Source organism: Numenius arquata, chromosome 17 (genome assembly GCF_964106895.1).
Source record: "Numenius arquata chromosome 17, bNumArq3.hap1.1, whole genome shotgun sequence".
NCBI lineage: Eukaryota > Metazoa > Chordata > Aves > Charadriiformes > Scolopacidae > Numenius > Numenius arquata.
The window spans coordinates 7,447,368-7,577,760 of NC_133592.1; the positions used below are offsets into that span (position 1 = coordinate 7,447,368).

The 130,393-nt window shown below is 44.6% G+C and overlaps 6 protein-coding genes across 11 annotated transcripts; 2 read left to right on the top strand and 4 right to left on the bottom strand.

Moving 5' to 3' along the window:
- The first annotated feature begins 1,635 nt into the window (after nucleotides 1-1,635).
- Nucleotides 1,636-14,727, top strand: NUP85 (nucleoporin 85). Of its 2 annotated transcripts, XM_074160399.1 has the most exons (19): nucleotides 1,636-1,706; nucleotides 1,796-1,889; nucleotides 1,965-2,127; nucleotides 3,079-3,149; nucleotides 3,671-3,714; nucleotides 4,101-4,170; nucleotides 5,127-5,248; nucleotides 5,621-5,755; nucleotides 6,337-6,459; nucleotides 6,837-6,968; nucleotides 8,325-8,431; nucleotides 8,733-8,816; nucleotides 9,828-9,893; nucleotides 10,195-10,346; nucleotides 10,436-10,553; nucleotides 11,259-11,359; nucleotides 13,080-13,231; nucleotides 13,843-13,929; nucleotides 14,533-14,727. In XM_074160399.1, the coding sequence occupies exons 1-19, from the start codon at nucleotides 1,674-1,676 to the stop codon at nucleotides 14,632-14,634; spliced, it is 1,956 nt and encodes a 651-aa protein (XP_074016500.1). In that variant the 5' UTR covers nucleotides 1,636-1,673; the 3' UTR covers nucleotides 14,635-14,727. The 2 variants fall into 2 exon arrangements, with proteins under 2 accessions (XP_074016500.1, XP_074016499.1); XM_074160398.1 differs by having other exon boundaries at nucleotides 1,674-1,706; nucleotides 1,796-2,127; nucleotides 14,533-14,723.
- A 366-nt stretch (nucleotides 14,728-15,093) lies between these two features.
- Nucleotides 15,094-35,708, bottom strand: GGA3 (golgi associated, gamma adaptin ear containing, ARF binding protein 3). 3 transcript variants are annotated; one of them, XM_074160395.1, is made up of 17 exons: nucleotides 35,659-35,708; nucleotides 30,076-30,160; nucleotides 29,237-29,312; nucleotides 28,636-28,734; nucleotides 27,700-27,823; nucleotides 26,624-26,727; nucleotides 26,133-26,213; nucleotides 25,004-25,141; nucleotides 24,206-24,287; nucleotides 23,592-23,708; nucleotides 22,234-22,497; nucleotides 21,522-21,589; nucleotides 20,795-21,117; nucleotides 20,019-20,284; nucleotides 19,665-19,834; nucleotides 18,806-18,916; nucleotides 15,094-17,629 (listed from the first exon to the last, which is right to left on the bottom strand). In XM_074160395.1, the coding sequence occupies exons 1-17, from the start codon at nucleotides 35,696-35,698 to the stop codon at nucleotides 17,519-17,521; spliced, it is 2,259 nt and encodes a 752-aa protein (XP_074016496.1). In that variant the 5' UTR covers nucleotides 35,699-35,708; the 3' UTR covers nucleotides 15,094-17,518. The 3 variants fall into 3 exon arrangements, with proteins under 3 accessions (XP_074016496.1, XP_074016498.1, XP_074016497.1); XM_074160397.1 differs by lacking the exon at nucleotides 35,659-35,708 and adding an exon at nucleotides 31,665-31,722 and having other exon boundaries at nucleotides 17,519-17,629; XM_074160396.1 differs by lacking the exon at nucleotides 28,636-28,734 and having other exon boundaries at nucleotides 17,519-17,629; nucleotides 35,659-35,698.
- Nucleotides 35,709-35,796: 88 nt separating this feature from the next.
- MRPS7 (mitochondrial ribosomal protein S7) lies at nucleotides 35,797-39,494 on the top strand. Its single transcript, XM_074160405.1, has 5 exons — nucleotides 35,797-35,865; nucleotides 36,241-36,432; nucleotides 36,750-36,813; nucleotides 37,718-37,885; nucleotides 38,704-39,494. Exons 1-5 carry the CDS (start codon nucleotides 35,810-35,812, stop codon nucleotides 38,923-38,925), a joined length of 702 nt encoding a protein of 233 aa, XP_074016506.1. The 5' UTR covers nucleotides 35,797-35,809; the 3' UTR covers nucleotides 38,926-39,494.
- Nucleotides 39,365-45,954, bottom strand: MIF4GD (MIF4G domain containing). 2 transcript variants are annotated; one of them, XM_074160406.1, is made up of 6 exons: nucleotides 45,845-45,954; nucleotides 43,604-43,740; nucleotides 42,721-42,830; nucleotides 42,276-42,431; nucleotides 41,447-41,539; nucleotides 39,365-40,675 (listed from the first exon to the last, which is right to left on the bottom strand). In XM_074160406.1, the coding sequence occupies exons 2-6, from the start codon at nucleotides 43,683-43,685 to the stop codon at nucleotides 40,448-40,450; spliced, it is 669 nt and encodes a 222-aa protein (XP_074016507.1). In that variant the 5' UTR covers nucleotides 43,686-43,740; nucleotides 45,845-45,954; the 3' UTR covers nucleotides 39,365-40,447. The 2 variants fall into 2 exon arrangements, with proteins under 2 accessions (XP_074016507.1, XP_074016508.1); XM_074160407.1 differs by lacking the exons at nucleotides 42,276-42,431; nucleotides 45,845-45,954.
- Nucleotides 45,955-46,840: 886 nt separating this feature from the next.
- On the bottom strand, nucleotides 46,841-56,414 carry SLC25A19 (solute carrier family 25 member 19). The gene is made up of 7 exons (XM_074160404.1): nucleotides 56,330-56,414; nucleotides 55,919-56,065; nucleotides 55,254-55,409; nucleotides 54,304-54,474; nucleotides 53,143-53,326; nucleotides 51,856-51,986; nucleotides 46,841-50,663 (listed from the first exon to the last, which is right to left on the bottom strand). The coding sequence occupies exons 2-7, from the start codon at nucleotides 56,042-56,044 to the stop codon at nucleotides 50,463-50,465; spliced, it is 969 nt and encodes a 322-aa protein (XP_074016505.1). The 5' UTR covers nucleotides 56,045-56,065; nucleotides 56,330-56,414; the 3' UTR covers nucleotides 46,841-50,462.
- A 1,278-nt stretch (nucleotides 56,415-57,692) lies between these two features.
- Nucleotides 57,693-105,405, bottom strand: GRB2 (growth factor receptor bound protein 2). 2 transcript variants are annotated; one of them, XM_074160408.1, is made up of 5 exons: nucleotides 105,093-105,405; nucleotides 69,880-69,977; nucleotides 63,988-64,110; nucleotides 61,351-61,519; nucleotides 57,693-60,008 (listed from the first exon to the last, which is right to left on the bottom strand). In XM_074160408.1, exons 1-5 carry the CDS (start codon nucleotides 105,168-105,170, stop codon nucleotides 59,823-59,825), a joined length of 654 nt encoding a protein of 217 aa, XP_074016509.1. In that variant the 5' UTR covers nucleotides 105,171-105,405; the 3' UTR covers nucleotides 57,693-59,822. The 2 variants fall into 2 exon arrangements, with proteins under 2 accessions (XP_074016509.1, XP_074016510.1); XM_074160409.1 differs by lacking the exon at nucleotides 63,988-64,110 and having other exon boundaries at nucleotides 105,093-105,170.
- Between the last annotated feature and the right edge of the window lie 24,988 nt (nucleotides 105,406-130,393).

A 130,393-nucleotide genomic window follows, 5' to 3' on the forward strand; every position in this document is an offset into this window, starting at 1 on the left:
AAAGCTCCTATTTTGCAACTTAGTAATTCTCCTCATCAGGCCTTGATTTTTTTTTGCTTTTTTTCTGTTTTTTTCTTTTTTGGTGTGTGGGTTGTTTTTTTTTTTTTCCTTCTGACTAGAAAAAAACTAACAGTTTTTCTTCGCCTTCCTCTTGGAACCCAGAGCCTGTACTCCAAAGGCTTTTTGAGCAGTGTGAAGTTCCATGCCGACACGTGGTTCCCAATTCTGCTCTGCTTAATTACATGGACCAGACAGGTCCAGCGCCCTTTTGTAAGACAGCAGATGAATTTGACTTTGTACAACAGAGATTTGAATACATGCATGTCCCCCAAAGTCCCCCCCAAATCACAGAATCACAGAATCACCTAGGTTGGAAGGGACCTTTTAAGATCATCTAGTCCAACTGATGAAAAAAAAAAAAAAAAAAAATGCAGGACTCTTGCCCACAATAAAGGACGAGCTTTCTTAAAACCGATGAGTCTTAGTTCCTCAAGCAGGTTTCCCCAAGATTTATTTTAAGTTCTTCTAGCCTGCAACAAGCCATTCCTCCCGACTGACCTGAGCAGACACCACCTCCTTTTCTCAGCACGAGGGGCGTGCTCTTACCAAACATAACTGCTGGCTTTATTTTTATCGGAAATGATGGATGCAGTAACCACTAAAGTAAAAAAAAAAAAAAAAAAAGGCAGTTTAGCCGTGGAGTGTTGCAGCATTTGTCATACGAGGACAGCAAATTATTTAAGCTATCTTGAAAAATTAATTCTTAGCGAGCTTCTCTGAAAATCACCAGTCTGAGGGGGGCTGGCTGCTTCTAGCTGTGAGTTCAGCAAGACAGCGCTGCTAATATTTTACTTAAAAAGTGTGTAACTGAACGAGTTAATTATTGAGAGGAACAGGCAAAAAAGCGAGGAGTGTGCAGGGATGGGCAGGAGAGCAGACTGGAGGGAAAGCTTCCAGGGGGCTTGCCGGAGAGCTCCAGGAACTCTACTCCGGAGAACGTCACCTTCTACCACTCACCCACCTGCAAGTGTGTAAAGAAATAAGAGAAAATGGTTATTTCGAGGCAATGAAGTGAACACGAAGAGCGTTGACTGGCCAACACCGCGCCCACGCAGTGATAAAACCCTCCAGACAAAAAAATGAAGTAGATCGAGATGGGGCAGCCTCCTTCATCCCTTCATCCATCCATCCATCCATCCATCCATCCCTCCCTCCCTCCCTCCCTCCTCCTCCTCCTCCTCCTCCTCCCCGCCCCAGGCCCTGCGAGGGCTGCACCCCCCGGAGGCAGAGCCGCTCGGAGGGGACCTCGGCCCCGCCGGGCAGCAACCGACCCTCCCGGGGCAGCCGCTGCGTGACTGGGCTCCAGGCGGCCCCAGGGACGGGCTCGAAGCAGCCGCGGGCGAGAGCGGGGCCCGGCCCGCCCCAGCGGGGCCTTTGAAGCCGGAGCCGCTTCCGGGGCGAGGGGCCGGCGCCTGTCCCGAACCGGCGGAGGCCCGCCGGCTCCATTCCCCCGGTTTCGAACCGGCGCCTCCGCCGGGGCCGGCAGCGCGGCGGGGGGAGCGCCGGAGCGCGGCGGATCTGCGGGCTCAGCGCAGGCAGCGGCGCGGGCAGCCGCGGCGGGGCCTCCCCGCGCCCCGGCGGGCGGGAGGCGTGAGGGGAGCGCGGCCGCCGCCATGGAGGAGCTGGACGCGGAGCCGCCGCTGACGGTGAGGGCCGGGCCGGGGGGGGGGGGGAGGGTGCGGGCGCGGTGCGGGGCGGTGCGGGAGCCTCTGACGGGCCGCCGTTCCCCTCACAGGTGGTGCCGGGCGCCGACCCGTCGGCCAGACAGCTGTGCTTCGCCTGGGGCCCCGCCGAGGTGCTGGTGTGCGAGACCCTCTTCGGCCGCAGAGGTGGGTCCCCGTCCCGGGGCGGGCCGGGCCGGGCGCTGCCGCCCGGTGCGCTGAGCCGGGTGTGTTGCGTTGTAGGCGGCGAGGATGGAGGGCAGAACTCCTCCTGCGTCTTCGTGGTCCGCAAGGATCAGGACATCTACATCCAGACCTTGAGGAAACTCTTCAACGAGTCGCACGGGATCTTCGTGGGGCTCCAGCGGAGCGAGGAGGAGCTGGCGGGGAAGTCGAGGAAAGCGCAGTGAGTGGATGGGGAGCGGGAGGGTGGAAGGAACCCACCGACCTGCTCCTTCTCCAGCCAGGCAAATGCCATTGACTCATCCACCTAGACTGCCCAGAGCCACTGTAATCAGCAGCAGTGCAGAAAAAAATGACAGTTTTAGGGTAATTTTACCCTAAACAAGGTCCTGATCTTTCCAATAACCCTACTGACCAGCACCATTACACATATAGGCAGCTGTCATGGCTGGGATGGAGTTGACTGTCTTGCTAGCAGGTGGTGTGGTGCTGTGTTTTGGGTTTGGGATGAGAATAGTGTTGGTAGTGCACTGATGGTTTTGGTTGTTGCTGAGCAGTCAAGGACTTTTCTGCCCCTCACGCCACCCTACCAGCGAGCAGGCTAGGGGGGCACAAAAAGTTGGGAGGAGACACGGCTGGGACAGCTGACCCTAAGTGTACCAAGGGATATTCCATGCCATATGACATCATGCTCAGTAAATAAAGGTGGGGAAGGAATTGGGGGGACATTTGGAGTTACAGCATTTGTCTTCCCAAGTCACCGTTATGTGTGATGGAGCCCTGCTTTCCTGGGGATGGCTGAACACCTGCCTGCCGATGGGAAGCAGTGAATGAATTCCTTGGGTTTGGTTTGATTCTATACATCCCTTTTGCTCTACTTATTAAACTGTCTTTATCTCAGCCCATGAATTTTTTCTCACTTTTACTGTTCCCATTCTCTCCCCCATCCCACCTGGGGGGAGTGAGCGAGGGGCTGTGTGGTTTTAGGTGCTGGCTGGGCTTAAACCACAACACCAGCAACCGCCGCACACAGCCTTGCTGGCTCCCATGAGATTCACCCAAGTACTGGGAGCATCCACTGCTGCAGAGAAACTGGCAAGGCTTCAGTGGACAACAGGCGTGAGCCTGAAACTCAATCAGTGCTCTCTAACCAAATCCTTTTTGTGTTTGGCAGATTGGTTCAAGTGAGTAAAAACTACCGATCGGTGATAAGAGCCTGTATGGAGGACATGCACCAGGCAGCTAGTAAGTTTGTTTCTTCTCTTACTGCAATAAAAGGAAATGCTATTTATGATTATAAAATTAGCATTTCAATTGTAAGGTAATGCAACTACTGTAAAATAGCACACATAGATTTCAGTGATTATCAAAACTATTTCCATGAGGGAGATTTTCAAGTTGGTTTGTAAATCTGGTCTCACAGATATTTTTTTTCCACTGTGTTTTAACTTTTTAACTGATTTTCTGGGGACTTGGAGTGTGTGTGGCTTTAGGGGAAACTGAGTCCAAATTAACAGCTTGCTCCCCCCAAAAAGTGGGAGATTTTACTCTTCCCTTCCACCCGTGCCCTGTGGTCATACCCAGATTTGCACAGGATTTAATAAAAAAAAGTTGTAAAGTTTTGTATAAAAGTTTGCTTTGCCACGTGTACACTCATTTAGGTCTGTGCTTGATGTATGATCAGGTATTGTCTTTATTTATGAGCCCAGAAAGGGCTGTGGAAGGTAAATATGTTGCTCTTTGACTTTTCCTTATTCTTCCCTCAGTCTCAGCCCGGGACCCTGCCCTGCACAGCCAGTACAGCACTCAGGTAACTGCAGTCGTGTCGTACAGTCACAACTGAACATGAATCACCGGCCAGTAAATTCATCAGGGCCAACACTGTGGCAGGAAGGCGTTCTAGTTTTAGCTCTGGCTTAGTATATTGGATGTGTTTCATGACCAAGAATAGATGGGAATAAATAGTTAGATCCTGTATTTGTAAAATAATAAAAGGATGCCCAACATCTGGATTCCCTGCCACTTCTTAAACATCTATTCAGTATTATAGGTGTGATGTTTTCTTGTCAGCCTAAAGCCAGCTGGGGGCCAGGACTGAGCTTCACTGATTGCTATGGACAGCAGATGTCTTTGTGTGGTTAAAAACCCTAACTGGAATAGTTGCTAAATCTGAAACATTACCCTGCTTTTTTTCAGGTTTCTATTCTCTCTGCAATGGAGCTGATCTGGAACCTGTGTGAGATTCTGTTTGTTGAAGCAGCTGCAGGTGAGCAGTGAACTGTCCTGATGTTAAGACTGAAGGGCTTTTTGTTTGCATATTTATTCGTTTAAAATGTGTATAGCATCCATTTTGTAATATTTTAATATGTTTTAGAGATATGACAAGTATCAACAAGTCTTTTAATATCTGTTCTGCCTCAGTAAACTGCTTTCTTCATATTGAATTATGTCAAGCTACTAGATTTGCCTTCTACTTTTTCCCCTCATTTAGTTCACTACAATTTAAATTGTCTTTTTAACAGACAGGTAGCGAAGAAGAGGAATATCAAAAGTTGCTGCCAATTTATTTGACTTTTAAGCATAAACACATCATTAAGCATCAAATATGTTGATGCCAACTAACATTACACATTCTCTGGTGCAACTCCTTTAGCTTTAGGATGCCATTTTTGAAATCAGTTTGTTTACACCGGCATTTTAAAGTCGTAAATAATTTTTTAAGGAAATCGGATTATACAAACAAATACGCTGCTTGCACAGTGCCAGAATTCAGCAGAAAGATTCACAAACTGTAGATTACTTAATCTCAAGAAAAGTTAATCACCTAGTGCCAGATTTCCTCCACATTTTCAGTTAATAACAATGAGTTAACGGTAAATTAAACAGAAACATTCTAGGTATCTTTTGTCATTGCAAGGTTTATGATCTGACTCACTCACCTTTTATTTCTTCGAGTAACTGCGTGGGGTTTTCTGCTGGACTCGGCGGCTGATTTGTGTAAAATTTGCCACAGAGAAATCGTGTCAGCCGCCTGGTGCTCCCACCGCCTGGCTACTTAAGGAATTCTGTTCCTTTTTAATTTGAGCGTGGGGTATAGAAATCCAGTTGGTAAACCTCATCTAATGGTTGTCAAACTGTTCAGGTTGGAAGCACATAAAATAGCAGTTTGGGACCAAACAGTTGGGAACTACTCTGACGAATTCCGTGATTCTCTGCACACAGCTGGTCCCCTGCTGCTTCGCCTCCTCGACTGGGTTCGACTTCATGTCTGTGATGTGGACAACATGGTCCGTGAAGTTCTGAGCAGTGAAAATCCATCGAAACACGAGCTCTTCTGGAATGTGGTGAGTATAGTCACCTCTAAGATTCTTAAATAAAGAGAATTCACGCCTGTGTGTTTTGCCTTCCTCCTCCCCACTCGATGTCAGGCTACATCTCAGAAACAAATAGCTAGGACACTGCTGCTGTGTGCCTAGATGGGTTGTAAGATGAAGCCATTCTGACGATCATCAAACCCTCATTCCCATCCTGATCCTTTCACTTTCATGATCCATAGAGGTCAACACAGTGTATTTGAATTAGCAGGGCCTGCAGTTTAAGCATTTTACCTCCACTGAACTTGCCTGAATCACAAGTTTTGATTCCCCTCTGATGCTTCTCCTGGGTGTTTTGCAGCCTTGCCCAGTGCAGCGCTCACAGACCGGTGTCTTTTGCAGGTGGATGTCTTTGTGCTGCAAGGCCGATTGGATGAAGCGCGGCACCTGCTCTCCAAGGAAGCCAGCGCCAATCCTACCTCAGTGAACATGTACAGAATCTTGGATGACTTGATGAAGAAGATGCCTATGCCCAGCGTATGTATAAAGTGGATTTTTTTCATGCAGTTCCACTGGGAAAAGAGATAAGAGGGATGGCAGTATTAGTCCAGTCTGTTTCATCTCTGCTGTGGCTCCTATAACATCACTGCCTGTGGACCATTAAAACATCCCAGTCTTAATCCTTTACAGTAACAATACTTGTGTTCTCGACTTACTCAAAAGACCAACCATAGAGGCAAAAACCTGTTAGGTGACAAAATTACATAGTTAGATCATTTTTGCAGCAAGATACATTATCCAGTTGTCTGAAACAGTTCGTGTTGAGAACTGTTTTCTTGTACAGAATATTCTCTTAAGACTTTTCCAGCGGGTTTCCCTCTGTTGCAGTGATCTGGAGGTAAAACTGCAGCTGCATCATGGTAATCTCTCGTAGGCTCTCCTTTGCCTTAGTTAGGTGGGTGGAATAAGACACTTCAAATGCAACTGTAGGACAAGGGAAAATTTGATGTCAGCCCCGTGTTTAGCTTTTTAGCATGAACGACTCCGAGTTCAGCCCAGGTGCCTGCTGTGATTTGACTTGGTGTTTCCTTTATTTCATGTATCTTCTCTCTGTTCAGCTTGGCAACACCCAGACACTGACCGAGATGGAGCTGAAGTGGCAACACTGGCATGAAGAATGTCAGCGGTATCTACAGGATGGAACTTTTGCTTCCAATTCCCACATGGAATCCATCTGCAAGGTGTGTTTTTTTGCTGGGAAGGAAGGAAACAGTGGGCAAGTATTGGATCCATCCTTGTGTATCTCAGGAGCCTTGTGTAGCCATAAGTAACTTCAAGATGCTGGATTCATTGAATCGGGAGATTTCAGGCCAGTCTTCTGTACTGTGTTCTTTGTTTTGCAACAGTCTTTGCAAGCCTGGGCAGATTGTTTTCTCTGTGTCCAAGGCCACAAGACTGATTAGGAAACTGGGCTCTGAGAATGATCTTTGTCCTTTGTTATTTAATTTTGATTAAATTCTCGACTTTGCAAGGTTGGAGTAGTGCCTCTGAAGAGTTATAGTGCAGCTGTGCATATTGCTGAATTTGCGGAATTCCTCCTATGTTTTTCTCCCATTAGATCCTGCTGGGAGATGAGGATGCCATACTGGAGAAAAAGGAACTCATGACTACTTGGTACCACTTTCTGGTTACCCGACTGCTGTATTCCCGTCCAACTGTGAAGCCAATGGAACTGCGGTTTTATGCACAGGCAGGCAGTAGAATTATTTCTATATTCTTGACCGTTTCTTAAAGACAAGGGTTATAGTACTTAAAGAAACTTACAGTGTGGGAGGGTCGACATCTTACAGCAGCTACATACCTCTAAGATGTTTCCTCTGTTAAAGAGGTTTCTTCGCCCTACGTTTTCCCTAGCAGAGTCTCAAGCAAAAATCCCCCCCCCCCCCCCAAATAATTTGAGTGGGAGAGCAGCAAGGACAGCTCAGGCTGGGTGCCTCAGAGAGGGACACAGAACAAAGAAATTCCTGGACAATTATACGCTTACGATCTCTGCATCTGCCCCTCGCTCCTCGGCACCTCACACGCGCCACCTGGTCAATGGTGGTTAAGGGTCTGGGGTCTTCTTATTCCTCACTGGATTCTCTCTCTGTCACCAGGCGGCCGTTAACTGTTCTTATCTTGTCGGGTTGCAGCCTGGGCTGACTGTAGTAGCTTCTTTATTTCCTGGTTTGTACCGGTCTCAGGGCCTTCCTTTGTGTAACTGAGTAGAAGTTCAAAACAAGTTCACGTTATCTAGGTGAAAGTTCCCAGCTTGCGGCCTGAGGCTTCAGCTGCTTATGCTGAGTTCTGTATGAGTAATCTGCCAATGCGGCCTGACACTCAGCGATTAAGCGATTAATTTTATTTAAACCGAACCACTAATATTCCATATTCCTTTACAGTCCTCCCTTTTATTTTCATGTGAGCGTTCCTGCTAATACGCCAAGAACTCTTGAAGTCCTTCAAAGCGTTTGACTATTGCCCATAGTCTCTTATACAAAATTACTACAAACGAGAGGCGTAATAGACTCAAAGCTGACAGGATCACTGCCGGGTGGAGCCTGTGACTACAGATTCCTGTAGCTGTTGGTGGCCACCCAAAAAGAGTTTCCCACCATCGGTGTTCACCGTCCTTCTTCACTTTTCCCAAGACATTATGTATCTCTTCTGTATCTTGATGGACAGTAATTACAGTTTTTTGGCCATTGTTTCGAACACGTTTTAGCAGTTGACACAGGTCATCGTGCTGTAGCAGTTTCTTTACCAGTGTGAGATTCATTCTGACGGGGGAATTTGTAAGAGGACGGGGAGCCCGATACAGTAAACAAATAATAATTGAAGACGCAGTCTCTACTGTCTAATGTTACCAGACTTGTTCCTGCAAATTGTTTTCTGGGTTTCCTTATGCTAAAATAAGGAAAAATCTTTTTTGTTAACGTGTTCAGTCTCTATGACCTATTATTTCCCATAAAATAACCTAAACGAGGCTGCTGCATCCAAACATATGTCTTCCTTTTACCATCTCACAACTTCTGCATTTATCGTGTCTTGTCATCTCATTCCACAGTCTAGTATGGACCTGTTCCTGGGTGGAGAAAGCAGCCCTGAGCCTCTAGACACGATTTTAATGGCAGCCTTTGAATTTGAGATGCATCAAGTGATCAAGGAATGCAGGTTGAGTTTTAAGGTTTTTGATTCTCTAGTTCTACAGTATTGCTTCTGTGTGCAGTCACTCCCATAGTATTTGGGGCAGAGGGTATGGGTGCAGCCTACCTCATCATCCTTTCAAAGAATTTAGCAAGAATACGTGAAACAGGCAGCAATTAAAAGTATTCCGTTAGGTCTGGGACATTGCAACCAGACGTTTTACTGTAATACAGCTTCGGTATTGGGAAGAAATGCCTGTGGAAAACCTGACACGTTCCTTGGCAGTGGTAGGCTTAGTTTTCTCTTTCTTTTGCTTGCTAAAATACAGCATTGCCCTGAGCAACTGGTGGTTTGTGGCTCATCTGACTGACCTGCTGGATCACTGTAAACTCCTGCAATCTCACAATCTCTAGTAAGTATTTCTTTGCATTGATTATTGAGACACCGGCAGCAGGGATGGATAAATCCAGCATGTGGATTTTGATTGAAAAGGAGCATCTTGGGCGTATACAGAGGATGGAGAATAAAGGTGCTGCAGGTGCCTCTGGCGTTACAGGCAGCCCAGGTGCTCTAGAAGCAGCAGCGGTTGCTGACCTGATGAATTTGACCCGCTGTTCAGCAGTGCCGCAGTACAGTGTCAGGATTTGTTGGTTTTGTTTTGGTTTTTTTTTAATATAGAATCATAGAATGGTTAGAGCTGGAAGGGACCTTAAAGATCATCCAGTTCCAACCCCCCTGCTCTGGGCAGGGACACCTCCCACCAGACCAGGTTGCTCAAAGCCCCATCCAGCCTGGTCTTGAACACCTCCAGGGACGGGGTAGCCACAGCTTCTCTGGGCAACCTGTTCCAGTGTCTCACCACCCTCACAGGAAAGAATTTCTTCCTAATATCTAATCTAAATCTCCCCTTTTTCAGTTTAAAACCATTACCCCTCATCCTACCACTACATTTCCTGATAAAGAGTCCCTCCCCATCTCTCCTGTAGGCTCCCTTCAGGTACTGGAGGGCCGTTATAAGGTCTCCCCGGAGCCTTCTTTTCCCCAGGCTGAAATATAATCAAGGGCCCAAATGTTTGTGATTATTAGGAATAGTGAGAAACTCATCTAAAAAGAGTTTCTGTACTTAAAATTTATTCAGAACACAAGTTTGAGCAATCGAATTTTGCTACCTGAATTCCCTTGAAGTTTCAGCTTCTCAAACCACTTTCCCTCAGCCACATTCGTTAAGTGCTGTAAATATTTGGCAGGTCTCGCCAAGGAGAAAGCTGACCAGAGTGCTTAGGCCTGAGGTACAAAGCTTATTACGATAGTCCATGAGAAAACATGCTGCATAAATTACAAGTACTTGTGAAATAAAGTCAGCAGTTTTTTTCCAGTGATATGCAAATAATAATACCTGTTTCTCTTCTCTCTTCCCTACCAGTTTTGGTTCAAATATGCGTGAATTCCTTCTGCTAGAGTACGCCTCGGGACTCTTCTCCCATCACAGGTAAGAACTTTTTTTTCTTACTCAGAGAACAGACTAACATTGAGGCAGCCAAAACAAATAACTACGTGTAAGCGAAGTAAAAAGGCAAAACATAGAGAAGCCGCTGTTAGAATTTCAGCAAAGGTGTCCCTAAGGGATCGTACGACACCAGCGTGTTCCCTTTCCTGAATGAAAAAGCTGAATACTAAGTTAATCAGCACTGTTATTAATGCAGACTCGGATTCTCCTCGTGGCTTTACTGTTGTGTTTATTTAAGGTTTATATGATTGGAATTGCTGATGATTTTTTCCCCTTCCCTCAGCCTGTGGCAGCTGGGGGTAGATTACTTTGACCACTGTCCAGAATACGGCAGGGTGTATTTGGAACTTCATATTGAACGGATACCCCTTAACACAGAACAGAAGGCCCTCAAAGTGCTGAGGATCTGCGAGCAGAGACAGATGCATGAACAAGGTGATTGATTCTTAAATAGATCTTGTAGTGATGCAAGTGAAACTACTGAAACTTAATTCTTTCCCTCTTCTCCTCTGTTTTCTCCTAAGTTCGTAGCATCTGTAAAATCATGGCCATGAAAGCTCTGCGGAATAATCGCTTGGGCTCTGCCCTGTCCTGGAGCATCAGAGCTAAGGATGCGGCTTTTGCTACGCTGATATCTGATCGGTGAGTCTGAGGCAGCGGCTGCTCCAGCGGGGCGGAGGAAGGGGAGAGGCAGCCGCTCTGCTGTGGTCCTGCCGCAGCCAGGTTGGGATTGCCTTTCCCTCTGACCAAGTACCTGCTTCTGGACTAGAAAATGGCATTTTTTTGGTACCCTCATCTGCAGTACCGTAGCTGTTTTTCAGTGTTTTTTCATTTCTTCTTTGAGGGAGGCGGAATTATTACATTTCTTTCAACAGAAGGTGAAAGAAAACCATCACAGGAAGCAGCTCGGAAAAAAGCAGCATAATGGAAGGCTGTGACAAAACAGATGAAAAGCTTTTAGAATTGTTTTTGTTCCTGCTGCTTATCAACTTTTTTTTTACACAGCAGAAAAATAGAGCTTTTGTTATGATCTGGGAGTGTTATTTATGCATCCACCAGCCTCAGCTTCCTGTGCTCCTTCCTTCACTTACTCCTTTTAAAGAATAGATCTCAACTACCACAAAATCTAGAAGAATAAATAAAACGTCTGTTAAACACACGTTACACCCGTTCATTGGCCACTCCCAGGAGAGGTTTTGATGCCTTCTGAAACCCTCACAGGAGGTTGCTTAAGATGGAACTTGGTTGTATGGTGAAGTTTTTCTAGGGAGGGAGGAGGAGATGCAAAACAAACGTGGGCAACGTTCTCCCCTCTTGAGCCTTTATCATGTTTTCCTTTCTCCCAAGCTTCCTCAAGGACTATTGTGAGAGGGGATGCTTCTCTGACTTAGACCTCATTGATAATTTGGGACCCTCCATGCTGCTTAGTGACCGGCTGACATTTCTCGGTAAGAAGCGTCTACAGTTTTCATTCTGATCTGTTATTTAGAACACAGTTAACTCCACGGAATTATTTGGATTTGTCTCTTCCTCCATCTGGCTACAGCCTGGTTCAGTGATGAGGGGAAAGCAAGTGCCTGAAGGTGATTTGGGATGCAGCCCGCCTGCTCCTGGGAGGCTGCGTTTCCAATTGCACTCACAGCAGGCGTCTGTTCTGCGCTGTTTTGAGCAGGACAGCCTTGAATTCTGCCACTCCTAGGTTTCCCCTTTCTTAGTCTCTTTCCAGACTGTGTCGCTACCCAAAGAGACTCTGAAATACTAACAAACAAAATCTGGAAGACCTTAGGGGGCTTCCTTAGAAGAGTAAACCACTGGTTTAAGTTATTTTGACAATGTGATGATTTTACTAACTTCATAAAGTTCTCCACAATCTCACCATCTTTTGCGGGCTCAGTGTGCCAATTTCCAGCTCAAGCATGAGATCTCTCCTACCCTTTCACTGCAGCAGTTGTGCCAAATAACAGCGCAGGGCCTCCAGCTGGTTTCCTTCACACACCACGGCTTCCTTCTCCCGGCTGGCACCAGCGCGGGCTGTGGTACCTGCCCATCTGGCTGCAGCTGCTCTGTGGCCTTTGATTAATGGAGCGAGGCAGGAAATTGAGCTAAAACGCACCCTTCTCTGGAGCCGTGGCAGCTGGAAGCCAGTTACTGGGGCCAAAAATCTAATGGGAATTTGGAATAGCTGTTGGCAATTGGACCGACTCCCTTCTGGCTGACACCAGCTCTACAGCGAGGGGGATCCTGAATTCGATCTGTTCCCGTTTGTCCAAGCTTGCAAAACTGGAACTCTGTTTCCTTCATTTAAACCTTATCCTAAAGGAAGCCTAAAAGCTAACAGTGATTTACCAAACTGGTGATCCCTCTTATCTCGGGATGCACCTAGTGACCCTTGCGTCTGCCCAAAAGATGTGTAGTTTAGCTGTGTTTATAAACCGTGTTTGTAAAGAAATTACCTCCCTTTCTGCTTTTTAGAAAAAGGCCTGAAAATATTTCTGCTTGTCTCTCCTTCGGAGGTTTTAAAAACATCAGGTGTATTTTTGCTGACAGCTTTCCCATGTCTCTGTCTTGAGCTCAAGCATCAGTCAGAGGTGAACGGGAATGGGAATTACTACTTCCAGTATTTTGACAGTTCAATGGATATAAACAAAACCACAGAATAAAACTCCCTTTCTTCCTCAGCCAGTTCTCATGTGCTGGACATCGACTGAACTTAATTCTTAACCAAAGCAGAACTTTCCACAGTAACAACGATCTCAGTTTCCATTGAAACAATCAGGAGGACAACGAAGCCTTTCAGGCCTCCTGATACTCTGCGATAGCAAAAAGAACAGTCTTTTTGCTCTGCCTCTCCCCTCCCGCTCCTGGTTTCTGCAGACACCACTGGTCTCTCTAAGCCCACCCCGCAGACACCCAGCACCAGACCAGTACCAGTTAGCGAACAGGCTGGTTCAAACCGGAAACCTCACCAGGAACAGGATTTTGGCTGCCTTTTCAGCCAGCCTCTGAACCTCTCTTCATGCACGAGATTCCCATTTCCCCAGACTCTTTGAAGACTCATTTCAGGTGGGGGTGGTTCTACCACAGGCTTCATGGGAGGAAAGGACCCCCTGCCACCAGTAACCCGGGTCTGACTGACACCTTTTCCCCTTCACCAACACCCGTGTGCAGGGAAGTACCGGGAGTTCCACCGGCTGTATGGGGAGAAGCGGTTCTCTGAAGCTGCCAGGCTGCTTCTGATGCTGATGACGGCTCACATCGCTCCTTGCTCCTTCTGGATGACCCTGCTGACAGATGCCCTTCCCCTGCTGGAGCAGAAAGAGGTGAGCAGGCTGGTCACGCCAGACGAAGAGCCCCCACACCCTTTTCTTCTCTTCCAGACAAGGCGTCTCAAAGCGATGACCCCTTTTCTTGCCCCTAGGCAGGGACTTGCATTTCCAGTGCAAAAGAACTATTTGGGGCAGTTCCTTGTGCACAGGTATCCAGGTGTCCTCTCAGTGGGAGCACACAGGAGAGGATAATCAACTCCACTTGGTTCCCTGCTTTTAGAAAGCGGCAGGGGGACACACATCTGCTAAGCGCACACTGCATCCAGTTCCTGCTGGTACTCGGCTTGAAGACTGTTCTAGTGTGCTTCCTTCTTCTAAGCCAATTTTCTGCTTTAAGATCCATCAAGAAAATGACAGTTTGGTAATTACAGACCCACGACTGGATAAAGCCCAGAGCTCCTGCCCTGACCTCGTAGCTGGCCCTGCTTCGCACAGGAGGTGGCACTAGAGACCGCCCAAAGTCACTTCCAGCCTGAATTGTCCTCTGATCCTGTGATTTAAAGGGTTGGAATGGATCTGTGGGAGTGTGAAAGAGTTCCCTTCCTCTCAGACTGTGTGATGTCCTCAGACTTGATTGTTTTGAGTAAATACTTTCATTTCCACAGGTGATATTTTCAGCAGAGCAGACTTACGAGTTGATGCGGTGCCTGGAGGACCTGACAGCACGGAAGTCGGATAAGCAGAAACTCCAGGTAGCTCCTGTTTTGAGGACAAGGGGATAACGAATCGGTGGGGCTGCGGGGAGGGTCGGGGAAAGCAAACTCTAAATTTCTATTCCTTCATGGAAGCAGAGAAGAGGGAGAGGCCGAGTTCCCGAGGCTGGTACGTGTAGTTATTTTTAAAGGCCAGCCCCATGAGGCATCATCAAAAGGTATTTAAGCACAGACAAAGCCAGTACAGGGATAACGGCCGCTCCTGGCTGCTCCGCGGGGATTGGGCTGTGATGCTTTTCCAAGATAAGTCATTGCAAACGACCTGGGCAATGAGAAGCTGAGCTGCTGCCATCTAACAGCTCGAGCTGTGAAACCTTCCAGGCGTGGAACAGGGAGCCGTTGGCTCCACATGCAAACCTCTGTGGCTGCCAGAAAAGAGAAGGCCTGGCACTGCTCTTGTCTTCATCTAAGAAGTAGGAAATGTAGCTTTTGCTCTTCTCAGGAGGTCCCTGTGACAGGTGAATACATCCACACTCTTCCTCTGAACGACCCACATCCTTTCTTCCCAAAACTCAGAAAAAGCAGCTATAGCCAACTCATTCCTGCCTGTAGCCGTCTGCCCCAAACTCTGCTCCCTTCCAGGGTGATGACGTCGAGACTATGAAAGTGGAAATGCTGAGACTTGCTCTTGCACGAAACCTTGCACGAGTCATCGTCAAGGAAGGCACGTTGGAAGGATCGTGAAGACAGCAATATGGGATTTTACTCATCCTCCGTGGCTCACTGTACATAAACCTGACTGCTTTTCTAAGAATAAATGCCTTGTTTTGCATATTGCTTGGGGATTAGTTCTTGCCTTCCATAAACGTAACTTTTAAAAAAGTAAACGTAACTTGTAAGAGGGAGCTGCATCACAGCGTTACGGCTGTTTGTTCTAACTTGCTCTGGCAGCCTCCCCTGGTGAAGTAAAGCTCGTTACCAACGGCAGCGTTACCTCAGCTTTGTCAGTTGCGTTACCTCTAACACCCAGGACTGAAATTAAACCCACCTTTTAAACCACTGGGGTTTTAGAAAAGAGCAATGTCTCCATTTTTGCTTAGTTTGATGGTCTTGCGATGATGGGTTGAATTTTAGGATCTGCAGAAACAGCAGCGGTCTCCAGGAGCAGTCATTAGTAAGGGCCATCCACAGAGCAAAGTAGGGAAAACAATTTATTTAACATGCAGCAGAACAAATGCATTTGAGATGTATGTACAGTTACGGCTGCTGGGTATGAAGCAGGAACCTCACCCTTCAGACAAGGAACATTCATAGTTTAATTTCCAAAGCTTTTAACAACGCGTTGCCACGCAGCAAGACTGCGGCACCTTCCCGTTTGGCTGCACGGCGCGGGCAGCGCGCTGCCGGTAACACTGAGACCAACCCCGTTCTGCTGGGAGCACGTGTGCTCCTCTGGCCTCCTCAAATCACAGTGAGTCACGTGTAGGCATCTAGAGCAGTGAAACCCGCTTCCTCGGACACCCTGCCGGCACCTAAGCGCCACCCCTGTGCCGACTGCGTCTGAAATGCTGGCAAGAATGTGTCTGAGGCAGGAAGGATCATAGAATCATAGAATGGTTTGGGTTGGAAGGGACCTTAAAGATCATCGAGTTCCACCCCCCTGCCCTGGGCCAGGACACCTCCCACTAGACCTGGTTGCTCAAAGCCCCGTCCAGCCTGGCCTTGAACACTCCTTGACCAGTGTTGACCCTCTCCTGGTCCCTTATCCTTGATTTAAAACTGCTTTCTTTAAGGATCCAAACAACATACCTGTCCCTCTCGCCTGCCTTCTATGTCAGGGAGCTGATGGGGCTGGGGTCTTCATCAGCTTCAGACCAGGAGTTACAGCAAGTTCCTTGGCCAAGCTTTGATTCCACCTTCAGGGGCTTCTACAACTGCCTGGGCCTCCAAGTAGGACCTCAGGCCTCCAAATCCGCTGAGTTTTTCACCTCTAGTGATTCTTACTTTGTAACACAGTAAGGAAAATTAAACTATAAATAACTCCAAGCTGCATTTGCAGTGATGGGTTTCACAGCCACCATTAATTCCAGCAGCACTTTCTCCTCTGGAGTTTCCTTCCTAAAACAGGCAGGGGTCTCCTGACGATTTTCTCAGCGCTTGAGCCCACTGCTCCCACTCGCAGTTTGGTAAGAGCTGCCGCTCGACAGCACGGCTTGAAACGCCGAGCCTCCTGTCCAAGGACCCGCCCCATCTGTGTTCTGTCAATGGATGTTAAAAAACCCACCCCTGATAATTTAAAACAGTCTTGTCTCAAAGCTGGTTGAGGCGCTGCTCGAGACTGGAAATTGAGAGGGAGAAGGAAGGGACTGCTGGAATCCAGTTCAAGTGATTTACACCCAATTTCTGCGAGGCTGTAGCTGGAGGGATCAGCTCTTCTGTCCCCTGCGAGCACTGAACGCTGATGTCCAGCAGAACTGCTTTCCCCCTTGTGGAGACCATTGCACTTACCCACCGAGTGCAGGGAACAAATAAAACAGGGCATTAAACCCGGCACATGCATCGTCACAGCCCAGTGGAGCCTTCTTCCCTTTCACTGTCTGCTCGTTTCTATTTAAATATCCTACAGCTTTATTATTTACATCTTGTATGTCGTTGTACTCATCTCAGTAAAACACGGTATTTGACTACATAATAATACTGCCCGCGTGAGGGGACACGAGAGGCCTCTCTCCTTATCCCTGGATTCAACCACCGCACCTGATTAGTGATTGTACAGACATTTCTGCGCTCCGGGTGCTGTCCTCCACCAACACCGACCGCTCCTTTCCACCCCCCTTTACCTCCTCACTACGCGTTTCCTCTTTTCCCCACGCTATGGAATGCGATGAAGGCAGAAAAATAACCAGTGTAACCATATGCATACAAAACTCAGCCCCAGCTGCCCGAAATGGACACAACAGGGAGGCCGCTAGCGATATAAAATAAATACAGCAACTAAAGGTACAGCAGCGACGCACAGCGCACAGCCAGGGGCTGCGTTCCTCGGGATTGAAGCAGCGGAGGGGAAGGGAGGGAGCAAAGCGCCATTTCAGTGTAAAAAAACAAGCATTCCCTCACGGAACCAGCGTTATTGCTCAACATGCTCAGCGGGTCCGTCTGGCACTGAGGAGGTAAAAGTCCGCGGGAGGGCACGGGTAAGGGCTCTGCGCTGAGGAAGCTCCCGGCGGCATCATCACCCCACCAGCCTGCAGGTATCTCTGGACAGCAGCACAGGAACACGCCAACTAAATCCCCTTCTGCTGACAGGTCTCCCCCTCAAAATACAATAACTTCAAGTTTAATAGAGTGGAAGATAGAACCGGATTCACCCAGAGGTCAAGATAAAAGCAGCTGGCACTGCCTGTCGCTGGCTGCCGCTCAGTTCATGCTTGGCATAAATGTCCCAGGACCCCTTCGACGTGGGGCAAAACATTCTGGACTAAAGCTACAAGCGGAGTGTTCAGGACATGTAAACAAAGCTGAACGTCACCAGTGGATAGCGTGTGCGTCCCTCCCCACCTCACATTCATTCCAGTCCTGCGGGATCCTTCCCTGGTCCTGTCACAGAGTCTCTGGCAGTGTCCTGAGGTCATAGGTTCCCCCACTGCTCTACCGGGGGAAACTGATCCACTTCGCCAACCTCTGTACTGGGCTGGTCTCCCAGCGTGAAGGTCAGTCTGTATCTCAGCCTCACTTTCTCCTGCAGGAAAGACAAAACCCAAGAGCAACATGAGAACAGCTCCCGAACAAAACACCTCAGTGTTACAGCTCTACAGAGCGCACAAGCCTTCTGTTGCACGTAGGAGGGGGGAAGTTCGGGGAGTAGTTCAGCTATTTAGCAAACCCGAGTTATTTACCTTACAGTTTTTATACCACAAAAGCTTTATTGCTTAGCACGGAACAGCAGGAGAAAAGCAGGAATGACCTGTGATAACAGTTTGCACATCCGTGGCCAGCACCCACTGCTTAGCTGCTCTCCAGTGAGCCTGAAGAACGCTGCTGGAATAGTTCCACATATTCAAAATTAAATTCCTCCTCTCATAGAGGAAGATAAAACAGTTCCTGCTCCGCAAAATTCCTAGTAAAATGGTAAGCAGGAGACGGAACTGGTCCTTCAGTGGGGGTACCTCCATGTACCTCACAAAGTCTTTCAACAATCCACCAAACCCCTCTGACATTTATCCTTTTGGATCTCAAAGCTTTCCGCTGATACTTTAAGGACCCCTTTGCTGTAATTCTCAAGTAGTAACATCTCGACTTGTCAAATAATTAGGAACTGCTTCAGCATACAGCTTTGAGCTTTATGGAGCCGGCTACTTCAATGAGTAAGAACAGCTACTCAGGTGCTCCCAGCACTATCAGCAGCAAAGAAAGCATTAACCACATTGTTTCACCGGCCACAGGTACCTCCCCAGAGAATAACGGAACAGACGTGATCCGACATTTGTCTGTTGGTCCAGTTCTGTCAGGCTACAGCCTCAACACAGCAAAAGTATTTCCACAGCACCAGCTAATTTGACATCCATCTAATTATCACCAAAGCCAGGCACTTCCCGTGCACGAGGGAATCAGACAAACTCCCAATACAGCTCTGATCGCTGCCCTCTAAAGCTGAGCCTTATCTGACTGTTGCTGGGAGAAACATACAGGTCCTGCTCATACTTTTCTTGCTGATGGTCTGTTGGAGAAGAGACTATGAACAGGCTCCCTCTAGCCCTGAACTGAAACACCAACGTTTTGCAGTAACCACCTCTGGAGGGCACATTAGGAACAAACAGCTTTATCTGCTCAAACGTTTGGTCCAGCTCCCCTGCAGAATTCAGCCTACATCAAACGTGTCTGACAAGGAAAGGATAAACCCCACTGTCCCTCTCACCTTCGTAGGATTTGCCAGAAGCATGACTTGGGTGATGGCAGCAGGTGGCTGGATGGGATTGAATGGAGACAGCTCTGTGCCAGAGGGTGGTTGTAACTTCACTTTCATGGACTGCAAATGAAAAAGAAAGCAGAACCTCAGGGATTATCTCCTACTGTGGGGACAACGAAAGACGCACACACAGGCTGGGGAGACAACAGCACACATCCAAACTGGAGAGAATCAATCCACACGCGAGGATGAGGAAACAAGAGCCAGCCCGGCTTGTGCAACGTGATAGGAAAAGGCAGACTGACAAGTCAGCCCAGGGTAAAAGCACGGGTCAGGTGAACACCAACAACACCTTCCTGACTGCTCATGCCAGAGCATTTAATGTGAACACCTTCAGGACAGTAGGCAGATCATAGCTGAGATTGGGCCAGTTTTCAAAACACAAAGCTGCCTATCCAAAATTATCTAGGTGCAGTAAGACTAGAATGGAACATATTGGCAGATTTAGGACATCTGTTAGAAATCCTGATTCTAAAGACCTCAAGGATGGCTCTGTCCATGTACCAGCCCTGCCATTGTGCTGAGTCACCTTCATGAACAGACACAGCTGGATTGATACCTGCAATAGGTAGTGTTCTACTTATCCTATTCAGTGTTTTCTGCCTCTGACAACCACCCTGATGTTTTGGAAACGGGCAGAGCACAGCCTATAGACAGGCAGAACCAGAGCACAGCCTATAGACAGGCAGAACCAGAGCACAGCCTATAGAAAGGCACAAGCAGGCTGTCCCAAGTCCCTGAGTTCACACCCACGCCTTCCCAAAAGCCCAGTTTCACATCGCCATAAGTCTGAGCCGCGCGTCCCTACCTTGGGCACAGCAGCCTGCAGCACGATGTTCTTCACAGGAAGCGGTGCTGTGTTCAGCATGGAGACCACCACCACCAGCACATCCGACCTCCCTGGCGGGCACTCCCTGGCAAAGTGCAAGAGGATCCGGAAGCCGTTCTTGTCGTAGGCTGTCACCGGGAGGGCACTGCCTAGCGCAGAGAGAGAGGGGACAGGAACGCAGGTTTACGCTGCAGAAGACTATCTGTAGCAGCATCAGGCAATCTGACTGTTCATCTGGGACAGCTCATCCCTCCTCTGTACTTCATAAGCTTTGTCAAGAAGCTTTGCTTTTAAAAAGTGTTCAGAGAAAGGTGGAAAACCTGAGATACTTACTGGGTTTAATGGATTCCAAGGGCACATGGACATTGGCCAAAGAAATTTCAGGTGCTTTCATAGGACTGCCTTGCTGCTGGAATGATGCCGGCTGGAAGAGAGGACTTCCTGAGCCAGCAGTGCAGCTGCTTGGGAAAGGAACCGGAGGGGCTCCAGGGGCAGTGGCTGGCAGTCCTGCAGGTGCTATTAACGGGGCAGATGTGACAGCAGTTGGCAAAGTAACCCCAGGGAACACCGAGGGTGTCACCACGCCTTGGGTGGCAGTCCTGGAATAGAGACAGAAAAAAATATGGGAAATTGAGCTGAAAGTGAAGCAGGTGTTTCACCACAAACCCAGAGATAACAACAGATCATGAGGACAGAGCAGGGGCCCAGAACCAGACTGGAGTCTCATTATCATCTCAGGTAAGGAGAGCTACAAGGGAAGCGGTAGTGGTGGGGTCAGGCATCACTTCTCTAAGTCAAGAAGAAAGCAGAGTCCCACCTTTGCTGAGGTGGGCAAAGGCCTCTGTACCTCAGCAGCCTGTTCAACTTTACACCACGCATTTGTACCGGGCAACAGAACAGCTCTGTTGTGCTCTACCCAGTAGCGCCTGCCTTTCCTTCCCGGAGCTGAGATCCTTGTATTAGTTTGTAAACTGAAACCCTCCGAGAGGAAAAATCCCAGTCACACATTTCTACCAAACCAGAGAGTTGAGGGTCTGCCACTGAACCCAATGCCACAGCAAGCTCAGCCTTCTAACTGCAACAAAGCAAAGCCCAGGACTTTAAGTTACCCTTTGGCTTCTTCAAGGAGTTGTCCCAAGGGATCCATCTTATGTGCCATATTGCTCCCCACAGATGAGCTGAAGTAGCCAGGAGCAGCTGGAATAGTCTTAGGAGGCCCCGCAGGGACAGCTGGTCCAGCAGAGAATACAAACGGTGCTGTGTTTGGTGCCGGGATGCTGGGAGCAGTCTGAGAGGCTGTGAAAGCAGAAGGCAGCGTCACCGACGTTCCACATGTGGTCTGTGATGTGGGATGCAGAAGAGGGGTCCCTGCAGAGTTGCAAGTGACAGTCACCGTCTTCGGATTAAAGAAATCCAGGTCCAACTGGTCATTCTGAAAGAGAGGACAAGCAGATGCTCTCACTTACTGCTACCCCCTGTTGCAGAGATGGCACTGTTACAGAGGGAGATAGATTTACCGCAAAAACAGGTGCTGGGTGGCAAGCAGCAAAGTCTGTGGCCTATGTCAGGGCTACATCTGATCTGTAATTTAAGCAAAGGAAGTGCTAACATCATGGGGGTCAGGTGGGAAACTGAGAAAGCCAGGTTTAGGGATATCTACTCTGTTCAGACACAGCTATCCCAGATTATAGGACTAAGCCAAACTTCCCCTCAGAAACTGAGAGGAACTGTCCCTCTGCCTGTATGTGTCATCACATGTTTTTCCAAGGTAACAGAGTGTGTCCTGAGACCTCCCACAACCCCTCCCTCCCCTTCCTGCGAGACCCTCCTTTGTACCTCAAACATGCTCCACTGGTTGTTTTCTGATGTCTCCTTTGCTGCTGTAGGGGCTGGGTCATTCAGGCCTGAAAGGAAAAATAAGAAGTAGGTGACTGGAGGAGAAAGTGAGTCAGGTGTCATCCCCTGGCAATTGTTTCAGTACCGTCAAACTACTTGATTCAGCTCTGCCAGAGCCCAAGAACCTGATGAAAGACTGAAAAGAGCTGCAAGCCTATGATTAGGAAAAGAGACTGACAGCAGCAGCAGCTGACAGCACCCCCTGCACACAGCTCTTCTAACCCTTCCTGATTTGCAGCGTCTTTGGTTGCTCAGATCTGGGCTCCACAGGCAGGCGTTCTGCAGGGTTCTATAAGCAACCCCTCTAAGGCACCTTGCTCTTTAGCACAGCTGCAAAGTCAGGGGTGAAATACGTACAGAACTGCAGCCGGCACGTCCGGGCACCTACAGGTATCAGACTGCAACTACACTCAAGTTATTACACTTGCAGCCTACCCTGGGAAGATCTGAGTTTTTAATACCGACTCATTGACAAGGTCTTATATTCAGGATGATGCCAGGGAGCGTCCCCTGGACTTCTCTAGAAACCAAAGGCATCTCATGCTCCTTTCAGGCATGCCGTGTGTGCAGCCAGCCCTCACACTGAAGGAAGAAAGCAGTCTTTGTTAGGGATGGATTGAGTAGCCCTTTTCTGGGCCCCTCGGTGTCTTACCTAAGCACAGAAGCTCCTCATCCAGCAGGGAGAGGGAGTTGGTCGTGCTGCTCTGCTGAGTGGCTGTGGCTTCCACTTGGCCAGAGGAACCGCTCCGCAACTGGGCAAAGGTCTGGGGAGGAGGTGGGAGAATGGGGATTTCTGCTGGGGCTACTGTGGGGGCTGGCGTCAGGGTGGTGGGTGGCACTGGAGGTGGCGGGGTGCTGGTGACGTCCAGTCCACCAAGGTCAATGAGGGTGTTGAGGTGACTTGTGGAGTTACTCCCTGCAGCGGACAGGAGAAGAGCACTACTAGGAAAGAAGGTAAAAGGCTCAGAGCAAACCCCAATGTACAAACAGATCCTCATTTAATCATGGGTTACGGCTCTTTGTAACAGAGGAAGCCCACGTGCTTTCCACCTAACCCCTTGCTGTCCACAAGCTACTTAAATCAACCCAGATACTTCGGAAATTTCTATCTGAAAATCAACATCTGCTCCAACCACTGCTCTTTCCCCAGTGTTTCTTGTAGCATAATTCTTAGTCTTTTCAAAATCCTTTCAGCTCAGGTGAGGCTTTGGGAGATCCTACAGAATTACAATAAACAAAGGCTACCAGAGAGCCGAGGAAAATTCATACTGTCTGGATCTAGAATTCCCTTCACATTCAGGACAGTCTTGTCTCAGTAAGATGCTGTCAGGTAGCATTACGCATTCCTCTGCTGCTCTCCATCCAGAAATGTGTAAGCGACTCCCAAATGGTACCTCTGCCACACACGTGTCCAGAGCTTTCAATGGTGAAACTGAAGTGTAAAGTGGGCGACTGGCCTAAATTTGCAAACGCGATTTCTGGCAAAACCAGGACCCCTGGCCTGGCTCCCACTCTCCCACTCTCTCCAGCACTTCAGGGCATGCTCTAGTGGCCGAGATCGTAGGGTTGGTTTTTTTTGTGTGTGTGTGGTTGGACTCGGTGATCTCAGAGGTCCTTTCCAACCATGACAATTCTGTGATTCTATTGTCCTTTTGATAAAATCGTCCTCTTCTTACATGTCACCATTAATAAACAGGACAAATGTGGGGAAGAAAATGTATGAGAACTTGCAGCCACACAAACTGTTCAGATGCAGGTTTGATACTGATGTTATCAAAAGTTTTAGTAATTTGGAACAGGCATTGGAAAATGCAAAGCTGCATCACTGTTGCTCATGTCCAGAATTGTCCATCCACTGCTTAGAAGCTGGCTTGTCCCCCTCTGGTTCACAAGATGCTGGCCACAGGAATCGCCAATAGCCTACTTTACCACAGTTAATAGGAAATCCCATTGAAAAGACTTAGAATTGCAGGATTCAAAATTAAAACAGTTGGCTTCCCAGGAACTCACCTTCCACTACAGACATCCCAGGGAGATCCACTTCACCATTGATCACTTGCCCCTCTATTATTTTTTTATAGGAATTTATCACACGGGATAAATTGTCACTGGCCTGCAGAATATCCCCTACATGCAAGAGAGACAAAAACGACCTCCAAGACTTCAGTAACTTTGCTCCCACCAATGCTGAGAGTACTCAGCTATCAACTAAATAATCGGCAAGAAAAAACATAATTATTTGGCCATGAGCTCCATTACCCTCTCTTTGCCATGCTTCTCTAAGCAACAACCTGACCTTTCTAGGTCCGTGCACATTACAGCAATAATGAAAAAAATTAGTCCAAAGCTTTGTTCCCCACAGCAACTCCCCTTCTCTTCCAAAGCAGCAGCTGTCCCCCATTATCGCCCCCAGCCTCCCTAACCACCAACTCCACTGTCAAGTCCTTGCCTGAATTGAAATGATAAGCATAAAGAAGCAAGGATCTTGTCTTTCATGTGCTTGCTCAAAGCGAAGTGCATTCACAGTGAAGAGGCGTCTTTACAGCAGCCATTCCCTCGCTGAACCCTTGCGCAGTCCCAGATCACAAAAGCAATTAAAAAAGGAGAAATATAAATTCATTTACCCAAACTGCTGTCGTTATCCTCTGTCTCACTGGCCAGCTTGAATAATGTCCGTCTTTTGGTTTCACACCTTTCATAGAGCTCCTGGGAAGACAGATTAGGACAAAGGGTTTCATCAGCCAGAAGCCACTTTCGGCAACACCAGTCAGCCCAGAATGACTCCCCAGGCATGCACTGGAAAGCTCAGAACAGAGAAACCAGTCTCCCTGTGCTGGACACGCCAGTGTGGCTGGACCAAGATCCCCTGTCCCCGCCTATCACAGAGCTGTGAAGCATTACGTTAGCCTGGGAGGCTAAACACAGCCTGCACTTTCAACACAACATCTCTCAGTCCTCCCTCACATCAGCACTTAAGACCAGCTCTAGCCCAAAAGAGATGTTCCTTTCTGGTATTACAGTAGTCCATAAAAGCACAAGGAAGAGCGGAATTGTGCTTCAACAACTAGGCTTCAACTGTGCTGCAACCTCTGCTTGGAGAGTCTGCAACCACACAGAAGAAAGGTGGCAAGAAGGAAATGTTTCACAGGAACAAGCCAGTTTCTTAAGCCTCCTACCATTGTTTCAGAAGCTTGTTGTTAAACACAAGGAGGTTTAACTTTTTAAATTAGATAAGGTGTTACCTTCAAGGCCCTGGGCTTGTCCAACCATCCCTGGTGTCTATTTTGATTTTTACCTCCTTGATTTTCTCCCAATCTTTTAACACTAGCTCAAACTCTTTGTAATTCTCTCCAAAACTCAAGTCTGTAAGAAGAAAGGACCGACCACGGGATTTCTGGGAAGAAGGAGCAGCTCAGACCCACCTTCATGAGCTCTCTATCGGCCTCTGATGAGTCCTCTTTGCTGTAATGAACCAACATCTCATTCAGCAGCTTCACGTTGTTATTTACCTCCTCCAGCGTGTGCATGCGTTTCGTCACTTTTTGAATCCGAGCCTCATCCTTCAGGGGGTCAAACACAGACATAAAAAGTGAGTTTCCCTGTAAAGGTCCACAGTATCACAACAGCAGGTGTTATCTGTTAAATCACGTAATGTCTATTTAAAGCTAAGCTAGAAAAAAAACCCAACAAACTCTCCATTCATGTGAAGCTGTGCTTATTTTATTATCTTTTCACCACCATTCTGAAATGATAAAACCCCCTGTATTTCTGAAAAGTCTTATTAAATGGTCTTTAATGTGCAATTATACCACTAAAAATAGAAAAGTTTCCAAAAGTTCCTTTCCAACCTTTTCAGAAGATTTTTTCTTTTGTCACTTGGTGCTATTTTATGAAAAAGATGTCTTTGAAGCAAAACATTTACTAGTAACAACAAGCACTCTTTGGTAGAAAATGTCCACCCATCTCTGATTTGAGATTCAAACTAAAGGAAAGTCTGCCCTGGGGACAGGAGAAGCTTGAATGGAAACATTACAGCAATCTATACATCCTCTTCAGTCTAGAAGTGACCCTTTTTTTTAGCCAGAAACAGAGTGAGTCATTTCCTGGACTCCAGAGTTTCCAATGACTGCCATGGATGGACGCACCACAGCTCTACAAACAGGAAGGTGTTTCCATGAAGCCTGCTTGTGAGAAGACCCAGTCCAATGACTCAGTCCTCATTGTCCAGGGGTAATACTGCAATGGTCCCACCAAACCTGACATGAAATACCATCTTGAGTGATGACAATGTAGTTAATTACAATAAGGGGCATTCAATCCTTGCCCCAGAGACACCAACTGTAGACATTTTTGCGATACCAACATCTCCCAGTTGTGAGCTGGAGTTTAAGTCTTAACTAAGGAACGTACTAACACAATGCTCCCAGAGCCTCAAAAAGCCAGGTGCTGCCACTCACATGATCCTAAAGCTCTTCACCATTTCGGAGTCAAATTGCTTAAAACCTGGAAAGCAGACTGCTGACTGGGATCAATCCTACAGGAATTTCTTACCTCTTTTACCATGGATTTTATAAGCTTGTTAGCCTCTTGTAAATCATCTGGGTTTTTGCTTTTCAGCAGTTTGGCTAGAAGCTGTAAGATGAGAAGATATTCAGGAAACAAATAAAGACCCTTTGGAAAAGGGAAGTAGCTAAAGGAATGTAAGTGAACAATTGAGGGGAAGAGAGCCCACTATTAGAAAGCTTACCCTGCTTTCATAGTTATAGTGATTTCAGCTGGAGTAATTTATGGTTTATTATTTTATGTGAGTTGCTCCCTTCTTGCTTCTACACAGGAAGTATCTGTGAAATCTCAGAGTTCTGACACTAGATAATTTTTCTTAACTTTGGGTTAGGTAGGGGGACAAAGCAATGAGTTCTGTGAAAGTACACACCACCAGCCCAAAAATAAAAGCCAAATTATTGAGTATTGAGATTAGTAAGTAGTATTAGCATTGCGTAATCACTCTTCATTAGTGATTATGATACAAGTCTTCACTGTACCTTGGATTTCTCCTCGTCATCAAACACAGGGTTTTTGGGACGAGGCGGTGGAGAGGGAATCAGGGTTCTGTCTGCAGGAATCACAGGATCAAACATAACGATCCCTGAAAGCAGAAAGGGAACCCACATGGGTTTGCACATGCAGTCACACCAGGCAGTGCACCCAGTTATTCACAAGCCGCTCTCAAATCGAACACGCAGCCAACGCGTCCATTGATACCAGCACACTGTTCTAATGAACAATACAGGATCAAAATCACTGAGCCTGCTAGCTGGAAAAATAAAGAAAGTTTTCTTTGATAAAGGCCAAAACCCCAGCAACTGTGTTTCCATGTCCATACTGCTCCTCTAGTAGCTCAGTATAATCAATAACTCTCCACTATTTGTCTTTCCCCCTTTCACATTAGCTGTTGAACCCCTAAGTGAAGTCTCAGACAACCCAGCTTTGTGCAAACTTAAGGGCATGACATTTGTTTACATAAATGAGCTGAGCAGGAAAGCAGACAGCAATGCAAAACGGGATGATGAGCAGACTCCCAACCACGGGTGGGGAAAGAGCCAAGCTTCCTGCTTATTCCATTCTCAAATCCCTGGATTTGTGCTGTACCTCAAGAGCTTTGCTGGAACAAATTTTTCTTGTGTTGGAGCTGTATGCTCCTCAGCTGAGCCTTTTTCACTGTGCCTACACAAGAAATTTTTATCAGTCGAATGAAAGGTACAACTGTAAAGTGATCTAGTTAGAAGAACACAAAAGGCTACATGGAGGCTCTTAGTTCACTTTAAATTAGACGTGTTCAAATCTAGTTAATAGCTAGTTCCAGAAAAACTCAAAAAAGGCCCTGCAAACCAAACCAAAAGTATTTGCAAGGTGTTTAACTAATGTAGTTAAAAAAGCCAATCCAAGACAGCCCAAGGCATTTAAATATAATGAGAAGCTTTTCAGGGAATTTCTCCCTTGTTCTATCTCCCCTCAGAGCTTGCCTTGACCCCATGTAATTAGAAGCTGTATATTTTGTGTCATTCCTACTTAAAGCACAGGCTGGAGCGAATGCGTGAACGAGCAGCTGGCTTCCTACCTTGTCGCTTCAGCATGTAGTAGGCATCCTTGATTTTGGATTCTTCTGGCAATGCCACTGTCCAGCTATACAGCAATTCAATGACTTTGGTCTTCACCTTCTCCGAGACCCTGTCTCCCAGGTACTAAGGGTGGGGAAAAGATGTCAGTTTTCCACGTTCCTTGTTTCTTTTTAAGAGTAAAGCCCAAACCCAGAGAATGGGCATTCAGTGATAGACACTAAAAGATGTATAATCCAAGTTCCAAGATGATCTAAGATACTAAGATATTAAGAGGAAAAAATTGTTCCTCAAATATATTTGAAATAACAGTAAAGAAAAGCTGTGATTATATTCAGTAAAAGAAAAAGCAGCTACTCTGTTGGTTTCAGGATTTTGCTATTTAAAAATTACAGCAATACAGATAACCACCCTCCATCTTATGGGAAAGAATCTTGGAATACTTTTCTGCATCAATCATGCTGTGGAGTGCCTCTGTCTATTTTTCGCTACATTAAACTGATCATGGATGTTGAAGGACTATGCCAGGCACTCTTAACACAGCAAAACGGCACCATTGATGATTAGAACTCCATGGTGTGTTGCTAAGTCCCTTGTTTTCACCTCTGCATCACACCTTTCCTCTACCGATGCTGGGGGTTTTTTTTGGTTTTTTTTGTTTTTTTTTTTTTAAAAATACAGCCCAAGCTTTAGAAGCCCTTGAGTTATATGAAGGATTACAACAGCACAGAGACTATATACTGATGGTAAATAAGTACAACTTACTGAGAAAAATAGTAAGCAGAGCATTAGAAAAAAAACCCAAACCTTAGCTAACAAATGTTCTTGAGTATAGGCTAATAAATCCAATGAGCCAGACAGAGCACTGCAAACATTTTGGACGTAGCTTATGGAGGCCAAACAAAAAGTAAATACAGCCATCAGGCTCATGGACTAACCTTCGGAGACACAACTTTTATTAACTCGTTTAAAAAGCGAAACTTCCCTACTTCATTATGAAATCTTCTCCCACAATTCTTCATACAAGCTTCCAGCACCTGCATTCAAGTAACAAAAACAGGGGCTGAAATGAACACCAAAACTCTTCAGTAACAGCGTACCTGTGTTCTGCTTACAGGGGAACTGAAGGACCCACACCAGTAAGACATGGATTCCTGCTCTGTGAGACAGGCAAGAATCTCCTGTCTTTAGGGGTGACACATCAAGACAGGCTGGTCTCCCACATACACATGGGTCAGAGTTATCTCACCATTAGGTCTCACAACAACGAACACAAATCTTGACTGAAGATAACAAGTGAAAGCAGCTAAAACTAAACCAGAGTTATTTCTGACTGCTCTATTGCTAATGAGCAATCCGGACGTTTCAATTACGTCACTCTGCTCCCTCTCACCGTCCATTCCCCCCCAGCAAAGGGGAATCAGGACATTCAGCCCCAGAACCAGCCCCACTAACACACATCGTGCCCCTTTATACTCCGCACAGATGACATCAAATGGTGTATAGCTGGATTTAAGAGGAGGGGTAAGGACTACCTACTGTCAAGGCTTGGACTGCCTCCCATTCCTGTGGCGACTGGATTTTATGAGCCAGGAGTCTCACAGCTATCTGTGGCCTGAAACAAAGCAGGTCTCCATTACAAACAAAGCAGGTGAACACGCTGAAGTATTTTCAAACCTGCACAGATTCTGCTGTTCAAACGAGATGTCTTTCACATAATTAAAAGGAAATGCCATTTAGGACTTTTTATCTTTCCATCAGCGTACAAAGACTAACAAGAAATGTCCAGGACATCTTTGTAGGCCTGGGTGTTTGCACATATGAAAGGAAGCGAGGGCTGGTAGTCTGAGCCAGCAGTTCCAGATTCCTGCTTGGGAGGAGCCAAACAACTCCCAGTACAGTCTCCAGCCCAGGAAATCACTTCATTTCTCTTGCATTAGTTTCCTTTTTCCAGAATAAAACACTTATTCCTTTGCTTACAGGAATGCTGTGACCCAGGAGGTTTCCTCAGTTAAGGAATCCTTGTGAAGTTAAATCCTTGTGAAGATTTTAAAGACATGAAGCCCCATCAGACACTAAGAGTTATAACCCCATTTCACAGACTAAGTTTGGCCAGATGAGAATCTTGCAGCTGCAGAAGCTGACATTAGAGGCAGATTCAGAATTTCCATTTTCCCAGTGCTCAGTCTGTGTATAAGCCACACTGCCTTTCACAGAAGGGAAACCACACTTCACAGCATCTTATTTCTTTTGTAGCCAGATATTCATTGCGATATCAATATACATATAAAATAAAACATGGAATTTTGATAATAAAATTATATATTTTAAACTGTGAATGTTAATTTATTAAGTCTAGAATGGTTTGGGACACCCACCCTTCAAGTTCTTTGTTGATCTGGTCACAGAATCCGATGATGTATTCCCAGTCTTCCTGCCTGTTAGATGGGTTAGTGGCTTTATCTTTGGTAAGGAAAAGAGAACATATTACCAATCAAGCAAAAGAAACAGTATAAAAGGTCATGCATTTCCTAGACAAAAGCATTTGACATCTGTTGCCAACTATAAAAAAAGGAGAAAGAAGTTCACACGTGGTATGTCTGTTCAGGGGAAAGGGTGTCTCCAAGCTGAGACATCCAAATATCCAGCAAGAATCACTGCTTTCCAAAAAAAAAAAAAAAGAACAGGTGCCAAATCTCAAGTACTTAGAAACACCCTATTTCCATACTCTAAATGAGAGTACAAGATAAAATATTTGAGTTCATACAGTTTCCCTCTGCCTGAAATGTTATCTCTTTCTACTTGGCTATAACATTAAACTCCTTAAAGGCTAAACCCTCACATTTTCTACATGGGAAGTTATTTTTGTATTCCCTGGGAGTTTGGTAGAAGTAAGAGCTGGAACATCAGATGTTTAATATAAGTCATTTAACATTAACACTTGTCTTTAGAGTGCCAGCTGATTTGTTAGATGCCTTAGCATTTCTCCTGGGAATTATACACTGAAATTTATTATTACACATTGAGAAGTTCTTGGAAGTAATAAACACCATAGCCTGTAACCTGATCAGGAATTCCAATCCAGCACACTCACACGGAGAGACCGATGCTCTACTGACTGGGCTATTTCAGGCTCCTGAAGGATCCTCCCGCGGGTACCAGGACCTCGCTTATTGTACTGATTAGTGAGGCTATCAGCATCTTTTCTATGTATTCCACTTAACTCTGATGGAGCACTGAATTTTCAGTAAACCAGATTCCTGCTTTAACCTAATTTTCCAGCCGAGATGACTGGATGTGATGATTTTTTCTTTCTTGTAAGGCAAGAAACAACACGCTGTAGCTATATATCTAAGGGCTGGCATTTAAGAAGCCTTCCTCAAAATTTTAATAGAATGGAAATAGACACAGAAAAGAAAATATTGCTTAGCCAGATAGCATAGAGCAGGGAAAGAAGGACGGGGTGAAAAACAGCACACATCTCTGTACTTTCATCACAGAGGGAAGCATAACAAAATATACACATACCACATAACTGTAATTTTTAATCATGATTAAAACATATCCTTTCACCTTTCCATAAGCAGATAAAAACGGTCGTAAAGCATCTACTCTGAAACATCACTTTCACAGTGCACCTTAGTCCTCCTACCATGGCAGTCCTAGAAGGTTTACTCCTATTTTCCTCCTCATGAAAGAACAGTTGTAAAGCAATTTTGTAAATTGTTCCATGCATTGCACCTGCAGAGGCGAATCTCTGTGCCTGCTGCTGCCATTCACAGGACCCTCAATAAGCAAAAGGCCAGGGAGGACTAACCGTAGGATCACATCTTGCTGTACAAGCTAAGCTACCAAGCTATTTTTTGAAGTCAAGAGATTCAAGGGAGGCTTAGTTTAAAACGCAGCTGCTGCAGAGCCAAGCAACTGTTCAAAACATGTGGCACTTAAACCTTATTACCACACTCACAACTGCTGAACACCCTGGAAGCATCATGAAACCACAGACTTACAACAATCTAAAGCCTTTTCACGCAAGTCAAATGGTATTGTGCATGGTTCGGTGCTCCAAAGCACCTCTGCTGCTCTGCAGGTCTAGATGAAAGAAATGCGGTTCTTGGCTGGAGTTAATGGAATTTATGTAATAAATCCAGGAAGAGCACAAACAAGTAAGGACACTCAACTAAATGAACTCTTTGCTGGTTGCACATCCCGAAATTAGGAAAGAGATCTGGTACAAACAGGAAAATGTAACCAACATCTCCGTGTTCCAAGTGTTAATTTTAAAGCTGTTCTGAACATCTCCAAAGATTTCTTGGAATGACGCTGGATTATTTCACACTCTCAGACTGGGTTCAGATTCATTGAAGTTTTTGCACCAAAAGCTCTCACATAAAAGTAGTAAAGTCTCAGAAGGAGAGAGATTACTGAAGGGAAGCTATGATCCACATGAAGAAACTCCCTATTTCTAGCATTCATAAAATCTCCATGTGAAAGCCCAGTTCATAAAAGTTAATAAGCTTGACCAGAAGTCCTGCCCTTGCTCTGGAAATCAATGTGTTCTCATGACAGAATGCACAGATACCTGAACTGATTTGGGTACCTATCTCAGTACAGCCACGTGAACACAGCACCCCAGGTGAGCTAGCTTACCTTGCTTAACCTTTTCAGGACATCCCTACATGAAGCTGCACCGTGTCTATGAAGGCATAACTTAAATTCCTCTATTTTTATGCAGAACACTAAAAAACGTGGGCAGGGAGCTCTTGCTGCACTGCCTTATAAATATCCTTCAACCCTTACGTGAAAGGATTTGTTCCAGGAAGAAGAGTTTGCTGCTCCGGAATATCAAATCCTTGGCTTCTTTGTTGAAACTGCCAACAAAGGCCCATTTGGTAGCAGATATAAAGTTTGCTTTCAGAGACTCTTGTCCACCAGGTCCTATCCTGAAAATCCCATTTCATGTTGGCAACTAAGTGAATCTGAACAAGCAACCTTGGGAACAAAATTCTCAGCACTACCCCAGTCCTGCCACCACCTCTGCCTTAGCTTTCAGACACGGCTTGGCCTAGGCATCAGAGCCATCCAGCCCCCGGCTGCTCTGTTAAACCCTGAAATGCTAACGAGTCAACATTCAGATGCATCATTAGATATGAAACAAAGGTGCTTATTTTCTCTATAGAGAAACCATGTTGGAACGCAGAGAACCACAGACCATTAATTGACTAGTAATGAATGCTCATATTTTCCTGGGTTTACTTCTATACTGAAATGAGACAAAAGCCATCCCAACAAAGGGTTTCTCCAAGTCAGGCTTAGCATATGAATTGGAAATCCTTGGCCCAAGCATGCAGTCTAACAGTGAGATTCTGTTTGTATCCCCGGGAAGAGGAGGAGAATGCTGATCCATGACAATACAAGGGAAAAAGAAATTAAGGCAACCATAATATTTCATCCATCTGCATCTATTACATGCCTGGACATCGCCTAAGCCTGACATGAGTGTGACAATAAGCTTCCTTTTGGATGCAGTAGAAAACGCAGCACTAAAGTCAAAGGATCCAGCTGTGTTTGTACAACTGACGTTATTTTCTAACCTCCTTTCTATTTCAGCTAAGTGCAGAAGAAGAGCCCGCTGGCAGGGAGAGAATAGAAAGGATCACCTTCTCTCATCCCAGCTGCCTGAAACAAGGCAGGAGACATGAAGATGCTAGATCATCACTGGCTGAAGTGCAGATCTTGCTGCAGTATTAGGACATGAGGATGATGTTACTTCACGGGTCTATGACTCCACCTGATGACAGAGACAGGGCAGTGTGGAAAGCCACATATCACCGGTATTAAAAAAAAAAATATCATTGGCAATAAGAAATTTTCCCTCTTCCTGTGACTGGGAAGTTGGCTGTGCTGCTGAGCAATTCTGGCCCTTCCCTTTAGTAAGGGCACAGCAGGCGCACACCCTCAAGGTTAGCACTAGACATGGTGCAGCTTTGTGATGGTTACAAGAAAGAAAACCTCAGGAGGTCTGGTGAAAGTGCTGAGATGCACCAGCCTTTGCACTCTGCCTGCCTGGTCTGCACGGCTCCTCCGGTAATTTACGTACACTAACTGCTCTCTGCTCCCCTACTATGGGAGGAGCGATATAATCACACCAGCACAAATCACTGTAGCAGTGACCTGGCATAAATGCATCCTCTTAAACGAGGGAGCAACACTCAAGCTTTGAAAAATGTGTACACCTCTGCAATCAGGCTCACTGCAACATTTCTTACAGTGAGTAAGGCCTTTGCAATGCTAGCCTTTAGCATACGTTCTCTGGTGCAGAATATCCTACTGCTTGGCCAAGGGAGATAACTTCTCTCTTAACTTTAATTAAAAAATAACCCCACAAAACAAACAGCCAGGAAGCTTTCCAGGCTATACAACCTAAAATATCCTTCCTACTAGAGATATTTTCACACACAAAGTGAACTTGGTGAGTCAGTCCTCCTCAGAGAAAGACGAAAAGGAAGGGATGTGGGTGTTTCTTCATGTGTCTCGCTGGCTACAATAAAAGATATTGACAAACTGTGGGAGTTCAGAGGAGGAGCAAAAATGGTAAGAGGACAGAAGGGATTGATCTAAAATGAGAAGAGCTGAAAACATCATTTAGCCAGTAACTCCTATAACAGAGGATGATACCATGTATGTGTTCGAATCTTAAATAAAAATACCAAGAAAGAACAAGAATTATTTAATCTTGTTTATGGAAGGTAACTCCAAAAGGCTAACACGTTATATACCCTAAGGTATGCAGGGTAATGGCCGTCTTCTGCTGTTGGCTGAGTACTTGGGAACTTCACTCGCTGCTGTAATCAAACAAATAACTATTAAAAAAAGAAGAAAATCTAGGCAACAAGCTAGCGATGTGCAGGATAGCCTCCCAGGGACAGCAGCAGGAGCCCTGTGCGTGAAATAGATGAAAAACAATCACTGCTATGACTGATTCATTCAAGAATCACCTCCCGATCTGCCAGTGCTGGGTTGGGAACTCACAGCACAAGGTTCTGTACAGCCAACAGCCCAAAAGCCACCCGATTCACGGATAGACACACAACAAGGGGATACTCAGCAAGGGCTGTGGATGAACAAGCCAGGGGTTTGGTGGGTTTTTTTGTTGGTTTTTTTTTTTTTTTCCCCCCGTCCCTAACATTAGAGATCCTGTGATAAAAAATACCTTTTCCTGACAAAGGATTTGTGAACATTCCAGTCTGTATGGAATGGACAGCCATACCTCCTACCCTGAAACTGCAGCTAGGTGTAAAGCAGAATTTGTCTGCTTGAAAAGCACGCTTGTATAACACATTAATACAATTTATTTGGGAAACCTCTACGGTTCTGAGCCTCGCGAACAGCACTAAGGCTGTACACTTTGCCAACCACAACTCAGGCGAGGGAAGACAAGACAGCAGGCTCAGACACATACCATTACGGTAAAAAAAAAAAAAAAAAAAAGCCACAGCCTTGCAGGTGCTCAAGCAAGACGAGCTACAAACCTGCCTGTTCCTCACACCTCCCAAGGACCCAAACGGCTGCCGTGCCCTTACCCCCACAGCTCTGCACCTCTCCGCGGGCACCGGACACCCGAGCGGGGGAGCCGAGGGGAGGCCTCAGCCCTTTCCCCCCACATCCCGGAGGGCGCGTCCCCGCGCAGCCGAAGGTCTCTTCTCCGGGGGATCGTCCTCAGGGTGCTCACAGCCCGCCATGGACGGCCCCCGCCACGGCCCCGGCCCGCTCGGGAGCCTCCGCCTCGCTGAGGGGAGCGGCGGGAGGAGGGCTACCGTGAGGCGACGGGGCTGAGGGAGGGGAAGGGGGGGATCTCAGACCGGAGGTAGCGGGGCCGGGGAGGCTGAGGGACCGCCGGCCGGGGAAGGCTGAGGGGCCGCGGGGCTGAGGGACTGGGGGGGGATGTCCAGAGTACTCACTCAGCCAGGACTCCAGGCTCTCCCCTTCCGCCTCCGCCATGTTGCCGGCCCGCCCCGAGGCCACGCCCCGACCGCGCGAGAGCCGTGCGGGGAGGGGCGGGGACTGGCCGAGGACCGTCCCCCCTCCCCCTTCAGCGGGCGCGGAGGGAAGATGGCGGCGCCCAGCGCGGCGGGGCTGAGCCGGCGGCTGCGGGCCTGGCTGCCCCGGTAAGCGGGACCGGGGGAGCGGGCGGGGTGTACGCTGTACCCGGACACCCGCGGATAAGCCGCCCGCAGCCTGGGACCTGGCGGTGTCAGGCCTATGGGGAGTCCGGCCCGTGGGGACAGGCAGGGCCTGGCGGGGAGGCCTGGCTCCGCCCGTCCGTCTGGGGTGGGCATTGTCTGACAGTTTTGCAGCAAAACTGTGGGCCTTGCTGTTGATTTCCGCCTCTGGCTCTGCTGCGGGAGAGAAGCAGCGATGGAGAGGAAGGCGGAGACGCCTCTCGAGTGTAACATGTCCTTCTGAGATGCGTTCACATTTCTCCACACCCTCCTCACGACAGATCGTGTCAATTTACAGCCCCCCGCCTCTTGTCTTTGCAGGCTGACGCAGGTGAGATGGAGTCGCTACAACCCCAGTTTCTTAGAGCCAGAAGTGAACAAGGAATTGTTTAAGAAACCTCCGGAGGAGCTGACGGAGGAAGAAAAGGAAGAACTGGAGCTTAAGGCTGTTCAACCCATAAAAGCTGCTCCTCCCACGGTCTCCAGCTCCGTGTTCAGCGACCCTATGATCAGGTCAGAGAAAGCATCATCTCCACCGCTGTTACAGCTAGGTCCTGTGGAGCAAAAGTGCTTGGGAGCTGTGCTGTCCTGCCCTCCTCAGCCTCCACTTGCTGTGCCACGTTTTCTTCTGTTACAGCACAATCCCTTTATTCAGGTTAATCTTTTCCCACAAAGCCAGTCCATTGACTGATGGTGATTACAGATAATTACAGCATATCTAGCAGCACCCAAACTTAACCATGGGAACAACACAAGGCAGGGGGGGGCTTATTTCTGTAGGTGATAAAATCAGAATTTAAATCAGATCGCATTTGGCTTTGTGTTTACAGTAAATTCACCAATATGATGATGAAGGATGGAAATAAAGTGCTGGCCAGAAGCCTCATGGCTCAGGTGAGAACTTAAGTTTCTTCTCACTATTATGTTAATATAAAATGGAAGGCTGGGAGGTCAAGCCCATTGGAATTAGTACCAGAACTCATGTCATCTCTGCGTCCTAACACATTTCCCTCTGCACACACAATACACCATTATTTACCTGATCAGCTGTGCATTTTGTACAAGCCCCAGCCTCATTCATCTCACAGACCAAGTTGTGACAGCGTAATGGAGAACATTCTCTCTCCACTCTTTATTGTTCTTGGACCTTATGTAGAATCATAGAATCACTTAGCTTGGAAAAGACCCTTAAGGTCATCGAGTCCAACTATTAACCTAACACTGCTAAGTCCACCACTAAACCTTAAACTCAGAGTATACCCTTAAAAACATAATTTTCTCAAAATATCTTCCTTCCAGCTCTCTTTCATGCCTTATCTTCTGTATAGCTTGTGTCACCTATATGATATAGCTTTGACCCCTGCTGTGACCTATCGTGACTGATACTAGCTGGTGGTCCCATCTGGTGTGTTCCAGCCATTGAAATGGGGACACACCTTGCCCAAATATTCCCCAAGTAACTGCTGATTCCTTGTGATAGAGAAACACTCAGGCTCTGGGCTCTTCAGGCCAGGCTTTGGAGGGGAGGATGCTGAGTGCACATAGACCTGTATTCCTGTCTCCGCTTTGTCCTTGCCCTTCCCGGGCTCCTGGCCCAGGTCTGTGCTACTTGGCTCCCTCACCCCAGATGCAATGTCTGATAAAGAGACTGAAGAGCTGGAAAAGGGTGAAGTAAAACATGAGTTAGAAAATCCCCAACTGGCCTGTTGCCTATAGGGCGCTTGTAAAAGTGATGTAGTTTTATGGAGTGGGATAATCCATCTGTTCTTCATGTCTCCTTTCTTGTTTTTGCCCCAAGACTCTAGAGGCCATTAAGAGGAAGCAGCTGCAGAAGTACCACAAAGCTCCAGAAGACGAGAAGGAGACAATTGAATGCAACCCTTACGTTATTTTCCACCAGGCTCTGAAAAACTGCCAGCCCATCATTGGGCTCAGCAGCATCACAAAAGGAGGCAAAACCTACCAGGTGAAAGGGGGAGGCCTGGGAGCACATCTGGTCAGGAGAGAATTAGCTAAGGAAGCTGATGCAATGGTTTCCACCCCTTCAGCGCAAGCTGTTCTCTCCTTGGAGAGAGAGCCACTTTGCAATTGGGGTTAAAACAGCACCTAGAAACCCTGTCCAAGGTCAGGCCCCCAGCCTGGGAGAGTGGCAGTCCCCCTGTCAGCAGTGGTCTCTGCTTTGCTGACTAGATAAGAGGAGTACGCAGCAAGCATTGTCCAAGGAGACAGAGATCAGTGACAGGCAGCAAAAGACCTGGCAGTCCCAGGACTACCATTCCCATCCTCTCCGCTCTACCACGTTGCTTGGGTAGAGGTCCCAAAGCCCTGGGGTAGGTCAGCACAGCAGGAAAGGTCAATGAGATACAGCATCATGTTTGAAACACAAGCAGAACCTGGCTCTAAATATGGCTTCTGCAACACTCAAGATCTGATGGAGAAATGAAATGTGGAGGCATTTCCCTGTCATTCCATGCAGGGGAGTGGTGACCACCTCCCACTTCTGCCAGCCCAATCCAGTTCCCAAATAGGGCAGAAGTCCTGACAAAGACCAGTGTCTGCCGGCAGTAGCCAGGGCTGATCAGAATTTCCATTTTGGTAGCAATGGCCAGTTTCTGTGGACAGAGGAGGTGAATTGGCACAGATCGACTGCTGGGAGCTGGTCTCACTGCAGAGAGCAGCATGGTGTAAATCTGCACGTGTCCAGCTGGACTTGTATGAATGCTGGAGAAGAGCAGGTTACTGCACCCTCACAGGGCCATAACTTATGGTTTAAACCTTTCGCAGGTCCCGGTCCCTCTGAAGGACAATCGGAAGCGCTTCCTGGCCATGAAGTGGTTAATCACTGAGTGCAGGGAGAACAAGAACCGTAGGACGATGATGCCTGAGAAGCTCTCCCAGGAGCTGATCCAGGCCTTCAACAATGAAGGGCCCATCATCAAGAAGAAGCACGTGCTGCACAAGATGGCAGAGGCCAACAGGGCTTATGCCCACTTTCGCTGGTGGTAGGGACTCTGTGTGCACGGGACACGATGCCACCATGAGCCCCACGACCTGGAGAGCAGAGCCCCAGGGCCACCTGCTTCGGAGAAGCTGTGGAGAAGAGGGAGAGGTGGAAGATCCCTTCCAGACAGCTTCTGAACAGCTTCCAGGGAAAGCCCATCCCCACAAAGTTCATTTCCTTTGTGCTTGTTTGGATGGGGGAAGGAGGAATCTGAAAGAGTTGCCAACCCCTGCACGGACGCTCTAGTTATTTCTTAATCATTTTCCCGTGAAGACAAGCCTTAGATGTTTTTCTTAGAGCAATGCTGTACAAAATAATCTTCCACTTACCTGTTTCCTGGGGACTTTTAAGTCTCTCTGCTCCTGTATTCAGCAACGTTTTTGGCTGCACAGCTAAAAGCAGAGCTGGATTTTTTTCTATACCATAACCAGCCTTAGCGTGATTGGCACAAAAGGCAATAAAAGGCCCTTTTTCATTTCTGGTTCTGGTCATCAGCAACATTGTTTGCACAGGTTTGATGCGAATGTTAACACAAAAAATAAAACCAGTTTTGTGGGGACGGTTTCTCGATTCCAAACCTTTGCCTCTGTTGTTTGAATCTCACACAGCTTTTTCCAACTACCTTGGTTGTGTAAAGCCACGCTGAACACCATGCTGAACACTGGAAGAGAAAACAAGTATCACAGCCTTGAGGCTACAGTCAGGAGCAACCTTTAAGTTGTTCATAGCTCAGCAGCTGCATAGAGAGAAAGCGGGTCACGCGTTGGTGGAAAAATTTTATTAGAAAAAAATCCTTCAATAGACTATTTTGTTTCCTTTTTTCCTCTCCCTTTCTTATAAGAAACATACCATAGTGGAAATTCGCTAAATTCTGAAAAAATCCATGACAGTTACTGTATAAAACTTATAAAACCTGTTGGTAGCTATGTGTGCTGAGGGACCTGTCTGTCCTGCTGCAGGCTGCCCTGTGGCAGGTATCGGTGGCTCGTGACCCGTGGGGGAGGCTGTGTGTGCAGGTGCAGCTGCTGTGCTAGAAGGAGTCTGGGAAAAACAACACTCGGTTGAGCTGTTTGTGAGGCTACAGCGTTTTCTGTGATTTGTTCCCAAGAACTAGGTACAACATGAGCTGGGAAAGATTTCCCCTCTACCTCCCGCGGCTCTGCTGGCTCTCGGGTCAACCAAGGTGCTCTCACAGCCTACGCTGTGCCTGCCTTAACACCCACGTAAAACACTGGTTTGAGCTAGAATCCTTCCTTGCCCTCTGCTGGCAGTATCCCAATATTAGACCAAATCAGTGGGAGAACTTGCTGGGTTAAATGTGCCCTGCCCTTCCCACCTCCCCCAACCTCCAAAGTCAGGCTAGCACCAGTCACAGCCTGGCAGTTACTTGCCCAGAGGCTCTAGTCAGTATAAATCCTATTTACAGGAAGTGCTAGAAAAACATTAACGTGAAAAGCAATTCAAACTTGGTATGAAGCTTGCTGGTGAAAGTGCTGGGGACATCTCTCCACCGCTGCTGCAGAGAGGTTAATCCGTCACTTCGCTGTAATAGTATTTCTGGGCAGCGTCCGTCATCTTCCAGTCGGCAGCCCGGAACTCGATGATCTCCAGCAGCAGGAGCTGGGAGAGGGAGCTGAGCCCCTCCTGCAGGAGGAAACCATCTCGGAGGAGGGAGAAGAGCTCATCCATCCGCTGGGAGTTCATCTTCTCCAGCTGCTCACCGATGCGATGGAGCTGTAGGACCAAGCAGTCCACCTTCAGATGGAAGAGAAGGAGATGGATGAGTACAAAGGAATAGGGAGCTTTGGCACATCTTTGTGGAGGTCCCTATCGGTCACCTATGGACCAATTCATCCCGTTCCCTCTGGTCTGGATTTCCAGCAGGTGATGGCTCCGCTTCCTCTAAGTCGCTGTGATCCAGGAGGCAGGAGAAGCTGAATGTCTCTCCTGCCAAAAGCACTGGAAAAGCACATCCTGAACTCTCCTGCCAACTCTCCTGCCTCTCAGACAAAAATGCCAGAGAAATGCACCCACAACAGGTGGAAAATCATTAGTTTTCTGCAGGATGAGATGGAATCACGGAGACAAGGCTGAAGCCGAAGCCAGAGTAAGGAGATGCCTCCAAGAACAGAGGGAGGTGGCTGGAACACAAGCTAAAACTCTGAGAAAGTCCATTTTTTTGCAGGAAACGGGCACTAACTGGGTCTTTGGAAAAGAGGGGAAAGTCAATGAGCTGCAGGGGTGGGAGGACTGTGCTACGATATAAAAAACCCTAATAGGGCCCCAATAGGGAGAAAAGTTGCCCTGAGGGAAGACACGCAGCCTGGGCCAGGGAGTCACAACCTGCACCTCCATCCTGCTTCCTTCCGGGCTGCAAACCCTCCTGCCCAGTGGGTCTCCTTCAGGCACACACCGGGGAGGCAGCTCTCTGCACCAAGATGCGGAGACCGCATCCCTGCCCTGGGCTGTGGTGTTTGCTGGTCCCTGGCCGGACAAAAGGACCGCAGCCTTCTTCCCTGCACTCACCTCCTCCTCCTTCTGCAGGCTGTCGGGCTGCGCCAGCCGGAACAGACAGTCGTAAACGGGGTTCACCAGAGCCATCATGGGCATGTTGTTCACCTGGAAGGAGGCAGGAGCCATCATCAACCTGGGGCCAGAAAGGGAGGAGTCTGCAGCTATTTTAAATAGTCATTCTCCCACTGCTCTTCAAAGGAGAAGGGAACAGAACTCAGTTGTGCTGCCAAATGTTGTATTGGTGGGATTTACGTAGGAGACCAGACGTTCAAGTCTCCTGGAGCCAGAGAAGCTGAACAAATGATGTAAAAAAACATCTATTTTTAAATGCAGGCAGGCAGTGATGGGAAATACGCTTGTTGCAACAGCATTTTTCCTGCCTGCAGCTCTCCTTGCATCATTTTTACATCTACTCCAAGCAGGCATCCCAGTACACACACTGCAGCGAAGGCTTGCAGACAACCCCTGTCAGTACGTGGGCTAGAAATGACGCGAGCACTCACGGTTTCCCCTGGGACCTCATGGCAACTAAACTAGTTCGATCTGGGACATTTGGGAGCTGGCAAATCAGGGGATTTCAAACACTGGGTACAAAATGAGGAAGCTCAGACTCTGCGGCTGTTCCCAGAGACAGCTCTACCTCTCCGAGCCTGTTCGCTTGCCCATAGGTAGCACCAGCCCCGGCACCATCCTCGTGCTAGGAACCGGCTCTGGCCCCCCACGGCCAACCCACGGCCCTGGGGCTTTGTACAGCACCCATCCAACACCCCTGCCCTGACATATTTGGATGCCCAGGCCCTTCTGGGCCCCCTGGGCAGCAGCTCCTGCTCCAGCTCCTTACCCTTAGGTAGTCAAAAATGTTGCAGATGAAGGTGACGTAGCAGATCCATGCCTGGAGCGAGCGGGCGCGCAGGTCCTCCCTGTCCTTGTACTCCTGCTGCAGCCGGTTCAGCAAGCTCCTCCGGAAAACACTCTGGCCGACTTGTTTGCTCTCTGCCTATGAGCCCACAAAAGCGGGATGGAGGGATGAAACAGGGGTGTGAGAGGGGTGGGGGAAAGCTGGCGCTTGGGTGGTGCAGGACCATGCTGAGACCCTCCCGTGATTGCAGGAAAGCTGTAACCAACAGCCTGTGCTCGCCAGCTGCTCGTCTGGGTGCTGGCACTGCATAGGGCAAGCAGCAGAAGAGGGAAGCTGGCAGAGGGGTCAGAGCGCAGGGCTGGGACAAAGCTTAGGGACAACCCGCACAGCTTAAGTGTTTCTCTGCCAGGTCACAAGGAGCTCCCACCTGGATGATGGTGTAGCAGATGCGTCCTGCCTCCTTGCTGAACACACAGTCTTTGAGGGACTGGTCCACTATAATATTGGCCACTTTCTCCAGGTCCACATTGCCAGGGTCTGTGGAGAGGAGAAACACTGTGAGAACCCAGCACCCTTTGTGCCCTGCTTGCTTTGGGGTACCTGGAAAGCAACCAAGGTCAGCGCAGGGCTTGGTACAACCACGTTATATGTTGCAAAACTTCATGCTCACTCCTACATCAAGAGCCACAGCTCCTCTTGCACACCAGCTGCTTTGGAGATACCATCTTCAGCGGTGCATGGTCCTCCCAGGCTTGAGACACAGCCATTGTGATGGGAAAGTGATAGAGGAAAGCAGGTAATGTGGGGAAGCACCAAGTTGATCTGAATCTGAAATCCCAGCACTGCCTCAAAGTTGGGTTAGTGGGAGCCACATGTGCAAACTCCTGCTGGGCTTTGAACATGACCAGAGAGCAGGAGACCCCGGGGACCATGAGGATGAGACAGCCCCATAGGGGTATGGGCCAGAGAGCAAGAACTAGGGACTGCAAAGGGGTGAGAGGCCAAATCTAGGGAGAGACGCTGGGATGCAGCAGGAGAGGAGGGTACCCCGAAATCAGGGAAAACCAAAAGGATGAGAACCAGGAGCTGAGTTTGAACAGCTGCAGCATTAAACGTCGGGGAGAAGGTGAGAGAAGACAAGAAGAGGCAGGGAGCAAAGACCTTCCTGGAGAAGATCCACTGACGGGACCTGTTTATGAAACAGCTTTTGTACACATAGCAATTGCTGTTCCTTAAAGAGGTCCAAGCATCCAGCCTTATCCACCAGCCAAGCTGCATGTGGCGGAGAAGCTCGTAAAAACCCTGCTGACCTTTGAGGGCTGTTTTCAGCAGCTTCTGAGTCTCGCTGTCAAATGACTGTATTTTGTACTCTTCTTTGCCTGTTTCCCCCATGACTGGCTTCCTCCAAGGGCAGGAGTCTGGGCAACGGATGGGCTAGTGACAGTCCCTGGGGAAAGAGCAAACAGAGCTTAGTTAGACAGAGGCAGCCCTTCACCCAGCCGTTTGGCAAATCCCGCCTAGTGCTGGAGCACTGGCTGTTACCCTGACAGCCCCCACTCCAAGGAAACTCCTCTGTTATTAGGGCACCCAACTGTGGCCCTAGATTGGAGCAAAACCTCACTCCCACATCTTTTTAAGCCTTGCTTCCTACCAGCCTATGATTGAACTTCATCTTCAGAGCCTTTACGTTTTTCTTATATGAAAAATGTGTTTCAGTCTGTTGATCTGCAGGTTCAAAGCAGACACCACATCAAGGCAGCCCCAAAATACATCCATCTCCCCTCAGAAGGCTTCCCTGTGGCCATATCACGGGGAAGCACACACAGGAGCACCCCGTGGAGCTGCTTGCTTGTGCCTTTGAAACACCAATTCAGCTGGTTTTGCACAAAAGCCTGGGTAGAATCAAACCAGCACCAAAGCATCCAACGCACACTCGGCAGAGCGAGCAGACCACCTCTCCCGCGCTGGAGCCAGGCTCCCTCCGCTCCCTGCGAGACACAGCAACCTCTGCAGCCAAATCCCCGACCCCAACAGCTCCCGTCTCACCCCCCTGCAGTCAAGCAGAGCTCTCTGCAGTACCAACGGTGCTCCTAAAGTCTCTAGATTAATTTTCTTCTGCTTCGTGATACAGTGAAGGCAGCAAGAGGGTACGCACGGCACAGAGAGAAGGGCTTGCTTTGACACGCACACGAGACGATTTGCCGAATGCAAAATGCCAGGCTGGCCAGACCCGCAGCACAAACGGGAGAAGGCAATCAGCCAAATGAATTTTGCCAGCTTGTCGAAATTCCTGGGCCATTACTCACCCCTCTCTGCAAACAGGTCCCTGCCCGGACTAAAGCCGAAGAGACCGTCGCCCTTTAGAGACACAGGACATGTACCACAGGCAGCCCGACCCCTCGGACACACCACTTGCCATGAAGCCATGGCACAACGTATAGTAACCCAGAGCAGAAAGCAGACCTCACTGGTGGGTAGAGGCCCATCTCTGCCCTCCCCACAAGGCCCAGGGCAGATTTTGCCCCTGTGGGGTGACAACCTGCTCACACCGCTCTCGCAGCCAAAGCTCTCACCTGCGCAGGGTTCCCTGCCCTGGGTCCTGCACAGAGGTTTCTTGTCCAGATGGATTCCCAAGCAGCTGGGTGACCTCTGTGCCGTGTCTTGTTAGCAAACACTTTCCCAGCCGACCTCTCCTCCTTCTGCACCGTCTCTCTCCCTCTGTACCTGCACTCACACCATTCTGCACTGCCAGCAGAGCGGCCCAAGCTTGACAGCAGCCCTGTGTCCCACCAGCAGCATCACCACGCAGAAGGAACCTGGCAAGAGCTCAGCGCTGCACGCAGCAAAGCAACAAGTGCCCAAGCCCGTCCGGCAGCGTTTCTGCCACCACCGCCCAGCGCCTCTCCCGGAGCATCCATCCCCACGGCTCTGGGGACGGGCACGGCTGCTTTGAACTGCTGTGCCAAATAACCCTGCCCAGAGCAAACCACGACGCATAAAACCAGCCAGGCCTCGTCTGTGCTAGAGATCCCACTGCCAGCACCACCTTGCCTGAAGGGTTGGTGGCAGTGGGTGACACGGGGCACAGCGTTATCCTCTGTGAGCGGTCCCCACTATCCGAGCTCCCCCGGGGATTGATGTGGTTGGGGTTCGCGTCCTCGATCAGCCGGCGGCTGTGCCAGGGCCCTGCCCTGCGGGGCTCACACCCGGCGGGACGGGCTGGCCGTGCCCCGGCCGTGGCCAGGGAGGGAGAAGATCAGCGGGTCGGGTCTCCTCCGCCTCCCCTGAGCATCCGCCCGCGCCCGACCGGGGGGCACCACCAGCCTCCCGGGACCCCCGTCCCATCCCCGCCCAGCCGCCCCCTGCCCGCGGTTCCTCGGCCACCGGAGCCCCGCGGAACCCCCGCCGCCGCCTCGCCTCGCCTCAGCCCCGTGGGGGAGCCGCTCCGAAGGGCCCCCGGGACGGAGGGGGCGGCGGATCCCGGGGAAAGCAGCCCCCCTCCCGCGGTGTCGCCGGGGAGGGCAGGGGGAGCGGGGCGCAGCCCCACCGACCTGCCGGCCGTCCCCGCTGCGTCCTCGGGTCGCCGGGGCATCGCCGGAGAGTCCCGGGCCCCGCCGCCCCGGCCCCGGTTTCCTCTTAGGTCATTTCCTCGCCCCAGCCGGGGGAGGGACGGGCCGGGACGGGGCGGGAGAGCGGCGGCAGCGCCACCGCCTGCGAGCGCCGGGCCACGGCGGGGCTGAGCCCCGGGCACGGCCGGCAGCCCCGCTCACCCCCCCCCCCGCCCCCCGGTTCGCCCCCGTCCCCGCGGGGAGCCCCCGCCGAGCACCGGCCGGGCTCTCCCGGGGAAAACCGCAGGGCTCCACCGCTCTCCGGGCGGAAACCGCGTTTACTCCGCCCTCCCCTCAGGGCCAGGACGGGCGGCAGCCCAGCGGTGTGAAAAATCGTTAGAAAATAAAACAAATAAAAAACCCAGGAGAGGGGAGATGCACTAAACCAACTCACTGCAACCAGAGCCGAGCGAGGCGCAACAGACCTCACGATTTTTCTCTATAAACACCCAACCATTTCGCAGGGAAAGACCCCTCGGGGGTCGAAGCCTTCACAGCCTTCAGAGGACGGCAAAACAGCCTCAGGAAACACGGAATGAGCAGTTGGGGAATATTTCCTGCAGTGCTGCGTGGCCTGGCTGATACAGAGCCTGAACTCAGCCACTATGGGTGGGTGGCTCCAACAGTCCCCCTTGGGGACAGCGGTGGGACCCCAGGGGCTGCACAACCCCCCTCAGCCGATCCCTCTTGGTGCGGTTCTCAACAGCGAGACCCAAAGTGTCACCCTGTATCGCAGAGGGGACGGGGGGGCTCTGCCTGATGGTGATGAGCACCCAGAAACCAGCCACGGGAAGGGAAAACCATCCAGCTCCCGCTGCCCCAAACTCTGGGCTCCAATTATCCTCCCTTTTGGGCAGCAGGAGGGGCACGGCCGCCCTGCGGGGTCCAGCTGAGCGCAGGCACTAGGAGGAAAAGAATAAACAAACTGCGGCCAGACATGAGCATAACAAAATCTTTAATGTACCTTTCTCAAAGGTAGGCACGCGTTGTGCGCGTCGTGCTCGGGTGCCTTCAGACAACAGCAGCTGCAGAAGATCCACCCAGGCAACACAGCAAAATGCCACAGAGAATCGCAGTTCTACATCACAAGAGAAACTTAAACCCAAATCGAACACAACCTCTTCCAAGCCCGACTGCAAAACATTCATTTCTTTTCAAAAGTGCTGCTACGCAGCTCTGGACGAGCAACCTGAGAATAGGAGACAGTGCATCCAGCACACAACTTGTGCGTCGATGTTCTCCCGTCCCATCGGAGCGACGGTGGATCCCCCAACAACCACACCGCAACCCGCGTTGGACGCTTTGCCCGCTACAGTGCTTTTGGATGTTCTGATGGTAAAAGGCACTAGAAGAAAACAAGCGCAATTGGGGGACGGCTTGTGAGGCGAACTGCAGGCAAGGCAAATCCCCGCTGATAGGATTACACCCGAGTGAAATCCCAGCCACCCCACGGGGCAAACCCCGGCGCAGTCTCACAGCCGGTCACCCACCCACCGCATTGAGTCACTTGAAGCTGAACCGGTGCACGCGCTTCCCGAGAGCGAATCTGTCCCAGCGAATGGGAGAACAAGGTGACTACACGTCTCCCGTCTCCCGCTCCTCTAATTCCAGCATGCTCAGCGTCAAACGGCGTGTGTTTTGCCAGAGCAGCACCAGAAATAAGACCTCTCCTCCTAGCGCTTTGCACTAAACCAGTCTCATTCCCAAAGAGAAAACAATACTCCTGTCACAGTCCTTTCCCCAGCAGCGACTCCCACTTAGCAAAGTGCAAACTGGAAATTTAGGAGACAGACGCTGCTGACCAGAGGTGAGTGACGAAACGACTGTCAGACGCAACTTCTAATATCACAGAGTTGAGGTTGGCAAGTCTTTCTCCTTCACAGGTGCCTTTATGGGCCGGTAACGTTATAACTAAGATCCCAAAGGTACTGCATACAAACCAGGGCATGTGCCAAAGCCCTCCGACCAGGGAGTGTCTCTTCCACAGCCTGGGCCAGACTGGCACAACCACCTAAACTCCAACTTTGCCATCTGTTGGATGGAGGAAGCTCATTTAATGCAGAGCAGGGGAAAAAAAGCTATCCCAGAGCGGAGAAGCTGCTCTGTACTCCCCATTGCTGCCCTCTCTGCAGAGCAGCCACGTTGGAGGCTCCTAAAGCTGTTCCTCAATCTCCACAGCACACTCGAACATCATCTTAGCAGAGCAGTTTTCTGTTCTTTATTCTTTGCCACTGTGGGAACCAAAGCAACTCACCCCCTATTTCAGAGACTGCGATTCCCACTGCTGAGTTCCAAACCAGTTTCCTCCTATTTTGTGCAGTTTAACAGCAGCTCTTTGACATAAAAATGAAAAACAAGAGTCTTGTAATGTTTAGACAGGATGGATGAGTCCTGATTGCCTACGGAAGCCCAGGTCAGCACAGAAAATTTTCTACTGCGGCCAGTCCTGTCCCTGCTAACCATGACACCATTCCTCTCCACCAGCAGCCAAAAGAGAGTAACAACCCCAACCTCTTTGTGTCTGTTTTGAAATGAGACATTTCTCTCCCTCGGAAGGATGCCATGAGGCTCAGTTCATTACGGGTTATGATGTCTTTCCAAGAACAGATAAAAAAATAAACAAAGGCAAAACATTGTTAAGGAGATTTTGGGGGAATCTCAGAAGAGCCTAAATAACACAGGAAAATGCCAATAGGATTGAGGCACTTTGAGAAACTTTACTCCACATTCTTTGCATTTTCTCCTCGAAGCAAAAATGCCCACAGTACAGGCAGCTAACGCTCCCTCCTGGAGACTCACACATCAGTCTCCTGCCTGACACTGACACCGCTCAGTGAATTTAATTTTACGTAGCTCTTGAAGTCACCTGCAGTGAAACAGCCACTCTGCACTCCAAGATCTCAGACCACAGCAGACACAAAGTTATCTGGCCTGGGCTTGCAAGGAATCTCTCTAGATATCTCAGCCACCAGTGAAACAGCTGCTCTTTAAAAACAGCCTCTCACAATAGTTCGGGATAAGTGAGCAGCGCTGATACGCTCCAAACCGCCAGGAGAAGCTGCGTCAACAGAATGGAATTGGTCACGCTGGAATTTGGCCAGGCCATGTGGGATTAACACCCTGAAAATTGCAAAAGAGCCACAAAAAGCTCTGCGTTAAGAGAAGAACCATCAAACCATCCTCTAAATAACTGCCGTGCTCTGCCCTATCCACCACTCAACAGATGACTAAACGTATCACAGCAGCTCTTCCTTGGAAATCTGCCTTCCACACACTGGTCCAGCCACACCCTGCTCACCTTGAAAAAACAGAGAATAAAAGAGGAGGAAGAAAGTAATTTTCCTTTTCCCCTGTTACGTAAATCAGAAGAGTCATTTGGATTTTTTTTAACCGTTCACAAAACCTTTGAAACTCCAGAAAAAAAACCTACTTCTCCAGCTCTAATTCAACCATCCTTTCTGTCAAACACCCGGCTAAGCCAACCGATTCCAATTTGACATTCAGTCCTCTCGCTTCAGCTGATCTTGTCAAAACATCTGTTAGCACCAGTATAGGACTGAGGTTCAGAAATGTTTTGAGGCCACTACAGAAACACTTGCTAAAAACATTCAAAGGCGGTATTAAAAAAAAAAAAAGACAGACATTTACTAGTTTCCACAGGACTTTTCCTTCATTATTCCAACTTAAGACTAGATATTTCTAAAACTCTACGCAGCATTTGGTTACTCACTGCATTGATGCAAAGAACCCTGAAGTAAGAACTGGGCTTGTGCGTTAAAACCCCTTAGAGTGGGATTCTTAACCTGCAGGTCTACTCATAAAAAGCATGACTGAGACCATGTAAGAGATGTATGCCAAGACACACAGGAAGAAAAATGGGCACTTAGGATACAATCAAGCTCACGAGAGTTAAAGAAAGTTCAGGTCAGCATGATCCACTAGAAGATTCTGTTTAAGGTGGCTGAGAATGTGTGGCCAGCGAGTGGGAATCAAGAAGCAGCAGCTGGCAGCAAAGAAAAGGAAAACTGAGGTTCTGTGCACGCTGAAGAGGTTTTAACTGACTTCACAACAGCAGGACAGAGCTGTGCAACACAGAGAAAAGAATATGGTGCTAACAGCAGGCCATACGCAAAGAAATAAAGCTGTGCAGAAGCAGTGATAGGAGGTGACGTTATGTTGGTTAAGCAGCACTTAAGCCAGGATCCCCTCTGTGTGATCCAGGGCAAGCACAGGAATTCACCCGCTTTATTGGGTGGCTTTTCAGAGCAAAGCCTCTGGAAGGTAGTTGTCTGCTTGGCTCCTCACTCCTCCCACCACGTGTGCGCCGATATTAGAGGAGACAGAGAAAAAAAGTGCTCAGCTGAACAACTTTCAGCAAAGCAGTTCAGTGTCTTCAGCAGAACTGCAGTCGCCTTCTCCTTCTGCTTGGTCCCAGGAGGTGATTTCCTACAGGCTGGTGGAGCTCTGGGAGCTCTGATGTTTCCCACAGGCTCACGGCAGAGCAAGGCCATCAGTCTCTCCTCCTCCGGGAGAACACCAGGTAGCCACATCCATGCCCCTTTCAGCCCTCCTTCCTCGCAGTGCTGTCAGGGCTCTTCAGGGCACACAGGAGGCTGCAGAACAGCTCATACCAAAAGAAGATAAGGCCAGTAGAGACAGCAGCCTTCAGCAAGCTGGGCGAAAGGCCCTTAAAGAATCCACCCGGGCCTTCCTCTCGCATGATCTGCCTTACACAGTCCAGGAGACCCCTATACCTCCGTACCTGGGAGAGAAACGGCAAAAAGATTACAAGAGAAATCCAGGACAGCTTAACTGGAAAAGAACACAGAGAGCCCCAACAATACCAAAGAAACATAACCTAGACGTGCAGCCTGGAGATACCTTTCTGGCTATTATTGTAACTAACTGAAAGCTTCAGAGAGTCAGTTTGCAGAATGGGGTAAAGGAAAAGTACGTATTTTGCGTCAGCAATGGCTTACGCAGGTCATTCTAATTGGATGGCCATAAAATCTTGTATGTATTATTTATGGTGTGAATTTGTGAAGTCATTATTTCAGACTGCTGCTACTGTTTTCCACCCCCTTCACTCTCTAAGGAGGGACATCTTTTCAGTTTTCTGACAGAAAGAAAACAAAGCTACAGCCCTTAGAAGTCTCTAAATTAGCTATCTGCCTGTCATCGTGTCACACTGTGAAGGTTTAACATCTTGTGACATACCAATATTAAAACCAAATTCTGTACCTCAATGGCAGAGGAAAAGCATCCAATGCAGTGGGTTAAGACTTCAAACTCCTATCCCATTTCATGAGGTACAGACTGATTTGCTTCTCAGATCCAATGAATTTGAAGGAAAAAAGAAATTTTCCACATTTCATGGAAGAAGAGATAGTTCCTTGAAAGATCTGTATTCGTCTTACAGTGTATTTTGAGGTGGTAAGGATGTATTTAATTTGCTTTGAATTTCAGGTTGTTCTGCTATAAAGACACAGGCTGAACTCTTAGTGCTCATTCCTCGTATCAAAATATTAATTGCAGAAAAGGATCCTGATAGCCGGGTGATCCCAGCATAAAGCTAGTGTCATCCTCTGCTAGTAATTTGGTCCTGAATCAGAAATAACAAGCTGCAACTAGAAAAGTAAAGTATATTGAAACCCCTTTGCTGCCTAACTCATCCCCAGCTCCAAGACAGTCAACGTGACAGAGATGGGTAGAAGGCAGAGCACGGATATGTGGGATAATGTCATTCAATGAACCCAGTATATTCATGCAGCTATTCCCAGTACGAAGCCAGACCAGCGCTCAGCTCCCAGAAGTTCCCTGGGAGCTCCCAACCCGAACCTGAACACAGCAGGTACCACTGGTGAACAATCACTGCATTCTGGTGATGACTGGCTTTGGATTCTCTCGATGCGAATCCGTACTTATGAAAACCACTCAATTCCAACACTTCTCACCTGCCCAAAGGCTGCCCGGGCATGCTCAAAGCCCCCCACTTGCAGTCGTTTTTTGAACAGGTCAAAAGGGTAAGTGAGGGTTTTGCTGATGATTCCAGCGCAGCTGCCACAAACAAGGTTTTTAACGTTGCCTGAGAAGCAGAAAGGGGAGAGGATAGCGGGGAAGGAAAAAAGAGGATTAGCAGGGAGTTCTCATTGAAGATCATGAGAGGTAAGTTAAAATCACTTTTCAAAAGACTTAAGGCCAAAAAGGCCCTTTAAAGTTACACCACCTCTTCTGCATAGTTTGGCCCACTGAACCTCAATCCGTATCTTCGGCATCAGGCTTGCACTGTCCGTTGGAGCCAGAGTGTAACAGCTCTTCTTGGTTCATTTCACTGATTTACCCTTTTGCTCTACCAAGCGGCATTGCACAAGAAACTCCCAGTTACCGGAGAACCTGGCACTAGTGGATGGACAAGTTTTCATGCCCTCAAGTAAAAGCCCCGGCACTGGAAATCTTGCACTCCTGATTGCTCCTACTGATGTACTCTGGAGTAAGTCACAAGCTGACACTGCCTGATGATTTCAAAGGCTTGTGGAAAATGAGTTTTGTGATATTAGACTTTTTCCTGACAAACATTAGTTCCCAGCATCAGCCTCTCCCACCTAAAAATACGTAAGCAGACATGATATTGAAAAATCTAGCTCCTCTACTGAAGAAATTCCATCGAGGAACCAAAATACGCTGATGCTGCATACACTGTTTCTCAGGGAGGCACTAGTATATAGAACTGTCAAGGTGACAGGTCACATCAGGATGAGGTTCTCTTAGAACGGAGCTAGAAATCAACATAAAAATATTGAATCAAGAGCTTGGTAGTTTAAAATTAGGCTAAATGGATCCTCCTCTGTACCAGCTGTGCTGGAATCTGCAAGCAGGTTTCCTGAGGAAATCCAAGAGTCCTGTCTCCGCAGCACTAATAAAATAGAGAAAGATTACGCCAGCACTGTCTTCTTCCCACAGCATCAATAATGTGACGCAGCTCAAGAGAGTACCCTGGCCTGTGACACTTCACTTTCCCACCCATTCACATTTCCAACATGGTTATTCCATAACAGGAGCTGTTTGGAAATTTCACTTTTGCAATATCTGTGCAGGGGTAAGAATGAGAGATGGGAAACGGAGACACTTTTCAGATGTTGTATCAAAAAAGGTGATAGGACAGAAAACTGAGCTTATGTCAGTCTCCAAAACGAGCATTCACCCTCTCTTTCTCTCCAGATAGCACTGTCCCAAGTGCCTACCTCCTTTCTTGCCTTCAGTTGGAATCACCCATTCAGAAAACTGTTGCAGGATGTTGTAGAAGGAGAACTGGAGACCAGCATATGGGAAGATAGCAATGATTGTTGGGGTCAAACCTCTATAGAAAGTCCGAGGCCCTTCTGTCTGGTACATCGTCACCACTGCATGGCGAAGGTTGCGATAGATCTAGACAATAAAGGAAAGGCTGACTCTCTAGTGAAACAGGCTTAGAAACAGCAAACCAAAGGTCAGGTTATTTCCCAGTAACGAGGGCAGGCATTTCCCACTGCCCAAAATACAACTGACTGATTTTCAGCACACAGCCACGAACACTGTGATTTTGTACATCTTCACGCAGTATTCTCAGCTAAGCCCTGGTGACTCTTACAAGTAAACTGACAACCTAAAACTGCCTCTGAGCCACAGGAGACGAACTGAACGAATGGTCGACAGCTCTGCACTGAAAGTCCTGGCGTGACATTGTATCCCACATCCAATCTGTGCTTCTGAGGGGAAGAAACAAGGCACAGAGCTGAGAGCTGTGGCCTGAGACCACTTGCATCACAGACATGATTATTTATTTTTCTCTGAACAGCTCTGCTTGCTCCTACAACAGAATTCATATGATATATATTGTGATTCTACTGCAGGCTAAGTCAAAAACCAGAAATGGCTCTGATACAAACCCATAAAAATCTAGGTATTACAGACTTAATTAGCATGGAGACCAATTCTTGCACAAATAAGAACACGAAACACAGGTGAAAGGTAACTGGTTTCACGTATCACCCCCATCATTATCTAAACATGACTCTGTGCAAGTGGAAAGTTTCAAACGCAATGTTTGACAGCCTGGGGAGTGCTCCTATAAATGGACAACAGCCAACATGAAAATTGAGTTATCCTGTTAAGGACAGTTTCTCCTTTCTGGATCACCTGTCAGGAGTCAAACACAGTCAGGAGCAGCAAAACATAATTAAGAAAGCTGTGTCAACAGCACAGAGGATAACTTGGCAACAGTGCAAACATTGCCCAATAACAGCACCTGCTCCTTTATGCTAATCCACAGACTGTTACGTGCTTTTCAAACCTCCTGTACTCATACACATGAAATACTGCTACTGCTCTGGATGATAATTTCAAGCATTAATCCCCAACCATACCTTAGGCTCACCCTGAGCAGCAAAGCGGGTGCGCAGCGTGTCGACAGGCTGAACTGTGACAGTGGCCGTGCAAGCAGCCAGTCCTCCACAGACGAAGTGCACAAAGGAATCGCGGGCATCATACGAGGTGACGTTGTGCACCAGTTTTGTCAAGCTTTCAAACGCCATGAACTTACAGAAACAAACACACACAGGGCAAAGGAGTCAATCCTTATCATTGACAGGGATCTCCCACTCCTCTCTCATTTCACCAAAAGAGCTCCACCCACCTCTTGTAACCACATTCCCTCTCTGTCCTTGGAAAGTCCTTCCCAACTTGCAAACTTTCAGAGCGTGTGCTCAAAGAATACCTTGTGAAAATCACTGAGCAGCCTGGGGAATGCTTGGATATTCTGACCTCTGACACTCTGCTAAGTCTTGCATTCAGGTTTGTCAAAAAGCCATTTTAATGGTGTATGTATCCTGAAGAGTATTTGCTATATTACAGATATGCTTCCCCTTATTCTTTCAACCACTGCTCATTAAACATGTTGTTAATACTTACAAATTAAGCATAACAATGCTGTGTAAAATACCATCATCAGCTTCATTGATTTTTTTACTGTTAGGGCGACAGCGTGAACCAAAGCAAAAAACTACACAGGCTTGGAACATGAACAGCAAAGCCAAGTATCAGGACCTAACAAGGCTTGTCTGTGACACCAGACACAAACAGAACTCAGTTTGCTCCAGCTCTCCTCGAGCCTGGCCATTCAGCAAGCTCAGGAATATTAGCTTAAGAACGATACATCAGCATTATACAACTACACGTCTTTGAAACTGGAGCTGGCGTGCATCAGTACAGTTTAAACCTGGACCTTTCTGCATCTGCCCACGCAGCCAGCCTGAAGAGGAGCAAAGCAGAGCCCTATGTATGTACGCTGGGCCTGGATGATGTCTGGTCACCTTACCTGAACGGCTCCGTAGCCAACTGAAAGGAACTGAGCAGGAACATGGCCCTTCCAGAAGGCTCTCAATCCCTCTTCCTGGAAGATGCGCTGTACAGCTTGCAAGATGCCATGATACTTAGCCCCTGGGCTTTTGGAGGAGAGCTGCTCGATCTGAAGCTGGAGGAAAATAGAGAAAATATTTTCAATTCCATGTCACATTTCAACAAGGTTCAAGTGTCCAGTTCAGGAATTCACAACCCTGTCAGCCAACCGATGCTAAGAGATGACATTCTGCCTTCCCACAGAACCACATTGAGAACTGACTGGGATGTTATTTACGTAGGGCTCTAAAAGAATAAAAACATGCAGGCAACACAAAAGCAATCAGGAGGGATGATGGTGAAATTCAGTCAGATAGCGGCGATCATTCAGAAAAAGAGGAAGAACAAACTACAAAAAACCACAAGATCCCATTCAAACATATAAGTTAAGTTATATAAACAGAAGCGGTGGACACAAGATAGCCCTACTGCCTTGCATAACCTGTATACAATGTAGGTGAGTGCTGACGGGCAGATTTAGTGCTCTCTGGTTTCACAAGTGACCAGTTCACCCAGGACAAGAGCAGCTCTGCTCCGTAACAGGCTCTCTCACCCCTGTCCACAAGCATGCCACGAGGAAGGTACCTGAAAGCGGATCTTGATGACATCCAAGGGACTGACAAGGACCCGAGTGACGAAGCCAGATGCTGATCCTGCTGCAGCTGCTTCTGCCGTGGAGACGCACTTGGCCTCGGGGTCATAGCCCACCATGCCTCCTGGTGTCCCCGCAGCCTGAGCAGGGGGACAGGGGCCCCGGTGAGCCCTCTCCAGCCAAGAGGCTCCTTCCCACACCAAGAGTCTACAGCCTTGCTCCCCTCACCTCACAGACACCCCCCATCCCAAAGTTCCCCTCACCCCAAAGGCCCACAGCCTCCCCTCACCCCAAGGGTCACACAGAACCCATTCACCACAAGCCCTACCCCCTCACCACAAGCCCTACCCCCTCACAAGCAGTCTCCCCTCTCCCCACAGCCCCCTTTGCCCCACGACAGGTACCGGAGGAGGAGATACGGATCCAAACCGCGGGCGGGGCCGCCGGCCGGTGCCTGACCGCGGCCACGGCCGCCCCACCCGCCGGCGCCTCCGCGCCGCACTGCGCCTGCGCGCTGCCGCGGGGGGCGCTGGGAAACGTAGTCCGGCAGCGGTGCCCCGGGGAGCGCGGTGCCCGAAATGGCGGGGGCTCGGCCTCGGGAAGCAAGGCCCGCACGGAGGGGAGGGCCCGGCCTTTCGGTGGAGCAGGCGACCGGCAGTCAAATAAACCGGGATTTCGGGTATTTTTGCAGCTCACCACCAGCTTTGCTGACCCACAACTGGAAAACACCTGTGAAGGGATGGCTTGCCTACAGCAGTTCTCCCACCACGGCCTGGGCCTCGACATTATACAATCGCAGTCGCAATAGATGTTTTTCCTTCTGTAAACCACAAGGAACGGAAGATTCTTCTGCACTTTTCAGTAGATACCCAAGGTACGAATAGGGCACAGTTTTAGAGCAACATGTTCTGTTAACAGCATTACAAAAAAAGCCAAGAACTCCAAATCACACTGCAAATGACCTCGATGTTCACTGACACAAATTAAGAATATCCAGGCATTTCTGGGCAGCCACAGACTCCTTGACATCATCTGCATTTGAGCACAATGACTGAAAGCAACCGTTAAAAAAAACCAACCCAAACCCCTCGTAAGCCTTTCCCTATCGTATATTAAAAATCGACTACAAAATTCACAGGCACTTCCTGAACACAACTGAAGGCTGGGGAGGAGCCGCCCGCACACCTTCCTCCTACAGTGAGCAGGCCCATGTTTTGGGGCAAGAAAACCTGAAAAAATGATCTGCACAGCAGCAGTGGAACTGAGCAACAGCTCCCGTGACGGCCAGAGCCACAACTGCTGGGCTTACACGAGTCCGTCTTCTCCTCCAGCCTTCAGCGAGGAACCCCAGCAATACCCGCTGCATCTCCTCACGACGCTTCGGTCCGTACCATGGGGGCACTGGAGCAGTTTGGTAAAAAGCTTAGAAAAAAAAAAGCAAGGGAGGAAATAGAAAAGCGCCGCTTTCCCACTTGGCCAGCAGACACGTGGCCTTCCATCCTGGAAGCGACAGGATCACTCCTTTCCCCCTCCTCGCTATCTGTAATGCCACACGTGCCAAGTGACACCGCTTTCCGGTGACTTCACTTGAAAGAGTAATGAATTCAGCCAGAAATGCTGAGATTCAACTACAATGCTAAAGAATCTGAGTGTTTCAGGCCAGAGCACACCTTAAGGCTTTTCCCCTCCCATTGCAATTTAATATCCTATAAATTAGGTGGATCAGTTATATTTTGGTCAGTTAACTGAAATAACAGACAGATGCTCAAGTGAAGAATTCAATGTATATTTATTATTCACAGTTAATTACTATCTACCAAATGCTGCTGCAGAGTTAAAGGATTAAGTACATAGGCCTTTTTTATTTAAACACTGATTTTTTTTTTTTTTAATATATATACACACACAAGACATATGTCTGCAAGGCTGCATGATATACACCAATTCCAAAATAAGGAAACAATCAAATGGTCCAGGTGTAGAATGCCATAGATTCCTTTTCCAATCACTTTACAAAGAAGGAAGAAAGTGAGTGACAGCTAGCAAGGAGAGGGGGAGAAAGTAATACTCTACAGGATAGCTCTCTCTTTCATCTGCTGGAAAATTAAAGTGTAAGGCAGAGTCCATCTCAGGAATAAAACATTTGTAACACATAGTACAAAAAAAGGCACCCTCCAACCAAAGATTGCCCGTGCTTCCGCAGGGCGGGAGGAGATCTCCACTGCAGTTTTTGGATTCGTTGGTGGGGTGAAGGGATCCAGCCAAATGGCCACCAAAAGAAAAAATAACGCAACTGAAGATTGGCACAGAGAGCGGTGCGGCTTGATTGCTTTCCTTTCCGTCCAATTTAACGTCACACTGCTCTGGTGGAGGAGCAAATGGCCACAAGAAATGCCGTTACGGTGCGGGGTGGGGATTACAGTCATCACACAGCCTGCTGTGAATGGGGAGTGGGGCGGGGAGAGTCTACTTCAACAGTAACACTGACCTGAGGAGGGAGGAGAAACTGGAGAACAGTGATGCCAACCCCACTTTTCAAGAGCAACACGACTGCAAATATTCCCTATCCAGGCCAAAGAGACAGGCTGATTACATGCATCACGTAGAAACATTCACTAATAGCATAAAGTTTTTTCAAGCACTATTTCTTGAGGTTTCTCTGCATTATAAAGTTTTCCATCAAAGGAATGTACATTTTATAGGACATCTCAGGGCTATTATTTCTCAAATTCCCCCCTTAACCCTCCCACCCCAAAATATTCTTTCTCATTTTTCCTGGTCATAACTTCCCCCTTTTTCTTACTTCTTTTGAGGCTCTTGGATGCAGCTCCCCACCTCTGAGCGGCCTAAGCTGCCACTTGAATGCCTTGATTTTATTTTCCTTGGAATAAGGAAAGTTGAACAGTAAGACAAATCTTAAGATTAAAGCTCCATCTCTGTTTGTAGATTTTTCTCGAATGTCCATTGATAAAACCACCCTCCTTTACACCCTTCCCCGAAAAGTATTTATTTACACATAGGCAGAAAAAAAACCCTCTGAAAAGCTCTGGACTGTCCTTTTAACTTAAAAAATAATAAAAAAGAAAATAAGGGAAAGGCACTATGGAAAAAATTACAGAATGTGCTCAACCGTACACCTTTAAGAAAAAACAAAAAAGCTGTCAGCACAGCATTAACAGACTTCAGTTGTACGTTGGAGTTTCTCAAAGCAGCTCTGTGACTCAAAAGAAATAAACAAAACAAAACAAAAAGCCACACAACTCTTCTCCCTTCCCCTGCTTGGAAGCTGCTGAGCTTCAGAAGAAAGTGCCAAAGGAGAAGAGACAATAAAAATTAGATTAACACCTCATCTTTCCCAGGCAAGAAGAGCTGAATGTTGAAGGCAAAAGCAGAGACTGATGATTTTTGTTTTTTTTTAAAGGCAGGACTGTGGATTTGGTTCTTCTCTCATGTCCCTTCATGTCAAATGAAGACCGTTTGCAGAGAGAGAAAATACCAGCAGAGTTTCTCCCTTTTCCTTTAACTGCATGGCTAGGACTTTATATGGCATTAAAACTTCATGCACTGATGGACAGAGGACGGGGAAACAAGAAGAGTGAATGAAAGGGGGTAACCCAGGAGCAGCTGAGGAAATTTGTTATTTTCTTTTTTTTTTTTCTCTCTCTCTTTTTTTTTTTTGTTCTCTGTTTTTTTTTAAAGATAAGTTTTGGTGTGTAAGTTGAACTCTTTCCCCCCCCGGCCCCTGAAGTTCCGTACTGAGTGAAGGAGGATCACCTCACGGTGAAAGGTAACTCAGGTTTTATCGCCGTGTGATTTTAGGTCACTGGCTGCAGTTAGGCTCTGTATGTGTATTTACTGTTTCTCTGGTTTCTTTAAATAATCTCTAATATTTTATCTCTAGATGTTCCGGTTCACTGGGGTCACATAGTTGCGTGGAAACATGCCCGTCTGTCCGTGGCAGGCTCCCTTCCACCAGTTGGGGTCAGAATTGTCAAGGACTTGGATAAAGTCTCCCCGGCGGAAGCCCAGCTCTCCTTCCTCCTGGGGATCAAAATCAAACAGGGCCTGAACATACGTTGGTTGCTGAAAGGGGAAAGAAAAAGATACACAAGTGAGAATCATCCACAGCACTCGAGACTCCCTCAGGCAGGAGCTTAACAATAAACATTTGGGCCGTTTCATTTCCCTGCAAGCCAGCTTCCAACATCTGTAACAAGATGCTAAACCAGGAAAGCATGCTCTATAGAAGAGCTTAGAAAAAAGTCAAGTTTCTGTGAAAGAGCCCAAAGATAGCAGATGACTCGGATGTTTTACTAGTATTTTCCAGTCTTCATGACCCACCGTAAATCTGTATTTTATTGCAATACAATGGTCTTGTTGCTTATTCATCCTGTTTTCACCAACAGCATAAATATTACTAATCTACCTAACACTGAAACACAAAGTTCCCCCTAAAAGCTGGATGTTGGCATTTTACACATTTTCCTTCAACCTCTCCAATATCAAGAAAATCTGTCGTAGAGCATTTTGCCTGGGAAGGAAAGACTTCCATTCTTACGGAAAAGCTAATGGTTTATTTAAAATGCATTTGCATTCTTAAAATCTCAAAATCTGAAGGCTGGGAAGGTATCTTCATCCTTCTCATTTTCAGCCAGCTGTTTTCTCATTCTCTGTTTATCACTGACCCGACAGCGCAGAGCTAGATGTTAATTCAGACAAACTGTGGCACCTGGAGAACAGTATGAGTTCCACACTCCTTGTCTTCAAGCTAGAACTAGAACACTGCACAGAGAGGCAAAAGGATTTATCCATAATTGACAAAAGATCCAGTTACATGCAACATAACGTTCTGATTGCCCTGGGAAATGGAACAATACAAAGGTAGATATACACAAGCTGCTCTGCTGGCATTTAGCAGCAGACTTTGGTTTCTCTTAACACTGGTTAGACCCAAGCCAGCAGGCCAGAGATGTTCCATATGCTACTACCTGTAACCACCTCTTTCTTTAGGAGAGAGCGGTACCAAAGCTTCACTGGCAACAGAGAGGTACAGTTCTGGCTATGAACCAGTACAAGTAGAACTATCCTTTCTTACCGTGTCCTAAAACAGGGATAAACCCATTTTTAAATCAGAGGAAACAGATGACCTTCCTGCAAGAGTATCCATAAAAATTAAGAGAAGCCGAATGTTCAAGCAGCATCAGTAACACTGGGCCAGAACTGGAGACTGGGGACTTGGCAGGTGGGCTTTGCTTATTTCCCAGCACAATTCTGGCTATGGGATCTAAAGATACGCTTCCACAGACAAGTAAAATGTCACTCAGCTTCTCTCCATCCCTATTGATTTACTCTAAGATGCAATCCCACCCCAGACAGGGGTTGCAGTAGCCTGAAAAGCACACTCTACGGAGGACACTTCTCTTACCTGTGGCACCTGTTCAATGTCCCGGAGAAATATTTGCTGGTTCCTGGAGACAGATGTGGATCTATGATAATCTACCAGCTCGTTCAAAGAATTGAACTTCACCACCCAGAGGAAATACTTGCCAGCCCCATCTCTAAGCACCTTGAAGTGCTGCACATCATTTCCAAACCTAGGAGGAAGGAGTGGAGAACACAAAAAGCCCACATTATTAGTCACTGAGTACTCTTCTTCTGGAATTGTCAGCAAAGAGCTTAGAACAAAAAGGCCCTTCAAGGCATAGCAAAAACTGTAAATAACACCAATAATATAGATACCAACCGGCTGCTGTAAAAAAAAGATGTCTGAAAACCACCTGTTAATCCAAATACCAAATTCATTTTGAAAAAAGTCCTGCAAGCTTCATATGTGCTTTTCTTACAATAGAACCAACTTTTCAAACCACTCTGAATTTGCAGAAGTTTGAGGTCAAGGATTTCTGGTGTCACAACACACTTTCTCCTGGGTTACATGCAGTATTTCAACTTTTTATTTTACACTACATTGCCACATCACTGGTGTCCAGTCTGTGTACCTTTTGATGTACGTACGCAGTCACCCGAGTCGCTGAAGACAGTGCTTAGAATACCTTGGACACAGACCCTGGACTTTGTAGGACAAGTGCAAGGTCACATTAAAAGAGCTGCACCACGGTGCCTTCCAATCCACGTTCCCAAACGCAAGATTTCGAAGTCAAGCAGTACGAGAGCTTCAGTTCAGTTCTTCACACGCAGCAATTTCACAATGGACCCGAGCCAGTTCAGGTTTGTGCTGCTCTTGCCAGGGCCCTGTACTTCTCCCCGTCTCAGCCCCTCCCTCCCACAGCACCACTGGCTGTGCGCGACACCGCAATATGTAAGCACTGGTCCCATTATAGGTAAACTGCTGGGAAAACACTGCCACAGGGAGGATAGGACTGTCTCTTTTGGCAGCCAGTCTGGACTTACGCAAAAGACTGTCTTGCAAAATAAAAGGATCTCTCTGGTCCTTAAAGAAAAAACAAAACAAAAAAACCAAACCAAACCCAAAATGCTCAAAGGGTGATGCTGCACAGGCAACGCAGCAACTTCGATTCTTTGTTAACAATTCCTTCTGACAAATCATGGCATTCAGTTGAAGCTACGTTTCCAACAACTTTATTCTGAATAAAAGGAAACTCTGAAGAGGTCCGCTGGGATTTTCCAGACAAATGGCACATCGGTATGTTTCCTTCAGTCTAAACCACTGAAACCAGAAGACAACTGCTCGCCACTTGGCATGCACAGCTTCTATACATTGGCTGAAAAAGTACGCACTATCGTGTTAGCTTTGTAGCCAAGAAACAACTCATGAGTACTGCCTCTGCTCTCCCTTCCTCACCCTGAGAGCTCCTCACCATTTCAAATTCCACAGATCACTGTTGAGGAAAAAAGACTTTTCTAAATTAAAGAAACGGGAAAAAAAGAATCAACTGAGAAATCACCACCAGATGGCAACACTAAGTTACAGGCAGGCAGAGCTACGCTATCATAACTTTGTTTCTTAAAGGAATGCAGCTTCTGGAATGAAGCTTCCATTCATATCTAGTATTCCAGCTCAGATGATTGTATCCAAGACAGAAATATAAACATCTCAGAAAAACCAGTGCCTTTAATCCAGTTTGTTGGCATGACTCAGTGCTGCTGTACAGGAGGACAAAAATTTGGTTACAGACCAAAGATGACCAGAACAAAACCATCCTGCCCAGACAGATCACTGATAGCCACAGAAAATAGAGCAAACTAGGAATTGTGCATGAATAATCAAAATTTGTTTGGATTCTAAACAAGATCTTGTTTATTTCTGGTAGGAAAGGGGAAGATAACAGAAAATAAAGAAAAAGGCAAAAATCAACTGCTGAAGACAGAAACCCTCCCACCACCCAATCCATGTTAAATTACATCATATACCCTTTCAAGTTTCTAATACCTCTATTAGATAAGCAAGAAAGTAGCATGGTATTTGTGTGCCATGGCTAACTAGCAGGAACTCCTACTGGTTAACAGCCAGTACTTCTAGTAAGGGTATTCAAGGCTGAGAACTCCTCGCTTCACTGGTATTAGACTGAGTTTCTTTACCATTGTGGAATGCACTTGTGAGAGATGCAAGAGGTCTCCGTTTTCCCAGACCTTGACAACATGAATTGTTGTCTAAAACTTGTGCCAAGCAGACATGAAAAACATATTTGGAAGCATACTACACAGAGAGAAAAGAGAGAGTAGTACTGCAAAAGAGGGATAAAAGAGGACGGGAGAGAACATGTACACACTGGGCACTTGGTGGCTGTAAGGAGGAGGAATGGATCCACAAACAAACCAACAGATAGTGCCTGAGACTACATGAGTCCGACAACAACATGCCACCAAGTCAGCCCTGTAGTCTTATTACAAACCACAGCATATATATTTGTTCTAATAAAGAGGGAATAAATAAGTATCACTGGAAGAACAGGAACGCTGTAAGGCAACCTGGAAGATTATTCCTGCTCCTCAGCATTGACAATCATCTGTCCTTTATCCACAAGCCCAAACGAGCAGTAGATGGCCTGATTACCCCACACCATTGCTTCTGGGCATTACTTACTTGACTGAGAGGGAGAAGTCCCCAGGAGCGCTCTCACTCTCCCTAATGAGGAAGGCACCATCGTGTCTCTGTTTGCCTAACATCTCTTCAGCCTTTGCTCGAGGAATCTTTCCAAAAAACCACCTGTGGAGTGAGGAAAAGAAAACAATAGGGAAAGTTAAGAATTTTAATCCTTTCATGGAAGAGCCAGACGTAGATATTCACACAGAGACGAAATGATTCTTAACAGATATAACTACACTGCACCTCTCTGCCACTCCAATGCAGGCTGCCGAACCACGCAGCTTTTCACAATGTTTTGTCCTGGTAATGAAGCAATCATTGACTTGATAAATAGGTGCTTGCAATAGCCCTATTTCACCCAATTTAGCAAAGCAGAAATGTTGTAAGAGTGAAATCCTCAAATTACAGGATTAATTTTCAGAGGTGGAAAAAAAAAATCTGCTTGAAATTTAATGGACAGTTCACATTTTTTGCATCCTATTGTAACTGCAGTTTAGCATATAGAACATCACAACGAGAACCTAACGTACACAACTGCTTCACAGTGAAGTCCTGCTTTGTGAGACTAAGACATCTGGCCCGGGATCTGGCTACAACCTTGGACAACGTTAAAATGTCTACTTTGGTCTGCACTGATGCCTTAGTAATCAGGCCTCATAACCTGAAGTCAAACAGATTAAATGCCCTGCTAAAGCAAGAAACTCAAGTCCCTTTGTCTGTCACTGAGGAATAAAGTCTTCATGTCTCTACATTCAAAGTTTTAATTGTCCAAACTGTATGATGCCATCAACTCAGAGACAACAAAGAAACCCTGCACTAGTGGCTGGTCACTACTGAACTTCCCTTTGATATAGCAGCATTTACTATTAGTACACAAATATAATCTGTGGGGAGTAATTACACTGCCTCCTTTATTATTACTTATGTCTCCTAAGGAGAAGCCACCCATGCCTTAGCCATGATTTGTAGAGCAGACTATACAGAAAATTTCAGTTATTATGGATTAAGCACAACCCCCACTATTTTAGTGGGTAGAAATATTTAAAAAAAAAACCCACAACAGTATATGCAAACTGTAAGAGAAACACTGGGAGTTCGCTCACGTGTTTCTCTTCAGAAACATCACAGCTGTAGAAACAAGATCCTATGGATTGACCCATCCTGCACAAAGTGCATTTTGTATCAAAACCAATTTCTAGTCTCTCTTAGATGAGGTGGTAAGACACAACTGCTTCAGCAGAGAGAATGAGTAGCTTCCTTCAGCTGGTTGTTCCTGCAGCCCAGAGTCCAACCTTTCTGACCCCTACCAGAGCACTGTGGGCAGAGACAGGTATCGCATAACAGAAAGCTGAGGCTGGTGCCAGGAGTGGAGTCACATCCAGACCAAGTGAGAAAAGTTCCCTCAAGGTCTCTCTGCTTCATTGCAGAGGAGTGCTGAGCTGGCAGCCAATTTGGTTCCAGGAAAGATGCTGATAATACTTGTTTCAGTTGCCTATTTTCTTGCTTTCTCCTACAGTCGGGACCATCTAGCAGCTTTCACGCAAGCAGTCACATGAAACAGCTGCACCATGGAAGCCACATCTGAAATTCTTGACAGTTGCACAGAAGTCACAGCCGCAGGGTGACCACCTCCATGACACCGAGGGTGGAACCCACCTCAGGCAAACCAGATTGTCAGCACTGACCAGCAGCCCCTGGTCACAGGATTCTCACCCACATTTACATTTGCATTTCCAGACTAACCCAAGATTAAAGGCAAACAAGGGCTGAGTGGTAGGTCACATGGCGTGGGAAAAGCAGAACCATCTTGACGACCAAAAAGTACAGCTTTCAGTTCTGAGTAACAGATCACACAGGACAGAACCACTCACCACAGCCTCCAAGCCTCCAACTGTGCAGATGATTGACCTTAGAGGAGAACACTTAATAACAAGAGCTCCACTCACAAAGTTTACTTTCTACAGTGAAGGTTTTGGTGCAGCAAAAAGATAGAAGTTGCAGAACCCTCCCTGAAACAGTTGTTGTTAAGAGAAGTTGAAGCTGTCACGAAATCACAAAGCCACCAGATCCCCCTCTCTCAGAAGCAACCATCTCTAGAGCTGAAGGAGGACCTATTACTTGATTACCAGACTCTCCAGCTACTGGCAGCCCTTGCTCCTCTCACTGGCTGTTTTCAGTATCTGCTCACCATAGGAGGCTACACAAAACCACATCCCTATGCTATATCAAGGATGATGAGCCCAGAAGACTTATTTCTACTACATGCAACATATTCAATAAAACAACTCTAGGACATTCCCCTTGTAAAAGGAATATTCACTACATTTAGCTATGCATCTCCATTACTAAAAACATTTTGGCACTGAAAAGGATACATCTTGTTTACAAACTCAGTTTCCATGATCACCTAGACACGTTTTACTTGCTTGCAAGGCTTGTGGTGTACTTTTTATCCCCTGGAATGGAAAGGAAAAGCTTTCTCCCACAATCATCCTATTTCCAATGATAAAGAACTTCATGGCATTTAGTAATTTTCCTGGTGGTTTAGCATCTGTGCCATTTCTCGGTACCCGAGGTGGTGGCAGAGACAGCAGAGGGACTGTCTACCCGCAGAGTGCTCACTGCCTTCAAAAATCAACCAAGAGGAACCATTATATGAAACTCTTTCAGAGTTCAAAGGTAGTATTTTGTTTCCTGGGCTTCTGACACAATTGTCAGAAAGATAAGGAAGTCTTGAATTTTGCCTCTGCCAAATGTTACATAAAGCAAGCTTTATGTTATGATTTTAGATATGTTGCCATAGTCCTTGTTTAGAAAGTGTTTTAATTCTGTTTACTTCTCAAGTAATTCTCAATTACTTGCATATGACTTGGAAATGAAAGCTGCATCTTAAAAAAAACCAAAACACCTCAGCCATTTCTGTAAAAGAGAAGGGAAGCCTGAAAGAACACAACTTCTATAATCCTTCCTGAAGCCTCAGAAGTATACCCTATTTTCCCCCTAAATTTTACTGAACCACTACAAAGTAGAAGCATATGATTAAAGTTCGATTAAAGGAAGTAACACTTCCAAAATAACAATATCAAATTCTTAAAAGTTTTCTGCCAGCTGTTTCTATGGCACTTTACTTTAAACAGCAAGACTAAAATTCTTTCACAATTCTTGAATTCCCTTGCAGTTTTACTTCACTTTAGCCATTCAGAGTAAAAGGATTTTGAACTCTCAATATAAAAAAAGATGAAGCCCCCCCCATAGATGAAAGAAACAAAGAAAATTATTTTAAAGGACTACTGTCTACTTAAGAACACACTTGTAAAGCATCAGAAGTGTTGTACACATACGAATCTTTGCTCAAGAATGATTGAAAAAAAATAAGAAAAATCACAGCACAGCCAAGAGAATTAGGCCAAATAAACTGACCACAACATTCCCACAGGTTCCCCGCTGAAGGGCTAAGTTTGATAACACTTGTCTCCAAACTAGCTTTGTAATGTAGGTGAACTCACCCGGTCAGCACTGCAAAACCAAATCCAGGCATTAGTGCTGATGCTGCCCAGCCAGAGGGAGATGCACTGATTGGTACAACACAAAGTTCACATCGCGTTCAGACTCATTTCAATCGGCAGTTTGGAATTCTTTTAGCTTTATTTAGCACGAACACTTAGCAAGGCCAATTTCCTCCACGTAAGTTACAGGACTGCAAAGTGAGACTTCAGCAATATCTTCAAGAAAAGCCGATTATGAACACAAACACTTGAGATACACACACAAGTCTGATCCAGGCCGTTTCATAAACGGCAAATTCTTCCCCTGCCTCTTTAAAAAGAGAAAGGTAGTTCTGCCACTGACCTGCACTGTTGTGCCTTTGCAGGAAGCCTCCCTGCCCAGAGTTTCCTGCAGCTCTTCTGAGTATCATGCCTATGTCTACACACATCTTTGCTTTGTTAATTGATGTGGCAATTTAGATTAAGCTTTCAGAACACAGGTGACTCAGCTGGTGACTGAGAGCTCTGTGCCACGTCTTCCTTTCAGCTTCATTTGCTTGTAGTTACAAGGCAAACTGGAAGCTTTGCAAAATAAAAGCAAGAAAAAAACACTGCATTTAAGAGGAGCTATGGGGCTGGAGGATTTAAGTCTCAGATCCTAGGACAGGATTTAAAGCCATTTTCAGTTGTTTTCTTTCCAAATCCTCTTGAAAAAGCTCTCGTGCCACCTTCCTACAACACAGTTTGATACTAGTCTGAGAAAAGGAGCTTTCTCTTCCTCACACCTTGTCAGCTGCCTGCAATTTTCTTTTTGTATGACCTGCTGGACTACTTAGAGAGCTCTGCATTACAGCTAAGCTAACATTACACTATAAAAACTTCTGCATAATTTCCCAGGGTTGTTAATGCACTGGTTAAGACTCCCAGCATTGCTGACACATGGAGCTAACCCCATCCAGCTGCCATCAGCAGTTTAAACATCTTCAGAAAAGGTCATATTAACTATGCTTAAAAACACTACCAACTGCACCCACTTGCAGGCTCAGATACTGTTCATTCCCCTTTGATATGAAAAAGCAAAAAACTGAGAGTTCTATCCCTCTGAAACAAAATACCATGGATGATTACAGAACAAAGCGATTATCGTTATCACAGGAGACATCACCACAGCGTAACTCAATTGCCTGCTGTTCTAAAAAGACGTATCATGATTCAAATCAATGAGAGAAACTGCAATGCACATTTGTGATCCCCAGCGGACCAGCATGATCAGGGTAAACTTGACACGTTACTGCAGCACACAAGGCTTTACGCAATTTCAGAATTTTCTTGTGCATCCTTGCTTCGCTTCCCACTTGGCTGCACTAAAGCCGTATCCATCCTCTCCTTCGTGGGACACAGTCCCTCAAAAGCTTCTTTCTGCTATTTCGAAAGAGCCCTTAGAAAAATATTTCTTGATTGGATTTAACTGCAATATCTTCATGATATAGTAACAGTCAACAATTAACAAATCAATCATCAGTTTTTGTGGACAGGTCCTTGTAAAAACCCTGATTATGGGTTTTGCTGCTCCTCCCTAAACTTTTTCTCCCCTCTGAATCTGTTACCCAGAGCTTGCCGCTTTCTTGTTCAGATGTTGAAGGATCCCAAAGGTTGGCAGAACCAGAGTTTGGTAGAAGACAGCAGAAATACATGAAATGACACAAAGAAAATACCCAGTCATGAAATGCTACTATTTTCAGATGTCAGATTCTTTATATCTAAGAGGAAATGTTCAAAGTAGTTCCTCAAACACAGTTCTCTGGAGCTGCAAATCAATGCAACAATACCTGTGTGAAAGTACATGCTCTTTGAGGTTGGCCTGTTTTACAAGGAAGGTGTTGGACCAGATAAATGTTAGAGGTCCTGTTTGACCTAAATTATTCTGTGAATTCTATAGTCAGGATGTGACACAGACATACTAAGAGTACAGCTCCAAATATCCTTAAACATTTTTTCTGGTGAGCTCTGAATGTCACAATTTTTACTCTTATCTGCTACGCTAAGTACAATAGAGACTCATCACAGGAAAACTGTCAGTTTTTCCTGGGGCAGTGGTGGTGATAACTCTCTACCAGAGTGTTTTCTGCTGGTTTAAGGCTGCTACCCCCAAGGTCAGTCTGTCTGACCCTACGGCAAAACACCAGAGCAACCACCAGAAAAGCTTCCAAAATATCCTGCTGTACAGCCAGCTGTGAAATGAGTCACAGCGCACAACAATACAAGTTGCAGCCAGAGATACAACTCCATCGCCATCCTTTACCTGTGGTTATGGTACACTTTGCAAAGTACAGCAAACCTCCCTTCTGTTTGAGAGGATGCACAAAGTAAGATCAAGGGCGCCTATCACCAAAGCTCTACTTACGGATGTGGTTTCATTTCTATGTAGTTCTTGGGAATGAAGCCGTCTTTTCCATTGAGTTCTGCCTTGTACCAATTCTGATCGCATTCTTCATTCAAAACCTAAAGGAAAAACACACACACACACAAGCTTACTACATTTCAAGATCCAGCAAAACTGATGAAGGCATTAGCTTATTCTCCCCGTTCTTGTTTCAAAGACTCCTCGCACAACATGAATCTACAAAAAAATAGTCATCCTGCTCCACTGCATCTCATGAGCATTCAGAACTCTGGTGAACAAAAAGCTGGATGAGTAGTTTAAAATAGACAAAGGAGTTTAGTGCCAAACCCCCATGCTTTCCTCAGAAAGTCACTGTAAGTCCACGTGTACTTTTAACAACTAGAATGAGATCTGTGCCAAAGATTGTTGCCTGCCATCACCAAAAAAATCTGTCTAAAGTCTTCAAGACAAGAAATTCTGATTCTTTATCACTTCTGACGATCACTTTTTCCTGAATTCAGCTGACAAACCTGATGCTTTCAGCATAAATGTGATTTCATCCAGTTTTTCTACATTTTTCTAGTTTGAAACTACCTCTCCTCAAAAAGATTTTATTTGGTTTTAGAAGTAAAGACCACATGGAACCTTCCCCTCCCCTTTAAAATTAATCACCACAACACTTTCTGAGGTTCTTTTTTAACTTTGCAACAATGGCCAACAAAAAGCTGAATCTGAGGGCTTTTTTTTTAAAAAAAAAAGAAAGAAAGAAAGAAAGAAAAGAAAGAGATGTACTTAATGTACTTAAAGCCTCAAGTCACAAAAGTATCATATGATTAACATTGCCTGAATGTGGGAAGATGAGGAAATGCAAAGAGAAAGACAACAGGAATGCAGATCCAGAGATCACATATTACATACAGATGCAGTTATGGTGAAGATATCTTCCAAAAAACCAAAATATTCATAAGCAGGTATTGCTGTTTCTGACTTTTTTTTTTTTTGCTATCTCATAATGTTTCTTTTATGGAAGGGTGATGGGAGAAAAGTAAAAATAAATGAAAAAAGGAAAAGCAGCCAAGAATTTACAAGTGCAGGCCTTAAAATTCTTATAGCTGATGGGAGTGCTTCAAGAAAATTAAACTCTACAGATTAATGTTTGCTGCATTTCAAAAACATGTGTGATATCAACACCCTCATCTGCCTCATTGCTGACTGCTACATACAGAAGAGAAAAACCTCAACGCCTACTTAAATGAAATCCGGTAAAGTAAAAAGAACAGAATCCCAGTCTCCTCAGTGAACTACAGTGGGCCATAGTCACCTGCCTGTTCCTTAGCCCCAGCCAGAGGGGGCTGAGGGCAGGGGGCACAGCCCAAGGTGCCAACCAGGAACAGCACAGCAGCAGGGCCACATCTACAGAACTTTAGGTGAGTAAAGGCAGGCACCTTTACAGCCCAGTTCCGAATATTTTCACAGTTGAAGAGACTTTAGTAATTAAAAGATCCTAAGAACTTTTATATGGATAAAAATATTCCAAGCTATCTTTTGTGCAGTTACTACTTTTGGTTTGCGTTTATTTATTCACAAGCATTGTTCTAGCCTGCAGTACAGTTCAGGCATTTTGCAAGGATAATGTGACCACAGACCACAAGCAGTTCCAGCGTGGCTCTGTGACAGGCTCCGAGGTAAAAGCCTTCACACGGAGAGCTGGCGCGGATCGGGTGATGGCTGCTGAGCTGCCTTTAAGCACGTCTCTCAAACCCCTGTACTGGTTGCGAGACAGCCTTATCTGCAGAAACTGATTCAGAATATAAAATACAGGTAGATGACACCACCGGGGAGCTCTGGGGTACTGAGCAGGGAACATGGAAATTAAAATCAGATATGTAAAAAAGTGAATTGCATCGAGACAGAGGGCACAGGTTGAAGCCCAGATCTACAGCTCAGCCACGCAAAGATTTCACACATAGCTTAAAGGACCAGGAAGTTCGGTTGTTATATACCTCAGCCGCCATCGCTAGAGCCATTTACAACACAATAGAACACAAACGTGACACATTTTGATGTGATTTCTAGTAAGTAAAATCTTATGCAATGGTGTGCATTCCTTTATCAAAGATGGCACAGATCAAATCTTTGATAAGATTGTGTACTACAAAATTTCATCATCATCAGAGAGCAGTTAAGGGATATAGCAGTCTGTTTTTTCCTGAAGAATTAAAAAAAAATGTGTACATTGTAGCTTTATATGAAGGATATTACCAAATATTTGTGCTTTTGGCAGTAGGTATTAAAAATTATCAGAAATTCCAATGCCCAAATGTAAATTATTCTAATGAGTTTTATCTTGCTCTGAAGATATGCTAATAGATTTGGAGGAGCCAAATCACAGAGGGCTTGGGGTACTCATTAATGCTTGGCCTGAAGCCAAAAGCCAGCGAGCGAGCATTAAGCACGCAGTAAGCTTTGTGACCGGGGACAAAAATAAGCTGGATAAAAGGCATAGTAAGGTGAACTGCCCACACATACGCATGTACAACCTGTTCGGGGCACTTCTGCTGGAATAATGAATCCTCCACAGCTTCCCCCCTTCTCCAGTGGCTTTGTTTGCTCCAAGGACTTTTTCCTGCTTCACACCCAGACTGACGTATCTTCGTAGCCGGTTGTCCTTTCTAGGATCATTTTAACTGGCTGTCACAGCTCCATTCACACCCTGGCTGACGGCCAGAGTATCCATGCCCTGGATTATATACCAGAGACCTGATACACACACAGTCACCCTGCAGGCACCCTTGTTTTCCCCTTGCTGGGTCTTCAGAGGCAACAGAACTTGCTATTTTCTTTACACAGCTCCACGTTCATGTACCATTTCAAGAGGAGTCACCTCCAGAAGACAGCTATGTACAAGACCATTTTTTTTCTGTCAGCATCTCAAACAGACACCACTGGAGCTGCTCCCAATGTTTAGTCAAGCAAAAATAACTTGTACTGAAGTACCTTAAATTCAGGACAACTTTGCAGTCACGTGCACAAGGCTGGAATTCTGGTGGCTGCTGTGAAGTTCTGTAGCTATTATTATGACAACTGCAGAACAGCCATGTAAAATTTCAGCTTCAAAAAAAACTTATGTGACTAATGTCCATTAGTGAAATACAACTAACAAGTCAGGAACACACATAAGAACTCTCTCCACTGGTGTATCTGGCTTAGATGTCTACATCTGACATAGCTCTCTTCTCTTTTAAATCATAAACCCACTGAAATGAAGGAACTGTTTTAATGTAATTAAACCATTTTGCTGCAAAACATTTTAAGAAAAGGATCCACTAAATCCATCTATCCCACACCTCCAGATGATTTCCAGATAATAAGTAAGATTAAAATCTATCACCTGGATACTTAAAAACCAGTGCTATGCCTCTAAGAAAAATAAAGATTCGTAACTGAACTATGGTAAGATTTTCCTCGACTTACCAAAGCTATACAATTTAGTCTAAGTACAGCATGTATCACTGGATTTTGCTTTGAAAATTTCCCCAGGCACAAATAAATCCAGATAAATTAAGACACAAAATGAAACTTGAAGATTCACTGCTCCAAACTGAGACAGCCTTCTGAGTCTACAAAAACTCTAAACGGCACAAACACTTATTTATCTCAACAACTGTTAAAACCTGCTGCTCTTTGTATAGCTCAGAACATAAAGCTTTCCTTTGCAGCCAATCCCCATGTCTGCTATAGATCTAACCAAGCCTATGCCAGAGCGACTGTTCCTTCCACACTGGGGCATCTGTGCCTGAGAGGAGGAAGGAGGAAGAATATATATTTTTAGCCACTACATTTGAACCCAATACTGCCATGTGATGTCCTCAGCCTGCAGTCAGCCCTGTTTTACAGTAACAGTGGCTCAAGTGCTGCCCACCAGTTTCCCAGTTTGCTAATAGAACTCCTATCAACAAAAGCCCATCTGTTCCCATGGAAATGGGGAAGAGGCGCTGCTGAAGAGCTGCACAGCAAGGCAGTCACCAAGTTTTAGTTGGAACAGCTCACACAAAACGAGCATTCCCGGCCATTTTCAACCCCATACCTGGTGAATATTTCTAAGCACAGCTTTTACACCCTTGTGAATTGCTGCACACCAGTTTTTGATCCTCTCAAAACAACTTTCAGGAACTTTCAAGAAGCACTAAACTGGAATATAAAAAGCAGATCTGGCATCTCAACTCTCAAGCTGACTCCCATATGCAAACATGAAACTAAACATAAGGCCTCAAACGTACTTATGTGCTTGCAAATTTAGCCAAATTCATCAGAATACTTGCGTAAACAAAACCCAAGAAACTTGTTCAGAGAGGGCTGTGAGTTTTGGCTGAGTCCCCTTTTTTCCCTGAACTGTAAGGTTTTGGGATTCTTGCTGTGCTGAGTGAAACGGAAGGTAACGAGTACAACCTGTTACCTGCCAACCTGGCTTTCCTCCTTCACAAAGTTGCACTGACACTATCACAAAGAAAACAATGCAGCATATGAGAAACACTCCCAAAGTCTCAGGAATCCAAAGAAAGTGCTCACGATACTCAAACTAGGGCAGGAATTAAAATTTAAAAAAAAATAAAAAAAAAAAAAAGTGAGCAAATGATTCAATGGCAGCAATTCTGCAACTGAATTTTTAAGCCCGGAAATTACCTGGCCCAGGGTGGAATGGTGGTTGGGAGGTGAGTTCTCACCCTCCGCAGAGGTGCTTTACCACAGCTTTTCATTTCAGAGAAAAATGGCCCCTTTTCTGCTCCAAGAAGAGAGATATGAACTAGCTACAAACCCAACAAGCTTGAAGGGAAGCTACACCTTAATTCAACAGAGCAAGCTCAACACAGTCCATTCTATAACATTTTTTTTCCCCATAAACTTACTGCAAATGGCACCAGAGAACATTCAAATTTATCCCTTCAGGGTTTTGCAGAAGACAACCCAAGACACGGCCTGGTAACCTGCAGGTCCCTGCCTCACGTTGCATAAAATCCCCTGAACAAATGAATCCTCCTCACTCTGGCTGCCAAACACCATCAACAAGGCGGCTGCATGGTGGAAATGGCATCTTAAGGAAACCTAGGATAACCTGCACGTCAAAACGGCACCGTAATTCAGGTCAAGCCACATCAGAGCTTTTCTTTTCTTAGTTTACTCAGCACGACACACAGTACAGTTAAAATCAACTTAAACATTCAATGCAAAAAGATACATCAGACAATTAAGGTGACTAGCTCAGGAACACATAACTGCTAAAACTGCTAAAATATTTTAGGCTTTTCCTTAAATTCAATTTATCATCATACATAGGAAATGCAAAATATCCACATTTTTCAGATGAAAACCTAAAGAACCATATTTGGACATGCTTTAAGATTGTGAATACTTGCTCTCTAGACAGATATAAAAAGCTGTGGAAAACCTTAAGAACCACTGAGCAAGTGTTACTGGAAACAGTCAGAGAAAGATTGTTTCTTAACTTGCACTCAGCTACCAATAACGTAATACCTAAATAACACATGTAGATTGTAACAGAATGCAATTAATGTTTTATGGATACAGGTTTTCATTCTCACCCTCACCCCAATTTTCAGTATCGCTATAGAAACACTCCTTCTACCATTATCTTTATAAAGGCACAAAAAGAGCACAAAATACAAACTAAAAAATAAATAATTTCAGAAAGTCTTCCCAGCACAAGTAGGAGGTACAAGGGCCCTTCCTCCCCACTCCTCAAGCAGCGCTTTTGTCAGAAGCCGTATCTGAAGTGACAATTGCTGCTTCAACAGGGCACACACCCTGACTTTTCCCACTTGCCAGGGCAGGCCAAGCAGCTGAGAGTGGGAATCAAGGACAGCAAATTCTAAAGCTGTTCAAATCCAAAGTCTGGGTTACGTAGTGCTGTCTTTAGGCACATTTTCTTCTTAAAGAAACTAAGTTATTTCTGTTTACCTTGAAGGATCCCAGAAACCAGTCCAAAGTAAAATACACGATAAAGTTGAGAGTCAACAAACCAAAAATGACAATGAAAGTCACAGAACTTTCACAGCCACTCCAGGATCTAAGCTCCTCTTTCCAAACTGTAAATAATATTGTCCTCCAAGTCTGTTGCACAAATCTACTCCTCACTGGAGGTTCATTCTATATAAACATTTACAGGTAAATCCAGTATTCCCCGAACTTTCAGAAAGGGTTGATGGGGAGAAGTAGCTGGGTAAGATTACAGGAAACGATGTCACTTTTAACTACATGAGATAAAGGGGAATTGCAATTACAATTCCATGCAGTATTTCACCGTGCAAAACTCCAGATAGAGATACAGTGGTCAAGAAATTCACAGTAGCACTGGCTGCCAAGTACAGTAAAATATGTTGTAACGAAGCAAAGTCCAAAGAGAGGAATGTAGGTAGGAATTAGCATTCAAGCTTTCACTTCAAAACCACCTTTTTTTTTTTTTTTTTTTTTTTTTTATGTAACATAAGAATACTTGGGGCAACTTTAAGGTAGCAGAGGTACAACCAAGTCTGGCCACAAGGACAGAACTCAGCCCAGACTAACCCTGCCTCTCAGGCCTTGCAAGTCTTGTACTACTACCTCCCCTCTGGCAATAGCCTTCGATTACGAAGACGTATTTACGTATTTAAGATAATAGGAGAAAGAGAGAGAGAAGTAAAAAAAAGAACAATCTAGACAACAATTCTCTTTCCCTATGGCTCATGTTTTTTTGTTTACATGGCACAAAGAGATGGGAGGAAAACACCTGCAGTATTTTAAAGTATGTTGTAGTGACCTCCAAAACGTCTGATGGAGGATCCTGGAAGGAGTCAACAAAGCTCAAGGAACTTTGCCACAGGTCTCGTCTTCAATGAAGTTTTCCTCAGCATAGGAAGTTTCCACCAGCACAAACACACAGAAGTAAAATGATAACAAATTTACCAGTTCTGCCTACGCTGCTTGTGAAGGATAGCGAGATGTCAGCCGCAGCAATTACAGAATTTTCTTCAAATTAGTCCTCCCACTACCACCGCTTGTATAAAGGTTAAGCTATAGATACCACAAATTGCGTGTTTTCAAGAAGGTTGATGCAAAATCTCCATTATAGAAAGAACGGTAGCCTGGAGTAAAAATCAGTATCAGTGATTTTACAACTCAAACAAAAATAGCTTTACAGAGCTAGAAGTAGCTACAGCCAGTGTTCTAATTAGGCTTCCCTCATCTAAAAGATCCACAAGTGTTTCAGTAACAGCAGAGACTCTCAGAAGTGAGATTCATTTTATATTCAGCAACTTTTATGGTGCTTAAGTGAACACTAATTCTGACGAACTTTATAACGTAAGGATGACTGTTCGACATTTGGATGTTGCAGTGAATGCACTGTCTCATTTCAGTGCTTGATCAAAATGGAGTGCAAAAAAAGGAAAAAGATTGTTATCGCAGCCCAAGCTCTGCAGCTTGGCTCGCACACGGAGAGAGCAGAATGCTACGGGATTCACAAGAGCAGTTGCTTAAAAAGAGGAAGGGGAGTGTTGTTTTTCCCTAACAGACCAAGGGTTAGTTTACAGTGACTAAAGACCAGGACCAGCGGCCTTTTATAACTAGCTGTAGTGCTCAGGATGTTATCACGGAAACAGAAGACAAAACATCCTTCCTTAATCTCAAACCCAATCCACATCTAATTTGGAAGCACTGAAGAGCACAGCATTTTGCCAGTTTTCCCTTGCGCAGGGTGGATTACTTTACTCAGGTAAAATTTGCTTGCAAATAGGCGTCTTTCCTCATTGAGCTTTTATTTTAAAAGCAAAAACATTAGACATAAACACTGTTTAATTTAGGTTTAAGCAAGGTCCCAAAAAACCACCATCAGGAAAGCAGACAAACTGAACAGGTCAGGCTCTGAAGCCTGGAGAGCTCTATGCCTTCCACTCTTTTTTACCGAGGAAAGTAAACAGCCTTGAATTCTGACTAAAAACCTGCTCTATTTGGGAAAGGTTCAAAATCCAAAACCACACCCCAAAATAACCCAAATGCATATATGCATGTGTGTACATAAAGAACAGAATATACATTGCCGTAAGCATCTAAATAAATCCTTAATTTTGAGAAGAAAATTTTTGAAAGAACTACTTTTACCTAGTGGTCAGAGTAAATTTTCCTGGTTTCTATTCCTGTATCTGCTGCTAATGCAAAAGCTATACATTCCAGGCCCTCTTAAAAGAAGGGCTGTTTCCAGCTTTCCCTTCAAGTTTAGCAGCATGGACACCAAGCGTAAAATACATATGTTATCATATGCTCTAGACTACTTATCCAAGCACAACTTTTTAGGCCTTTAATGAAATCGGAAGGCTTTTGTAGGAGTTCTTGGCACAAACTCTTAGGGATGAAGGTTGAAAGTCACTCTACCAGAAAATAATAATAATAAATAAAAATAATCTATCAAGCATTCCAATGAAAGGGTTTCAGAGTTGCTTTCGAGCTTAACAGAGAAACACTGCAGAAACATCAGCAGTGAGTTTGTGGCAGTTTGCAAGTGTACTGAAATTGTACACTTCTCACGCAACTTCTCTCATGGTGCAGACTCTGTTGTAACCCATTACTTGATGGTACGTTATCAAACAGAAAAACTGAAAAAGGTAATGAAGAACAAGCAATCATAACATGTGCTTGTCATTCCAGCCGTGGTTGCCCTTTTAGTTTTACAATACAAATGAAGCTGGTCACATTCAATAAAAGTGAAAAATACCCTGGGGAAATACGCATGCATGACAGTCCATACATCAACTAGATGCACAGCTTGTGAAATCCATTCGTAATCTGCTTTGCATAACAATTTTATTTGAATACCCTGTAGTTCCTACTTCTATTTGCATGTGTCCTATTTTGTCCTAATATCTCTTACTAAAGTGCAGTGCCAGAGAATGTATTTCGCCCCATCTCTGAGGAAGCAGATACACCTGTCTCACAGACCAGGACAATTCCTCTGGGATTATACAGCAGAGCCAGGACCAGAAGGCAGGGTTCCTCCTAGGTTGTCCAGCATGATGTCTTTAAACACACCACAGCTGTCAACGTGACTGAAACGTTCAGTAGAAGACAAGAAAGGCTTGCATTTCATTGAAGAACACCATATTGCCACAGTAACAACCAGCCCTTAATCATCTTATGCTCAGTACCCCAAACCTCTACAAATACGAAGTCCCCAGAACTCCTCTATCAAGAACGAAAGATAAGAAATGATGAAATTAAGAGCGTCGTGTTTTCTATTCCAAATGGAGGATGTGTACCACTATCTCTTCTATACCTCACCGCCCAAGACACCACCAAGTCCAACACTCCACTCCCACACTTTCACTCCCAATTACCGCTTTTCCTAGCACACAAACTCAAACAATTTACCTCTCTCTTTTACGCAGATAGGAAGAGTTATTTGTGAAGTGACATGGAACTGGTTTGTACACAATAAAGTTGCTAAAATGTACATAAGTAATAGCAGGTTAAAGTCTAAAAGGATGTGTTTAGGAAGACAAACTGCTTATGACGAGCTGCGTATACAAACCTTCAAAGGTGACTGCAGCCACTGAAAGCTCAATATGCCTCGGTTCATCTGGCATCCTGTAAAAATACCACCCCACGCAAGGCACCTCTGCTCCAGTGCTGGAAAAGCTGGGCAGTAGGAAAGCCAACTATTAGTGGAACAACCTGGACTTACTCAATCTTTGATCAGAAATTTAGGGTATGTGACTAGAGGGCAGAATTATAGTTGTCTTGTGGACTTCACATTACAGTGCTCCACAGCCAAGGCCTAAACGCACTGAGTTGAACAGTTTCTTTGCATGTTGTATAGGTATTACAGCCCTGCCTATACATCTCATTATCAGTTTTGCTTGTCTTAAGAGTGGGACATCACCTAGATTTCAATCAGTTTTCCACCGTGATGTTTGGGGTATTTTCAGAGGAACTGATACCTAGCTGGTTATTCCTCATCCTTTATTGGTGCAGCTGATTATTTCTGCCTACGTGTATGACAGTACATTAATCCTTGTAGAACATCTTCCTGTTTTTATAATACATTTCTTCAAACCATCAAGATAGTTTTAAATTGTATCTTCAGCATGCATAAGCCCAACTCACCTGATCACCCAGTTCATTAATGCAATATTATCATACCAAAGATTATATTGTGGAAAGACACTCAAGTGCAAGAGTGAACCACCGCTACCTAAGCTTGACTGCGGTTTTCTAAATATCTTTACAGTCTCTCCTATAGTAAGTAGGTTTCAGCTCAATAAGGTCTCCCTGCCTACTTATAAACCAGGCTGCCAATATCAGCAGACCACTAGGCTTGATAGCCCAGGATGCACTGGCAAGTTTAAGTGATTAACGATATGTCTAAAGACATTATGAAAACTGCAGTCTTGATGTACTTTGAAAACCTGGAAGAAGTTAAAGAAAAAAACAATGCACATGCCTTGCACTGGCAACCAGAGTATTTGGTGAGAAGCAAGACGGATACCAATGTTAACTGCCAGCTACAGAGCAAGCCACAAGGAAAAAAATGTTAAGGTTGCCCAAAACCACTACCAAAAAACAACTACATTTCAGTGGGAAATACAATAGAAACACTATCTGCTACATTTCAAAACACAGTAAGAAAAGATACAACCCATAAAAGCCTAAGAGAAAAAATTCGAAAGTGTTCAAAACACAGAACTTCATTTTTTGCTTTTAAAGGAAGTAGATTAACTTGATCTGCAGCTGCTCTATATGGTTTTTCCAGTGAAAAAGCTATTGCAACCACACGAGCAAAAGGTTCAATGTGTTTTCAAAGATCAAGACAAGAGGTAGATTCCTGCTGACTATTAGCAACATTATGGGGGGAAAAAGGCTTTTAGTGCAATTGGTATATATTTACAAGATAGATAATTGTAATTTTTTTTTTCCTTTAAATGCATGGTTTTGTTTAAACTGTTTTATTACAGTATTTATTATGCATTCATTTTACAGTGTGGATAAGTTAACAGAGCAATAAACCCCTTATGTTTCCTTCATCTGTTTTTAGCATTTAAATGCTTTAGGATTCTACTAGCATAGCTTCTTGCATCTAATATTGATTGCTTAACATTTTATAGCATTGTAGTTTTTACAGAACGTGAAAGTCTTTCTCAGCTATTTGCCAGAAAGATATCAGGAAAAATATCTGACAACTAATTATCTATAGAACAAAGTTCCCTAGGTCAGTTATACCTGACATGCCATATTAAATATATACATGTATTTGAAAAGCTATGCAACACTTTAGTTATTCTGATATTATTGAACTTTTGGATATTTCAAGTCTCTTACTGATGGTCCTCGAAAACCACAGTTGATAAGTTATGCCTTGAAAGGTGGAATATACTTATTCAACTGAACACAAAGCTCTAAGACAAAATGCCGATGACTTAAGCCTGCATCCAGGAATGAGGATGTTTGCAGGCATCTCTCAAAACAGTCAGAAATTAAATTGTTACTGATATTGCACACATTTTGACCTCAGAATTAACAGTCTTACCAGTGAATTCATACCCAGCCACATGAACTCTTACCATGAATTCACACCCAGCTACAAACTCGGAGGCCAGACTATCAGTTTGCAGTGGGTAGATGTTTGGCAGTGGTGCTGTTTGAGTTGGTTTCTGCAGTCACTGCTGTGTGGCTGCACCCTCCCACGTGCCCCCCGAGCGGTGGTTACAGGTACTTGTGCAGTTCTACAGATTGGGGAACTGATCTGCAAAACAGTTTAGAGACGCAGTGTGTTTTTCACCTGTCTCAGTTGACTGGTTGGCTACACAGATGCTTCTATCAGCAAGCGCAGGGTACAACTCTGGAACTGAAGGAAGCGACTGAGAAGACGGGAAGGAAAGGAATAGGGCAGGACTGCTTGAGCAGGCACTGCCATGAAGGAAACACCCTTCGTTCCAGTTTCAAAAAACACAAAAAAGGCCTGTCCTGCAATTCTTGTACAACAAACAACCCCAAAACTTACGTAAGAATTATTATCTTCACTTAAAAGTTTTATCTAGGCAAAGTTATAGAGAGCAGACTATGGCAAGAGGCGGACAAGAGTTCAAGGAGGTGCACATGTGGCCCTGCAAAACCCCAAGACTCAACTGACTGTGAGTGGGAGGAGGGGAAATGGGGAAGCGGGAGTGAGGGACTCTGCTGAGGTTTAGAGGTATTTGTGTCTTCTGATGATAGGCTTAAAAAAGCTGTTGTAACACCCAAATTTCGAGCTTTATACAAATTGAAGCCGAAACCTTTAATGGGTAAGATGGAAAGAAAAGTTACCTGCAGGTCAGGCAGCCAGGTTAAGCTAATCCTCATCCTGATCCTGGCAAGAGACACCTGAAAATTTTTGCAGCATGGAAAGAAAAAACACAGACTTCATGCATGAAACAGCTATCAAGTTCAAGGACGCTTACCAAGAAATACTGATGGGCCGATCAAGTCTTTTTCTCTGCTCTATATTTTCACCAACAACTGCTGTCCGTCCTTCTGACAAGTTTAATTCTTTACATGTTACATCACTGATATGCATAGCAAAAATCATCCCTTCCATCCAGCTACACATAGCGAAACTGCACACATGGGAAGAACAGGGCTTTATGACTAGATGTTTAAAACATACGTGTTAATACCAGTGCGCAAAACTCAAACCTATTAGATATAGGATGTCAAGTGAGTGTTAAGTGCAATATCCTTTCTGCAGCAACTGAACAATCAATATTTACTAATTTCTTACATATCTAAAACACATGTACTCTTCAGCCAGTCCCTGGAGCATACTCTGCAATTTGCATTTGAAAGTACAGAAGAAGGAAAAGCCCACGTTCCACTACCTTGAGACAGCTGCCCCAAATGTCATCGCTATTCAGTTCAGACCCCAGCTGCAAAGGCTGATGACTTTGGCTGATGAAGCTGAAGTCTGCCATTTCCTGTTAGCACCAGAAAGGTTTTACAGCCTTAGTGATCTAAGAATAGTATTATCACCATGTATTTGAACTACAATTTCCCCAACTTGAAAATACATCTGTAACTCCCCACTCATGCATTTCAATCCCTATCCTACTGAAAGTGAAGTAAATGGCGTTGAAATCTCATTTTGAGATGAAAAACGAAAATTACTTTTAAAAGGTCTGCATAGGATTTTATGAGCAATTGCTGCAAAGCAACATCAGTTCTCTGGCCAGGATCTGAGAATCCCTCTGCAAACAACTGTCAGTCCATGCAAAGCAGCCGTATTTCCTACTGCTGTTCAGAAGGGCAAGAGCAGTTGCATTTGCACTTTTTGTAAAGCATAATTTGTCTTTGGCTATAAAACTCACCAGGCATATTGATGGAGAACCAAATGATATAAATGCTTGTGGGACCAAAGATACAGATCTTTATTAAGCAGACTTCACATGCTGGCAGAGCGGAAAAGACTAACTAGTGATAATTAGACCAGAAAATAGAACTTAAAAGTACTGCCCAAAGCCCCTCTACTTTTCTATGATGTTAAGAAAAAAAATCAGTCTCCAATCTCAAGGCCATGTGAATCTTTCAGATGAAGGTTTACTGCAGTTGCCTTAAACCAACAGATAATACAAATTAAAGACTTGCCTCATGAATGCAGAGCTTCCGCAACTCTGCTAGAATTTTATGCAGGAGTCTTATGGCTCCTGTTTATAGAGAAAGGCCTTTACTCAGACTGACTGCAGTCTAACTCCTGCTTTGTCAAGAATGAAGTACAGAGGGGAGAAAAGTTTTGTATTTGCTACAGTAAGGGTTCAGTGCGCTCATTTGAACTATCCTCCTCTTACAACAGAGGAGATATGAATCATGTCAAGCGTCAAAGTCACTGAATCCTTAACATCCTTATTTTCCTTCCACCCTTTACAGCTCCTTACAGAAGTTATTACTGGGGGAGTGTCACAGCAACAGCACTTACATCACCATCTATTCCCCCTTCCTCCTCCACTACCCCAAATGGAACACGCTTGCTATCACTAAGCCAACTCATGCAATTCTTTATTCTTTGCAATTTCCTACCTCTCATTTGAAAAACAAATACTTCACTGTTATCTAAAAATATATTAAAACATTGCCAGCAACTCAGCACTCAAAGCAAAACAACCATCACCACCCAGTGTGAATGCACAATAGAAGCAGCATTTTGGTATGGCAAATTTTTAAGGAGCTTGAGAACAGCAAGAAATAATTCAAGTTACAAAAAGAAAGGGCTGCTCTATAATCACCAAGAGAACACTGTTCTGCCATCATGAGACTCAGCCAAATGTATAGCCCGAGGGCAGGAATGAAAACTGCAGTTTGACAGCAGCAAAAGTGTTCAGCAGCAATAGCAGCTTAGGTGATCCAACTCCATGCCAAAGCCAGTCTCCCCCAGTGCAGCCAGCACAACTACTTCAAAACCAAATCAAAGACAACCTTAGCTAAAAAAACAAAAAACCAAAACCAACAAAAACAAACCGAAAAACCAACAAACCCCTCTCTGCTGCTGGCTCTCTTCCCTGACCAGTTCACAGTGCAACTCTACAAATGTCCACACTACCACAAGAGAGAGACACAGAACAGAATATCCCGTTTGTGAAGATGTGTCCCCAAGGCAGTGATTCCACAAGTGAAGTTTGTGACAGAGCTATGTTAAGCTTCTCCCAGTACTTTCTTCCCTCCAGCCATTCATTCTCACCTCTGCACTCTCCATCCCCACCCTGTGCTGGCCCAAGTTTTTGAGAAGTTAGCCAAGACCAAACAGGGGGAAGAAAAAAAACCCGTAATTTGCAAGGGCTCCATTTTTTCCCAACTTGCTCAGTCTCAGTGGAGCTCAGCCACTTACGTGAAATTTTTATCAACAGAGCACAGGAATTAGCAACTAGAGGAAAAGCTCAAGTGGTCCCTGTACTACAAAACAATGAAGCCTAATTAAGAGTTATACACTGAAGGTACTCTAGGCAGTTGGGGCAACAACTTAAGTGATGTTCCTGCACTGCATGCTTCTCCTGAAGCAAAACCAGGTGTAACAATATATACCATTCTACAAAAAGGTCCAATTTAGATGACCTATAAAAATGACAGAACAAACACAGAAGGAGAAGGAACCTCTTCCTTCTATTCCAGCTTTGTTTCATGTACTAATACATTTTTTCCCTCTCCTTTCCAATCCTCTTCCCTGTCCTCCAAACGCAACTTCAGGATGGGAACTGGCAAATATGCTTGATGGTCAAAGATGACCAGTGGAACAGTCCCAGCAATATTCAAATGCTTTAAAAAGAGCTCCTGCAGATTCTAATCTAGAAGTCCATCAGTGTAGTACAATAAAACCTCAAATATCCTATTAATCTGTTTGAACAGGAGTTACAACAAAATACAAATCTCTTAAAGACAGAGAACCATACTTGCTTTTTAACTCTCACAATTAGCAGTTGTCATTTTGCTTTCTTTTCATTTAAAGGCCTAAAGAAGCAATAATGCTTATTTCGTAATTGGTGCCTGAAACTGTGCAGAAAGGAGGTAGCTTCCTCCACAAGTTTAAGACAAAGACCTCTTGTAATCCTTGAGTCCACCTGACATCATTTGCATTAGTGGTCTCAGTAAACACGCATTAGCCCAGTGCAGAAGAGTCCCTTCCTCCATCAGACAAGGAAGTTAACCCTCTGCAATCAATTGAAGTTGACCACCCAGGAACAATAGCAAAGTTGGGCTGTAGATACTGAAAAGGTAGGGAATTCAATGCTCCAATTCAGTTGTCCCTTCTTTTAAAATACACAGCTACGTATTTTCCTGCATCTTGCATTAATTTCTGTGTACTCATAATGAGATTAGGAGACGTTCCACTAAGCTTTATATTTTTGTGTGTCGAACATTGGTACAAAACTCTGGAAAGTAACATTTCTTTTCAGAAAAAGCTAGAAATAAATAATTCTGACCTGTCACGAACTAAGGATCTCCAGAAGGTGCTCTTACTTTAGATTCCCCAAAGTATAAAACTGAAAATGGAATTCTTAATAACCATTACTTCTTTGTTGTCTCATAGAGGATGAATTTCACACTTTGAAACTCAAATGAGTTCATTTACTTATCTTTTTAGATAGTCTCTCTACACCAAAAAAACCCAACCCTAAACCCAACAACAAAGTGTATTACTCTAATTAAGAAGGTCTTTGAGATTATTATTATTGATTATTGTTATAGGAAAGTCTTTGAGAACTTGATTATTTCAGGATGAAATAAACATTTAGTCTGAAGTTTGCAGAACACACCTCAACTACCTTTTTCACTAAATGTTTTGGTAACTGTTGAAGAAAGGGTTAAACCCAGGACATTTGCAAATGTAGAGACTAAGTGTAATGAGATCAGAATAATAAGATTACCATAATCTGCCTCACACACATAGCTAGGATCAACCCTAATCTCTTCATTTTGAGACAGATGGAAAAAGCATGAAATCAGAGATAACAGGAGGCCAATTTCCTAGAATAGGCAGCTTTTCAAGGTTCACCATACCTGTAAGTCAATATTTTCCTAGATTTGTACTTATTTAACCAATTCTAATATAACATATTGGAAGGAAGAATCAGGAATCTGCAAATCCATACTACATAAACAATAAGAAAAAGTAATACATCAATGTAATTTTAATATGTTGTGGAATATTAAAGACTAACTTAGAGACTAATTTACTGAGACTCTGGCCAATACCATTCCCAGATGCTTTAATTGGAAACAAGCAAGTAAAAAACCAACCATTTGAAAAACAAAGATCTCAAAACTGCACATGACTAGAGACTGCTTATTGACTTTTACTGTAAGGTGGGTAAACACAGTTAAGATGGCAATTTGCATCTGCAACCAGCTGGACACAAAGCAGTCACAGGAAGTGACAGTTTTAGTCTTGGTTTAAAGACAGCATATTAAAGAGATGCAGCATGGAAAGACTTCCATTCTGCAGGATATGAGTATCGACAGGGAGAAAGGGGGTGAAATAGCCTCAGATATACAAGATAGCTGAGAGTGATTATGGTGGTCACTATCCAGCTACCTCAGTGGAACCTGGCCAAGAATCAGCAGTAGGGAAACTTAGAGAAAAAAAAAAAACCAAACACAAAACATGCTATAGTTTAGCACTAAATATGATCAGGAAGATGCCTTGAGATCAAATAACACTGTTAAGGGAAACAGAGGTAAGCAAGAAATCATCTAAGGAATTAAAAACAGACTGGCAGCTATAAGATAAATGGAAAATTATTTTTCAAAAGCAGCTAACACTCCTCACTTTTTCCAGGAAAAAAAAGCCCTACCCTGTAGGTCAGCAAAAGCCTCAGGCAAATCAAAGCCTGCAACATGAGACTTTTGAGGTTGGATATGAAGTTTAGCAGTATCATAAGCTAGTTACGTAAAGACATGAGAAAGGCAAAAAAAAAAACCAAACAAAAAACAGCACCACAAGATCCAATCTCTCACCAAGCAGATTCACCTGTTAGTTCAGACTAATTACTCTCATAACTCTTAGAGCACATTAGCAATTTGCGTGCATCCGCTCTTAGCCAGTCATTTTACAGCAGGTCTTAATTCAGCCCACAAAAAGCCTGTTCACATTCTCACAGCCCTCATGATTTTGTAACATTATATAGACATAGCCACAATAAATAACTTGGTTGGTATCCACACAAAGCTCTTCCTATTGCCTCAACCCTGTTTGTACATATGCAGAACTTGGTGTCTCACTTCTTATCTGTGCATTTAAAATGTTAAATTTCACTCTCCTTTGCGGGGAAGACATGCAGATCTGCAAAAAGTGCTTATATCCCATTTCATTTTGGGATGGTTCACTGAGGAAAGCCAGAAGAGGAGACACAAGCACACCAGTTCCGCAGGGCTGGTCAGAGAATCCCGTCCACATAAAAAGAACCGCAAACCCAACAGTAGTGTTAACTTCAGCCTCCTGGCAGGAATGATTTTTAGCTCCTTATCAGAATCTTAATTCAACTAAATGTAAACAAACTCCTGCTTAAAACAAGACACCTTCATAACTAGATTATAAATTCAGTTTTAAATCAGCGTTGCCTAAAATAAAGAGAAATTAACGAAGCTTATCTTTCCCTGTACAAATCAAGGCAATTTCAGTGCATACAACTAACACCATTTTGGCTCAGCATGACATAGAAACTCAGTTTTCCACAGTATAAAAACCACCACACAGGGTACCTAAAATACTAATTTACCACTAAGGAACTGCGACTATTCTCATCAGAAAAGAAAGAGACTTGTCAGCTTCAGAGTGACAGTTTTAATCTAGCATATTTTTGATTGACACAGTTTATTTAATCTGTTTTTACTGACTTATGTTCAGCAACCTCTTCAACTGGAGAGGAAATGTAAAGGTACTTGGTCTGGCTGATCTTCAGAGAGTGAGAATATTTAAGAAAGATGGGAACTCTTCTTGTTTTCCAGTAACTGCAAAGCTGCCCAGACTTCCTTTCTGGTGGGACACGCACACACAAGAGGAAGACACTTGCAAATGGTTTCTGATCAGAACACTGAGTATCGTCTGACTCATTCCTGTCACATTTGCATAATGCAAAGCGTACCAAGAGATCTTGCAAATCTTTATGAGAGCGTAAGCGTACATATCAAACAAGGCAAACTGAAGGCAGTTTGCACAATCGGCTCTAGAACATTATACTCGCTCAAAAACATTTCACAGAATGTCTGCAATCTCATAAAAGAGAACCAAACAAGAAGAAATGAAGTGCAGTTTTACTGTACAACATTACATTAGCACCAGTGATTTTCCTGCCCACGTAACACTGAATGAGGTAGAAAGAGAGGATAATAGAGAGGCCCTTTAATGGAAAAAGATTTCTAGGGGACTTGCTTTTAAAGGCCTGAGACCTTGCACCCATGTTCTTGCACCCATGTTTCCATGGACGGGTGCAGCTCCCACCAAGTCACACTTTAAAAAAAACAAAACAAAACAAAACAAAAAAAAACCCCACTAAACAACCAAGATGATGCTGATGTTGCACTAACAACCTGTAGTTCAAAGACAGTTCAAACAGTCCATTCTTACAGACCGCTTAAGCCACCACTGGAGGTTGTTCCGAGATACAACAGAGCTTCCATCCAGAAACTTTGGTCATTTCCACCAGAGAAAGAGAGAAAGACTACAAAGAACAGAGGTACTGAAATATCCTTTTTAGCCAAAGACATCAGGCACACTCTCAATTCAAACTTCTGGGCGTGCAGGAAGCAAACATAAGTTTCAATAAAACAGTCAACAAGGCCACATTAGATAAAAAAAACAAAGCAAAAAGAAAACAAAATCAGAAGAAATAGATTTCAGTGGATTTTGCAGCTAAATAACCTTTGTGAAAATATATTTAATGACAGCTCTGCTTCATAGGTTGCTTTGAAAAATGCTCCTAACATTTTTAAAAGCCAGTAAAAATAAACTGCACCAACTGGTTATGCCCAGTTATCTTTCTAAATCTACAAAGTGCCCAAAACAACTTATTTCACGTATAAACCTTTCATTTCTTTTCCAAGTTTGCTTAGCTCTTCGATCACGAGGGATACAACTTGTATATCAATATTCTTATCGTTGTATCCTCAGTCATTTTATTAGAAAGACTTGGGCAATGCACTTCTCCACAATCAATCCCAGCTTTTACACAACTACCAAAAATGCCAGCCTTTTCTGCACAAAGCTTCTTCAGTGCTTTCATGGCCACTCCTGCCTTTAGCGTATGTCAACTTCAATAGGGCAAACGCACCGAATTCTATAGAAACACAGAGTAGGGTTGGTGTACTAACGTTTCATGTTGATCTTTAATTCATGGTAACTTTAAGAAGAAATGTACGATTGTTTTCAGTCTGCTATGGAATAATGAACTATTATATCCCAGTAATCTTTTAATGACATTTAAGTTTAGCCTATTTCTAGGTCACAACAGGCCTTTAAGCGTTGGTTCACTCTAACACTAATCCATTTTTTTTCCTTTTCCAAACTCATCATTAGATCATGGTTCGATTTCTGGAGAGCCAATAGCACACAGACTGTAACACCCACAATTCTGTACTCACAAACTTGGAATAATAAAGTTCAGAATTACAATGGCCTCAACCATAAAAAGCCCAACGATTTCTGGCAAAACAGGAAAGATGAGCTTTTCAAAAAGAAAAGAAAGCCACATACCCCACCAGAGCCTGTAAAAATACACACTCCTTGGTAGACTGAAAAAAAGAACATGCTTTGATAACTAATGATAGACTGGGGAGTTGGAGAGAAGGACATTTGAGCCACAAACAAGGAATTAGATGTTGAAGAATAAGGATCATTCCTTTAAAACAAGGAAAGCTATCAGGTCTAAATGGTCTACATCTAGCCCCCAAAAGAAGTCCACATAGAACGCCAGACGCCATTATGAATAGCAAAAAGCAGAAAGATACCAATAACCTCCTATTTTGAAAAAGGAGGAGGAAAGATGACCACCACACAGTAAGGACTAACACATGTCAGAGAGCTGCCTGATGGTCTGTAACACACGCTTGTTCCAGTGTCAAAACATTGCTCCTACTCTGGCTTAAACTGGGAAAGCGCAAGCCCCATGAACTCCAAAGCAAGTTTAACTCACATTCTACCTCAGAAAAAGTCCAAAACCACAGTTGTGGGGGCTTACTGAAAGTAAACTTCTGAATCACACACTGTAGGGGAGGAGAAAGGGGAAAATGAGGAGCATGAAAAAAAAAAAAAGGGCAACATCTGCACGTCAAAGTGATGCTTTAAAAAATTCCCCTTATGTTGTGAAGTTCCTCTTTCAGTTCAGGGCTAATAAAATAGCATTCGTTCATGTTCAATTCTCTCCGTAAAAGGAAAACAAAAGATTTAAATGGTATTTGTTCACACTGAGTGAGACTAGGAAAACTGTATATTTAAGAAACTGAGCCCACAATAGTTATCGTAGCTCACAATCACATGGATTGGGAAAAGAAACACTTGTCCGAAGTTCCTCAGGGTTAGGAAGAAAAACAGTATACTAATAAAGGAATCGTTTCTTAATTTAATTAAGATAACAATATCTCAGAAGAACAGAGAAATATAAAATTGATAAATAAGTACTGATACATTTTTTATTTATTTATTTTTTTAAATGTAACATACTATTACAAACACCAGTGATCTCTACATGACAAGCCTACTGCTGCTTTCTTGGCTTATGGGCAAAAAAGAAAATCAAAGGGTATCCTTACATGAATAATGCAGAAATGCAGATACTAAATGCCAAAAGCAGTAACTTACTCCAGAATCCTAAAGTCAAGACAGCTGAGGCACCAAATTCTTTATGGAAAAGATCAGAGATAACTAAAGCCACCTCCTAATTAGTGTCTCAAATTAGAAGAACTGTTCCAGGTCAAGAACAAATTAAAACAAGAATAGAACTCGCTATGGCTCCATTGCAATAACCTGGAAGGGATATCATAATGCAGGTCACTGACACCCTAGGGTATATTATTTGACCACAGACTAATTTTAAGCTCCCAAGTATATTATAGTAGCACAATATCTCCATTGTAAGTCTCAATAAAAGCTAAGACACTGAAACTCTCCCTTACTGGGAGATTCCAATCAGGAGATCAATGCCTTGACCACAAAAAACTCCCCTCCCCCCCCCCCCCCCCCCCTCCCAGGGCACTGAACAGGGATCAATCATTCCTACACAACAAAATGGGATTTTTAAACCATACGTTAGTGTGGATGCATTCACAAACCTTCCCAAAAGTGGAGTTCTGGGAAGACCTCAATACACGGAAGTCATCTTACTAATGTACTCACAAACCAGAATCAGGCCTTATCTAAAGATATTAAATACATATCTTGCATCGTGACAGATGCTAGCTGGTCCCAGCTGGTTTGCAGCAATATTGCTAGTACGCAGCCATAAAACCTCCCTGGAAATACAGCTATCCAATTAAGTTGACTTTCAAGCAGCTGCTTGGAAGCTGGGCTCTTCTGGCAAAGCTATAAAAGCGAAAACCAGTCTTCACCTCAGACCTCCATTTAAATAGTGGCAAGAGAGAAGAAAAACATAACTCCACACAGAAGGCAGATGAATCACTAATTGAGATAAACTAGAATAGCTGCAAGGCCAAGACTCAGGCTTTTCTAGGTTTTATGTGGGTTGCGTCATTTAAAAAAATAAATCTCATGTTTTCAGCTACTCATCTCCACAAACGTACTCATTAACAACACAGAACCCCCCCCTCGGTGCCTTAATACAAGGTTAACACAGAAACCAAAGGGTCAGTGTCCACAGTGGAGGGAGGCCGTGTCAGAGGGATCCCAGGAGGGGCTGCACCTTCAACAGCTTCACAAGCCATCTGAGGGGCCAAGTGGCAAAATTTGATGAGTTACACAGATAGCTTTTAATACTAAAAGACCAAGTGATACACGTCAGATTAAATACAATATGCAAAATAACACGCATGAGGAAAAACACAACCAAAACCCCCAAAGAACCATACCTATACGAAGCTATGGGTTTTAATCAAACTTTACTCCTCAGCAAATATCTTGGAATCACGGAAGTAGTAATCTGAAAACAAATTAGAAACACTACCTAACATTCTGTTAAGAAAGAATCAAAATAAATAGCTTGACACTGTAAATTCTGTGTCAACCCCCTCAGTACTCTGAGGACCGACACTCAACCCATCTCAAAAAATACTAAAATGAACTAAAGTTGAGAAAGGAAAATGCATAAATTGAAGTATGGAATGGCTTTTGCACTACAGGAGATCAGACTGTCCAACTTTCGTCTCAGAAAGAAAGCAACAAAGACAAAAGGACATTTGCAGATCTATTCTCCCCATGAGAAGTATAGGGAGAGATGTTTTCCTATGTCCCGGTTTGAAGTAAAATTGAACCAATTTTCTGTCCTGTAACTTTACATCCCAGCCAGGCCTCCTCTAACTCTCTGAAATTAACGGCATATTGTGGAGAAAACTGCTCGTTCTCAGAACGATAAGACCAATGTTTGTGCTCCATGCCAAGGAACGGTATGCAGGGAGGCCCTTGCTTATACTTACTGCTATAACACCCAAGGGCAGCCAATTTCGTTATTTGCCCCGTTAGGGGGTTGGAAACGGAAAAAACGTAGAGGGGTCACATCAGTGGGGAGGAGGGGACAGGACAGGTGACCCAAACCTGACCAACTGGGGTATTCCACCCCATCTGCCCCATGCTCAGTATAAAAGCTGAGGGATCAAAGGGTCAGCTCTCTTCCTGTGATGGCCGACGTCCAGAGAGGACTCTGTTCATCTGCCTTTGATCCCGATCCGTGTGTTCCTGACTCCAGAGCTGGAATCCAGTTCCCATTTGTCGCTGAGTCCAGTCTGGGACTTCCCCAGTGCCTGCCGGTGACGTGACTGTCATCCTGGGAGCTTGATACGGTTTTGTATATATTGTATCTATTTCATTATTTTCTTCTTTATTTTTATTTTAATATTAATTCTTCATTAAAGTAGTTTAGTTCATTCTAAACTTCTGAATCCCCTTATCTCTTTCTCTCCTCTCTCTCTCTTTTGGGGGGGGAGGGGAGGGGGAAGGGCCATCTGTCAGTCTTGTTTTGGTAAATTTGGCCAAAACCATGATATCCTACTATCTTGTGCAAGGGGAGGGGGACAGAAGAGGAAAAAAAAAAAAAAGTCAATAAAATTCCCAGGTAGCACGTTTCAAACCAACAAAGGTAGCAACTTCTTTCCACACAGTACATGTTTATAGTTTATAGTATGGGAATTTAATGCTATAATGTACAGATGGACTCAAAACAGGTTTAGAAAGATGCATAGAAGGTGTGGCCACCAGTGGCTGCTAAAACACCATAGTCCAGATGCAGCCTCCAGCTGAGAAAGGCACTAAAGCTCAACTATAGGAAGCCAAGGCATTGAACGAGGAGGAAGTGCTAAATGTCTCATCCAATACAGCCAGCACTCAAGGGTTCCATCTAGCCCAGTCTCTAATGGCAAACAGTACGAATATTCAGAGAATAACAGAGGAAGATTATATGTGTGAAGAGTTTTCTATTACTTTTGATCATAAAAATGGCATATAATTCACTTCAGGTGGCAACTGCTCCCAGAATGGTATGAGACAGTATTTTAACATCAAGAAGGCTAGAATTCCACGGGAGAAAGTCTAAAGCATAATCCATTATAAAGGTATAATAAACAATATTAACTGTGGCAACGAAGAGTGAGTAAGAGAAAGCTGATTAACACAGGTAGCTGGCAACATGGTACAAGGGCCGTGTAAAAGGTCAACTCAAATCTGTCTGTGATAGCGCTGAAAAATCTTGCCAAACCCGAGCACACTCCTGCAGCATTCCTTGTTCCCTGCATTAGGACACAAGAGCCTGCTCTACTCATTTGGATGATGCCCCCTCCCCGTGCAATTAGTAAATGAAGCGTTTTGGGGACCCTAACTGAGGGAAAACAGGTGGTTTTAAAAGAGTTTGATCAGGTATGGCCAGACTTCTCATTTTGGACCGCAATCCTGAACAAAACCAGCTAAATCCAGTTAAGATTCAAAGCCAACTGAGAAAATGGTATAACCATATTTGCTTTGTGAGGATGCCAAACTAGGGAGCCCAAAAGGATCTAGAACTAAACCCTTGTGGAGTAGCTCAGACACTTGCACAGAACGCTAATCTACAACTCACACCAGTCACCACGGGTAGATTTCAGTAGCTGGCCAGACTGCAGAGTGGCTGTTTTATCAACATAATGCCTTATGTTTAATAACTTCAGGTTTTTTGAAAGTTAAAAAATAATTTTTCTTCTCAGCAAATAAGCTTTAGGGGAAGCTTCCTACTCATAATGCAAACAGCATCAACAGTGTCTCTAATCTTCCACAGCATCATGCACATACTTGCAATCCAAACAGAGACAGGTGGAATGAAACACAAGCTTTTCAAGGAAAATAAAGCCCAAGAAAGTTTACAGAAACATTGGAAGCCTCTTTCTACCTCACCTCTTTCTTTTTACATTACATAAATAAACTGAGTGAAGGTAACAGCTTTCAAGATTTCCAGACACAACAAGCTGCAAAGGAAGAGGTGGAAGCCAGGAAAGCTGGGTCAACTATAATAATTTTGATTATCCCTATTTATTGTGACCCTGTAAAGAAAACTGTTAGTTTCAATCTGGGTCTTCCTACATAGAGTCACAACAGTCTTCATCTGTCCATCCTCTAGCAGAGAGCAAGTTACACTCTTAATCTAAAAGGCAATTTTCAGGAAAAAAAAACCCTAAGGAATGTATCGCTTCCTGCTAAGGAGTAAAGACGCATAAAGACCGCTTGATGCTGGATGAAAGTTTAAGCACCCTGGTACAAACAGTCAAAACGCACAAATCCACACGTTAGCTTTCAACAATCTATAGCTTCATTAGAGGTAGGGCAGAGGCGTCAGTGCAAAATATATTTTAAGAAACACGGACAGAAGTGAAGGCAAGGAGGAAGCAGAAGCAACTTCTGCTTCTTCCATTCCAGCAGTCAGAAGAGAGCCTGAATTGCCAGTCCACGCTTTATCACTTCCAGGGCTAAGGATACGTCTTGACAAAGTATTCTTCAAGGGCATGCAAAACATTCCAGAAACAGAAAATTTAGCTGTGGAATATATGCACAACAGGTTTTCCTGATACTGCCTCAACAAGGCATGTTTGTCGAGCTGACGTTCCTCTCACCAGAATTCAAGTACTGTTTGAAGGCAAGGTTGGGAAAAACATTTTAAATGCCAAATTTCACCTTTAAAAGTTTTCATTGTACTTGTCTCCATTACAGCTGCCACTTCCTCCTCCTCATTTTCCTCCTTGCATTTGTTTCTTCCCTTCCTCTGCAACTGTAGGACACACTCTGAGCACTTGTTTGCCTTCTCCCCCCACTTCCCCCAAAGAATTTGGCAGTTTTCCCTGATTAGTTACACCCCCAGTAGCAGAAAAGATTAGAGCTCAAGACCTGAACTACACAGGAGCTCAGGGAAATGCCTCTTAAGTAAAAGCGGCAGATTTTCCAGAGGAACTAGCAAAAGCTGCGCACTTCTGCAGCTTAAAAGCCTTCCCAGTATTCTGAAGTAAATTCACGTAAACCAGAAATCTAACATAGCCCTTCCCAAGGAGACCATAATCTACTGTTAACAGTAGAAAGTGAAAGCCAGATCAAATGGTTAAAACATCACTTTCATACTTATGCTAAAGAAGTCTAGATAACAAAGAATACTCAGAATTTGACTGCACTTAAGGATTTATAATGGAAAAACCTACTCAAGCTCAGCAAGAGTTGCATGGTTTAAAATTCTGTGCCAGTTTCTCACAAACCAGAGGGCTGACTAGCTTAGACCACAAATCTTCTGCACTAGCAGAGCTGCTATGATTAGTGGAACCTGCTGGCTCATACATAACTCATGAAGAATTCCCCCCTTTCCTCCCAAGGGAAACAATTTTGCCTAAGAGCAGCACCTTTTTTTTTTCCCCTCCACATGTAAACCTGTAGAGTTTTGGTACAAGTTACAGCAAGAAGTAGGTTGGCTCAATGCAGAAAGCATGAATTCCAGAGGCAAATTATTTAAATAAGAGGTTTTAGAGACTAACAGTATAATTACAGTTCAACTGGAAAAAAAAAAAAATACCCTTTCTGCTCTCTGCATGAGGTCCAGCTGCAGTGGAGCCAACATGCAGTTCAGGACAAAGCGTGCATGCTGACACAAACGCATGCAAAGCAGCTAAATTCAGCAGGTACAAACAGAATAAATCTACTGTTAAGTATTCTCTTGCTGTATTTTATTTATAAAGGTCAGTAACGTTTGAACTGAATCACAATTATAAATTAATTACGCTACAGAGGCTGACAATCTACTTCCGAGACAAAAATAGCTGTCCTAACTTTTGCCTTACTCCAGTCACCATCCTGACCTGCCCCCACGGGACCAAAAAATCAACTGATTTGATGAATCTTCAATAACAGAACCCTCTGTCTGTTTTCACAACCTCAAACAACTCAAAAGACCCAAGATCAGGTACAGAAACTCAAATGAGCAATCATTCCTTAAGGTAAAAAAAACCGCTTAGGCTCTTCAAGATGTTTAAGACATCTTTAAAATGAGCTTTTGTTTAGTACCTAAAGAAAAACACTATTCTTCTAGTAAAGTGAGAAATATAGGCTGAAGAAAATTACAAACACAACCATTTAAAATGCTGATTTCAGCTGCATTTAGTAACTAATCAGGAAGTATCGCAGAGTAGCATCTGGGTTTCAGGAATACAATAAATATCCTAAAAATAATTATCATAAGCAATTTTGGAGACTGTCAGTTCACTTTTTGCTCTATTAGAGCTGAGCTGTACAACCCCATGTGTCGAGCACATGTCACCATGAAAAAACACATTCTAAAGTTTGTTAAACCAATTCTCACTTGAGTTGTCAGATGGTGGCACCAATCATGCATAGAAGACATGGGAACAAGTTCAGGCTCCACCGCAGACAGTCTGCTTCACAACCGTTTTTCTATTCCATGTGAACACCTACTCTCATGAGGTGTTACCAAGATGACTTCAAAGTTGAAGGCATGTGCCACTCATGAGCAGCGCTTTAAATACTCAGCCAACAGGGCATGAGCCTAGAACGTGACAAACAAAAGTGCGACTTGAAGCTTGACAGACTGAGATCGACAATGCTGCTGTTCCATCGAAAAAGATGGATATTCGACAGAAAGGAACAACTTTATACAGCAGTCCCCACACTCTAGATAATGACCAAAAAAAATAATAATCACAGAAAGTATTTTCTCTCCCAACGCCCAAAGCCCCACATTTTTATTTCCTTGTGTATATTCTAGTCACTGATGTTTGCCCAACTCGGGAGATAACGTTAACTGCCACTGCAGGGACAGCAAAGGAAATGAAAGAGCAAGAACTGCTGTGGGATAAAGCTGCAGATAAGAACTCATGCATCGAACTACTGCTGTATCAGTTCGCTGATCTGTGTAGAAATGCAGAACGCATACAAGTAATTTTGAATGCATTTTGAATTTTCAGAGAAAACTGGAAATGATAAAGATCAAAGGCAGCTTTCCTAAGAAAATGCTAAATAAACCAAGTAAAAAATAAAATTAAAAAAAAAAAAAAGAGATCTAGTGCCTCTTCTCACCAGTGCCCCAGTGACACGGATTATTGCACAAAAGCTCCATTTCTAAATCCGTAACACTAGGCATCAGAGGAAGAACAAATGCATTTACTCAGTCACTTTCTACCTAAACATTACATTCACAAGTCACAAGTCACAAGATACAGCTTCATCTCTGGCTAGCACCTCTCCCACCAGCACTGAAAGAAGGAAAACAGGCTTATCCTTTGCTACACATCTTGCTAATTAAGACCTCCAGAGTAGCTAGCTCTGACATTAATGCATGAACTAAACACAGGCTAAGTATTCATCCAGAGTCCCATGTATGTTTTGTAAATCATGCAGAATCCCATAATGTGGTTATCATTATTCCAGCTACCTGAAAGTTAATTTGGATATAGCTACAGAAGATAGAGTCCCATCTCCTGACAGAGATGCAGATATCCCCATCACCCTCTCTCTGCAGAGGGGTGCGACAGACTCAGTTCTGCTTATTGCTTTAACACTCTACTGTCAAGTTAAGCACGGAAATTTGACATCATCAGTAAAATAGCCTTAAATTACAACAGTTCGGTCTCACAACAACTGTGAAAATGTCCTAAAGTTATCTTTTGTAGTTCTTCTGGTTTAGATTTATATTGTAAAATTTATCACGTTTGGTAAATTACATTTCCTTTTTACTCCATGTGAGACTATAAGATTTTTGGCTCCAGTGTTGTTTGGGGACTAATGCTTAATTTTCTTTCATTTTCAAAGAAATAGAATTAGTTTTGCCTAGCACTTTTTTTCCTGAGGTTTAGGCTTTAATTATTGATTTCTGGTATAGAGCCACTGGCAACTTTAAAGCACAAGGGATTTTATCAAGGGGTCATATAGTTCACTGCTTCTGCCAGGCAAAGCTGTACACAGAAAGACTGGATTCCTTATCTCCTCTTGCTTAGTTGGATCCTTATTGACTGTAGTAAAAAATCAGAAAAGCCCGAATTTCACTACAAATAGGATCCCTCTTCCTCCCATGATCAGCAGAGCTCTTCACAGAAACTGGAAAACTATGAATACTACATTTATGACAGCAAACATCCAGAGCGAACCAAAGAGGTTCAAGACATTTTTTGTTGCCAGTAAATAAGAACAAAAGTGCATCATGTTGGTTGCAGTTTGACACACGTTGAACAAAGCAGATAAATAATTCAGCACGACAAAATTTGATTTGCTGGTATGTCTGTGCTAATACCTTTCAGAAGTCTGTCACACCAGTCGTATCAAAAGCTGGACCTCCCAGAGAAGCTGTAACAACAGCACTTTCATTAAACCGCCAAAAGGCAGCTGGAGCTTCAACTGAGCATCATTTCCCCTGGTTATAACAGAATGTGATACACGTTAAGTCAACATAACGAAATTAGCTGAGCTGACCACTAGCTTTAAACAGTGTTTTGTTTGACATTCAAAACTCTGGTAAGGCTCCAGGTAGCACACAGCTCACAAGAGCTATTTTTTCTCTGCTTTCAGTGACAAGTTTAAATAATCAGCACAAATAGCTACCAAATAAAAACAAAGATGCCATTTTTAAGAAGGAATGTGTTTACTCCTTGCTTCCAAACACTGCTTCACACCTTCAGTCTGGAATACTCCATATTTACGCTTCTGCAAAGAGACACCCTCAGCAATGCAATCTTGCCCTAAGCAGGTCCAAGCTCTTTTACAGATACAGAACACGAGCAGTTTCTTTTTTTGGGCACACACACCTTGTGGAGGTCACGTAGTTCCTTCCCACAACCCTTCCCCCCAGTGCTAAGGAAGTTGGCTAATAAAACACATCTCACCTTCAGGTTACCATCATACATAAGAGGAACTCATACTAAAAACATAGGCATTGAATAGCTCGGTAGACCAGAAGAATGCGACCTCTTCAGCAGCATCTCTTTGTAACACAGATCTCCAACTGCCAGGATGCCAAATCAGCTATGTTTAAGATAATTGTACTTGTCTTTATGAGCATCTGTAATTTTCAGACAGTTTTTTCATTTTAGACTGCAATATTGATCACATATTGATGACAAATATCATCTTCATTCAAGCCTGCAAGCCAGGGAACATGACTTAAGTGCACCTTTACAAATCAACCATCACATATAACAGAGGTGATGCTTGCTCACAGCTGAGTTGCAGAATAACGTAGGCTGGAAGGGCCTCTGGAGGTCACCCACTGTACCCTCCTGCTCAAAACAGGTCTAATTAGATGAGAGTGCTCAGGGAATTGTCTGGGTATCTCTGAGGATAGGGATTCCGCAACTTCTCTGGGCAATCTGTTCTCATATTTGACCTATTTCACTATAAAGCACACAGTGCTTGCGATTTGCCCAAATCATTAATTCAGAAAACTGTTTTTCACTTTTTAAAATCATCAAGACCACACTGAGTCCAACCCCTTACAAAAAATGGGGAAAGATGAAGGTGGTGTGTAAGGAAAGGAGAGGAAAGATGAGTGCGAAGACAATTTCACCCAAACCAGAGGAAAACTCTTTGCATTACTCTTCAGCAAGCCATGAATTCCTGTTCTCTAGCACGGACACCATGACACAACAGCCAACGCAGATGAGGTCAAAGACAAGGGATGAGGAAGAAGAGAAGGGAGACCATGGTCCCCCTGCTTTACCACACTCCTCCCTTTATTCAAAACTGCGCCACTGGATCCAGCCACAGAAAAATGGTTTTCACGCAGGAACTGAAAAATGCCGTCTCAGCATCAACTGTTTGCAAACACTCAATCCTCTTAAAGGCTGACAGAAAGAAAATAAGTCTGGTGGTAAACAATCACATGAACAGAACCTGCAGTGACTATCAAGCACACGATCAGAGTAGAAAAAAAAAAAATCTTGACTTTGCTGAACAAAGCTGTCATATTATCAAAATCCTACCGAGGAATTCCTTCTTTTAGCATACAGGGTAGCTGGTTTGACTGTCACACAAAAGTGAAAATCCCAAAATTAAAGATGATGAAGGCCTCTATTTAAAACACCACTTGAATAATTCTACTCATAAAAACAATCTGTAAGTCCCCCCGAAGTAATTACGCTGAAAACTGCTGGGAGGAATCTACTCAGTTGTTCAGAAGGTCGCTTTCCAGCTATGCCCCAACCCTATGACAGAAGGAGAAAGAGGAAACGGAGCAGTGGTCTGTAGTTTTTTAAAAAAACCCACAATTCTAACATTCAAGGTATCTATGAATATGTTTAGTGCTTATGTATTAACCATGCAGGAACAGTTATCAGAGCACCGTGGTATTAACTATACACTTCAGATTAGGTGTGGGAGGAATAGAGAAAAGAAATGATGATGAGAGAAAGAATGATGATTTTTCTTCCTTTCTTCCCCCTCCTCCCCCTCCCACCTCCCTAAACCACCAGCAAGTATTAGCACACTTTAGGTCTGGGTACTTGCCAGTTAGCACAAAGGCCAACAAAAACAGAGGCTGTTAGAAATACAATGGATTTTGGGGACAAAAAACCTGAATAACCAATATAGACAGAGAATGAAGTTAAGTACTCCCAACTTCAATAAATACAGCAAGTGAAAGCGGAAAAGAATGAAAAAGCATCGTGGTAACCGTCAACTGTTCAAAGTGAAAAACAGTGAATCAAAATTTCAAGTAGGAATCCCTCAGTTTCCTTTTTTTAATTTTTTATATAACAAGAGAGGCTATCTTCACACACTCAGTAAGATGCCAGTCACCAACAAGCTTTTGTGAATCAACCACCAGTACATGAGAAGAATGGTGATCTTGAGAGCTACAGCACGGTACTGTAATCAGAAGACACGGAAGGAAGCAGCCACCTTTCCTTTCTCTGGAAAAGGCTCATCAGGTAGGATTTAGCATATTTAAAAAGTTTAAAGCAAGCTGTCAGTTTGCATCTCCTGCATAGCAATACCACACACTGCTATAGGACCACCAGACACAAGGGTAAGGTGACACAGCGTGCTGCCAGAGTCACAAAAATCATAGAAGCAGCTTTTACCATACAGTGCCCACGAAAGAAAAGGCCAAGCACTTTTCCTCTTCACTCAGCTGTTTTACAATTGCAAGCCAAAGGTCAACTATCTTCACTGGCTTTTGGAAACCAGCCACAAGATTACTAACAACCAGCTTAATGGCTACAGTTCAAATGCTATTCAATCAAGCCCCGAATACGTGGGTATGCAGCAGTCACGGCACCATGACATCACAGGCAAGTTATCTGCTGAAGTCAGAGGGAGTCACACAGGGTGCATCTTTGCCTTCTCTTCACACAAAGAGAAACATGAACTTTTAAGGCGTGGGAATTAAACTGTTATAGATTTTGTTCTTTCCTTAGCGGGGCCAAGGCATAACATTTCTCTGTGAAACGATCTTTTGCCATTACCGTATATGCCATCAAACTAACTTGACTTTCCAGAGGTGCATAAGACAGGTGTCTAACAGCCAGACTTAAAGAAGGCTTCACTACACGTCCAGTTACATGTGCACCTACATGTGCAAGGGATATCTAAAGAGCAAAGCACACAGGTGCATTCAACACATTACAGGCTTATTTCCTCTTCCCAATTCATTTGAGGGCAGCAAGACTGACCTGATTAATAAGACAGATCACACGAGGCACACGAATGGGATACCCTGAGATTTCTCAGTCATGAACAAAGTACTAATCAAACAGATCCTGCATGTCTGACGGAAATTAATTTCCACAACCTGAAACACATTTGAAATGAACCAGACTTTCAAAATGACAACGCCTCACAAGTTTGTCAGTCTGAGCGGACTGTGACAATTCTAATTGCTGTTGGCTTGTTTATCTGAAATTTGCCAGATTTAGATACTGAACCTTACCACGCTGCACAGAACTCAACTATGTGCTGAAGAAAGACTCCTGAAACTCTTTTAGTTTCCACTAGCTTCAGTGATAATCTTGGAGCAATTTACTATTTCCACAACTCACTTTACTAATCTACGAAGCAAATAGGTAAAATCTGTAAATATTTTCAGAATACGAGCTGGAAAGAAGAAGAACTGTTCATCAACACTTTGAGGAAGCGTTCAGCCTAGGTTTTGCTTAGAGTAGGAAAAACCCTCTCTGTATTCTAGGAAAAATACAATGCTTACTGTAGTGTAACACCACATATCAGCATGTGACAAAATTTGTATCTATGGGATGACATCAAATGGCCAGGACTCAAGAAGATCATAACAGCAACTGTGCCACTGGGTACAGTTGTAAGAGTTTTAGCACAGACTAAACTTTCAGAAGTCTGAAAAAAAGTTATTTTTCCTTTGTTAGAGAAGAAAACATTTTAAATGAATGCAAATTTTACAAGACATTTTTTTCATGTACTTCAGCAAACTCCTATACCAAACTGGATAAAAGTAATTATAAATACACTTTAAAATAAACTGTATTTCATTATCCTTAATTTTTCCTTCCCGTTCAGCATTTTCTACAAGCTTACTTCAGCTGTACTCTGCTTCAAATACACTATAAAAGCTGAGGGCAGCTAGCAGTAACCCAAAATAGAAGAATACCACTCAGGTTAAGTAAAATAAATGAAAGACTGTCTGAATTTTAGAAGTCTTCTGTGTTAGTCTCAAATGTTTAAAAACAGTAAAAGCAAATATTCTGGTAATTTACATAAACACTGGGATTGAAGTGTACAGGTCTAACAGTCATTTTTAGGCCAATTATGAGCCAGGGATGTACACGATACGTACATGGTTTTAGAAGTTAATCTCAAAGCAGGATACATTTTTGCAATCTTTATCTGTTAATGGCCACGCAATATTGCTGCACTTTTAACAAAGCCACAGTTATGTTATTGAAGTATCAGCTATAAAAGATGCATATTAAATTTACAGATAGAGGTTGGTTTTTTCCAACTTGTTTTAAAATAGTAAAATTTTGCCACTTCCCTGGCAAAAATTTTGAGGAGATGAGCAATCCCACTGAGGTCTGCAGGACTTGATTTGTCAGCATACACAAAGTTACAGCCTCGAATCTGCAGGACCGGCACCTCCCCAAACAGTTTCTACTTAGAGCCTTTTAGAAAAAAGCAGCTTAAAATATTTTAATACTAAATACATCACTCTAGGAAAGTAAAGCCCATCTTACACATTTATGGAGAAATACTGACTCTGAATGAAACTCCATTAAAAGATTCTGCAATATGTTTTGTATTACTTGGAAGCAACAAAGCTCAGAGCTATGCTTCAACTGAGGCCAAATCACTATGGGTTTTATATTTTACTGCCCCTCAAAATAAAGTGTTGTCCTTGTTCTGTGTGTCCAGTTTTTTTTTTTAAATAAAGTTTTAGAAATTCAAGTATTTTTCAAATTCCTTTAATATAGCCAAGATGAATTCTAAAAAGCCTTTGATATATTGAATGAACTATAGACAAAAATTCCTCTAACGCACTCCAACATCCACTCACATCTGCACAGACCCATTAAATATTCAGCCACAAGCTTATCACTTGAGTTCATCAGGACTGAAGATAAAACTCAGCACCAATATTTCACAGCCTGATGCTAAAAGATTATCTACTGAGAAATAATCTAATCACAGTTCTTTGATATTGGAATCCTTGGCAGGAGGCAAAGGAAAGGAATACAAAATTGATCTTGATTAGTTTAAGGGGTTTCCTCTCGTAGAAGGGAATTCAGTGTAGCGGTTACCCTGTACTTCTGCTTATTTGCTACCATGTTTATGACTAAGTTTTCAAATATTGCAGTCTCAGAAGAGAGAAATTAGAGACTTTGGGATGCGTGCTTAACACAGAAACGAAACAGCCTCTCCTGCTCTTAAAGAGGTCAGACTGGGATCGAGGAAATCTTGAGGTACCCTGTTAAAAGGAGATGGCGCTCGCTGGGGACACAGAAGAGGGTCAGGTCTGGCGGACAGGAAGAGACTCGGGACAGAAACCGAAAAGCCGCGGGGGAAAGAGGGAACCCCCGAGCCCTCACCCTCCACTTACCTTAAGGATATCCCCCCGTTTGAAGCTCAGCTCGTCATCCGCGGTGGCTTTGAAGTCGTATTTGGCGATGGCTTCCATGCTGGGGCTGCCGCGCACGGCGCTGGGAAGGAAGCGCTCCCCGAAGCCTCCGCTCCTCCCGCGGCCCGGCTCCCTCCGAGACGCCGGCCCCGTCTCTCACATACAGGGAGGCCGGGGGACGATCCGCCCTAGGGGAGGGGGAAGAGGAGGAAGAGACGGGCCATTAGGGGAAGTGGCACGGATCGATGGCCGGGGCCGCGCCCAGGGCCGCTCCCTCCGCCCGGCGCGGCGCGGCGCGGCCGCCGCTTCCTCCCGCCGCCGCTCGCCCAGGCCCGGCTCGCCCGAGTGACACGTCCCGCGGCCAATGGCCGCCACGACGGCCCCGGGAGGCGGCACCGCGGCCGGCACCGGCCCGCCGGGAGGAGCCGCCAGCCCCTCGCCCCGGGCGGGCACGGCCCGCCGCCGCCTCACCACCTCGGGAGCGCCGGTCCTCCCCTCTCCCGCCCGGCAGCGGGACCGCCTCTCCCGGGAAGGCACCGGTTCCTCGCACCGATAACGACAGCGGGATGGAACCGGGGGGACGGCCCTCCCGGGACCCCCCCACCAGCTCCAGCCCACGGTGGAGGCGGGCGGCTGCGACAGGGCCGTGCATCCTCCCCCCCCGAGGAAAGGCCATGCCGGAGACACAGCTTACACCAATAATTTGGGTTTTTTCCATTCATACAGCTCATATCAATTTAAAACCAGTTAAGTTAGACAAAACAGAGAATACTTCTGTGGGTCCTCTATAACAGGACTTTCTTGGAATTGAAATGCTTATCAAAAAGCGTCCTAAAATATTATTACATAGAGACAAAAGTTTGGGCTCACTCTAACCCATAAAAGCACCTGTCCTGAAATTCCAGCATCTTGAGCATCAGAACGTGTTTAAAAAAAAAAAAAAAAAAAATCTTCATAAGCACAGCATGAAAATCAGCAAGTTTGAGTTCAGCATCTCTTACGAGCCCAGAGAAGAAATGCCATCAAACCTGGCAAGGTGCATACAGACACTGAAACCATTTAAAATGCTTCTATCTTGATCTCAGGTTAGAATAGAAAGGATTGAATCCCACTCCGGCTACGTTTGACAGCAGAGAAGGTAAGGGATCAGAAAAAAAGTCAAGTAAGATAGTCTGTAAGTTAAAAACCATCATGAATACCCCTGTGAAGCACCAGCAGAGAGCTGGTACTTGTCAATGACAGTTCAAGACAGAAGAAAATCTGACAAACACCAGCGAACCCACGCACCTGCTAATTCGGTCTCTGTGGTTATGGCCCAGAAAGAGCACCGCTATATGCAAAGGCAGCAGATGGCAATAGTATTTTCTCATTTCGGAGAAAAACCTGCCTTACATAAACGCAATTAACATGCTTATATTCCATGAGCCCCTTGTTTGCCCAGCCGTCAGCTCCCCAGAAAGAATAACGAAGCTGGAGGCAAACACCAGAACTGAGATTTCTATCACAGGAAACTGGCAGAATGAGAAGAGGTATTTACAGGATTTACCTTCATCAAAAAAAAAAAAAAAAAAAGACCAGCTTAGTGAAGTCCCCACATGGACGGGGCTCGGGGTTTTCTTGAGTACTCCTACACAGCGCTACTGAAACGTCAGTAAGACTGACAAAGCTGTCAACAGCCACCACCATCACAACTGAACAATCTGCCTGTGCCACTGCAGCTACTGGAAATGAACATACTGCATCCAAGCTTCGACCAACTCATAGAATTAAAACTAAGAAGTCTATCATCTTAGTTACATTTTCATGGTTCTAAAATACTTCATTTTAGTTTTAATGCTGGTGATAAAGCACCCATCTTTCTGATGTCAATCTTCCACCCCACACGAGCATACGCATACAAACAGCAACAATAACTCTCCTTGGCCGGGAACATTTTCCTCTTGCCAGCATCCATTGTGTTTGGTTCAGCATCTCTTCATATTCTAACCCGGCCTCTGAGTTTTTTAACTGATGGTGTTTAGAATTTTCTGCTATTATAGCAATATTAAGGAGCAACATGAATGACCGCGTATGAAGCGATGAAAAATGCAAACAGTTGTTCAAGCGTACTGTCTACATGTCCTGTACGTCATCGGTTTCTATTCCTTCTTACAGCATAAATATTGCTGGCAGCAAGGCTTCGGTGTTTCAAACAGCACAACGCTGTATTTGAAGATGTGTACCATTACACGGGCATGCAAACACCATCAGCTAAGGGAACACTGCTTGAAAACCCTAACTTCCAAACTTAAGAACGTAACAGCAAGTTGCACAACTTAATACATTGTAGGCTCAAGACACATTTAAAGAAAACCACTGCCAATTGGTAAATGTTCCTTTCTTTGGGGTACAAAAGTATTGCTACCTACTATTGCACTATCATCTAAGAATTATTTTTTTTTAACTGAAGGAATTAATACACGACCTTAGAGAAACTGATGCAGCACTTCTAAGAACTTATACCGGCATTTCCCTAAGCCTAGCAATAGTACAACATCGGGAAATTTTCCAGCAGAATTCAAGATGAAAGAGACTCATCCCGCAATTTTCTTTAAATGTGCATTCATATTACTACCACCATCCTAATACATTGTCAGCATATAAAGGAGTGATGTTTCCAGGTAATGATACTAACAACAGCTGCAGTGTAGAACAAAACTTCAACCATCATGACTTTAGGCATGAAAGTTACACGTAAATTAGGGAAAAGCTTTGAAAATATTACACTAAGATACACAGCAAATGTCAGAAAAGGTAAACTTAGAACATCAATTCCCTTAAAGTCACTTACAAAACATTTGCTGTTCACTAATCTTATTAAATAAATTCTGATAGACTTTCAGCCACATAATTTTTAAAATACAAACAAACCCACTGCACAACAAGGGAAAAAATAAGCTTACTGGGGAAGCAGCTTGTGCTAGGTCTCTGCCCCCTGGGAGCACAGCTCTAGGGATTTGCTTTAGGCAGATGGCAGTGAAACAGGACACGTTGCAAATATTATAGTGTACTCCAGCTCCACAGACTTCAAATGGAGTAAGATAGGTATGAACGAATAAGAGTCAAAATGTGAATACAATGAATACACATTACAAGAATTATCAGATGATCTTACAAGAAAAATTACTAAGATTTCTCAGAAGTATGTTTTTTATCTCTTGCCTTACTGTCATCTGGGGAAAGATACTTCTCTTCCTCTTAAGAAATCCGGGAGGGTGAAGAGAAGGCAGCAGATGCAGCTAACAGTAAAGTCTTATTAGCAATACAGTGCTGCAGCTCAGGATGGAATATAAGTAATTATCAATACAAACCTCCCTGTTGTAGCCAACAGGAAACAATTCTAACGTTCTTTTCAACACATATTTCAAAAAACACACAGGCAAAAGGAGGCTTTTTATATCGCTTTTACAAACAGCATTTTTTTAGCAAGCGAGAGCTTTTTCATTTTCTCTTTCCACTGTTTTACTGTTTTTCGGGAAAGTGATATGGGCAGGAACAGAAGAACAGACAGTTTAAAAAAGCCAAAGTGAGGTGGGAAAGAAGATACATTCAGTGCAAGATTTTGCAAAGAATCAGATCCTAAGCTTCATCAGCTGTTACAGGACAAAACATTACCGAGGGTTGTGGAAAGAAAAATGTGTGGATACATCATCTGGAAGACATGCAGAAATGTTAAGTGTCAGGCTCTAGACAAAAGAATAGAAAGAAAAAAATTGAACGGGCAGAGCACTAATTCAAATGAGCCAAATAAGGAAGTATAACATAAATGAATGAGGTAAAATATAAATTAAATTATCAAAATATAAATGCTAGAACATTCAGAGTCATAAATGATACTCATGATCTGCTAGCTTAATACGTACGAACTTCCTCAAGCACGTCATCAGAGGACAAGTCAAGATATCACTTACAAAACTCAGCTACGGCACAAAGCACAGCTAGTATTTATCAGATCAAATAATTTTATCAAGCAATAGAAAGCTTCACCTCTGCCAATATTTATTTATCGCCACCGTTTTTTTTCTTATTTTAAACTGGGTAAAACAGCTTCAAATGTTACAAGCTTGCCTGGTATTATGAAATATTTAAAAGCCTACATGACTTAATTATCATAAGATAGCATAATAATTGAAAGATCTTTTTTTGGCACAAATTCTCAATATCCAAAGTTTGCCCAGAAATGGATTACAAACAACATTCTGTTTGAAGAGGATTAACAATCTGTGATCCTTCAAATTTTGGCCCTTGACCACAGGCATTTAATAATTTTAAAACAAGGAATGAACTTCCCTAAACACTATACTTATCTTTGAATTGCTCTCCCAGTTATTAACTGTGCTACAGAATATTTTTCTCTTTAGGTTATAAAAGAGATGTCTGAGTCAGACGTTGTGGGAGTTAACAAGACTGCATCCTTGCCTTCTACAGATTATTTGAAACTATATTGGCAAGTTAAACCTTATCCCACAAAACCAACACCGAATCTCAAGCAGGAAGTTCAGAAGAGAAAGAAGAGGCTAAGAGAAAAAAAGTCTCTCTCTCTCTTATCATACCAATTCACATTTGAAACATGACCAGAAAGGTCTTCGGAGAGAGGTATGGATGTTAACCTGCCTACAGGGTATCCACAACCTTTTAACCTCGGGAAGCGGCCTGAAGTTACGGAACTCTTCCGGGGAACATTAAAAATAAGTCCCAAGAACCACCACCAGCCAACCCTCCACAGACGTACGGCAAAGAGGAAACCGGCCCAAGACTAGAACCCGTCCGGGGGACCCAAGCCCGGAGAGCAGCCCCCGACAGGGCATCTCGCCCAGCTGATAACGCCTCGACAGCTCGGGACCTCACTCCGACCCCCGACAGCTCCGCGGAGCCCGCACGCCCCGGGAAGGCCGGAGCCCGCCGGGGCGCGGGCCCACAGCCCCGGGGCGCAGGGGCAGCGCTGAGGCGGCTCCCGCGGAGCACAGCGGGGAGAGGCGGAACACCCCCGGGGCCCAGGCCGAGGCAGCGGTGGCCGCCCGCCGCCGTGTCCCTCCCCCACCCCGCCTCAGCAAGGCTCGCGGTAGGCAGCGGAGCCGGGCCCCGCCGGGAAGGGCCTTCCCCGCGCCTCACCGGGGCTGAAGCGGGGAGGGGGTCGGCGGCCCACCGCCCGCCCTCCATACACACCCCCCTCGACTCACCGCGCAGAGCTGGGGGCCGCCGCCCCGCCCGAGGGTCCTCGCCGCCTGCCCGGCCCGCCGCGGCCCGGCCCGGCTGCCCCTCCAGCGCCGCCTCGGCTGCCGCTACGGCCCCGTCCCGCGGCGCCCCCCCCGCCCGCCGCGCCGCCGCCTGCTCCTCCGCCGCCGCCGTTCCCGCAGCAACTCTCGCGAGAGCGGCCCTGTCAGCCGCCCTCCGCGATGGCGTCCCGCCCCGCCCGCCGCGGGAGCTGCGCCTGCGCGATGCGGGCGTGAGGCGGGCACTCCCCGCGCATGCGCAGCGGGGTCCGTGTAGAAGCGAGCGGGGAGAGGCGGCAGCCGCGGTACCGAGCGTTGCACCGGTACCGAGCGTTGCACCGGTACCGAGCGTTGCACCGGTACCGAGCGTTGCACCGGTACCGCCCGTGCCGTGGCTACGCTGATTCCCCGGGGGAGGAGGCCATGAGTACAGGCTTCTGGAGGTGAAACCAATCGGGGTCTGGGCAAAGGATTTGCTGGTAGAGCCATTACTGAGCACCGGGCATCCCTGCCGAGCGCTGATGAAGGCACCCATGCTGTTGGGAAAACAGAGTGTGATCACACACGGCAATTAAAACATGCACAGAGGGCAAAATTCAGGTTGCACAGGCGAGTAATTCCAGGCTTTGACTATATGACCCTCCTAACATTCTTCTAGCTTGAAAAGACTAATTACAACATAGAGTAAAGCAGTTGCTTAGGTAAACATCAGGGCTCGATTCCTCGATCAAGGCACTGAGTAAGAAGAGCTTTCCTCTGGCTCTGGAGAGGGAAGCCTGTTTCTGAACTACAGGCTTCCTACAACCCTACTCCCGCTCCCCTGGAAGGCTGAGCCAACCAACCACAGAGGCTACTTTTGTGTTTTTTTTTCCCCCAGAGAGGTTGCTCCCCACTCCCGCAGCCCTAAAAAGATGCCGAGCCCAGGAGCAGGGGGGGGTGTCTAAGCACAGCATGTACCCCAGGACCGAGACCTACACTGCAGAGTTCACATCTGGCCTCAGGTTCAATTTAGGATTATTCTGGACCAAGACTACATCTAATAGATAATTAGTTTTAATTAATTTAATTAGTTTTAAATAATTTTGCTTTATGACAGAGATGTGTATTTCAGCCTCCAATTAAACCCACTTTTTTTTTCCCCTAAATAATAAAATTCCCTGGTTGGGGGTGTGTGTGGGTGTGGGTGGGTGTGTGTGTGTGTGTCACGGTTTCATCCATACCAAGATCAGCAAAACATCAGAATATACACTGCTACCTCAGACAACTTGGCTTACAAACCCTGCAAACATTGCCTGCTGACATTCTCATTCCGAATGCTTAAGCAGCTTGATAAAGATTCCTGAGAAGTTATTTTTGGATGAAATTTGTGTTTTAAACCCTTAGCAAGATCGTTTTCTCCAGATTTGGGTGTTGGGGGAAGGTGTGAATTCTTCCAATACTTCATTCAAAAATTGGAAAGGGCGGAGAAAAAGCTACAGGAGTCGAGGATGTTACAAATGTTTCAGGCGTTCTGAGGATGCAGAAGTGATTCATCAGGGATGAAAGATTGATGAAATCAGAGCTAGATTCCAAAATCCCTAAAGTCCCAAGTACTTGTTCCTGGAACAGGCTCACAGAATCTCTGGTTTCATGCATGACCTCAAAATGAGCATTTAGAAGTTCTTAGTAAGTCTTCTATAAGTTAAATAACATCTTCTCAGGAAAGTTATAGCAGCTACTTTTAGCTGGACTTGAAAAGCCCGATCTGGCTAACAGCTGCCATTGAATGATGGCTACTTTAAGAGGCTGCAGCTGCCCGACTTTAAAAGGGCAGTCCTAGAAAAAAAAAAAAAAAAAATCAAACAAGCTACAAATTTTAGAAATAGCAGAGATCAAAGCTTTAAGGCAAGATATTCCTGATAAAGGAGTTGGTGAGCTATACTTGCTTGCAAACCAATTAACATAGAACGTTCCCCCAGCTTGCAAACAAGTTAATGCTCTATAAAAATATCCAACTTGCTGTGCAAACACAGAGCAGCTTCACTACAGCAAAAGCTGGAATCCTGGCATAGCTGTAAGCAAGGGTGAAAAAGGCAACACAGACATTGTTTTGCTGGAGGATCAATTTCAAATGTTTTTTGTCCTCTAGGAATAGCTTGAATTTTCTATGACAGTTTGCAGTGATAAAATATAATCTAAGATTAGCTCTGAGTATTTTAAGAAGTCCTAAGGGTAAGAAAAAAATATCTTGGTGTCTGACATTTCTTTTGGATACTTTTTTTAAACAGCCCAGTCTGGGGAAATAAATATGGGTTGTTTTTTTTTTTTTTTTGCTATAAGCAGATCAGAGGAATATTTGTTAAAAACTGTATTTCTGTGTAAGCAGCCACTCAAGGTTTAAAATTGCTGCTTGGAATATTCATATTAATACGCTGTTACTGACTACAGACAATAGTTACTGATGACATGGAGTTTAACACTAGTAACGGCAGTTTTGTTAGCGCAAATGCTACTGAAGACAAACCCTAGTGATAATACGTGCCTTATCTTGACACACTCTTTAAACCATGCTCCATTACTGTCTGTGTCCTTGCAATGGAATTTAACTACTGTGGAAAGTTTTACATTATTAGGACTCAGATCTCCCACTGTATGTCATCTAAAGATTCTTTTTTTAGTGTTGTCACAGCAAACGGATGAACTCGGTGTGTGTTGTCTTAACATACTGCTGCTCCAGACGAGCAACTCCAGCATCTATTAAGAGATACGATGTGCCTGTCCCTAATTTTTGTCACCATCTTAGCACTACTGTATGAAGTAAATGTACTTCCTTGTAGGGCTGATGCAAGCAGCTAAATGCTAACCAGGAAGATATTCTAGACTGTTTCTTTTCATTCAGAGGAATAAAGAAGTGACCTCTCACTCCCACTTGCTGAGAGCATCAACACATGCAACTTCAAAGGTGGTTTTGAAAACTAAGCGTCAGAGCTTAAATTGGAGCCCAGGGGCCTCTGCCTCAAACAAAAGAGCAACTGGGAACTACTGGGAGAGCTATTGAACTTAGAGAGGGTTCATAGTCAGAAAATATTTGCTCTAGCTTTGATTCATATCTGTCCTCTCTATTGGCAAACACAAGTTAAAAGCTTGTGAACTGACACAGCAATGAAAGAATGAGCTAGTATGGTCTATGTTGTGCACGAGTTGTGAGCCAATTTAACTACAGCAGAATCTGTCTGGTGATAGTGCAAGACACAGAAGAGTCTAGAATGTGATCATCTCTATCATCTCTCTCAGGTGGAACAGAGGTTGCAACAAGAAAAATCTAAGCTAGAGTGGAGAACAAAGTGATCCTTAATTGGTAGTTCCTTAATCCGTAGATGTTAAGTCAATGCAAAGTTGCATAAAGCCAAATTCTTTAAGGCTTCTAATCAATCAAGAGGAAAAATATAACATCTGAGTACTTTAGATACTGTCAGTACCAAAGATAAAACACAGTGGGTATAATTCATGAGCAGGAACTACTCGGTAATTGCTGGAATCTGACATCACATCTCAGCTCTAACCAAAAGGAACCTCTGGCCTCGAGTAAGTCCTTGCTTCATCAGCACTGGTGTTTCACAGCAGTGACAAACTTCTGAAATGCAAAGAAATTAAGCCACATGTGGCTTAACCCTACATTCCATGTGCTTTAGCCTCTCTGTCTGCTGAACCACAGGCAGAGGAAGCTCTTCTGCTAGAGCTCTCCAAGATGTCTCACTTCGTCCTTTCTCTAGTCTTCACATTTGTTCCTAAGCCCATTCTCCTCAGACATGAGAATCTGCGATCATCATGAACTACAATACACAACTGCCAACTTAAGGAACTTTGTTTCTGTTGCAATGATTTTTTAAATGGCATCTGGCACAATAATTGTAATAAAATACATTGCTAATATGCACCTTTCTTCCTCTGACGCATTTCCTGATTTCAAAGAATTGTACTGATTTTTTTTTTTTTTTTTAAAGCAAAACCTTGACTGGCTCAACACATCTGAAGATCCTCAAAATTTCATATTGCGATTCTGCATTATATTGCTGCCATTCACAGAGCATAACACTATATGTGGTATCACAGTTGTATATAAGCAGCCTGTCATACGAACCAAGAGAGAAAGCTCCCTCCCGTAGACAACAATTCAGACAATCTGCTGTGGGGAATGTAGAACAGACGTAGATAACTCAAGACAGCCCTGATCAATTTTCTTGCAAGCTGAAAACTTAATGCCATTAGACTGTTCTGACAGCTGTGGGGGAACTGACCTGCTACGTACCTCTGTCTGAGATGAGCAGGAATAAAGTGGGTGCGGCCAATAGGGGAATGCCCGGAATGCAGGCACAGCAAGGAGGGAATGCTGGGAATGGGGCTGTTGATATTTGTTGCATGAATATTACCTTCTTGCCTTTTCTCTTCTCACATCAACCCACGTTGGCCTCACTGTAATAATCAAGCCAGGGACATTAGCCATAAAAACCAAAACTACTCTATTTACTAGATGCTTGAGTCTGTGTTGGAGCAGAAGTTGCTTTGCCAAATGTGCCTGATGAGCAATGAGTACAACCTACTCTAGGAAGACGCTAAATACCTCAAGAAAACCTATCATCCAGCTGCTAGTCTTAAAGTCAGGCCACACGCAACAGACCTGCAGATCCTACTTACAGACAGAAAAGGCAATGAATCCACTTCATTGATAATTAAGTATTAAAATAGTCACCAAACAAGCTTGGCCCATTGATGGAGTCTACAAAACTTAACTGGTATTACGAGAGTTTCTCTAAAACCTTAATTTAAGATCTAGGTTTCTGGTGTAGATACAGGATTTCCCCACACGCCTGTATCTGGAAGATTGTGTGAGAGTACTAATTAGAGAATCAGACAGCAAACCTAAGGAAAAAAAGCCTGTCCAAGTTTGTTTTCTGCTTCTATTCTTTAGAGAGCAGGATAGTGAATGGATTGGACAACTACTTTGCTGTATATTGACTACTTAGTTTATTTTAGTTTGCAGCTTTGTGTTAGTGATAAAGGCAACAATATCAAAGGTATATAATAGATGTATACACATATATATACAATATAAATATCCATATTCTGCAAATGGGGAAACAGAAGCTTAGAGGGCTTGCCCAATGCCATACAAGAAACTAATGCCACAATGTCCAACAGCATTAGAAACAGAATGCATAGCTCTTTACTTCTGAGCCCTGCTGTAACCATCAGCCAGCTCTCCCTGTTCAGAAACCCTCCTAATGCTCTGCTCTGGCTTTCTCACATATGTATTGAAATGTTATCACAACTGTCTGGTTCTGTGAATCTGCCCAAGAGCAGTAAATAAGTGTTGGTGCTTGTGACCCAGACAGAACAGCTGATCTGCCAAAACAGCTTCACAATTTTTACTCATTACAGATCTCAAGAGCACTTGTGAAGCAGCTTAATCACCATGTGAGACAAACAGGGAGTCTTCTGATTTTTATAGAGCAGGAGACAAGAAAAGTTAGCTTAGCTTCAAAACTAGCAGAAAAAAAAAAAGGTACAAAACCCACCCATGAGTGTTACAATAAAGCTGAGCGAACTAGGAAAATGTAGTAAAAGCAGATTCTCTTCCATGCGACATGTTTCTATGGTCACAAAGAGAAGAAAGGACAAGATGGTTATGAAAATCACTATGTAGAAAATGCTGCTCTACCTGGGAACTGTAATAGCCATTGCTGACATTAAGAAATTAAACAAGAAAATGAGTTGGCTGAGGTCACCCAGAGCCACTTAAGATCTGAAAGAAATCCGTAAAAGGGAACCAGATCCAACTATAGTGTGCCATCTCCCTTTCTTTAGTACAAAAGGGCTTCTGCTTTCTTCCTATTCCTAATTCAGTCATCTGTCATTTTCAGGACAGCTTGGAATTGTCAGTTCAATTACTTTTCAGTTCAGAGGAAAACAAAGCAGATGCTGTTTATTACTAAAAGGTAGAATCTCTCTCTTTCGAGGAATATATCTTCTCCCTTTTTTATAATTAGACATTGAATTACGTGCATCTCCCTTATTTATTAAACAATACACAGGAGCTGGGAGGTAATATCATTCAGCTAAAATGAAATACTGTCTTCCCTTCAGCTTTGGTAGAGGTGTTGGTAAACTCAACTACTGCTTTTAATTTTTAAGATTCAGACAGCTTTTGTATCAATCTTCCCCTTTTAATTCCTCATATCAATATACACATTAGAAATAGGGTCAATTCCTAGCATCTGCCATGAAATGTGCCAAGGGATGGGGGAATCAGACAGAGCAATTGCCTTTTCTAAACAATACATAAATTTTCTCACCTATTTAATTATTTTTTAAATTATTTTGCACAACTGTTCAGAAATGCTACTCATCAAATATTGATTAAAATGCAACTTCAACATCTTGCCAGAGCTTAACTAAAAAAAAAAAAAGCAAAGATAAATTGATTTTTTTTTTTTTTTTTGCTTACAATACCTGCTTTAAAGTAGTCCTACTCAAATTTTCATGTCTGCTCTACCCGCAGCAGCACACTGATGAGGACTGACGGAAAGGCACATGCAGGGAGGTCAAATAGTTCCCTTGCATCTGTCATGCACTGCAAGCTGTTCAGAGGTGGAAGCTTACTGCAAGCTGAGCCCTGTCTCTGCCCATATGTTGTTGTCCCAAGAGGAGGCATTATATCCCTCCGCTGAAGACACAGTGAGCATGAAATTAAGCATTTTCAGACTATGCGCATAGGTTTTCAGTAGCTGTTTCATTTCTGTAAACTCACTTCCTACCAAAATGATATAGGAGGCCTTTACACAGTGAAACAATTCCAAGAAGTATAAGGATGCGGAAAAAAAGTACCCGAGGAATAGTTTTAATAGCTATTTTGAAACAAGTATGGGAAGTGATCTTAATTTACAGGCAAAATTTACTAATCTGAGATTTCCATATCAGAATATCACATAACTATAAACATCCACAAGTAACATTATCTTGTTTACCTTTAGACCATTCATTCATAACTCTGTAATATTGAGAGGATAATGACTTAAGAGCATTTTCTGGTAGAACAGGTCTTTACACCAAAGTTCTCAGACCCAAAAAACATACAAATCATACAAGCCTTGAATACTTCACAGCATTTGCCTTTTGAGTTTTCCCTTTGTCATCCAGTACTAGAATACAGCAGAAAGTGCTCCTTGGATACCTGCACTATTTCTGAATCTATAGCAACATTGTCCAATTCAAGGGTGTTTCTGCTCTTGCAGCCATCCTTGTAATAATGCATTTTGATAATGTTTTCTACTTAATCTCAACACACTCTGCAAGTACTGGTCCCTAAATCACTGTGATATGAAGCTAGATCAGGTTTATAAAGGAGGATATAAAGGAACAAACAGGTTAAAGGTCTGGTCTATCAGCCCCTATAACTGCACGTCTCATTGATAGAAATTCTATCCACAGCATACTTGTGAGTGAAAACAGGTTTTATTAGTGGCTTGTTCAAGACCCACAGGGAATCAGTGTCAGAAGCAAAATAATCCAGACTCCGGATCTCTGTTCAAGATGTATCTTTACTCTGACCTTTTATTTAAAGCCTTCTACTAACTAAGTAGATTTTATTGGGGGTGGAACAATCTAAAGAGGAACTAATGAGATGCTCGTGCAGCACTAAGCACAACTCATGATCTTATGTTATTACAATTCCAGTAACACATTTATCCTCTTCCCCTTCCTTGTACTGCCTCTAAATTACACGATAAAGTCCCCAGACCTGCCAGTTTATTTCCTTCTAAGACACTAAAACCACTTGCAGTGCTATTCAAGTGTATTAGAGTTGCGGGGTTTCTTTTTGTTAACTGATTCTAAGGAACTGTTCTGGGTAATAAGCTCAGAAAAACCAGAAGTTTTGTGGCCTTCCTTCTCCTCACTAAGATTTAGATTGCATTTAAGAGCTGAAAATCACACTTGTAGAACTCCTGCACTGTGTATGTATCCAGACCCTGTGAAAGTGGACTGCCTCAAAGGAGTATTGAGTACACTCCCAAACCACTACGTTCTCCTCCAAAACTGCATCTGCAGAGAAAAAACAGTGCAGAGCTTAAGTTCTTTGTACGATTTATTGCCGTAAAATTGCAAACAACTGCACCAGGCTTTGGCATCTGCAGTTCAACACACTAATGAACATCAGTTTTGTAAAGAAAAGTCTCACATGGGAACTGTTGCATCACAATCTGGGATAATACAAACTCTACAATGAATTATGGGAACAGGAAAGGAACTAGAACTAAGGGACATGCAACTTTTCAATTTAGCCAGTCCACTATGAATTCAGAAGACAAACCCCAAATCTCTGTACAGAGAGGCATAGAAGTGGTCCACCTCTGCCTCAAAGCTCTGATTTCCTTCTAGATTTTGCAGTGTCTTAGATTTTTTGTTAGATTACCGGCTCAGTACGTTTGTGTGCTCCTTCCCACCACAGCTTCCTGCGCATCTGGCACCCAGCGTGTGCCTTCACCTCATGGCTCCTTTGAGGCTTCCAGGCAGTTGGTTACTCTAGGACAAAAGTGGCTTTTCAGAGGGAGATCTGCAGGTGTCACCCTCCCCTTGCAGAGGCACAGCCCTGGCAAAGGGATACCCCTTCTCCCTCATCCTGGCTTAACTGGGGCACCCACCACAGCCCGCCTTTGCCAAGGGGATGGAAACTTAGGCCACAGGCCGCTCTTGGGCTCCCTCCACGCCACTCCCTCCTCCCCCCGGCATGCCCTTCGCCCCCGAGTCACTCCACTGCCCCTCAGCACCGTTCCTCCGACGGCACCTCGGCAGCCGCGGGGCCAGAGGGATCGCCTCTCCGCCGGCCTTCCCCCCCACCCTGGGGCCGCCACCGGTGCCGAGCCGCCGCTCAGGCTCCCCTCAGGGCTAGCCCCGACCTGCCGCCAGGGCGGATACTCGGCTTCGCGCGCCACCCTGACCGAGCCAATCACCGCGCGGCGTATGGGTGGCCGCGCGGGATCTCACCAATCAGACGCCGGCTTCTTGAGGCCGCCCCGAAGTGTCACCGCGGGGCCCCGGCGCCGTGGCCTCCCGCTTTGCCAGTGACCCTGATGGCGGCCCCGGCGGCGCGGGGGGAGGCCCGGCGGGCGAGCGGCTCCCCCGCCGAGATTGCCCGGCGCGTTTGGTGAGTAACGGGCCGGGCGGCGGCGGGGCGCGGCTGGGCTCCGTCCCGTCGGGAAGGAAGCAGGGCCGGGAGGGCCCGCCGCTCCCTCAGCGGGGTCCCCACCTCGGCCGGGGGCTGCCCGCCATGGCGGGGGAGGCCCGAGGCAGAGGTCCCGCCGCACCATTCCCCTCAGACACACTCCCTTGGCACCTGGCCGGAGCGTTACCTAGCGGCTGATGAGGGAGAGGAAATGAGGAAAAAACAACCCCAAACAAGGCGCTCCCACACGTGTTGGCGGTTCAGCGCCCCCGGCGGGGCTTCCCCGCAAGCCGGGGACAGGCTCCGCGGAGCATCCCCCGGCGCTACCGGCCTCGGAGGGCCCCGCAGCCCCCAGCGAGGCGGGGAGGGGGCCAGGCCGAGCCCAGGGTGCTCTAGCAGCTGTGGGTGCAGCTGCCGCCTTATACAATGCATAAGGGTTTTAGGGATGATCCCAAAATCTGACTAAAATGCCCCAACAAGTTCACCCGGATCCTTTCCAAGCTCCCATAGCAGCCTCGACTCTGCCAGTTGTTGCGTCCTGCTCCTACCTTGTTCATGGTCTTCTGATCAGCAGAAGTTCACAGCACGCTTCATTTTGCCTCCTGTCCACTTGTTTTATTTCCAAAAGCTGTGATCCATGCAGTCCTTGGATTACATGACCCCTGTTTGTCTGTTGTTTGGGAGCTTCTTCCTATCAGGGTAAGACAGGCCGTTATTGATAGGAAAAGGCCCAACAGTCCCAGTTAAAACCCCCATTACATAAAGCACAAGAAGTTTGTTTTGGATGACACTATCTACCCAAAAGATAGCTAGAGAGAAAGGGAAAACCCACAGACAGGAGCGGATAGTATTTTAGTTACGCATTTAAGACTCATAGTTGTCACAGAATGACAATTCACAGAAGAGTTTCTTTAAGTTGGCCTTACCAGTCTTAAAAGTTACCAAGATAGCAGATGAGCCTGAGCACCCATCCATCTTCCCAAGGCAGCTACCAAGTAGTACATATTTTCACATTTTCTGAGAAAAGGAAGCTCCTATGACATGCTTGTCTTAAGTCCTGTTAGCCATTGTAGGACAAAACTAGTTGACCAGATAGCTTACACAATGAGATACAATGCTATAGTAGCACGCAATCTCTATGAAACACTTTAGGTTCCTTAGAAATCCAAGTTTCTATATAAACAGTTACTTAACAGCTGCTGTACTGCATTAAACTACAGGGCTTGGTCAAATATAGCAAAATTTGAATAGCAAGCAAACTAGATTTACTTTCTAAGAAGCCTAGTTAAAACAACCATGCGTGTAAATAGCTACACTATGCTGGTTTTATGCAAGATACCTTTTCTTTGGAATAGTGCTTTATATTTCTTTGTTGTCTTTTACTCAAGCACACCAAAACACTTTACATAATATTGTTCTTAACTGTGACCTTTTAAATAAAAACATTACCAACATTTTTTTATCTGATGAGAAGATTAAGATATTAGTGCTTTTAGCTTAGGTCACAAAACAAATCAATATTGCTACTGCAAGTAGTACCAAGAAAACAAACCTCCTTCCTCTAATCTTCATCTTACAGCTCTAGCTGTTTAAGTCTCTGTATCTTTGAGGCCACCCTTGCTTCCGTGTAAGTCCTACCCAAACTAGCTGCTAGAAGCCACAGCAAGCACTCCACGCCCCAACCCACTGCTGCAGGCAGAAAGACAGCCCGAAGGAAGAGGTGGGTTGTGTGGGTTTATATACCCCTGTGGCTGGGTGGGACTGGCCAGGAGCAGGGTCGGGGGATTGGCCAAAAGGCAAGTCCTTTGTCGGGGTTGGCCAAAAGGAGAGTCCTGCTAGAGGTTGGGCAGTGTTGTCCTGCCCCCAGGTCTGCAGGGAGCAGGGTTTGCTTTGGGTTGGTTAGGTTTTTAACATGTGATAAGTTATGGGACCACTTGTACGCTAAATAGGGTACTTTGGATCTCTGTCCAGAATCCTCTTGAGTGAATGGTGGAGAGAAGTTCTTAAGGAGCTGCAGAGAGCTCCTCTGTTTTCCTTTTGTAATAGAGTGAGTCAGCTCATTGTCCTATTTCTAGACATAGTTCATCATACAAATGTTCATCATAAAACTTTCATGGAGCTTGTTGTGAGAATAGCAAAACACACAATCTACTGAACCGATCGGTGTCTTTTCTACATAAGGGCTGGGCTTTGCTTTGAATGAATGTATGAGCTTGACCTTGGTAATGGCCTTCAGGTGCTGGGCCTGCTTTGGGAACTCCTAGAAAACACCTTCCCATCAGCATGACATTTGTTAAATATCTCCTAATGGCAAACACTGGTGTAAGAGTTATTTTGCCTAGATTTACTATAAACTATGCAGGTAACACCCTTGTTTATAAACTGGAATTAAGAGAAAAAGCTGCACTTTTATCTGTGAGTCAGTGTACGTCAGCAAAAATTGATTTTCTAGAAGGTCCTATAAATACAGCATAGGCTTTTTTATTTTATTTTGGGCTGCTGCCTTTTTGTGGTTTTCTAGCATTTCAGGATTTTTTTTTTTTTTTAATGAGGTAGTTATACAATCCTGGTTACCATCATAACCAATATCATGATGATGAATGACAGCTGTCACTTTTGCAGTGAATTCTTCCATGCATTTGCTGTGAAATGTTTTAGTTGTCATTCAAGGCATCGTGCTACGAAGCAGATGATGTCCCATTGCTCTGCAGAAGCTGGACGGGCCCGTACAGCTTTCAGAATTGTGCCTTTTGTTGCATTTTTCACTTTGATACAGACTGAATACATGCTGTGTCTTTCTGTGGCAGGCTTAGAGTACCTGAAGCAGAAAAGATAAAGCAATTCCTTAATTCCCAAATGCTCTTTTTTTTTTTTTTTTAACCAGTAAAGAAAAATGAACACAGCAAAGATCTTTCAGATTTATTATACCTTAATTTGAAACAGTATTGGCCCCTGTGAAAATAGTAAGGTAGACTAGTTTGATCATTCTTTTGATCATATCCATCAATTACTTCTCAACTCACCAGAACAAAATTAAAACAAAAATAAATGTGTTCTCTTCATTGTATAGCATCTTGTTTTACCTTAATTTTGCAAGTAAACTAATGGTGTGACTCTACCAAGTGTGCCAAAGCTATTTCCTACTCTCCTCCCTCCTTGTTTCTCAGCTTTTGTTGTAAGCTGCCACTTCCCTTTGAAAAAAGTCTAACATGCAAGACCTATGCTGAAGAAAGAAGGAAGGAGTCAGAGATATTTTTTTATTGGAAAACTCTCAGCAAGTAAGGTGTAGACAAAAATTAATTTCACCCCCAAAAGGCACATTTGTCAGTTGGAAGGCAAATTTTAAGTTCAAGTTTGATCCTGTTCCTGATTCAAGGTAGAATAGATCTCTCTAATTCCTGTCATTTGGCAAGGGAAGCAGAGCCTGTGTGAAATACACTCCTGATCCTTCACAGCCATTCACAAATGAGATACTTGACCACTACTGAGTTGATAACACTTAGCACATACACAGCATTAGCTCAGGAGATCTCACTTTCCAGATACTAATAAATTTACCTCCCAGTTTCTCTCTGAAGCAGATATGCATATCTCTATTTTAATTTAGGGTTATTGAGGCAAAGAGCTGGCCCAAATTTTGACAAGTTTTTTCACAAGCAGCTACTGAAGCCAAGAAGTGTGTCTGCCAGCTCCCTGGCTGTAATTATTCTGTACTCACAGTGGGTCTCAAAGCAATTGACAGTATCACTTGATGCACCTTTGGAAGGCCATATATCAGTAAATGTGCCCATGTTGCAAATTATCAGGCAGACATCAGCTACTCATGAGTAGGAAGACCATATGGTTCTGCTGATATCAAAACAATCAGCTCTAATCTAAGCCATTTTCTCCAAGGCTCTTTTGGTTATTATCTGTTCCCCCGTGTTTCTATTCTCAGTGACAGATCAGGCTTCTGTTCTTCAGGAATTCACTTTTGGCAGCGAAAAACGTTCAGACTCCCATCATTTTTCATAGAGTAATCTATGTTGGGAATTTTCACTAAATAACATGAAAGCATCGGTGATTGAACACTTTAGGGAAAACAGTATCATTAGGTTGATTTATTTTTCTCCCTAAAGACTTGCAGCTTCAGAAACATATTTTTCTTTCCAAGTGTCTATAGATTGTATACTTAACTGACCTTTCTGGTTTGCTAGTTGTTTTCTAGGTTCTATACTTACTGTATCATGCTGTATTAGTTATTAAATTTCAACACTGATGCTTCATACTGATGTTGTGAGGTTTAGTAAGTTGTCATGCTTTGAAATCCTTGGATTTCAAAGGAGGATCTGAAAGCACAGCGTTTATTACCTGTATAAATACACTGACTGCCTAAGACAGTGTTATTTGAAAGATGATTAGGTAAACAAAGTTTAAATGGACCCTGTAAAACTCTGCTGCTGCTGTTCAGAAGGATGTTTCAAACACTTGTTGATACTCAGATCGAGCTACTCTTCGCTCCAGACACTTCCAAACAGAATTGAGTTTGGGGTGATGGGAATGTATTTTTCAGATTTGAAAAGGTCTGAATATCAGATACACATGGGAACCTGAGCACTGAGCTCATCCGTTCTTATAAATATAAAATAAAGATATTCTACCGTGCATTGCAGACCTACCACGTAGCTATGGGCTACTATTGGCTGAGTTGGGCATACTGGATTTTCAGAGTTAGCTTGCTGTTGGTGCTACGTGCGAGGGATTGAGATGCTTTATTTGCAGACCCTGTATTGGGTTTCACCCTGACTGACAAGTTGGAAGTATTTCTCAGGCTGAATGCAGCATGATGACACTTGAGCACCACAGAGTTTCATGGACTGCTCTTGGCATCAGAATCCTGAGGAGGATGGAGAGTGCTGGGAAAGTGAAAGGGGTAAACTGGCTGCCCTTGGAGCCGCTGATGTCTGATTAGAGCAACCACAATTTCAGGCATCTCTGATTGTCTGCGGCTGAACACTTGACGCCCACTAACATGTTCCAGCAAAGCAGTCCCACTTCATTTCTATCCTGCTGTCTGGCAGTTTAACATGTCGACGGCATGAGTGACTAATTGCCTGGGCAAACAGAAGAGAGATAAGAACAGGGAGGACAGGAAGGCAGATGCTCTGGTGTGGAAGAAATAGTAGTGCACAGAACACCTAGGATGGGTCCAGAGTGTGTTGAGTCCCTGCTGTTGGTGCCCTCCAACCAGAGCCACCCACCACTGCTAACGATACGGGCTCTGTGGGATTAGCACAAACAGTCCAGGATGTTTTTTCTTGCTCTGCTTTTGTGACTTTGGCTTTCTGGTTACCCAGTTGTGTCACGGATAATTATGCTTTTGAAGTCCAGATTCAGAGAGAAATTCAGGCGCTTAATTTTTGTTTGAACGAGTGAGAGCCCGGTGCATAAATCCTTCAGTAGATCTACTAATAAATCTTCTGTCAGAAGGGAGTAATAATAATAATAATGGATTTATTTCTTAGTCCTTTTACGGTTAGTGACCATTTTTGCATTACAATATTACATTGATGTCACTCTCAAGTTAAAGGCAAGATACTGAGGCTCCAAGCTGCTGCGTGCAGGCATAGACAAGTACGTTTTCCACCTTCCCACTTCCAGCCCTCTTTGTCAGCTGCGCTCCAGTAACTTTGTCTGATCCTCTCAATTGCAATTGCTAATTGGCCTGGCAGGGATACGAAGTGACTGAAAATAGCTTCATTCCCTTGGTGTGTGCACATTGAGAAGGGTCATAGAACAGAAAAGTAGGGCAGAGTCCAGACTCATGGCTCACACCAGGCAACCGGCAGCCAAAAAATGGCACTTCCAGGTGGCTGGTTGCTGTACAACAAGCAGTTCTTTGGTAACCAGCAGTCTGCTGAATGCTTGATGCTTCCCAGAATGCAGGTGCAGGACTCGCCCGCATGAGAGGAAATACCAACATCTAACTCTTCAGCATGGGAGAGCAGTGGCTTTCTGAGTAAGCTTTGGATGCCTTTTGTTTTCCTTGAAATGATGTAGCATTATGGAGAGCAGTGCTGTAGGTGACTGCCACAAGGATGGGATCTCCAGAATCCTTCTTCTTCCAGGGCAGTAAACCTCAGCTGGCAAAAGCCAGTCCTGTTATATCTAGGAAATGTGTGGGTGGTTTGGATTGATTTGCAGATCCAGCTGCTTCCTTGTTTGTTTGGATCTAGGAGAAGTATGTGTCCAAGCCCTGAGTTTGTGTGTGATACTAAAAAATAGTACCAAGAGTTACTAACAAACAAAAAAGCTTTCCCAAGACCAATCATAGCATAATCTTATAATATAATATCTCATTATGTTTATATATAAGAGAATCCTGCAGAGCAATGTACACAGATCCTTTGTTTTGACCAGAAAAGACATTTTGCCTATGTGGAAGGAGAACAAAATTTGTGTCATGGGCTGTCAAGGGGGAGATGGGTGAATGGAGAAGGATGTGAGTTCCAGAGCTGCTTCCTACCTCAATTCTGTTCCAGTTTTGCTAAAAAAAAAAAAAAGAAAAAAAAAGAAAAAAAGAGGCCTAATTCCCTGGAATTGTTTTTATGACTTCTGGCCTACTTAATGGTGGTCAGATACATGCTCAGCCCAGCAGCACAGCCTTGTCAAAGGTTGGATGTGTTGTTCAGCAAATGGAAGAATCATTACTGCAGGCTCCATTAGAGATCAGCTGGACAAAGCTCCTGGTAGATAAGAATAGCAAGACAAATAGCCGTGGGTGACAGCATACTCCAACACCTGGTGGAATCCAGGGCTTTGTCAGCTTTTTTTTGGAGGCTTGCCCAAAAGTCTGTCAGGGCTGCAATAATACTCTTACTCTGAGCTGCAGGGAACTTAATTAACTGTTGCCAGTTTTGAGGGGGACTTTAAGCTAATGGGATCAGTTCTGAGTAAGGGGAGAGTTGGTGTACTATTACAAGCACTTTCGGCTCCCCAATTCTCCTTCTTTTTAAGACCAATCCTGTAATTTGAATTTTGTGAATTTCATCACTTTCTTGTCCTAAAGGGAGTGATATGGGGAGATTGACTGCTTCCCCTTCTGTTTCCACAGATGGTGGTAAGTGTAGCCAAGCTCATCTCTACCTAGGAGACATTCTCCCCTCAGGAGAGAGCAATCCTCTTTTGCTGGACATGCATGCAGAACCGCATAGCCATGGACCTCAAGGAGAAGTGTCAGGTAAGTTTCGTGATAAGGGTCATGCCCAACTTAGATGTTGAGTCCTTTTAATTGTCTTTCATTATTTTGGGACAAGACTCACCATTTGGCATTATTATGTGATGGTATAATCCATGTTTATTATCAAAATTGAGAGTTCTGTTACCTTCAGAATCCTAGGGTTGTATTTGTGTCAGGAGGTAAGTCCTTTGCAGGCTGGGACTGCAAAGTTGTTGGAACAACATAGGTGAAGTATGTGCTGTCACACATGCTTTGTCTTAAGCTTAAGGGACACTTACCTTGGCTTTATTTGAGAGGCTGAATTCACTGAGAAGATTTTTTAAATAAACTAAGGTGATAAAGTGTGCGAGTCCAGTTTTACTGATCATAAGTGCACGTATTTCTTGGGCAATCACATGTCTTTCTAGGGACTGCTGCAGGATAGTATTTCTAGATCTGGTTTAGAAAGTGCCAGATAAGTCTAGATATTTTATGGAGGGGCAATCTGTCTCTTGCTGTCTTGCCATGCTTTGAGCTTCAAAGTTAAAAGAAGAGAGAGAAATCTTCATGAATAGCTGCTATAGAAGCTAAAAAGACATATCTGCTGTGGCTGACAGGAGACTGTAAACTTGGCACATGTTACTGCTTCCCAAAAGTAAAATGATTTTGATGGCATCAGTGAGTAGCCTGCTGGTCACTTAGGTTTCAGCAGCCACCTGAGTATTAAATATACTTCTCATTCAAAAAAGTGAACTGGTCCTAATTCTGGATCTCAATCAGAAATGGGACAGGTAGTTTGAGACCAGTGGAGAACATTGTATGTGCCAAGATCTCAGCTGATGCTGGTAAGAGAACGTTCTTGGCTTTCCTTTTCGGTGTCCCTCTCCCCACCACACTAGGCTTTGTCTGCCGGATCGTGTTTGCTGCCCGTGTTGCTCTGCACGCATCCCTTTCTCGCTGTTTTGTTTACTTCCAGCATCAAGAAGGGGTTTTGTTCATTAGTGCAAAGTACCCGTTAGATAATCACCTAGACTCAGACCCGCTCTGAAGGATTACTACAGCTGTGTGAGTGAATTGAAAGGTACTCAGTTTTTCACATCAGTTCTTGCACTTGCCTACTAGACTTATTTGCTGGGTTTTTGGTTCTCTCGTGCACTAGACCAGGAGGGCCTGGGTTTACTCATACCTGGACCTCTCGCCGCTGGTATGCTCAGAGGATGTGTTTGAACTATGTTGTTCTATATCAAATTGCCATATTACTATGGAGGTAACATTCCAACGAGGATAATTATCTATTTATTCTCTTGTTAATGACATCATGGGCTAATCTGGTATTGATCATTTTAAGAGATGACGCAGTTACCGCTGTGTTCTGTGTAGGCTGTGAGAGCCCAATGCTGGCATTGCTGCAGCCACGGCAGAGCACAGCGGGGACACTTGCACTGTAGGTTGCTATCTTTGGTTCATCTCTCTCTCTCATATGACATTCTTCATTGTACAACACAGTAAGAGCGTATCAAATTGCTGGACAGGCAGCAGAGAGACAGTATTGTAATAGACCGTTAAAAGGCCTATTAGGAGAGCATCCTGCATAAGAGATTATGGGGAGTGATGGTGTTCTGAAGTCTTGGTCTCCTCTCCTGACGTACTGAAGTTTTTTCTCCCTCCTTTCTGAATGGGGATTTAAAATGAAGACAAAAAATCACCACACTCTTTAAAAAAAAAGCCAACGTTGATACATACAGCTGCATTTTACAACTTACTTTGTTTGGATTCTGATGAAAGACCATGGTTTTATTCTTGCTATCAGTATATTATTTGGTGTTAAGGAGTTTGCTCCTATTTTTTTTTCAATACCGCAGACCTTTGTTTCATCCCCTTTAAGGTGGAATACATCTTCCTTTCCAAAGTGAAGAACTTGGACATATATATGCTGATAAGGGAACAAGTTAACCTACTGTATAACCTCAGTAGTAAATTTGATGTGCTACGTTTTTTTTAAAATGCTAAAAATAAAATGAGCCCAAGTGAAAACATCAGTCCCAAATCTAGTTGAAAGCAATCTCTTTGCTCCAGTATATGTGTGTGATGAAGAGTTAGCGCTCCTGGAACAGAAGATGTGCTCTGAGCATTGCTGTGGCACAGACATCTGTCACTCAGAAGGATGAGAGACTTGTCCTCTGGTTCCAGTCAGCTAATACAGTTCCGTTGTCAGAAATAGCTGAGGATCAGAGTTTGTCAGGTGTAATGTAGGCTGCCTCCCAATTTTTGCCAGAAGCCAGACACTGCAGAGAAAGGCAGACAGTATTTTAGGAGCAGTGCCAAAGCCTTCTTAAATTAAATGTGCTGATAGCTTGTTCTTTCTCCTCTTCTCCTGACTTTTTAATTTTCTGTGTGTTTCTGAAGTGAATTTAATACTCGTGAAAGGTGCCAGAATCTGCTCTAAGGCCCACTCAGCATACACCGAGACAGACAGCAGCACTGATTGCTGCAGGACAGCGTGAGGCTTATGAGTTTGAGTTATTTAGATGTAGGCTGTATTTCCAGCAACACAACTATTAAAAATCATTGACATCATCTATACCACAGTTACCAATAACAACTGAGCTGTATTATCCCAGTGTGGTTGCTGCAGCTTGGAGACAGAACCGTGCCTCCTGGCCAGAGCCCAGAAGTGTACTCTGGGAGCCTGCGATGTGCTCCACATCGCTCCAGCCACTACCTTCTTCCAGGAGGCATAACAAGAGCTGCAGTCCTACCTTTGGACTGAAAAGTAGCCCGAGTCCTTTGCCTCTTCTCGTCTTGCCAGTAACAGTATCTTTGGTTTTTATTCCCTGCTGTTCTCTAAAACCTCAGCTCTTCTTCCAAGGGCTTTTTCACAAACCGATCCTTTTTCCGCAGACAGCTCTCATCCGTGCTGCAGTTTTTGTGTGGGTCTCAGTCCCTTCTCTCTGACTATGTACTCAGCCTTTTATTTTAACCCAGAGTTTTATCTTCAGTTCTCAAGTTTACAGCTTTTGCTCTTTCAAAGATAGCACATTCTGTTATTTAATGCACAAATGCATGTCCAGATGCAATTTATGATACCAGCTGACATCAGAAAGAAGCTACATAGTACAAATTACTGCAAGGTCTCTCAACAGTGGGGTAAACAAAAGGAGGCAATTTGATCCATTTCCAGTTGTGCTTACAACCAAAGCTGGAGTTTCAGAGGTGGAAGAAAGTTGTGTTGGGACCTCTTAACTGCATGAAGCACAAGGGTTATTCCTGGTGTTGCGCTGTCACCAGCAAGTTGTTTCATTCACATTCATTGAAGTCTCCCAAAGATGCAGAGGCAAACAGCTCAGCGAGCACTGAGACAGGAAGGGGCTGACACACATATGGTGTGCGAGGGTTTGCCCAGTCTAACCCCATGTTGTTGTTGTTGATCCTTTCTTTTTTCTCCTTCCTTTTTTCCTTCGTGTTGAAGTGAGTAGGTAAGTAGTTTCTTAGCAGGAAAAGAGAAAGGAAGGAAAAATTGTGCCATTAGGACATTTTGTTCCTTTCTGCGGTTTAAAATTGTTGTCTAGGTAACAAAATGCCCTACGGAAGGATGAAGGATGTCTTGCTTCTTTCTCCCCCTGTTCTCCTGAGG

Coding starts and splice junctions, on each gene's coding strand:
- NUP85 (XM_074160398.1), top strand. CDS start 1,674: ATGGAGGAGCTGGACGCGGAGCCGCCGCTGACG. Junction 2,128..3,078: donor GGGAAGTCGAGGAAAGCGCA/GTGAGTGGATGG, acceptor TGTGTTTGGCAG/ATTGGTTCAAGTGAGTAAAA. Junction 8,432..8,732: donor CAAGTGATCAAGGAATGCAG/GTTGAGTTTTAA, acceptor GCTAAAATACAG/CATTGCCCTGAGCAACTGGT.
- GGA3 (XM_074160395.1), bottom strand. CDS start 35,698: ATGGCGGAGGCGGAAGGGGAGAGCCTGGAGTCCTGGCTGA. Junction 23,709..24,205: donor GGATAACGACAGCAGTTTGG/GTAAATGAATTT, acceptor TCTTGCATGTAG/GGGATATTCTGCAGGCCAGT. Junction 21,118..21,521: donor ACCAGTGGAGCATGTTTGAG/GTACAAAGGAGG, acceptor CCTCTCTTTCAG/AATGACCAGTTGGACCTGGA.
- MRPS7 (XM_074160405.1), top strand. CDS start 35,810: ATGGCGGCGCCCAGCGCGGCGGGGCTGAGCCGGCGGCTGCGGGCCTGG. Junction 35,866..36,240: donor CTGCGGGCCTGGCTGCCCCG/GTAAGCGGGACC, acceptor TTGTCTTTGCAG/GCTGACGCAGGTGAGATGGA. Junction 36,433..36,749: donor TTCAGCGACCCTATGATCAG/GTCAGAGAAAGC, acceptor TTGTGTTTACAG/TAAATTCACCAATATGATGA.
- MIF4GD (XM_074160406.1), bottom strand. CDS start 43,685: ATGGGGGAAACAGGCAAAGAAGAGTACAAAATACAGTCATTTGACAGC. Junction 42,831..43,603: donor GCTGAAAACAGCCCTCAAAG/GTCAGCAGGGTT, acceptor TCCTCTCCACAG/ACCCTGGCAATGTGGACCTG. Junction 41,540..42,275: donor ACATTTTTGACTACCTAAGG/GTAAGGAGCTGG, acceptor GCCTCCTTCCAG/GTGAACAACATGCCCATGAT.
- SLC25A19 (XM_074160404.1), bottom strand. CDS start 56,044: ATGGTGGGCTATGACCCCGAGGCCAAGTGCGTCTCCACGGCAGAAGCA. Junction 55,410..55,918: donor TCATCAAGATCCGCTTTCAG/GTACCTTCCTCG, acceptor ATTTTCCTCCAG/CTTCAGATCGAGCAGCTCTC. Junction 50,664..51,855: donor CCCGGGCAGCCTTTGGGCAG/GTGAGAAGTGTT, acceptor TTTCTCTCCCAG/GTACGGAGGTATAGGGGTCT.
- GRB2 (XM_074160408.1), bottom strand. CDS start 105,170: ATGGAAGCCATCGCCAAATACGACTTCAAAGCCACCGCGGATGACGAG. Junction 69,978..105,092: donor AACGGGGGGATATCCTTAAG/GTAAGTGGAGGG, acceptor TTTTTCCTTTAG/GTTTTGAATGAAGAATGCGA. Junction 64,111..69,879: donor ATAGAAATGAAACCACATCC/GTAAGTAGAGCT, acceptor CTCACTCCACAG/GTGGTTTTTTGGAAAGATTC.